Source organism: Cricetulus griseus (assembly GCF_003668045.3).
Source record: "Cricetulus griseus strain 17A/GY chromosome 1 unlocalized genomic scaffold, alternate assembly CriGri-PICRH-1.0 chr1_0, whole genome shotgun sequence".
In the NCBI taxonomy this organism is placed as follows: Eukaryota; Metazoa; Chordata; class Mammalia; order Rodentia; family Cricetidae; genus Cricetulus; species Cricetulus griseus.
In genome coordinates this window covers 48,101,334-48,245,512 of record NW_023276806.1, presented here as the reverse complement: position 1 = coordinate 48,245,512, position 144,179 = coordinate 48,101,334, and the positions used below count along the sequence as shown (strand labels likewise).

Here is a 144,179-nt window from a genome sequence, read left to right as displayed (position 1 = left end):
ATAAAGGAATGAAGATCAGAAACTCAAGATCATCTTTAACTATTTACTGAGTTCAAGGCCAGATTGAGCTACAAGGATCTTGTTTCAGACAACAACAAAACCAACAATAACAGTAGCACAACAACATCAAAAATGAGCCTATTATTAGTGAGCAATAAGGTAACACTAGGAACATTGAAAGTAACTAGTTGAAGATTTAACTCAGTGGTGGAGTGCACCACCAACACCCGGAGATAGTCAGCTTTTTTAAGGGAATGATACCTGGCAAATTGATCATGGTCTATCGAATCCATATAAATGAGCAGCACAAATTGGAATTGATAAGATTATTTAAAAGAAAAAAAAGGAGCAGGTGGTGGTGGCCCACACCTTTAATCCCCAGACTCCTGAGGCAGAGGCAGTAAGATCTTGAATTGAGTCCAGTCTGGTCTACAGAGTTCCAGGACACAGAGAAACCCTGTTAAGAAAAAACAAAAAAGAAAAATGTGAAGCTGGGTTAAGGAGAGAGAGACGAGATCTGGAGTTAGGGCAAATCTGATAAAAACCACATTGCATGAAATTCTCAAAGAATGAAATTTTTAATGGAAAAACTGTGTTTTGTTACTGGGTGTACATCTCTAGATGACAGATGTATGGTCAGAAGTTTCTGATAACAAATGGAAGAGCATCCAAAAAAAAGATGTGGCGATTTCATTCCATGGAGTCTGTCATCCCTAGGTGAGGTCCTCTTGATCCGAGATAGCATTTCATCCACCACATCCAAGCTTTGGACCACAGAATTAGTCAAATGCCAGTCTCTTCTGAGACTTCCATCCCATTGGCTATCTTTTGGTCCTATAATTTCATGCAGGAAGGGAGACACTGAAAACACTTTCCAGGAGAACGAGAAGGTGAAGTGGAGGGAGTAGAAGAGAGGAAGGGAGAGAAGGCGGGCAAGAGAAGATGCAGCTAATCTTGCAGTCTGGACTCCACCTGATAGCCTGTGTAGAAGCAGAGGCAAAATTTGAAATAGCCATTGTTGGATTGTAGGGGATACATGAGAATTGTTTAGGAGAGCTGGATGTGGTGGTGCACAACTTTAATCCCAGCTATCTGGAGGTAGAGGCCGGGGGATCTTTGTGAGTTCAAGGCCAGCCTATTTTTGTTTTGTTTTGTTTTTTTGTTTTGTTTTTCGAGACAGGGTTTCTCTGTGTAGCCTTGGAGCCTATCCTGGCACTCCCTCTGGAGACCAGGCTGGCCTCGAACTTACAGAGATCCACCTGCCTCTGCCTCCCGAGTGCTGGGATTAAAGGTGTGTGCCACCAACACCCAACAAGGCCAGCCTGTTTTACTTATCAAGACAACATAGAAAGACTCTATTTAAAAAAATAAAAGACTCAGTAGCCAGGTGTGGTACTGGAGGCAGAGGCAGGTGGATCTCTTTGAGTTCAAAACTAGCTTCATTGATCTATGTGGCCAGGGCTACACAGTAAGACCCTGTCTCAAAAACAAGAAACAAACAAAACTAAAAACTCAAGTGGACAAAATTGAAATATTTGAGGACTGGGGATATAGCTCAGTAACAGAGCATCTGCTTAGACTACACAAGGACTTGGGTCTGCTCCCCAGGATGCACATACACAAACTCTTCAGGGATGAAATATGAAACAGGCTCCATTGCTCAGGAAACAGTAAGAAATACAAACATATTTTTCAGTGGTCCCCAAGTTACACTCTTGCCTTCCACCAATACTCTTCTTCCTTCGGGCAGAGTTTCTACCAAGGAAAAGGAACTGCAACTAAAACAGTTTTGGTTGGTTGGTCAAATCAAGGAAGTGACATCTGACTGGTGCTGAGGCTAGGTAGAATTTCAAAGTAAGGATATGCTAGGCAGTACCTCCCAAACAAGGTTCCATGCTGATAACAGTAAAAGAAACCAGCGATGGCTCCTGGTTCTAAGGGAGAGAAACTCAGACTTTCCTAAGGAAAGCAAAGAAATTACAAGAATATCCATTGCCCAAACTCAAACAAAACAAAATAAAAACCAGACAGCCTGCAGAGCCAGCAGGAAACAAGGCAAATTCAAGGTCCAGTGACTTAAGTTACCCAGATTTCTTTCACATGCCCATCCTTCAGTGTGTGAGTCTGGCCCAGTCTTCTAAGGTCTACTCTGGTTTTGTCATTGTTGAGGATCCCACCCAGGGCTTTGCACATGCCAGGCCAGCACTCTTCACTGAGGGACACCTGCCACACCTTACCTTGTTCTTAGTCAAAACACTTGTAGAGAGCCATTCTGATTCACTTTGGTAATTATTAGCTAACTTCCTCTGCTCAGCCCTTCCTTTTGTATCAGAGGTCACAAGCAGTGTGAAGAGGTGGCATCAGTATGGCCAGCATCATCACATACACTCTGGATCCAGCCAGGACACAGAAAACACACAACTTCAACAGGGAAGGTTTGAATGCAAAAAACGATTAATCAATAAGAAGAGAATTTATTTAAGGATAAAGAGATCTACAAAATAGAGAAATGATGTATATAGGGAAAATGCTACCTTTAGGGTGAGGCCGAGATCCCAAGGAAGGAAAACAAAATTGGTACCCATGCAAGATTGTGAAGCACCTTTGCCAAGGATTTAGCTGTGGCCGTTTGCCAAGATGCTGAAAGCTGGAGCAGGAAAACTGAGGTGTCAAAGTAGCTAGGCCACAGGGTCCTAGTGCTGAGAAGAGGAGGTGGACACAAGCTCCTATCCCTAACCAAGAAGCTATCTCCAACCAACAACCGTTTGCAAAGGAAAAATTAGTTTTCTTCCTCGGAGTCTCACTGGGTCTAGAAGCCACACTTACAGGAAGACCTTGTGCCTGCAGCTGGCCAACATACAAACTCAGTGCAGTTTTTAATCTTGTCTCACATTGCTTTGTTAGTGTATTTTTTTAAAATCTTACTGGTCTTTTGCTTCTATGACTTCCAATTCTGTGTTTTTATGTTTTGTTCCTCCTGTGTGCTTGTGTTTTTTTTCTTTTTTTTTTTTTTTCTTTTTGTTTTTCGAGACAGGGTTTCTCTGTGGCTTTGGAGGCTGTCCTGGAACTCGCTCTTGTAGACCAGGCTAGTCTTGAACTCATAAGAGAAACACCTGCCTCTGCCTCCAGAGTACTGGGATTAAAGGTGTGTGCCACCATGGGCCCTAATTTTTTTCTTGACTGAGAAAGAAGGCATGGAGTTGGATGGGTGGGAAGAATCTGGAAGATGAGGGGGAAACCAGGATCAGAATATATTATACTAACCTTCAATCTAAAAACCATGAATATTACAAAATGTAAGACTTTGATGTTTTAGGAACAAAGAAACTTGATCCTTTATGATGTATTAAAGCATCACATTGGATTGCCCCCCCCCCCAAAAAGTTAAGCCACCCTCCACTGGAGTACTGCTAAAATTCACAGGGAAGTCTATTGGAGCAAGGCTTGCTGGGGTTTCTATGGAATTGTTGGGAACTCTGCTCACTTCCTTGAGTTGCCACTACAATTTGATGGCAGAGTGCCACTGGTGTCCAAAAACTAAGCTCCTACACAGTGCAGTTAAATAGGAACCAGGTCCTCACTTCTACAGCATCCTTCCAGCATTCTGATGAGAAGTGGGAGAGCAACGTGTGGAACGGCCAGCTCCAGGTCACAAAGCAGGGCTGGGAACGGCAGATTTGGGGCCAATGCAGAAAACGGGATATACACAAACCAGCAGTGGGTCCCACACAGCTTAACAAGACTTGGCATCAAAGGGGATTTGGGTGGCTGGATAAGAGTGTTTGGGGAGGATGTTCAGAATAGTAAGGCTGCATGCCTTGTAGGTAACGCTGGGTATCTAGGACACCGGTGATGCCAAAGTTTTTAAGAAGGGATGAGGACAGGTCTTCTCTTTCATTTGTTTAACATGTATTGTTTGGGATGTTAGGGGTGACCATCAAGAAGAGGCTAGAAATGGCTCAGCGGCTGAGTGCAGTGTTCTAGAGTCTTAACTCAAGCTTCAGGGGGAATCCGGCCTTTCTGGTCTCCAAGGACACCTGCACATACCCATACACGCATCATAATTGAAAGAAAAAAAAATCGGTGGGCTATACTTGAAAATCTAAACTGTTTCCTTAGGAATTTTAATCAAGACTGTGGCAGATGTTTAACTTGAACAAGCCTAACTGGAAATATCACTCACTCAGTACCTTAAATTTCACTTGTGTTCTGCATTACAGAGTACCAGGAGGCATTCCGAGTAAACTAGATCTTTAGTTAGCTATAACACAACTGCTGGTTGTATTATTCTGTTCCTTATAGTAAACAATTGTTAAGACAGTGATCCTTAAGGGAAAATTCACTTCATTATTATCTGAAAATTTCCTTTTTCATTATAGGAAAAAGAAGTTAGAGATAGATATTTGAAAATCCTATAGGATCTTATGGGAATGACAAGACACTTTAAAAGGGAGCCAATGACGTTTGTCTTCTCTTCAATTGCTACAGTTAAGAGGTTCCGCAGTCAAAGCTGAGGATGCAGCACCAATGGAACTTTGGCTTAGTGTGTGCAGGCACTGGGTTTGATCCTCAGCATGGGGTGGGGGACCAAGAACACCATAAAGCAACATAGAGCCTCTATCATAAGGATTATTGAGCAGTATAAATACTAATAATTTGATACTAAAATTTAAGATCAAGAATATACTAGGTCATCTACAGGACCTAACACAGATACAAAACAAAGAACAAATGAAGACTTCTAAGCTTACAAAAAAAATATGAAGGGTGCTTATTAAGCTATTTTTTTTCTTTGCTTTTTCAAGACACAGAACTGTGTAGCCCTAGCTGTCCTGACACTTGGACTACAGATCAGGATGGCCTCAAACTGAGCAATCTGTCTACCTTTGCTTCCCAGTGCTGGGATTAAAGGCGTGCTCCCCCTCCAACTGCCCCAGTCAATGGAAGCCGCTCCTCAGGTTAAACACGCATACATGTAACTGGTATTAGATGTTCTCACACCTACCACAGGCATCCTTTGAAAATTTGATGAGACTCGACTGTCCCCATCACAGCAAAATTACAATTCATGTGGTAGGAGGACAACTTGAGGGTTCTGAAGATCACTCAGGTTGTCAGGCCTGGCAGCATCTACAAACTATCTTGCTGACCGTTTTATTTCTAGTTTTAACACTATTTTTTTTTTTGCTAAATTTCAAACACGAGCATTTCCTGCCCCACTGAATGCATTTGGGAGGTAGCTTCTGAGTGCTCTTCAATTGGCCAATATGGTCAGTGAGTTAAGAAAATCCCTAACAGGTCATTATGCTGAAATCAACATTCTCTTTGACCCTCTATTTTTTGTTCTAAAAATCAGGCCTTAAAAATTTTCAAAACTTTAAATGGCATTAATACAATGTCAACAATCACCTTTGGTGTGAATAGCACAAAAAGGCCCCTGACACATAAAAATAATACTGCCCCCATGAACCCTGCCATTAAGAACTTCTATTAAGCATCAACACAGCACATGCAATTCCAAACTACAGGATTAATGTGTACAGGGGCCCATGTGCACACCACCAGATGAAGAAGTCGGAGATCTCTCCTTCCATCCCAGGATAAACTCATGCCTGGCTTGGTGGCAAGCACCTTCACAGGCTGAGCAACGCACTGTTTTATAAGTCGCTTCTGCTCAAGATATCCTCTACGCAAAAATGCAGACATTTCACCAGTTTCCACAATATTTTTTCTTAAATGTTAACAAATGGGGGGGAAGCCAACACCCAGGATAAAGGATTTAATCCAGTATTTATTCCATACTCATGATGGTTTTCTGAAATCAGAATACAAGTCATAAGAACAATCTATCAAATAATTTGCTGATAGTCTTAAATAACGCAGCTCTGCATTACTGTTAATACTTCTGTCCTAGATTAAGTTTAAAAACTCAAACAGCAGTCTTCATTATCAATAAAAAAAGTTGAATTTTTAAAAAAGGATACTTTATCAAGCTGTTTCATAATTTAAGTATTCTCCATTTATAAAAATGCTTTGGAAGCTTGAGGCTTGAATGCTTTTCTGCCCATGTGCCCCACCCTCTCCCAATCATGTGTTAGTATCGGGCTGCTGCAATGCCAAGCTTTACACATTTTCTTTAATATAGTATTTTCAAAATCTGAGAAAGAATTCAAGGGGAGAAAAAGCACATGTCAATGTAGTTTTTGTTTTTTTGTTTTTTTTTTTTTTTTTAAAAGAAAGCAAGTGAATTAATTTTAGGCATACTAACAGTGTCCCTTTGAGGTAGAATGCTAAAAGGACCTTTGATCAAATCACAGCCTAATTTAACCTCTCATAAATTCTCTCCAATATTAACTGTGGAGAATATTAAGTATAACATATTAACAAGAGCTTCCAAGGTAATATACAGTGGACAAGAATGTTAACCCTACAACTGTTGCCTTCATGTATATTGAAAGCACGTAATTCTCCTAAAACAAACATCCAAGATCCATTCCCAAAGTCTTTAGCATTCTATTATGAAAAGCACAGCCATGCTAACTTCAGTACACAACCATAATCCCACGCCTACAAAACAAAAATAGAATTAGTGGCAGTTTATTGCCTTATACAAATTTAACCAACATGGCAACCATGCCAAAGGAATTAAAACATTTTCAGGACATATGTACAGACTGTACATTTTAGAAACAAACAAAAATGCAAGAACAATCTGTGCATTATGTGTCAACTCAAGGGGGTGGAAACATCAATGCAATAAATGGGATTACAAAGGCACTTCCCTACACAAAAGAAAGAAAACACAGCCTACAGGGAGCTCAAAGAGTGCGGAACTACTGCACAATCTCAACTTGAGGGGGAAAAAAAAGCAGAATTTAATCAACATTTATAGGATTCAATGTGATCCAATTTTACAAAATCTTCACATAGTCTCATCTTTGTTTTTATGTTCTTTTTCTTGGCTCTCTGGCTCTACACTCTGGCTTCTCTGATGATCCTGTCTGTCTGACTGGTCCTTGCCATCCCCATGATCTCTCTTGTGGGAGCGGTCTTGGCTTCTGCTGCGCTTTCTAGACTTCTCTTTGCTAGGGCTGTGTTCTCGTTTCCTCAATTTTTCAACACTGCCAGTTCTTCCTTGACTGCCACTTCTACTTCTTTTGTTTGACTTTTCTTTGCTTTCATTTTTATGTTTGCTTGACTTGTCTTTGCTCCTGCTCCTGCTCCGCTTCCCTGCATTTTTGCTTCTGCTTCTACTTCTGTGTTTCCTTTCTCTGCTTCTACTTCTGCTGTGTTTTTTCTTGAATTCTTTTTTGTCGTCTCTGTGTCGCCTATCCTCCTTGTCTTCTTTGTGCTTTTTTTCCTCTCCCTCACCTCTACTTCGCTGCTCCTTGGACCGCTCTCTTGATCTCTCCCTGTCCCTTTCTCGATCACTGCCTCTTTCTTTATCATAATCTCTATCTCGTCTTCGACCCCTCTCGTTCTCTTTCTCTCTTTCCCGATCCCTGTCTCTTCTATCCCCTTTCCTATCACGACTTCGACTGCGACTTCTGTGCCTTTCCCTACTCCGGCTGTGCCTGCGTTCTAAACCCCGATCGATACTTCGGGATCTTCGCCTTTCCTTCTCTCTCTCTTTGGCTTCCCGCTCTAGTCGCTGTCGTTCTTTCTCTCTTTCTAATTCTCTGTCGAAACTAGAAGATCCATGGCCCTCCCGGTGATGACTTCTACTTCCCGATCTTCTTGGAGACCTCCGTGGACTCAGTGACCTCCTTGGAGATCTAAGAAAAGGGGAGAGGAAGAAACTGGAATAAAGCAAAACACTGGAAGGGCCGGAATACTTACAGTTCAGGAGAACACTTGCCTGGCACACTCTTGGGCCATTGGGACTAATATTAAATAACAAACACTCCCTTACAACTCAGCACACACAAACTAACCAAATAGACTCTGAACTGTTCTCATTATAAAAAACAAAACCGTTTTTTGAAAGGGAATAACAAAAAACAAGCATATCACTCCCCAAGAATCAACTTTGCACAGGCCCATTTTAAAAATGGTAGCTGCCACATTACCTGGACCGCCTTCGCTCAACATGTCTGTCTATTTCCTCAACTCCTTCCTTGCCATCTTTCTTCATTTTCCTAGGCCGAGTTTTAATCTGCTGATCAATATTCTTCTGAACTGGAACTGGAATTCTTGGAAACAAAGTAGAAAACCACTCCAGTTTTGTGAGAAAGGAGCGAAGCATCTCTCCAATGGTCATTACACAGCCTCCGCCAGCTTTCACATCTAGGTCCTATGAAACATAAAAAATACCCTACTGGTTAAAAAAAATAAACCAGCTATCTCAACATATACGTGAACACTAAAAAAAAATTTTTTTAAACCATCTTTGGAATCAAGTATCAAAAACTAACAGAAAAATTTCAATTTTGGCATCCTAATCTGGTAATGAATGAAGAATATTTGGGCTAATTGTATACATGCAGGTGAGAACAAACCCTGCAGCCTCTTGGGCATAAAGGGAACTGACTTACTCATTAATGAAAAATCCCCTTACATTGTTAAACTATGTGGAACAAGTGATTTAAATGTGTATTCCACATACCTACATTGAGGGTACATTTGTACACATACCTAGCACTGAAACCTAGCTACGTAGGAACTACTTTCAGATAATTCCTGTCTAAAAGTTATCTTTTAACAGCTGCCATACAAAATGAAGCCCTGCTAAAACTGGAAGCAATAGCAAACCAACTGCCATGAAGCAGTGAGGTTTCTAAAGTTATGTACAAAATAAATAAATGAACAAATAATTGGAAACGCATAATCCATGATGACCATTGTCTCTGAAAAGGGTCATTACCGCATGAAGGCCTTCTTGCTATGCCCTCTCACAGCTCAGGACATGTTAGTCAGCTATTGTCAGTCCCAAACCTATAGTGCAAGCACACAAGGAAAGTGAGATTTGTTATCTAAACAGGAAAACAAGAGCTAAAGGTAAAACTGCTTGCACTCACACACATTTAAGTGTTCAGATATACAGTATTTCCAAATATAATCGCTGCAGATATCTAAAGAAGAAAACATATGTTAGCTCAAATAGAGGACCTCAGGCTTGTAAATACAATAAACAGATAAATCAGAAGCATTCAGAAACCTAATACAACAATTTAAAAAAAGTGACATGCCTTTTTAATCTTAAAAAAAAAAAAAATCCCATGTAAATAGGAGAAAAGTTTAACAATTATGATTTTCACTCCACTTTCTGGATTTTTTGAATTAAATAAACAGCTTGGCACACAGACCAAAAACAGGAAAGGAAAATACCAACCACCGCCCGGCTTGATAGGCATGCCTATAACCCAGGTATTAGGGAGTGAGGCAGTATCAGTAGCAGTAGAAGCCTTCCTTTCTCAGACAGTCTTGAGGTTAACCTAGGTTAGACCTTGTCTCAAGAAAGCTTTCCCGCCTCCATGTTTATATTAGCGAGTTTTTTTTTTTTCCTTTAAGGTGGGTATCTAACAAAATGAAATTTTCATTAGAAGCATGAACTCAACAACAAAATCCTTTTAAGACAAGGTCTCACTATATAACCCTGGGTGGCCTGGAATTTACTATGCAGACCAGGCTGGTCTGAACTCAGCCATCTACCTGCTTCTGCCTACTAAGTGCTGGGATTAAAGGTGTGCCACACTCAGCATCAAACAAATTTTTGTTTGAACTTACAGAAGCAGCTGTTTACTATATAAACTCTGAAACACAAATAGTGATAAAAAGTAGATATACCGATAACATAGCTCACAGTTGAGTGTATATGTTGATAAGTGCTACTCTAGTCTTTAATATGTAAGTAAATTAATACAGGTATTGATTTTAATCTGACTCTAACCACCGATTATTGTGTCCCAGGGCTTGAGACACTGACCAGATTAGACTAAAAAAAAGGAGGCAGAGGCAGGCGGATTTCTGTGAGTTCGAGGCCAGCCTGGTCTACAGAGCAAGTGCCAGGATAGGCTCCAAAGCCACAGTGAAACCCTATCTTGAAAAAATGAAACAAAACAAAAAAACAAAAACCTAAAGTGTTAATTTAAGGAAACGTGTTTTTTTTTGGGGGTGGGGGCGCAGCATTAGGGACAAAGCCCAGGTCATGCACATGTGAGTATGAGGTAAGTTTCTTTTTTTGTTTTTTGTTTTTTTTTTCGAGACAGGGTTTCTCTGTGGCTTTGGAGGCTGTCCTGAAACTAGCTCTTGTAGACCATGCTGGTCTCGAACTCACACAGATCCGCCTGCCCCTGCCCCCCCTCCCCAGAGTGCTGGGATTAAAGGAGTGCGCCACCACCGCCCAGCGAGATGAATAAGTTTTAAAAAACGTAAGCACGTCTCTAAAAAAGTATGCTGTGTGGTATACTGAAACGAGAAAGCTAGAATTAGGCAGGCATAATGGTAAATGCCTGCTGTAATCCTAGCTACTCAGGAGGCTGAAGCAGGAAGAAAGATTACAGGTTTCAGGTTGTCCTGAGTAAGACTTGAGTATCTGGTTCAAAAAGAAAATGGAAAAGAATAATTATTTCCTCACCTTGGAAAAGTATAATTGTCAGGATATTTAAGCCAATCCCAACTCTTTGTAGGTCTGTACTTGTAAGCCAGTGAATATTGCCAAAAAAACAACAAAAACCCCCAAAGTTCCAGGAGATTTAAAATGCCTGCAGTTACAGCAGTGCATGCCTTCTACCACATCCTAGAAAGTCACTATCAGCCGTCGAGGTTAGGAGCAACACCATACAGTGTAATTCGGAAGAAAAAAGGTTATTATTCAAGTTATTAAAACATACTCTTAAAACATTTAAATAACTTAAAATTTAACCTAACAGGAAAACTCATCAAATCTTAGCAAAATAGTAATTCCAAAAGTAGAACTGAAATAAATTTACAAAAATTCTGAAGACATTAAACTCAAGAGCTGAGTAACCCGAAGAAAGCTGATTCCCCTTGCTGACATACCTCCTCATCATCAAGGAAGGGCTCAAACCAGTCCCACAGGTCTGTAGGGGGTTGTGTATACCTAAGACAAAGAAAAATCCATTAGTTTAAGGGAATTAAAATATATCTTTATTTAAAATGTAAATAAATGCCTTCGTACCTTATATACATAAATCCAAGGGCTCTGATATATGTAGAGTCTGTATGTGTTATGAGACCCATCACTTGCTTTCTCGTTAACTTCAGGGTAAATAATTTGTATAACAGGCAAAAAGCTGTAGAAACAATGCCTCCTGTTCCAACACCTCGAACCTTTAAAGGAAAACAGAGTTAATAAAACAAACAAACAAAAAAAAACCAGATACTTAATACCTACTGATTGGTGCTGTTTTTAGGTATCAATAACCATGATCTAGAATAAAAAATAGGGCATAAAAAACATTTCTCCTAACCTATTTCAATGGAGACCTGAATTTTGCATTTTTGAAAAAATTGTAAGATCTGCCAATCAATTGTCATTTAGCTTTCCTATAAACTTAGCAGACAGAAAAACTGGAAAAAAAATGCACGTACTTCTACTTACCCCTCCGCACATCCCCGTCTGGCCAGCAGTTTTCCTGCTTCCTTTCTCCCATGGCTCAACATGTGTGACCTGAAAGTAAAAAAGAGAAAGACAACAAACATTCGTACTCTAAATCTTTCAGTCTGTGTAAAGTAAGCTTAGTTCCTAAGAGCAACTCTCCCAAGTTTTCATACCACTTAGTGCATCATCCACACCACCCTGTACTCACACTAAGTATATAAACCATCTTTGGGAAAACTGCTCATATAGAATACTGACAAAATTGTGAGATTTAACAAACCCCTGGCACCATGTTTTCAAATCAGACAGCTCATCAAACTAGCTTTATAGACAGGTCACATCTATGTGGAGGCCAGGAAATTTCTACAACTCCTTACATTTGTAAAAATTATTTGGCACTATTTTATCTTTTATGTAATTAAAAAAAGTTCTCACTCCAAGGAAAGAAATTTTAAGATCCCTTCTTTCTGGTACAGTTTTATGGTGAATTTAAATCCACACTACAAATTAAAGTGAAGTTTCCTAGATCTTCTCATGTTGCTCAGTGGCAGCTTGTTTAAGGCCTGAGGTGTGTGTGTGTGTGGGTGGGTGGTGTTCGAGATGGGGTCTCACTCGGTAGCCTAGGCAGGCCTGGATCATCTCACTACTTAGATCAGGCTGGCTTAGAACTTCAGAGATCCTCCTGCCTCTGCCTTTCAAGTGTTCGAATTACTATCACACTTAGCTTGGGACTTTTTACCTCTAGTTTTTCATCTGGATCAAGTTCATTCCTAATTAAGATTAAAATCACAAAGTCACAAGATCATTCAGCCTGATTCTGCAAACCCAGAGTTTAAACTGTCAAAAGCTAAGTGTGAAGTCATTCACATATTCCAAATATAATCAGAGATACAGTACCAGCCTTGCTCAAGGAAGAAACACCTTAAGAAAACAGCTTTACCTAACAAATAGCAAAAAGCTAACACTAAAAGAGACAAGCCAAAAATATTAGATTTCTTTATTTCTGAAATATTTCTGCCCATACACACTAACACTTCATTTCAGTGGCTTTACACACACAAAAAACCCAAAAACAATCAAAAGACCCTTCATTTAAATTGAAGCATGCAGGAAAAAAAACAAACCCTACATCAAATGGAAGCTGTTTGCTCAGCTCCTGCAGTTCTTTACTGTTCCCAGCAAATAGTTTTAAGTCATGCCCCACATAGCCCCCAGTGCTGGGGCTGAACCTAGGGCCTTGTCCCTGTTGAGTAAGTGCACTACCGGTATGAACTGAACCACAGCCTGTTTAATGTTTAATTCCTTAAAGGGTACCCAAAGGAGTGGATACAATGCAAAATTGGCAGCCTATAAGTTTCATGATAATTTATTTGATCCACAGAAATTCATAGCAAGTTTAGGTTATGATTTATGATTCTTAATTATGTGTATGTGTGGGTCTGATCCTCTGGAACTGGGGACACAGGAAGTCGTGACCTGCCCAATATGAACTGAACTTAGGTCCTCTGCAAAAGCATTATATGCTCTTAATCCATGGGGCATCTCTCCAACTTCAACCTGAGACTTTAGTTTTAAAATGAATTTAAACTTACTCTCTGGTGGAAAAAGTGGTTTCAAAATACAACATTTGAAATTAATTAACTTGAAATATTAGCCTATATTTTAAAAACAACCTGTCACAAAAGTGCAGGGACCCAATTTTTCAAAGTTAACTGTATAAACTTACTACTCATCGAGTACTATATCCACATTGAAAAGTCCTTACCTTTTAAAAGCTAGTTTTAAAAACATCTACTCCATAGTATCAGTTACACTTACTTAACAAGCTTTTGTAAAAGAAAACCAAGAGTACTTGTGTACTCCATATATCCAAAGTTAAAGATTTTTCTATAAAAAAAACTAGTATCTCAAAAATCTCTCATTAACCTAAACATGTAACTGGGAGAAAAGCAGGTAAAACAAATAGAGAATTTCTTTTTGTTAACATCTCCACAAGTATATTTAGATGACAAAAATATCTTAACTCGGTCTGTCTCAAGTTTCCACGTGTCAAGACAAGAAAAATTAGATGTATTTTATTTTACATGCTCTAGCGAAAATGCTTAAAAGACATTACGACTATTAATACTCATTAAAATATGAATTAGCTTCGGAGGCCTGGAAGGAATTTTTTTTTAAATACCTAATTTGCAAGGAAGTGGAGAATCTAGTTAGTGAGACCAAAATCAATGGCCCAAAAAACAAACAACAACAAAAAAAAACCTAATTAGCCATTCATTTAACCAGGGAAATGCATTTATGGCGATTGAGCATGATTAATAGTGCATACCTCTACCTGCGACCCTGGGCTGCTCCGAGCCTCGCTGCAAGACTGAGTCAATCCTGCTAACGAAACAAGAACTGAGACAAGAGTGCAGTGAGGAGGCGCCAGGTGAGCTCCCCAGCACAGCCAAGCCAGCACCGACCCTGCCGCAGAAGCCCAGGGCCTAGATAATTCCTATTATGCCCAACGCACAGGTGGCTGAGACCTCCGACTCCTGACTTCCTGCTGGGAAAATTTCCAGGCCTTCTGTACACCTCTTTGCACTGGCACACCACGCCACCCCTCGGCCCTCCCGCCCCTCCCGCCCCACTCACACTAACCAATTTCTGCCTGGCTTGGAGAGTTAACGAAGAAACACGAGGGGTCGACATTCAAGTTAATTACTTCAGAAATCCGCTGGCCCGAGGGGCAGCAGAAGCACCGAGTTAGTGCTTAGTCCGACACACAGGTAAAAAGGAGTCATTTCTAAAATGGTGAACTCGGACGGCTTCTGGTTATTACTTTCCTCCTCGCTCCCTTAGCCCTCTTGCCCAACAGCTCCCTGGGGATAGGCAGGAGGTTTTTTGGGGGGGGGGTAGGTTAAAGAGCGATTGTGGCGGGCTCGCCCGTCTCTTAAAAACACACACGCGCACACACACACACACTCACAACCTGAAAAGGAAAAAGAGGGCGGCCCTAGCCCGACCCGTCCGTCCCACACCAGCCACGAGCACGGCTGCTCCCTCCGCCAACTCTCCCCCTCCCCCAAATCCTCAGGTCTCGGGGGGGGGCGGGGGGCGCTTCCACCGGTTTCCGACACCCCGCTCTGGCGAAACTTACCCCCGAGCCGAGGCCTAGAGGATGCGTACCTTAAAGTAGATCTCGTCCACCACCTCGTGGTAGGTCTTGAGCTCGTAGAGCTGCACTTTGAAGTAGGGCGACGACAGGATGTTGGTGAGGATCATGGGGTTGAGGTTCATGGTCTTCTCGTTGCCCCACAGCGGCAGCACGTTGCCCTGCTTGCCCGAGGCCGCCGGCTTGGTGGCGCCGCCGCCGCCGCCGCCGCCGCATTGCTGCTGCTGCTGGGCCACGGCCGCTGCCGCCTGGTGCTGCGGTTGCGAGTTGCCGGTCAGCGCGGGGCTGTTGTTAGCCATGTTGCCGCGGCAGGAAGGAGGAGGGCGGGAGGAGGGGGCCAAGCTCGATCGCGCTCTTCGGGACAACGGTCCCGGACCTACTCCATGGAAGGCCGTCGGGGCAGGGAGCCCGCCGCGTTGTGCCCCAGCCGAGCGAGGGACTGGAACTGGGACGCCGACACACGGGCCCCGGGCCCAGGGCACACACCAAACGCAAGCGGCGACAACTCCAAGCGCAAGGCAGAGCGGGCAGCCGGGGAGTGCGATCTCTTCCGCCAACTGCCCCTGGGAACAAGATGGCGGGCCCAGCGGAAGTGACGCCGCACGCCCGGGCGTTCGAGCCAAGCCCGTGGCCAATCAGAGCCGCCCGTGTGGGCAGGCCATTCCTTTTCCTGGTTGCGCGAGGTCGCTGCGTGCTGGGTTGGCTGCGGTGGTTCGTGTGCCGGGGTTGGGTTACTCCTGGGAGTTTGGCCCTAGGGGAAGGCGGTTTAGACCCAATCGCTGTGTTTTAGAGTTTGTATCGGTGGTTTGATTTTTGATTTTCTTTTAATAGAGGCAGGAAGGGGTTGTCGTGACCCTTACGCACTTGGCGAATGCGTGACTCGTGACTCTTGACTCCTACGGAGCTTCCGAGGTCTCAAGAGTTAAATGTGTTAAGGTTCTCCTGAGAGGACTAGAGGCAGGGAATCCCACCTCTCCGTGTGACTCCCATAAGGAGTCCTCGAGCCTTTCTCAGAGATGTGTCCAACCGGAAGTCGTAGACTGCCTCGTTACTCACCTAAGGCTGGGATAGCATTTTAACTGGGCTGGGAGCGTTAAAGAAAGTACTCGCAGCTGGGCGTGGTGGCGCCCGCCTTAATTAATCCCAAAGCTGGGGAAGACGTGGAAGGCCGGGCTCCGCGTCCGAAGCCATCTGATCTACATTAGTGAGTTTCAGACTAGCCAAGGCTCCATAGACAGAGACCCAGTCTCAAAAGAACAACAAAACAAAACAAAAAACAGAAAAAGCTACTGCTGTACTTGGAGTGCTTACATAAAATCATGTCTTTTATAACTTTTAGATAGGGAAAGGAGTATGTAGCCCAAGCTAGCCTCAAACTCAGGACAATCTTTCTGCCACAGCTTTCGAAATACTGGGGTTAGAGTCGTGAGCCACCACATGAGTGAGATAGTTATATGGAACAGCTGCCCTGGGCTAGGCTCCAAGGGAGTGGGGACTGGTGGAGATGGTGGGAAGGTGTAAAGCAACCACAAGGGTGAGGTCTCAAAGGCTACTGACAACTTCAGATAAACGGAGTTTAAGACTTAAGAAGGCTATAGAGCTCTGATGTATCTTTAGGTGGAATTGAAGGGGTATTTCATTGGCAGAGAATAGCCTAAGCACAGAAGACAAAATCAGGCTTATTAGGTGGTAAATAATCCAGTTGGCAAGAGGATAGGAGACACGCTTCTGGGGGAGTAGTGGCAATAAAATGTGGGCCGCGTCAGAATGAAACATTAAGAATTTAATAATACTTAAACCAAGGTTTAAGTATTATTAAATGTTAAGTATTATTAAATGCTATGAGGATGTGGGATGTTAGCCCACATCCTCATAGCACATATGTTTATTTGTTTAAATTAGTCTAGGCTTGGTTTTTGTGGTCGTATCTGTAATGCCAGCATTTGGGAGGCTGAGGCAGGAGAATCAATAGCAACCTTACTTAAATAAAATCGGGCTGTTGGTGGTGTACTTCAGTGATAGAATGCATGTTTAGCACATGCAAAGTCGGTCTAATCCCAACATATATGCATGCTCCTGTGCACATTCATGTAGACACACATTAGGGGCTGGGGATGTACCTCAGAGGTAGAACCTTTGTTTAGCAAGCAGGAATTTTAGCCCCACTACTGAAAAAAGAAAATAGTTCATATATGTTATTGTACCTGTGACTTTAATGTCTACTTTGTATTACTAATTCTAATATTTCTGGCTTCAGTCCATTTTTCAGAGATTGTCAGAATAATTCCATCAGTGCACCTCTGTCCCTGACTGCCATGAGGTGAGCAGCCTCCTCAGCCACAAACTCAACCGAGTGCCGTCCAAATTGCCAAAATCTGATGACATCTTTCATCTTATTTGATTTCTGGTTGTGTTGCATCTTCTCATTTATTCTTTCCTGGAAGTGTTTGGGTTATAAAGCTTCAGCAGCACACACACAGAGGAGGTAGAGACATGGAAGATGGGATGTTGGGGCGATGGGCAATGAGTTAAAAGCAATTGCTCCCCAAACTGAAGCCTATTGACCGCTGCTCAGAGGGAAATCCAGTCAGTTCCATCTGTGGTGCCAACTTGCAGGTCAACATTTTGCAGAGTGACTAAATGACATAAGTCACTTTGGGTTCTATGAGGTGAGTGGTGAGAAGAGAGTATACCACTATTGACTTCAATTCCTCCGTACCAAGGAGGACTTCTAGCGAGGTATGGGTTGTGAAGATGAACTCTCTGGGTGGAGGTCATATAGTTGTGGAATGGTTAGAATAGAAATAGAACATTAGAAAGGGAAAGCACTCCTAGTGGGAGTGGACTAGTGAGCTGAGAGAAAGGCTCCCAAATTGCTGGGCTGTGAGCCAGTGTGACACTTGGACATTTACATATAACCTGCTCCTCTCTGGTTTGTATATGGCAAGTTTTTTTTGTTTTGTTTGTTTGTTTTTTTTGCGAGACGGGTTTCTCTGTGTAGCTTTGGAACCTATCCTGGCACTCCATCTGGAGACCAGGCTGGCCTCGAACTCACAGAGATTCACCTGCCTGGGATTAAAGGCATGCGCCACCAACGCCCGGAGTATTTGGCAAATTTTTATTGAATATACTCCTTTTGCTAGTGAAGTGCAGGTGGGGAAGGGAAGGGAAGGGCGTTCAGTCTTTTTTTTTTTTTTTTTTTCCAACTGGTGGTTTTCTCTTCCTCCTCCTCCTCTTCCTCTTCCTCCTCTTCTTCTTTTTCTTTTCTTTTCTTTTTATTTTGAGACAGGGTTTCACTGTGTAGCCCTGGCTGTCCTGGAACTCTGTAGTCCAGGCTGGCCTCAAACTCATGAGATCTGCTTGCCTCTACAAGTGCGGGGATTAAAGGTGTGTACTGCCACCACCAGCACCAACTGTGTTCTTTTATATGTTGATCCATTATTATTATTATCAATATGTATTTTGGGGCGTTTCAAGACAGAGTTTCTTAGTGTAGCCTTGGCTGTCCTGGGACTTGCTCTGTAGACCAGGTTGATCTCAAACTCACAGAGATCCACTACCTCTGCCTCCCAAGTGCTGGGATTAAAGGCCTGCACCCACCACCAGAACAACACTTTTAAAGGGGGATTAACACACATCTTTAATCCAGCAGAGGGATTAAACTGAGTTCAAGTTCAGGCTAGTCTACAGTGAGTTCCAGGACAGCCAGAGCTATACAGAGAAATCCTGCTTGGAAAAAACAGAAGAGCTGTTCTTATTTTCATCTTTTTAAATTTATGTGTATGTGTATTGAGTGGGTGCCACATGTGTGTGGGTGCCCTCGGAGACTAGAAGAGAATTTATTTCTCCTAAAGCTGGAGTATATGGTTGATGGGAATTGAACTGGAGTCCTCTGGAAGAGTAGCAAGTGCTTTTAACTGCTGAGCCATTTCACAAGCCTCCTTGTGAGCTCCCATATAAGTTCATACTGATGTTACTTTCTCTAGTCTCTATTCTTCCGCACACCGAGGTAGAACAAGATTAGGGAGCCTGTCACTGAGGTAGTTATTCACCTTAAATCATGCAGGAAGTAAGGAGAGGCAGGAAAGGGTAAAGTCATGATAGCTCCTAAGAACATTCCTTCATGACCTCCCTCCTCCAACTAGCCAACCTCTGAAGATTTCTGCCTCCTTCCAATAGTCCCTTCAAATTATGAATCCATCAGTGGGTTCAGGTGTGTCCACATGGCAACCCACAGGCTACCTGTGACCCAACACTAATGTATCCACTTTTTAAAAATATGAGGGCATTTCTCAATTTTTGAAAAGAGTTCATTTGCATGAATCTCCAGAATGAGGAAAGAGATGCAGCTGTGCACTCCCGTGCTCTGCACCCTGAGTACTTCCCTGAAGCTTACTGACCTTGAATACTGAGGTCAAACGAGACCTGGATGCTGGAAGGACTTTCAGGGCTAGCTGGTGTAGTGAGGCCAAGTTGGGAGTTTATTAGAGACATTTTAATGTAGGCTTAAGCAAGTGAGTTAAGAGGCACATCAAAGGAATACACTTCAGAGAGTGCGTGTGTGGGCCTCTCAAAAGTCAGAGAAAGCAAGACACATCTAAATGTGGTGTGGGCTTCTCGGAGAGTGAGCAGTTAGTACTCGCCGTAGACGCCATTTTGGTGGCTTTCAAACCTGAAGGTTATTTAAGAAATCCTTTTTACTCCCCTCTCTTTTGAAAAGAGAGATACACGACGTGGCTATGAGATCTCATAGATGCTCAAGCCACACCCAGTGCCTCAGATCACTTCCTAATGCCTGTGGGTCAAGATGTAGCTCCTCCACTCTGAGCTCCTTCTCAAGGCTTCCTGCATGCTGCCTTGCTTCCCACCATGATGATGATGAGCTAAACTTCTGAACTGTGAGCAAGCCACCATAATTAAATGTTTTCCTTTATAAGAGTTGTGGTCAAGACTGGAGAAATGGCTCAGTGCTTGAGAGCACTGACTGCTCTCCCAGAGGACATGGGTTCAATTCTCAGCACCCACATGGCAGCTAACAACTATCTGTAACTCCAGTTTCTGGAGATCTGACACCCTCACACAGACATACTATGCAGACAAAATACAATGCACATAAAAAAAAAAAAAAGTCATGGTGTCTCTTCACAGCAATAGAAACCCTAAGACACATGATAAAGAATGGTGGTAGGAAAATAATTAAGCTTTAGCTTTTTTTTTCTTTTTTTTTTTTAAGCTTTAGCTTTTTGATTTTTGTAATTAAACCATCATATTTCTCTTTTACTTTTTGTTTGGGTTGGGGCAGGGTCTCCATATATAGTCCAGGTTGGACTATGAAGCCATGAAAAACCTTGAACCCCTGATCTTCCTGTCTCTACCTCCTGAGTGCCTGGCTAGTTTAATGCTCCCTCCCTCCCTCCCTCCCTCCCTCTCTCCTTCCCTCCCTCCCTCCCTTCCCCCCCTCCCTCCCTCCCCTCTCTCTGTCTCTCGAGTGTGTGAAATTTGAGGATCATTTTATTAGAGTTGGGGAGGAAAACAGTAGGAAGGGCAAACTGAAGATCCCAGCAGCTGCTGGGAGGAGGGAGACGGGAGAAAGCATCATGCCTTTTGAGTCAGACACAGGCCAGCAAGCAACTGCAAGAAGGGGGTCTGGGGCAAGGGTGAAGATAATGGGGATGAGGGGGTCTTCAGAGAAACAGTGCACAGTGTCAGGTAAAGTGTGCTTAGGCCTTGGATGGTGTCTGGAAAAAGAAAAAGCATAGGTATGCTGCTTTTTAAGTTTGCCCTCAGAAAAACATACAAACAAACAAAAAAACAGGCTATGAAGATCTGCAAGCAACTTTTTCTAAATGACATTTCACATTTTCATTATTCTAAATTCAGCCCTATTTAATTTTTGTGGTGGGCAGGGTCTAGTAAGACCTGTCTGTCTGGCCCCAAACTTGCCCTGTAGTCCAGGCTGTTCTCAAACTCAGTGACCCTCATGCCTCTGATCAAAGGCACTGCTATCATGCTCATCATATATACATATATATATAAATTAAATATATATATTTTACTTTATTTTCTTATTTTTTTGAGACAAGGTCTCTCTGTGTATCCCTTGCTGTCCTGGAACTCACAGAAATCCACCTGCCTTCAGAGTCATGTGCCACCAACCCTGGCTCTTACTATTTTATTCCTAAGGTAACTTTAATTCTCATGAGGATTATGAATTTTGTTTGTTTTCAGATAGACTTTAACTATACTAGTCATACACACTGTCCTCAAACTCCCTGGCTGAAGATCTGAATGCTAGGGTAACAAATGAGAGCTTTCATGCCCAGCTGAGAATCTAAATCCTGATACAACACAATGTTTGGCTAGAGACATTTTTGCAAGGCTTCCAATCAGGTTGCAGGGCCAAAGCTACAGATGGAGTGATCTGCTCAGCAGATGGGTCATGAATTTGTTGATACCACATTTATTTTAAGCTGTTAGAAAGAAAGACAGACTATTGTGGGGTTAGAGCTCAACTATTTGGAGGGTTAAACAAGGAGGAATAACTGCTACAATATTTCATAGCAAATCTGTGTGTGCTAATAGACACAGCCTGTACAGGTGATTATCGTACCAGGGTCCAGGTGGACTTAGGTGATGGGCTCCACAGCCTTCTTACCCTCTTGCTAATAATTGTTTTCTGTTGTAAGTCAAAGCCAGGGATTGAGCATCCCCGAGGAGTGTCTGCTTGGGTTGGCCTCTGTACAGCCATGAGCCCTTTTAAGTGGAAGTCTCTAACAGTGTAGTTGGCAGAGGATCCCTGTATGGCCATGACGTATACTGAATACTGAATTATCAGCTCTTAGCTGATCAACAAGGTAGTGACCTCCCTGTAAATGGATAGTCCTTCCATATTCTCCTAGGAAATTGGGGTGGGGACAACAGAGAGGGAATCAAGATGTTAGCACTAGGCACTAATGCCAAAGGAATGGAATGAGGAAAAGGAACTATATTTATTCACCAGGTTAATGGCCAGGTTCTGAGTAAGCAGTAACTTAAGTGGGATCAGTGATGCAGAAAACATCTCAAGTTGGTGTGCTATAAAAATACAGGGTACTCAATACTATTCTTTAAAACTTTTTTCTTCTTCTTTTTGAGATCATAATATAATTGCATCATTTCCCCCTACCTTTTTCTCCCTTCAAACCCTCCCATGTTCTCCCTCCTTGCTCTCTTTCAAATTCTTGCCCTTCTTTTTTCATTAATTGTTCACACACACACACACACACACACACACACACACACACACACACACCCCTAAATACTTAAATACAACTTACTTAGTTTCTAAACTGTTACTTGAATGTGCCAGGCATTGGTTGCACACACCTTTAAAACCAGCACTTGAGAAACAGGCAGATCTCTGTGAATTCATTTCAACACAGTCTATATAGCAAGTTCCAGGCTATCCAACTCTATATAGTGACATTCTGCTAAAAAAACAACAAACAAAAATAAAACCTGAAATTATCAATACTATTCTTTACCAGTCCCTCGAGCTGGGCATGATGGCATGATGACCACGTGGGTCACTTGAGTCCATGGTTCAAAATCAGCCTGGGCAATGTAGCAAGATCCCATCTCGAAAACAAAAGGAAAAGCTGGGCATCATGACACATCCCTGAAGCCCAGCACTCACGAAGAACAGGCAGATCTCAAGGGTCTTGATCCTCCAAACTTACATGCATGTACCAACATGCCCTGATTATTTTTTGTTTTGTGGGTTCTTCTGGTGTTAGGGATAAAACTCAGAGCTCTAACATGCTAAGTATGAGCCACAAATCACCCCCGTGGCCTGACAGAGTTGTTTTAGATGTAGATATACTGCTATCTAGAAAGTGAAAAATGTTTTTTTTTCAAACAAGCTGCAAGTCCAAGTGTCAGCTGGGTGTGGTGGTGCGTGTCTTTAATCCCAGCACTCAGAAGGCAGAGGCAGGCTGATCTCTGCCAGTTTGAAGCCAGCCAGGTCTAACCGAGTGAGTTCAAGGACAACCAAAGATAAACAGAGAAACTATATCTCAAAAAAACAAAAAAAAGTTCAAGTGTCCAGGTGAACCTCACAAACTTGACTGTATTTATAAACCTACATATTTTAAAATTATTTTTTAGACAAGGTCTCACTATGAATACCAGGCCTATCATCTTGATCCCTGGTACTAATTTCTGTCTTAGTCACTTCTCTATTGCCATGAGGAGGCAATATGACTAAACAATTTTTAAAAAGAAAAGAAAGGATTTAATTAGGGGCTTGCTTATAGTTTCAGAGTTAGAACATTATCATCATGGCAGGAAGAATGGTAGGGAGCCTGGAGCTGGAGCAGTTTTAAGAGCTACATACTGATCCTCAGGCCAAGAGAGCACGCACTGGGCATAGCATGGCCTTTTGAAACTTCAAAGCCCACGTCCAATGACACACTTCCTCCAACAAGCCCATACCTCCTAACTGTTCTAATCCTACCAAAGCGTTCTACTTTCTGGTGCCTAAGCATCAAATATATGTGCATATGGGGACTATTCTCATTCAAACTACTACAAAAATGCTGGTTGCAGATGTTCTGCCTTAAGGACACCCATGTTTCTGCCCTCATCCATTGCTCTGTAGGTTAGCCTAGAGTGAACTTTGCTCTGTAAATTCCCCAGAGTAAACTTTGGTGAAATTATACCTTGATTTGTCAGTGTGTCTGGGAGGTGGGCATAAATATCACTTATGTTTCCCCAGGGAAGAAATTTTAGCAACACTTGGTGTAGTTGGCAGGATGTGCCAAAGCCGACGATACTGACGATAAAAGTTTGGGAAGAACAATGGTGTCTTGATATAGAGAATGAGAGAGACAACTGAAACCTAGTGGAATGTTTGTGGAGGAAATTTTGACATGGCTTTCTGTTCCCATGTGGCATGTTGTCAGTGTGCTTTTTGCCAGTGGTGGCAGTGGCACGGGTAATGCAGAAGGTAGTGAGATCTGTAGCTAAGGTGAGGGGATGTCTGTTGGGGATGACAGTCTTTGGGTGGTCTTGAGTGACATACCTGCTTGATGGGTGGGATTAATCAAGGGGGTGTGGGGATGTTTTGAGAAGAGCTGGAGAAACACTGGGAGTGGTGAAGGGGGCAATCCTGGAGGTATCAGCAGGCAGGGGCAACCTGGCTGCTGCTAGGGTGATAAGAGAGCTATCTGAAATCCAGGAGGCAGCAGAGAGGGAGATAGCAGGTATCAGGGAGAAAATGCAACAAGAAAGACTTCCTTTGTTGGCCTCCAATCTTCTGGGTAAATTGGAAAAAAGCGGGGGGGGGGGGGAGGCACAATGGTGGTGTTAGCTTGCCACTTGTCATAACTGGGAGATTGAAGGGTAAAGAAAACCCAAATCATATCTATATTAAAGAGTCCTTCCTGGAACCCCAAACCCCAGAATCTATGAGGAAGGTCAGGTAGGAAAAAAAGAAAAGAGTGAAATAGAGGCAACAGAAGATACCCCTGGAGTCTGGCTTTTGATATAGAGAAAGGGAAAGCCCATGCTCTACTATGCATTATCCTTGATGATGAAAACTGCTGGCAAGATGTGCCAGCTTGTGTTGGAATAGTGGTGTGAGTGGTTATTGATAGAACCAACCTTTTGGTTGGACTTCAGTCCCACTCCACCACGGGGAAATTCATAGATGCTACTGGGAACTTAGACAAAAACCTGTGACCAAAGAGATCATAGGCTCCAGTGGAGAAGCAGCTGCTGTTGCTTTGCTAAATGACATATTGGCTTCTCCACATTTGTATTTATAATCATGGGTTATTACTGCAGTCAGTGTCTGTTACGATAAATCTTTCTGCCAAAAGCTGCCCAAGCCCTACCACCATGTGGGCAATCTCCGCCAGCCACCTGAGTTCTGCCCGCAGAGTTAGGGCCCCAATTAATGCACAGAGACTTACATTAGGTGCAAATGCTGCTTGGCCAATGACTAGGATTCTCATCTGTTAGCTCAGTCTTAATTATCATAAATCTATATATTTTATAGGACTTATCGGATGCCTTTTCATTGGTGTCCTCCCTTGCCAGTGGATCACATGGAGAATCTGGAGGAAAAGAGGGGAAAAAGGGACCACTTCCCACTTGTACTTCCTTAAATATGAGTCTCCCTGCTATGTCACTTTCTGCCTGGATCCCCACTTCTTTACTACATTTCCCAGAATCCTCCCACCTAACTTGCTGCCTCATTGGCCAAACAGTACTTTATTCAACAATCAATAAGATGAACACACACAGAAGTGCATTCCCCATCAAGTGTCAATATGAGCATTTATTTCCCATTTTGTCCTTTCTGGACTTGTGTTTATAGTAGGAGGAATTCCCCAACCTCACCCACAATATAACAGCTTTACTCATAATTATCCAAATTTGTATATACACATATACTTGGGAATGGAGGAATGGCTTCTTTGGCTGAGCTAAATTAAATTGACATAACCTGGATTAACAGGTGAGAAGTCATTTGATTGTATTCTGTCTGACACAGAAGGAATATATGCACAGTGGCTGAACCCAAATGAAGACCACAGACTCATTTTAGCTCCCAAATGACCTAGCCTCGAATCGTCTTCCCAGAGAACTTCTTTGATGTAAATCCTCACCTCAAATGTTCTCTTCCTTACAGTTCCAAGAACCTACTTGTGGGCTGAAACTACATCTGGATTTAGGGCATCTGCCTAGCATTGGTGAGGCCCAGGGTTCAACTCCCAGTGCCACAAACAAAATACAAAACCAAAACTACTTGTGCAGAAGAGGGCTGACATGGAAGACCCAAACTCCTCCTTGCTTGCAAAATTGTCCCTTAGCAAGTATCTGGAATCGTAGAGTAGAAGAGAGTTTTTGAAACAAGATAGAAAGATGAGAAATTGTGGGGACATGGGAAGAAAAGCAAGGGAAAGAAAAGGGGCCCTTCCTTTGTGGATCTGGTTTGCCTTTTCTACTAATAAGGGGAGGAATCCACTGCTAAAACCTAAATTGCCTACTGGGACAAAGTATGTTTTCCTAAAGAACCCCCCTCCACCCAGTCAAAGATGGGGAAGACAATAAATCAACTGTATTTACAATATGTAACCTTGAGGGTTTTTTGCACTCACCCCTCATAATAAATTCACAACTTTGTTTAGAAGAGCAGATACTTTAATCTTTTGACCTTGTTGTCAGCTACACATTTGAAGCAATGAGTAATAAAGGCTTGGGGCAGGGAATACACTTGCTTCTTAGCAACCTTTAGAACTGTAAGTTGAGAGTCACCAAATCCTTTATGGCCCATCTTAAGAATATCTAAGCATGACTCTCCCTTGAAAAACCCATATGCACATTTGGGTATGGTCTTATTCTTACCCTGCGAGTCTCTTTCTATTAACTCCTGTGCTTTAGAGCAATATTAACATGTCTTTTAATAAATCTCCAATCCTACTTTATACTGGCTTGCCCTGCAATTCTTTTCTGCCTGAAGCCATGAATCCCAGTATTGCCTGAATGGAGATTCCTATTGAAGGCAGTGGGATGAGGGCGTGTGTGTGTGTGTGTGTGTGTGTGTGTGTGTGTGTGTGTGTGTGTGTCTGTGTGTCTGTGTGTCTGTGTGTCTGTGTGTCTGTGTGTCTGTGTGTCTTTGGCAGGAGAGTAGAATGGAGCTGTGCCTCTACCCTGGTCATGACTGACATTCCTACCAGCCCTAACTATGAATGGCTGGATGAAGTGCAATTCTGATACTACCTTATTTTAGCTCAGACTTCACAGTGTTAGGGTAAAATCTTCACAAAATCTAGAGAATTGCTACAAGATGTGGAATTCTCAAGTTATGTAACTATCTTAGGGGTGGGAGTGTTGCTCAGGGGTAGAGTGCTTGCTGAAATCAAAGGCCTTAGTATGGACAAAAAGAATTCCTCCAGATCATGACAATTTGTTTTTTTTTTTTTTTTGAGCAAGTGGTTATAAACTTGGCATTCCCAGAATTTCCTGATGCTTATCAATTTGCTGTAATGAATCATAGCACAATAATTACAGACAGACACAGTATGCAAATTGGGACCAGCCAAATGGAGAAAGGGCAAAGCATGGGAGTGTTTTAAATACAAAACTTCCATGTGATCACTATGGAACACCCTTCTCTTCCAGCACCTTAATGTAATTATCAACAAGGAAGAGGTTCACCTGAGCTCATGGCAGAAGATGTCCTTCCTTCCTTCCTTCCTTCCTTCCTTCCTTCCTTCCTTCCTTCCTTTCCTTTCTCTTCCTTTCTCCCTTCCTTTCTTTCTCTCTTCTTTTCTCCATTTCTTTCTTTTCTCATTTTTTAATTTTTAAAATTGAGTTTGTTTGTTTCAAGGCCTTGCTGGGTATCTGTGGCTGACCTGAACTTGCTGTAGACACTGAACTGGCCTCAAAGTTGACTTGAGGCAAGTTTCTTGCCTCTGATTCCTGAGAGCTGGGATTGCAGGCATGCACTACCATGCTTGACTGAGACTTTTTATTGTGGTTTATTAAATATGTACAACCAGTTGAGTCATCAGACATTCGATTGAACTCATTTTCTAGGGCCTCTTTGTGGTGATAAGTTCCTCCATATTGTCTAAAACAGTTGTTTTCCAAACTGTGCCTCCTTGAAGGACTGACTGCATTTTGTAAGTGACATTTGACTCTGTTTAAGGATGGAGGATAACTCTGAACCTTGGGCATATGGATAGCACCATCTATCTGGCACCACTCACATGATATAGACTAACAAATAATTTACTCTTTGAGGTAAATCTTTTTTACTCTACAAATTCATTGGGGTGAATTGAGATTGTAAGGGAACATGGACATATTAAAATTATATCAGGAATACCAAGCCCAAGAATAATCTGGGTATTAGGTTTCAAACCAGGGATAAATGGCTAAGGTGCCTATTTAACATATCAAAGTGGATACTGGCTGCCAGTTCTCCCTGCATCCCTCATTTCCTACTTGTTATGGAGGGGGACCTCCTGGCTGACAAACCCTACCCCCTACCCTAAACTTCTCTATCCTAGGGGACTAGGCTGCTCTTTCCTTATATAATACAACCATTTTGGCTCCCCACTGTTTTTGTAACTTTGGGCCTCCTGGCTGCTGCACCTGGTTCCCCTCTTTCCCCTCTCCTCACATGGCACAGCTCATGTTCACTCTGGAGTCTCAGATGTCTTGCCGCTGGCTATGCTCTCCCGAGTATCTATAATAAACTTTCTCCTCCACCATACCCAGGAGCAGGCATGTGTTACGATAAATCTTTCCGCCAAAGGCTGGCCGAGCCCCATCGCCACGTGTGCCCTTTATGCCAGCCACCCACCCGAGTTAGGGCTCAAATTAATACACAGAAACTTGTATTAGGTACAATGCTGCTTGGCCAATGACTAGGATTCTCATCTGTTAGCTCAGTCTTAATTATCATAAACCTATATATTTTATAAGGCTTATAGAGGATGCCTTCAGCTGGCACCCTCTTACCGGTGGCTCACATGGTGCTGCTGGAGGAGGAAGGGGAAAAGGGACACTTCCTGTTTCTCCTTGCTTAAATATGAGTCTCCTTGCTATGTCACTTCCTGCCTGGATCACCACTTCTCTACTACATTTCCCAGAATCCTCTTTGACTCCTAGTCCCATCTAACTTGCTGTCTCATTGGCCAAACAAGTACTTTATTCAATTATCAATAAGATGAACATACACAGTGCATTCCCCATCAGGCATATTCCTTTTTTTTTCCTTTTATTTTTATTTTTTCATTCACTGGGTATACTAGCCTGTGTAACTTCCTTACCCAAGCCCTCCTCTCCCCCCCCAAAGGTAGGCATCTATCATTTCTATGGCTATGATGGCCTCAACCAACCTGTCATCTGACCAGTTTATGTATGGAAGGAATGACAGGTCGAGAACTCCCAATTGTGGGGGCCTCTGCTTAGCTTGGTTCCTGTGTTGATGCAGTCTACCCAAATTGTTGTCTGCCTGTCCTTCTGTTTGCCCATCTGTATCTGCTATCCATCTGTCTACCTGTTCATTCATTTAGACCCGGTCCTGTCCTTTTACCTCTGGAGTGTACCTTAGCTCTGCAGTTCAACCCTGACCTTGTAGCCTGCCTTACAGCCAAGTCACAGTAGCTTCTCCCGCAAGACTTTCAGTTTAGCAGGGTTCATTATCTTGTCCATAAAAGGTCATATCTTTATTAGTTTTCGATTTTTGGCCTCTCACACTTTGAAACTTCTTGCCTTTTCACCTTATTGCAGTTATTCTATAGTGTGTGTGTGTGTGTGTGTGTGTGTGTGTGTGTGTGTGTGGTTACAGATACATAAATCTATTGTGTGATGTATTATGTATAAGCTTAAGGTTAATGTAATTAAGATTGGAGAAAGGAACCCATGGTGACCCTGACCAGCATTGTCAAGGAAATGTATATTTATTTTCATTTTATGTGTTTGTGTAAAACACCTGTGTGTATGTGCATCATGTGTGTGCCTGGTGCCTATAGAAGCCAGAAGATGGAGTTGGATCCTCTAGAACTAGAGTTACAGTCCATTGTGGGTTCTAGAAACCAAATGTAGGTCCTCTGCAAGAATAGCAAAAGCTCTTAACCACTGAGCCATATCTATAGCCCAAGGAAAGCAGGAGTGTGGCAAATTGCTGCCATTGAAAGCATCATACCTTGTATATTTGATACCCAGTAAATCCTGACACTGTGGAAAGTCACAAGCATGTTGTCTATTTCTGACATAGCTCACTCTTGACACTGTCTTTTTTTTTTTTTTTTGCAGATTTTTTTATTTGAATTAGAAACAAGATTGTTTTACATGACAATCCCAGTTCCCTCTCCCTCCTGTCCTCCTCTATTCCCCCCAACTAAAACCCTACCTATCATGTATCCTTTCTGCTCCCCCTAGATGCTGAGGCCTTCCATAGGGTGTCATCAGAGTTTGTCGTATCTTTTGGGATAGGGCCTAGGCCCACCCCCATGACACTGTCTTCTAAGATGGCTGGTATCTCAGGCCCCAAAGCCTCTGCCCTCTAATCAGAGGCTAATCTTGCTGAAGTAGCCTGCCCCCAGCATGAATCATCTTATTACCTTAAGCTACCTGAGGAGCAACTCATGAATCATCTCATTAGTGTAAACTACTGGGCCCATTGTGAGTAACAATGATACTCCTACACTCAGGATATTCCAAAGATTTAGAGTCTCATTCCCAGGAACAGGGGATAAAGACAGAAAAATTCCTTGTCAAACAACCTTTTTCCTATACTAGTTATATAGATCATATATTTTTATGGTAAATATGTTTTCTTTATAGGACTTGAGAATTTGGGTACATGCCAATAATGATTGTTTATATGATGAGAGCTCAATTTAAAAATCTGGGCACTGGGGCTGGGTGTTGGTGGTGCCTTTAGTCCCAGCACTTGGAAGGCAGAAGCAGGTGGATCTCTGTGAGTTCAAGGACAGCTTGGTCTCCAAAGCTACACAGAGAAACCCTGTCTCAAAAAACAAACAAAAGAAAATCTGGGCACTGAGTTTCTAATGAACTTCCCTAGTTCGCAGTATTTTCCAGGGTCTGTCATGGTTTATTACTGGATGGGTTGATCACATCATGTGTGACTCCATGAAAAAGGATTCTAATAAGCTTCAAGGCAAAACATAGTTCTTCTTTCAAAGGAATTAAGAGGGAGTTTATCAGAGCCAAATAAAAGTACCCGTGGTCAGGAGACACAGATTTTGGTAAAACTGAATGACATGTTCCACCGTGAAAGTGGTCAAAGGAGATGTATTTTTGTAATCAAAGAACTCAAGATTCAAAGGTTGAGGTAGAATCCTGCTTCTCAGAGAGATTGAATAGCAAGCAGCTCACCTACCTCACTTCCTCGAGGCTTTGTCTCACCCCTCCTTATAAACCCTCTAATGGGGCAAGTCCTTCTGTGTATGTTTATCTTATTGGTTGTTGAATAAAGCATTGTTGGCCAATGAAGAAGCAAGTTAGGCAGGACTAGGAGTTGAGGAGGATTCTGGGAAATGTAGTAAGAGAAGTCTGGTGATCCAGGCAGGAAGTGACATAGCAGGCAGATTCAGAATTTAAGCAGGGAAAAAGAGGAAGTCACTCTCTTGCTCTTCCTCTTCCTCCTGCTCTCTGCTCTGTCGTCGCCATGTGATCCCGGGATGAGGATGCCAGCAGAAGGCGTCCTCGATAAGTCTTATAAAATATATAGATTTATGATAATTAAGATTGAGCTAGCATATAAGAAGTCCTAGTCAATTGGCCAGCAGCATTGTAAACTAATATAAAACTCTCTGCGTTATTTTGGGCGCCCATGTGGTGGTGGGGCTCCAGCGGATGGAGTAAAGACTTATTGTTACAACCCTTCTCCACCTGGCTCCTCCCTACAGCTTCCTGTCAACTAGTTGCTGACCCAGTCTCCTGACCACAGGTGAATTTTATTTAATCAAACACATCTTTGCATCGTTAAACAAATGTTCCAGAGCATAAACAAAAGTAACACACCTTAAATTAATATTCTACAACAATGTCTTAACTACTCAATCCCATTGTAAGGATTCTGGCATTATGCTAGCCTGTCCCTGTCACCTGGCGGAATGCACTCAGGCAGTACCCTGGTCAGCCCAGGGTTTCATGACTACTAATCTGCACGTAGGTGCAAAGGACCCCTTTAAAAGACAGACCACCACCCACTTATGCTCTCTTTCTGCTCCCACTCTCTTGCTGTTCTCCAGAGGCAGACAGGACTTTTCATGTCTCCCTCTGGTTTGCTGTACTCTCCGTCTCTGTGTCTCTTTACCCCCCTCCCTGCTCCCTTTCTAATAAAACTTCTCACTTAAGCTCTGTCTGCCTGGCATGTTTGTCTTCCGCCTCAGTCACCCTTGCCTGCCATGGAGTCCACCAAGGTTCCCCACAAGCATTATCATATCACCCATGATATGAAGAAATTAAGATAATTTGTTCCAGAATTTTTAGCTTTTCCTTTGTGGTGGCAACTCATTTGTGCTACTGTAAGTACAGCCAAGCATCCATGGCTGGGGAGCTCCTATGGACCCTAGAAGAGAACATATTACTATTACTTTGCTAAATAGACAGTTTCAAATTGCCTTCTGAATACATATGTCTTTACATATGACCAGTACAGCCCTTAGTCCTCAGTAAAGAAGTGTCTTACTGCAGGGGACGGTAGTTAATACAGTGACTCACAAGTCAAGCGTGGAAAGTGCCTAAGAAGTGCTCTGCTATAAATGGGACATAGATATCACACAGTCTCAGCGAACACTGTGGAAGAAGAAAGATTGTAAGAGCCCGCGGTTGGGTTGGATGGGGGCAAAATAATGTCTTTGGACATGACCAGACCGCTGTGTGAACTCCCAGCAGCTGTGGTTGCCTGCACCAGATCAAGCCAGTCAACATTCCAGCATAGAGGGGAGAGGGCACTCAAGACCTCCCCCTTAGCTGAGGCGCTATGGACAGTTGATGGCTGCTAGAGGACTGACAGTCTGTTTCCCCTAGACTCGTGCGTGGTCCCTGGCAGGTTGACCGTGTTGCTGTGCATGGCTTCACACCCATGTGCATGTGGGTAGCACTCATTAGACTTGGTGTGTTACAAAAACAATTTTAAAAAGGGACATGGAGTTGGGAGGGAAATGTGGATGACACTCTGGAGGAGTTGGGGGAGGAGAGTGAGGTATAAATATAATCAAATTATAATGTGTACATGCATGAAATTCTCAAAAAGTAAAAACGATTTTAAAAGTTACAGTTGTTTTTTTTTTTTTTTTAAGATTTTATGTATACAACATTCTGCTTCCATGTATATCTGCACACCAGAAGAGGGCACCAGATCTCATAATTGATGGTTGTGAGCCCACCATGTGGTTGCTGGGAATTGAACTCAGGACCTCTGGAAGAGCAGTCGGTGTTCTTAACCTCTGAGCCATCTCTCCAGCCCCAGTTGTTATTTTTTTAAGGCAGGTATGGTAGTATACACTTTTAATTCTAGCACTCAGGAGGCAAAGGCAGTTGGATCTCTAAATTCAAGGTCAGCCTGGTCTACAAAGTGAGTTCCATGTCAGTCAGGGTTACACAGAGAAACTCTGTCTCTAAAAACAAACAAACAAAACCAAAGTTTTTTTTGTTTGTTTTATTTATTTATTTTCTTGAGACATGATTTCTCTGTGTATCCCTAAATGTCCTGGAACTCACTCTGTAGACCAGGCTGGCCTCAAACTAACAGAGATCTGCCTGCCTCTGTCTCCCAAGTGCTGGGACTAAAGTTGTGTGCCATCACTACCCAGCAAAATCACAGGTTTTTAAAAAATAGAATCACTTTAATTAACTGGGAAATAAAAATATCACATAGCTAATTTAAGGAAGTCATTCAAACACTTTCCTAGCTCAGTGAACTTCTATAGTTAGAATGGCCATTCTGAAACAATGGAGCTTTGCCTAGGGTTTCACTATTAATTACATTTCTTTTATTTTATCCACTTGAAACAAACAAAAGCTTTATATTCTCTTTCCTGACTTGTGTGTCCTTTTGCCGGCACCTGCCCTTCTTATCACCTGATATCACCCTTTCTGGTTTCCTTTCTAAACTGTAGACTATAGGCAAACTTATATTTGTTTTCTGGTCTACACGAAAGCCACATATGAGGGAGAGTGTGTGGGTTTTTTGTGTTTCTGAGTTTGGGTCACCTCACTTAATATAACTTTCCAAGCCCATGCATCTTCCTTGCTACACATTTCATGACAAGTTAGTTTTGCATGTCTAACAGGTGGACTTCCCCAGCTTCACTGGGAGTCATGCATTTCAAATTGTAATCTTTGTCACTAACGACAGGCTCAGAGCTGGCCCACAGGACACATTCATACTGGAGATCAAGTTCTGTTATCTATTTTCATGTCAGGAGGAAGGGTAGTTCCAGTGGTCATTCAGCATCAAGACAACCAGCCATAAGGTAACCACCATGTAGAAAGAAAACGCCTAACACCAGCACATTTTTAATGATATTTTAACATCACACTTCAGCATTAAGCCCATGTCATAGACCTCTATGTGGAGGATGGTAACATTTTGTGACTTACTACCTAACAGTGGGGACCAAACTGTTCATAATACTGAAAAGTAGAAGATAGATGAGATTTCAGATTTGTTGCTTTATTATTATTATTATTATTATTTATTATTATTATTATTAGTATATGTCTGTTTTCTAATGAGAGTGATCTTGTAAGGGTGTGGATTTGGATGGGTGGGGAGGATATGGGAGGAGCAGGGGGAATTGAGACAGTAATCAGACTATATTATATGGAAAGAATCCATTTTCAATTAAAGAGGGAGAGAAAGAAAATAGATAGGATAGGATTTTCGGTTTGTATTTACTTGTTTGACTGGGAAGATACCCAAAGGTTGTTGTCTTATTACTTGGTAGAATATTCTGTAGTTTTATGAATAACCTCAATTAGTCTGCTTGGGGTGCTGTAACAAAACCTCACAGAATAGATGGCTGAAACAACAGAAGTCTGTTTTTGCCTAGGACCAGATAGATGAACTTTTACATATCCATATCTGTCAGTCATTGGTGGTGTCGGCTATTTTATAGTGATTACATGACAGAAACAACTTAATGAGAGAAAAGTCAAGTTAGGTCCCTTCTCCCAAACCCCCAAAAGACAATGCCACTGACCATATCCTAAATGACATCTGGGCTCAGCACAGGCTGGATCTGATGGATTGCTGGTGGATAGATAGAAGCTTACACTCACTGTTCCACAGGAATCTGTGAAACGGGTTTCTGTCTGTCTGCCCGGAAAAACCACTTTCCCAATCTCCTCTTACCTCTACAGCTTACAGCTGTACTTACAGCTGGACTTACAGCTCCCCTTTAGTGCAAACCTGTAAGAAGTCCTCATGCTAGCTCCCAGGGGGTGTTCTGGCTTACACACCTCGTCCAACCCTGCAACTACATGTTTATTTCAAAACCAACAAGGGTTTTCCAGCCTTTTTGCTATTCTCTGTCTCTCAAGAGGTAGCTATGGCAGCTCTGGACTCCCCGAAATGCCTCCTGCTATTCTCTCTCTCTACCGCTGGAGAGATAGCCATGCTGCGATGCCACATGTACAGTAAACCTTCTTCCCACCCTTGGAGCAGTCTAGTTTGGTGGCTCTGCCGTGCCCTTGCTTACAGGTTTATTTCAGTTCATAGTTTCAGAGGTATCAGAGCATCAGGATGAGGAAGTCTGGGTACAACAGAGCTGGCCAGCAACAGTGGGTCAAAAAAGCAGAGAAAAGGGATACAGGAAGGAGCCAGGACAGAGTAGAGCCCCGAGGGACAAGCTCCCAGGGACCTACTTCTTTCAACTAGGACCCAGTTCCTACTTTTTTACCACTTCCTGTCATCATAGTATACAGGCATTAGTTCATTAACTCTTTAATTACACCAGAGTTCTCATGATCTAATCGTCACTTGAGATTACCTCACAGACACATCCTGAGGTGTGTTAATTTCCTAGTTATTTTTTTTTGTTGTTGTTTAGTGATTTAGTTAAGGTTTTATTGCTGTTAAGAGATACCATGACCACAGCAACTTTTATAAAGAAAACATTTAACTGGGGTTGGATTACAGATGAGAGGGTTAGTTCATTATGGTCATGGTGGGAAGCATGGTGGTGTGCAGGCAGACATGGTGCCGGAGAGGAGCTGAGAGTTCTACATCAGGATCTGCAGGCAGCAGGAAGAGACAGTGAGCTGCCAGGCAGGCTTGAGATTTTCAGAGCCCCCCCCCCCAGTGATGCACTTCCTCAAAAAGCCACACCTACTCCAGCAAGGTCATACCTCCAATTAGTGCCACTTTCTGTGAGCCTATGGGGGGCATTTTCTTTCAAATCACCACATTCCTCTCCCTGGCCCCCATAGGCTTGTAGCCATATCACAATGCAGAAATGCACTCAGTCCAACTTCAAAAGTCCCCACAGTCTATCACAGTTTCAATCAACAGTGTAGAAGTCCAATATTCATGGTTTCTCTGAGACTTATGGCAATCTCTCAACTGTAACCTTCTATAAAATCAAAATCAAAAAGCAGACCACATACAATGGTACAGAATATACATTACCATTCCAAAACACAGGAAAGGGACCAAAGGAAGATTGAAAACCACCCAGGCAAACTTCCAATTCTGTGTCTTCATGTCTGATGTCAAAATGCTCTTCAGATCAACTCCTTTCAGCTTTGTTGACTGCAACACACTTCTTTCTCTTGGTCTGGTTCCACTCCCTGTTAGCAGCTTTCCTTGCCAGATGTCCCATGATTCTGGCATCTCTAGTATCTTGGGGTCTCTCAAGGCAATCCAGGCTTCACCTTCACAGCTTCACCCTGGCCTTCATTCAGGGGTACCCCTGACGCATGTCTGCCTCAGTATCGTTCTTTAGTCACAGAGAGAGATTTCATAACCCCTTAGTCACAGAGGGGGTTTCTATCCTTGACTCTAAAGCTAGAACCACACAGCCGAAGTTGCCAAGTTCTGCTGCTTGCTGGGGGTGGAACACGGCCTCCTATCCAATTACATCTTCACCAGCTTTTTGTTTTTGATAGTTTCCTTCACTGCCTAAGCTCGACTGTTCTGAAACTCCATCTGTGGACCAGGCTGGCCTTGAACTCAGAGATTGACTTGCATCAGTCTCCTGAGTGTTGGGATTAAAGGCGAGTGCCACCATACTAGGACCTAAACTGCTCTTTAATTTCTTATCACAAGGTGAAAGCATAGCAGGATGGGGTCTGGCCCTGTGGTCACCACTCCCTTTACTTAATATCAGGCTTCTTTAATCTGTTTATTTTCTTGATCACAGGATTCCACTTCCTGGTGCCTCTTTCTAAATACTGTATATTTTGTATTTTTCTTGATCTGCTTGCTCCTTTTCATTTTAGTTCTTCATAAGAGTGAACACTAACAGCCACGAGACAGAGTCCACACTAGGCTGTTTGAAGACTTCCTGTTATAGCACAGCACGAAAGGGACCTTGGTGGGAGGCCCCACAGAGGGTGAGGGTCAAACATGCTAAGCGGACAGAGCTTCCATGGGAAGTTTTATTGGGGGAAGAGAAGGGAGTAGGGGAAGGGAAGGGAGAGGGGAGAGAGAAAGAGAGAAAGAGATGGAGAAAGAGACAGGCAGGACAAAGACTTGCCTGCCTCGTGAGAGGAAAGAGAGTGGGAATGGACGGAGTTGTCTCTTAAAGGGGCCTTTTACACCTTAATAGCAGCCATAGGAACCAGGGTTGGTTAGGGTACTACCTGGGTGGGGGGGCAGCATAATGCCTGAATCTTTACATTGCCTCTGCAAATGGAATTAATCCAAAACTCTTCACTTTAGTCTCAGGCAAACAAGGGCAAAAAGCAGCTATATTCTTTGCCAAAACATCACAGGAACAGTCTCTAGGCCACATACTAATATTCTCCTCTGAAACATCTTTAGATGTGTTGACACAGTTCAAATCACCCCAGACCACTGTCTTTTGTGCTTCTACTAGAATGGTCCATTAAGCCACCTGTTCAACTGCTTTTCTAACTCAAGTCTCAACATGCACATTCCTCCAAACAAAAGCATGGTCATGCTATCACAGCAATAACCCACCCAGTCCCTCTGAAGAGGGACGGAGACCGTGGCAACTCTTATAAAAGAAAACATTTAATTGGTACTGGCTTACAGTTCAGAAGAGTTGGCTTACAGTTCAGAGGTTTAGTACATTATCGTCACGGTGGGAAGCATGGCAGCATGCAGGCAGACATGGTGCTGGAAAGGTAGCTTAGCATTCTACTTCTGGGTCCACAGGCAGCAGGAAGTGACAGTGAGCTGTGGTTGTACTTTTTTGTTGGGACTGCCGGCCCACAAGTAATGACACAGGGACTTATTATTAGTTATAAAAACTCAGCCTTAGTTTAGGCTTGTTCCTAACTAGTTCTTATAACTTAAATTAACCCATATTTTTAATCTACATTCTTCCACAAGGCTCATTACTTCATCCCCTCACTGTCCATCCTGCTTCCTCCATATCTGGCTGGCGACTCCCTGTGTGCCTAGATTCTTTCTCTCCCTGGAAATCCCACCTATCCTCTCCTGAATAGCTAGTGGCTGTTCAGTTTTTTATTACACCAACCAGAGCAACACATCTTCTGTACAAATATTCTGCAATAGTGAGCTACTAGGCATGCTTGACCTTCTGAGATCTCAAAGCCTACCCCTTCTAGTTACCTACCTCCTCCAACAAAGCCACACCTATTTCAGCAAGGCCATATCTCCTAACAGTGCTACCCTTAGTGAGTCTATGGGGGGCATTTTCTTTCAAACTACCACACTTTATTTATTAATTTATTTGTGTGTTGTATATGTTTGGATGTACATATAGGTGTGTGCATAGGCCAGACTTGACACTGGGAGTCTTCTTCAGTGGCTTTCCACCTTATATTTCTCAGACCAGCTGTCTCACTGAACCTGGAGTTTACAGATTCAGCTAGTTGAGATGGACAGCATCTTGGGGGATCTGCCTGTTTCCACTCTGCTGGCACTGAGGTTACAAATGTAAACTTCCATGTCTGGCTTTTATGTCAGTTCTGGGGAATCTTACTGGTTCTCATGCTTGTTCAGTCTCAGCCCCCTAGGCATTTCTTAACTCAAAGACTTATTTATTATGTACACGGTGTTCTGCCTGCATGCCAGAAGAGGGCACCAGATCTTATTATAGATGGTTGTAAGCTATCATGTAGTTGCTGGACCTCAGGACCTCTGAAAGATCAACCAGTGCTCTTAACCTCTGAGCCATCTCTCCAGCCCGGTCAATTTTTTTTTTAATAATATCTTTTACTTGGTCTTTGACTCTTTCATACATATATGCAATGTATCATGATCATACCCATCCAAAAGCCCTCTCCCACTCCTCCTGGAAGCTCATCAACACATTCTCCCCCCATCTTTCCTTCCTACCTCCCTGCTTTCCTTCTGTCTTTCCTTTTCCTTTCCATCCTCCCTTCCTTCCTCTCTTTTCCTTCTTTCTCCCTCCCTCCCTCCCTCCTCTCTTTTTCTCTCTTCCTTCCTACTGAGTTCAAATGCCTGCTGGGATGTTGACTGATCTTGTTGACTTGATTTGGGCAGGTAACCATGGCTGCAGTAAGTTCAGGAGTGTAACAGCCATATCATGTCCAGAAGACAACATTCACAGCAGTTCTCCCCATCCTCTAGCTCTTACATTGTTTCTGTTCCATCTTCTTTGATGTTCAGTGAACCTTGGGTGTGTGTATCTGGTTGATATGGATGTCCCGTTTATGGCTGAGCACTCAACAGTCAATATTTCTCAGTACTTTTATCACCTAGAAATCTCTGAATGGCCAAAGGAACGTCAGAGTTGGTAGACTTGAAAACTCAGAATTCTCCAGGTCAGGTTCTCTGTTTCTCTGGTCCACCATTCTGGGCATTTGCAGCAGCCTTATGTAGGCAGCAGATGCTGCAGCTGTGTACAGCACTGTATCTAATGTCTACAGGGACAGGTAAAGTGATCTATTTCCAAAGATTCCCAGCTCTCTATGGAAAGACATCCATACTCAGAGAGCTTACAAGCAAATGTTTCTTCTCCTTAGTAAATTCCAAGCCACCTAGCTAAGTGTGGACCAAAAGAATGCCCATGGGAACTCAGTCAAATGCTTTTTTATCGGAATATAAACTGTCAGTCACTATCAGCTTTCTGTGCATATAGACAAAGAAGCTCTAACAGTCTGCAGGGAGGTAGGTAAAGCAGACTGAGCCTGGAAGATTTATTCCCAAGATGGTTGGATGACAGTTGCGAGATGTGGGAGGATGGTGATTCAGTTTCCCCCGTGGGTGTCTCCCCATGGACTCTTGCACAGGTGACACCTGGTTTTAAGACTGAATGTTCCCAGAGACAGGAGGATATGCTGCCAGTTTCTCCCATCTGGGGCCTAGAAAGTAGCACTATGGTAAGCTGTGATGTCTGATGTGGCAGTATCCAGCAATGCAGGAGGCAGAGGAAGGAGGATCAGGAACTTGAGGCTAGCTTGGGCAAGACTGGCAACACACTGAAACCCTGTCTCAAAACCAAAGAAACCCACCTGATAAAATGAGTATAAATTCCAAAGGCGATGAAGTAGACCACACTCTTCAATAGAAGGGTTGAAGAATATGAGAGTTTTAAATTGTCAGTCTTCCTGTTATCTCCACACTATTTACGTTTTTCTTACATGCAATAATAAAATCAGTCTCTCTTAAGACCACCAAATGTCTCATTTTGTTATGAGCATCATGCTTATGTTAGCATCCAGGATAACCTTTATTTTTAAAATTTGAGACAGGGTGGTGCAGGCTGGCCTCCAACTCCTGGGTTCAGGGCTCTAGTGATCCACCTGCTTTAGTCTCCCAAGTAACTTGGAGCATTACAGTCAGCTCAGGGTAACTTGATTTCCTATTGCATTCCAGATGCCTTTACATACTGGTTGATCTATAACACTACAAGAGGACTGTTTTCTTTTTTCACTCAAAACAGAGTTTGATCCACTAGTTGCCCTATAAAGCCATTTATGAGATAGGTAATCTCTGTTCATTCTCATTTTTCTTTTCTTTCTTTCTTTCTTTCTTTCTTTCTTTCTTCTTCTTCTTCTTCTTCTTCTTCTTCTTCTTCTTCTTCTTCTTCTTCTTCTTCTTCTTCTTCTTCTTCTTCTTCTTCTTCTTCTTCTTCTTCTTCTTCTTCTTCTTCTTCTTCTTCTTCTTCTTCTTCTTCTTCTTCTTCTTCTTCTTCTTCTTCTTCTTCTTCTTCTTCTTCTTCTTCTTCTTCTTCTTTTTGAGACACAGTTTCTTTCTGTATCCCTGCCTGTCCTGGAACTCGCTCAGAAGAGTAGGCTAGCCTGGAACTTAAAGATCTGCCTGCCTCTGCCTCCCAGTGCTGGGATTAAAGTGCTGTGCCTCTCCTGCCTGGCTCATTCTTATTTTTCAGAAGACATTTTTTGAAAGGTTAGAGAGTAAGTAAAATCAGTACTTGAGGTTAAATTATTTGACTTCAGATTCAACATGGTCTACATCTCAGTGGTACTCATGGCAGAGGAAGGTGAGTTATGTTGACAAAGGCTACACTAAAGCAAAGTCTATACTAAGGTGTTGGCTGTGGAGAGGAACAGATGCAGCTCACAGCTTGAAGTCTGGAGTTTGGTGAGTGTTCAAATCTGAGAAGGGCAGAGCAAACAGAACCAAGGATAGTTTTCAGGCTTGGAGACCAAGCTCAGAGCCTCACAGGAGTCCAAGAGAGGATGTAATAGGCAAGTGAGGAATTTACATCCATAAATGGGTCAACTAGCAAAAATTCTAGATCTGTCTGTTGTGCAAAAACAAAACAAAACAAAACAAAACAAAACAAAACAAAACACCAGAGATAAATTATCTCAAAATAGGAATCTAGGTTTATGCTTTCAGATGTTTTAATCCAAGTTCTGATGGCCCCGTGCTTTGTGTCTGAAGTAAGGTAGACAGACTGTTAAGACAATGGGGCCATTTAGTAAGGAGCTTGATCATCTCATGAAAGCCAGAAAGCAGGGAGGGAGAGTACACTTCCAGTGAATGAATTACTTCTCCCAGCAAGGACCCTCCCTCCTCTTAGCCTATTCAGCTAATTCAGATATAAATTCATCAGTGGAACATTTAACAACCCCCCACCCCCAATCTAGTTACTTTTCAACAGTGACACCAGCTGGATCCAGTCCTTCAATATATGAGCCTTTGTGGGGAGACATTTCTGGAGGGGTGGTCTCTTCCTGGGCCAGGTGGTTGACCAGACCAAATGGAATGTTAGGTGCCCACCCAGGTCAGAGATTTAATTCTCTTGGCCAGAATGAACTAATTTTTCCTCAACGGGTGTTATTGTGGCTGCCTCACTGTGATGAAATACCCCGACAAAAGCAATTCAAGGAGGGAAGGAAGGGATTATTTCAGCTCAAAGTTCCAGGTTACAGCTCTTCTTCCCATCCCCACCCCTTCGGGGAAGTCAGGTTAGCAGGAGCTTGAGAAAGTGGGTCACAAAGTATTCAGTCATTGTGGAATGAATGCTCACCTCAGGGGGCCTTTCCATTCAGTAGAAGGCAGGAATACCGCCGCCTGCAGTGGCCAAGCCTTTCCTTCTCCTCTAGGGGAATCACCTCAATTCCCCACCATAGGGCATGCTCAGGGGTTCTAGATCGGTGTTAAGGTGACACCACTAACTGGCACATCTCCCTAGTGCTGATGTCACCTTATGTTTGAACTGCATGTGCGTTAAGTCACCAGGAATCTCTCAAACTGCCATATTACACAATCCTATCTATAAAGCGCCTGAGCCACACATAATTTTCTTCATAAACTTTAGACTCTAAAATATCGAAAACAAGATGTAAATTATCTTAACCATCAGCATCATGATGTTGCATAGAGCAGCTAGTGAGCGTTTGGATATTTAGTATTTCATGTGTGGCTTTTCTTAGTACCTGAAGCTGGCCTTGAATTTCTGATCCTTAGCTCCAAGTGGCATACAGCATGTGTAAAGTTGACAGAAAAGAGTACACAACAAGGGAGTTCTTAAAGTGTATGTGATTAAAAAAAAAAAAAAAAGTTGGATGTTGGAAACCGAAAGCCCAAAGAATATGTTTAGGAGCTTAGGTGATTGGAAACCAGCTCTCCCCAGCTCACGGTCCCTTAAAGGCCCTCGTGCCATAATTGCTCTGGGCCAGCCGGCTCGCGCTGAGCCCACATGCCTCTTCCGTGGCCTGCCATTGGCCCGGGGCGACCTCCACGTCTCTTCCGCGCACGAGGAGCCTCGCACCCGGGGCGCCACGAACCTAACAGACGCCCAGCCCGCAGCCTGGCCGCCCGTCTGGGCCGCACCCAACAGTCGCGCCAGGGGCAGGTCGCCGCAGCGCGAGGGCCTGGGATGCGGAGGGGCTGAGAGTCCTGGTCTCTAGGGTTCGGAAGACCTGGAAAATGTCTTCGGGGCATGCGCCACAGCGGCCGTTAAGTGACCCAAAACCGACGCTGTGGAGTGGGCAGCCCGGAGGCATGGGGCCGGAGCATGGCCGGGCTTCGCACGCCCAGCGAGGACCCTGAGGGCGCAGAGCGCAGGCGCGAGGCGCAGGGGCAGCTGGCGTCCAGGTGCGGGCCCCCAGGTGCGGAGACCCGGGATGGAGCAGCGCGGCTGCGCGGGCGTCAGGGGCGGGGCCCGCAGCTACACGGGACTGGGCGGTGCTTTGGCTGAGCAGCTTGCTTTCTAGGGTGGATTCGCTGCTTATCCCCTGGGTGAGTGATGCTGCGGGTAGACGCGGGCTAGAGATGGAATACTGCCACCACCCCTCCCACACCCCGACCCGAGGTTCATAATGCGAGCCAGGAAATCACTGAAAAGCTGGTGGTCGATACTTGCCTACTTCAGATAAAGTTCCAGTTGATGGGAACATGTGTAATAGAATACCAACATTCAAGACCCGGAGTGAATTGGGTCAGTGTTGTAGTATTACTGACTTATTAAGGGCACCCCCACCCCCAGGTTTCATCTGGTGATGTTTAAGAAGTTACTGAAAGCAGTAGGGATGAGGTTGAGAATTCGAGGATGACCTTGAACTTCTCTGTGTGCTTAGTTATTCCCGTGTGCCATCGCGTCTGGTTTTATGCAGGGTCCGGGATGGATATGCTTCATGCTTGCTAGGTAAGCATTCTACCACCTGAGCAGCATCCATCACCCGGGGTCAAGCGTCTTAGCAGTAATTTGTATCACACCGAACTGGTAATGGCAAAGCAAAAGAAGTAGTGCACTTTGTCGAACTGGAACTTTCAGAACCCGTAGTCACTATCTCAGTACTTACTGGATGAATTCTGTGGGCAAGTGGTAACAGGTGAGAAGAAGGCAGAACACCTACCCCTTTTCATCTGGGCCATCATTTCTTCTAGGCATCTCGTGTGAAAGGGATTATTTGGGATTTACAGCTGAGTTGCCGCTGATTCTGATACAGAGCCTGGAGGATAAATCTGCATTTTTATTGTTATTATTTTTGTCACAACGGAAGTTAGAAACAAAATGGAAGTGGCAGAAAAGAACATACCGGTAAATGCCACCCTTCTTACCCACCTACATGGGTCTCAGAGGGGGTACTGTGCAGAAATGACAAACCTTCCTATTTAGGCCCTTGCCTCTCCCTGGGGTGTTGAACTAAAGACTGACATCAGTGAAATATCCACATTTGTTGTGTATAGCACAAAAACACAGATGTTAGTTATTAAAAAAAACCCAAAACACTGAACATGCAAATGGGTCACCCTGGAGATGTTATTTTCCTTTTCTTTACCTGGAGAGTTTAAAGTGTAGAGTCTTATTTGAGGAGGTCTGTTGAGGCCCCAGACTTTGCATTTCTCTAAGTTTGCAGGAAGATGCTATACTGGTTTGGGGACCACACTTGGAGACCTAAGCCAAACTTCCTTGCTGTGTAGCTTTTGGGTACTTGAAATGTGGCTAGTACCACTGAGGAAGGGACTGAAGTTTACCTTGATTAATTTTAGCACTAGCAAATGTGAAACCCTGGCCTCAACTCCCAGTACAACTAGAGAGGTGGGGGGAGGGGAGAAGGGAAGAGGAAGAGGAAGAGGAGTGAAAGGAGTGGGGGAGTTGGCAAGGCCTTGGTTGCATGTGTGGAGTATGTTTTACTGTTTTTCTGGGGATGGAAGTCAGGGCCTTAACTCATGCAAGACAAGTGGTCTCCCACTAATCTACATCTCAGCCAGCCACACTTGTTCTTTGCTTTTACTGGATATCATTACTCTAGATGTAGGTTTAGTCTTGGTTTATTCCTTTACGGTACTGGTAGGAATAGTTGGCACAGTTGTTGCAGATACAGCTAACATTTCTTTTTCTATTGATTCTGCTAAAAAGAGCTATTCTGATTTAGGATTGTTGTAGCAAAGAGCACTGTAGCAGGGTTTAACTCAGGATAAGTACAGCAAGGACAGCTGAGAATGGAGATGTCTTTATAGATAGAGATGCATGCAAGGAGTAGGGTATGGGAAGATAGGATAAGGGCTTAGAAAATTAGGAGGAAACATCCATTTAGAATCTAAACTTTAGATGGTGAGGGTGGTCAGATATCAAGGGTGGGAAATTCTGAGTTAGCAGAATTTTTGCTAAAACTGGCCTATGCCGTCCAAAGACTGGGATTCAGACCCTGAATCAAAGCCCGCTGGAGAAGTGACCTTAGAGAAGTTTGAGTAAAGATTGGGAGCTGAGGGGTCTAGTGTTTGCCCAGGGTTTCCTAGCCTCGGTCTATCTGGACCACAGTCTTTGGCAAGTCTCACAGTAAAACAACCCCTGAAGTTTAGCTACAGGAAGCATAAAGTTCAGTTATGGCATACTGAAAAGAGGTGGTGTGGATGGGGGTGGTGTGGAGGGGGTGTGGGGTGGAGGGAGTGAGGGGTGGAAGGGGTGAGGGGTAGAAGGAGTGCTGCCTGGTGACTTTAGATTTGAGCTGAATGGAGGCTGTTGTTGCCCCAGTTGATTGGAGAGAAGAAAATTTTTTGTTTTCTGCTTAAATGTCTAAAGTCATGCATGATTGAGAACTTGTTGTTTCAAATCTTTCAGTGCAATAGTGTGGTTGGTGGTAATTTTGAAGAAGTTTGTTCAGAGAAGGTAATTAGGTTTAAACCACCATTATACAAACAACGGTACCAGTTTGTTAGAGATTTAGTGGATCGTCATGAACCCAAGAAGGTAATTATGTTTTTTTAAAACTGTTAATATTGCCCTACTAAAGTGATTTATCAAATGTACTAGTAAGGACAGACTTTCACCTCTCACCCAGTGTTAGGGATTACTAACAGATCCTCTGGAACTGGAGTTATAGGCAGTGTGTGCTATCTGATGTGGGTGCTTGGAACTGAACCTGGGTCCTCTGAAAGAGCAGCCAGCATTCTTAACTTCTGAACCACTTCTCCAGACCTCTTCACTAACATTTAAATGTGAGGGAAATCTTGATTTTTTTTAAAGTTGGTTTTAATGTCATAGATTCCACATTTCAGGGATATTCAGTTGCAATATCAGGCAGTATTATAGTATTATGGTCAGACATACTGTGGTTCTTTTCATATTAGATAGGTAAATGGGCCAGGATGGCACACGTATCTAACCCCAGGTGTACTCTGCTGAGGCAGAAGGATTGCTTAAGCCCTGGAGTTTGAGGCCAGCCTGAGCTACATAGTGGGATTCTAATTCAAAAGCAAAAACTGGCCAAACAAAACAGTGACAAGTCAGATGAAAATGGGCCTGACCATCACCTTGGAGCAAAGTCATAGTTTCATAGACTAAAGTACCTACTTATTATGCTAATGGGCTTGGCATGACAGTAGACTAGATGCTGGTAAGGTGGTTCTTTGTCTGCTCAGTGGTGAGGACTGGGTTAAGAGGCATTCTCTTACTGGCTTCCTTTAATCGACTCAGCTATTTTGCAAATGCTCACACACCTATCTGCCTTAGTAGCCTTTTAAGTGAATCTGTTCACTTGAAAGGTCTGAAGTACCCCCTCCTTTGCAGCTCAGAGTTCAATATGGAATTTCATGTAGCTCAATATGACTGTTTTTCTAAACAAGTTGAGGAATTGGGGCTGGGAATATAGCTCAGTTGGTAGAATGCTTGTCTAGCATGCACAGAGCCCTGGGTTTGACCCCCAGTGTCTCCTAAAATGGTGAATGCCATAATCCCAGAATTCTTAGCACTCAGAATGTGTTTTGGCTACAAATCAAGTTTGAGGCCAGCCAAGGCCACAGGAGACCCTGTCTCAATAAGTAGATTAATGCATAAACTTAAACAAAGAATTAAGAAATTGAATTACTCTGTGACAAAGGAATTGAAGCAGAGTTTTAGCAAGCTTTATTTCTGAAGCATGATGCTAAAACTTCAACTTGTGCTGGGCATGGTGTCACAGACCTGTACTCTGAACACACTCAGGCAGAGGCAGAGGGATTGCTGCGAGTTTGAGGCCAATCTGGTGTTCATAGTAAGTTCCAGGACAGCAATAAACCAACGAAATAAAGAAATAGAAATAAGACTCAGCTTGTGATTCTTGCTTTGTAAGGATAACCTTGAATCCTCCACTTGCCAAGTGCTAGGATTACAGGTCTGCAACCATCACACTTAATTATGGGAGTGGGGCCCAGGGCGACAGGCATGCTAGGCAGGCACTATATCAATTACATCTCCAACCCTACGTGTGATTCTGCCACACTTCTCTCCCTCTTTGAGACAGGGTCTCATATCCAAGATGGCTTCAAACTTTTTCTGCCTCAGCATCCCCAGTCCTAGGATTCTAGGCAGAGATCACTATGCCTTTTTATCTTTCTGCTTGACTCAAATATTGACAGTAGCAATTGTTCTGAATGGGAATGACTCTGTATGACTTCCTCAAGCACTGATTTACCTGCAGGATTAGAAAGTCCCAGTTTAACTTGGTTTTTGTGTATACTATTCTACCCCCAAAGATCCTTCCACACATACTTTATGTTTTCACTAGTGATACACAATCTCCCACTGAGGGAGGGTGCGTGCCCATACTGGGTGCCTTTCTCTGTCACTCTCCACCGTATGTTTTCTGAGCTAGGTTCCTCATGGAACCTGGATCTCTCAGATTTGGTTAGGCTGAAGTAGGGTTACAGGTGCCTTCTGCTATATCTGACTTTTTGACTTTATATATGGGAGGTCCTCATTCTTGCACTTCACTACCTGAACCATCTTCCCAGGCACCCTCTAGTTTTATTTTTTTATTTTTTGAGACAGGATTTCTCTGTGTAACAGTCTTGGCTTCCTGAAACTCACTTTTTAGAACAGGCTGGCCTCAAACTCACTGAGATCTGCCTGCTTCTGCCTCCAGAATACTGGGATTAAAGGCGAATATCCCCACCATCTGGCCCCTCTAGTTTTAAAAGCTCATACTTTTTTTTTTTTTTTTTTTGGCTCTGAATGTTTCGAAAATGACAATGTGTCTCATTTATAGGTTGCAGACCTGGGATGTGGCGATACCAAGCTCCTAAAGCTGCTAAAAATCTACCCATGCATTCAACTGCTTGTAGGGGTAGATATCAATGAAGAAAAATTACATTCAAATGGGTAATACTTCTAGTGCTATGGTTTGGATGTGTTTCGTCTCCCAAAGGTGCTTGTGTTGGAAGCCTGGTCCCCAGAGTGGTGGTGGAACTGTGGAGAGGTGGGGGGCATAGTCATAGGTCATGGGGGCTCTTTCTAAGAGAGGGATTCTCCCTCTTTTTGGAGGTAAGATAATATGTTACAGCATAGGTGTCCTCATCTTAAATTTTCAGGGTGTCACCACGCCTGGCTTTCATACCTATCTCTTAAGTTGTGGGTTAAGTCTCATGACTGCATCAGCTCCGAGGGAGGGTTTTAGCATATGCTTGGTAGCTTCATACCACATTCACCTTTCTCCTCTCTGATACATATTAGATTTCTAGATCGTTTTGAAACCTGCTCTTCTAAAGAGCTGAAATATCTCTCTTCCGAAGAGAGGCAAAGCACGACAATGAGAACAGTAGGGGAAATTTAAAATCGTGTTCTTAGTGGCCCGACTTCCCACTGTGGAAGGGAGCTGCCCCATGACCTAGCGTTTAGTATAAGAAGAGAAAAGCCGGCTGAGTGGGACTCACAGCAGTGTAGTCAGAAGGACCCGGGTTCTACAGCTGTGAGAGCTCCTTCTCATTTTACACTTGTGGTTCTGGGAATTACAGTTGTAAATCTATACACACCAAAGCAGGACTTTGAGTTCCAGGGCCTCTCCTCATACAGCTAGGTACACCTCCTGCCCCTGAGCCATATCCCCAGCCGCTATTGCTAAGTTGGTTGTTTGCAATTGTTGCTGACCGATGACGATTCTCTTGCAGGCATCACTTGTCTCCCTACTTGGGGGAGTTTGTAAAACCCCGAGATCTAGATTTGACTGTCACCTTGTATCATGGCTCTGTTGTGGAGAGAGACTCTCGCTTGCTTGGATTCGATTTGATAACATGCATTGAATTGTAAGTCTGAAAGTTGTGTCAACTGTCCGTTTTGAAAAATATGAAGGAATTAGCCTCAGTAATGAATGTGATTATTTGCAGAAAATATAGTCATCAGTTGGAAGTGTCTTTTTTCCTCTTAGTAGTTTTCTTGGGAATTCCAGATATGAAGATAATTCCCAAAACAGACATTTGTATTGGCATCACACAGCCACCTGTTAGCTCTCCCCTTCTCTTCCCGACCATATTACATGTGCATCTCCCTCTATACAGTGCTTTTCCCTCCTGAAAGGAGAAGCTGACATACATAGGCCTTTGTTTCTGTTGAAGACTTTCATTTTGTGGGGCTGGGGAGATGTCTCAGTGGTTAAGAACACTTGCTCTTGAAGAAGATATGGGTTCAGTTCCCAGCACTCACATTGTAGCTAACGTCAATCCATTAACTCCATTGCATGGGCACCAACTCCCTCTTTTGACCTCTGAGGGCATATGGTTTGCAAGCAGAATACTCACACACATTAAAATAAAGCAATTTGTATTTATTTTTATAATGTATTTAGTTTTTAGACTTTTAATTTACTTTTATGTGTGTGTTTGCCTGAATGTATGTCTCTGTACTGTGTGTGTGTGTGTGTGTGTGTGTGTGTGTGTGTGTGTGTGTGTGTGTGTCTGTGTGTGTGTGTGTGTCTGTGTGTGCACGCACTCTGGAATCACAGACAGGTAATAGTTGTGAGTCACCACATAGGTGTTGGGAATCAAACTGTGATCCTCTAGAAGAGCAGTCAGCGCTCTTAACCACTGAACCATCCATCTCTCCAGCCCCTGTATTTCTCTCTCTCTCATTCACTTTCTTTCTTTGTTTTGAAGTCTAACATAGGATGGTCTCAAACTTGTTGTATATAATTTTGAATTTCTCCTCCTTGCCTCTGCCTTCCAAGTGCTGGGATTAGAGGTGTGTGCCACCATCATCAGTTTTATGTGGTGCTAAGGATCGAAATCAGGACTTTGTGCCTTTTAGGGTTTCTATTGCTGTTGTTTGTAGTCTTATTCCATTGCGATCAGACAGGACAGGGAGTCATTTCAGTTTTTCTGTATTTGTTGAGATGTGCTTGGTGTCCTAATATATGATCTGCTTCAGGGAACGTTCCATGGGCTGCTGGGAAGGAGATGCATGCTGCAGTGTTTGGATGGGATAGTCTACAGATTGTATGTTAAGTCATTTTAACCTGAGTCATTTAATTCAGATACTTCTTTTGTTGGGATGGTCTGTCAATTGGTAAGAGTCGGGTGTTGATGAAACTTACGTTGTGCTGGGGTTAATCTGTGATGTCACAGATTCGTATTTGGCAATGTCTTTAAACAATAATTGTCTTGTCTTTTGAGATGTTGTTTCCCCCTCTCTCCTCTCTCCAAGCCCTCCATGAATCATGTTTGTTTGAGTGCTGGGATCTGATGCAAGGCATGGCCTCTGAGCCCCAGCTCAGTCCTGTGGCATTTTTGTTATAACTTGTAGTTACAGAGTTACAGACATTGTAGGATTAGTTACAAAAAAGCACTGTTCTGTTTAACCAGGCTCACTAATTCTTTACCTTTGGTTCCATTTACTTAGGTTTTTCCTCTCCGTGTAACTTCTGTATGCATTTTTCATATGATCCACCTGAGAGTACATTGGGTACAATGAATGGCCTTTTATCCATAAATGACTACATTTTAAAGATATTTTCCTAAAAATTTTATTAGATTGTGTGTGTGTGTGTGTTACTGAACTCACGTTGTCAGGCTTGATGGCAAGTACCTTTAACCTGTTAGCCATATTGCTGCCCTTAAACATTTTTTATAAGAAGAAATGATTTGGGCCAACCAGATGGCTCAGCAGGAAAAGGCATTCAGTCTGCAAACTTGAGTTCAATTTCCAGAACGCATGTAAAGATGGAAGGAGAGAACTGGTTTTCAGTGTTGTACTCTGGTCACTGTATATGGCACATGCATGTCCTCCTCCTCTCTCTCTCTCTCTCTCTCTCTCTCTCTCTCTCTCTCTCTCTAACACACACACACACACACACACGGACAAAAATTAAAAAATAAGATTATGTGTTTCCTCTTTTGTAGCCATGGTATGCTATATTAGGAAATCTCACAATGGTCAGGTGTGGTTCACACCTTTAATCCCAGCAAGCACTTGGGAAGCTGAGGCAGGTGAATCTCCATGAGTTTAAGGTCAGCCTGGTCTACAGAGTGAGTTCCAGGACAGCCTCCAAAGCAATACAGAGAAATCCTGTCTTGAAAAACCTAAAAAGCAAAACAAAACAAAACTCACAATGATATACATGGTCATGTTATATAGTAGTCTATATCCAACATTCACAACTCAGTTGGTCTAGTGATATCTTTTATAGCTATTTTCAAATAACGTTATCATTTAAAATGTGGGTTTTGTTTTATTTTTTATTTTTATTTTGTGTTACTTTTTGAGACAGGGTCTCTCTATGTACCCCTGGCTGTCCTGGAGCTCTCACAGAGACCTGCCTGCCTCTGTCTCCTGAGTGTTGGGATTAAAGGATTGTGCCACCACTTCCAACCTGGCGATTTTAGTATTGATGTCTGGAACAGGTTTGTTCAGTCTTTCTTTGCTCTAGAACATCATCCCTTAATCTGGATTCATTTTAGTATTTCAATGCTAGATTTAGGGGATGCCTTTTCTTTTTGGCAGGGTAGGGTATTGATCAAATGCTTCATGCATGCTAAGTGGGTGCTATAGTGCTCAACTCTACCTGCTGTCCCAGGGAATACACTGTGTGTGTGTGTGTTCATGCACTCAAGAACACAAATGTGTAGGAGGTGGAGACTGGAGTTTGATGTCCTGTGTCTTCCTCAGTCTTTCTTTCTTTCTTTCTTTCTTTCTTTCTTTCTTTCTTTCTTTCTTTCTTTTTCTTTCTTTCTTTCTCCCTCCCTCCCTTCCTTTCTTCCTTCCTTCCAACTCTCTCTCTCTTTTTCTTTTTTGTGGGGGGCAAGGATTCTCTCTGTAGCTGTAGCTGTCCTGGAACTTGCTCTGTAGACCAGGCTGGCCTCGAACTCACAGAGATCCATTTGCCACTGACTCCCAAGTGCTGGGAATAAATGTGTGCCACCATGCCTGACCATGGTGTTTTTGAGATGGGTCTCTCAATGACCCTGCATCTTGCTGGTTGGCTACACTGGCTGGCCAGCAGGCCCAAGAGACCTTCTGATCTTTGCCTCGCCAGCATTGGGCTTGCAGAGCTGTGTTCCTATGCCAGGTATTTTTACTGAGTACAGGGGATCTGAACTTAGGTCCTCATTCTTGCACAAGTATATCCACATGTGAGTTCAGGTGCCCCTCAAGGCTAGAAGAGGGCAGCAGATACCCTGGAGCTGGAGTTACAGGTGGTTGTGAGTTGCCTAACATGGGTGCTGGAAACCAACCTTGGGTCCTCTGTGAGATCAGTGTGCTCTCATAATTGTTGAACTATCTCTGCAGTTGCCTGCCATTTTTGAAAAGAGCTCATAGAGGTAATGTTGTATTTTGAGGGCATCAAATCATGGAATGTATGAGCTTAGATACTTTTTAAAAAAGGAATATTGCTATGAGTTCTATAGAGGGCAACGGAGGATCTTAGTTGATGGATCATCCTTGTCAGTTCTGGGAGTGGGAAGGATTGAAATAAGTAGAATTGTTCATGGGTTGTAGACTGTAGCATTATCAAAGAAGGGAGAAACCGACATCCAAGCAGGAATTATTTTTGCCAAGTCACTTTGGAAAATGCATCCATGTATTTTTATTAATCCACTAATTCTGTTGTTTTTCTTATTAACCACTTTAGAATAGAACATTTGAATTCAGATGATCTGGCCAGATTTCCTGAAGTGGTGTTTGGATACCTGTCACCATCCATGATCGTCATCAGCACACCAAATGCTGAATTCAACCCCCTGTTTCCCACAGTGACCCTGAGGGATGCAGATCATAAATTTGAGTGGAGCAGAATGGAGTTTCAGACCTGGTAAGTTCAGAATGTTTGTCTGTTGTTTGTTTGGTAGGCATCTTGCTATAGGAAGTAAGCTTTGATCTGTCTGTCTTACTAAACTATTTCCTACTTATTCCTGCAAGATCTCCATGTGTGACTTAAGATGTAGTAAGATCACAAGGAAAGCAGCACATTTGGGCATCACGAGAAAAGAATGCGTGCCTACTGGGTGCTTTTTAGGAGGCACCTGTAGTATGGGCATAGAATGAGGACCAAAGTGGGGAGGATGTGGCCTGTGAGGTGAGCTCACTCCTGTGCTTGGGGTGGCTTCTTGGCTTGGGCACACTTTTGGTGTAATTGCAAATGCACATAATCTGGGCTGGAGCGTTTGAGGTTTCCTCATCCGCCCTTACACTCTGCCTGTCCCATAGCCTCCCTTTCCTCTTCCCATGTTGACTTGGTAACTGAAAATGTGTCACTGCCTTTTTTTCCCCTGCAGAAGTCAGGCGTCCTCGTGATACAGCATATGCTTGTGTTCAACTAAAAAAAAAAAAAAAATTTTTTTTGTTTTGAGATGATGTCCCCTTTTATAGCTCAGGCTAGCTTTCAACTCCTTATCATTCTGCCTTATTCATGATAGGCATGCACCTCCATGCTTGGCTTAGAAATACTTTGATTTGTATATTTTCTGTGTTTCCTAAAACTGCCGACAAGAAGTGACTTACGAATTTTTTTTTAATGTGTGTGTGTGTGCTTATGTACATCTTCATATTTTCCTGGGTGGACTTTCTTTTTTTAAATTTTATTTTATTAGAAACAAGCTTCTTTTCCGTGTCAATCCCAGTTCCCTCTCCTTCCTCTCCTTCCCTGCTCCCCACCTCCTACTCCAGCCCCTTTCTGTTCGCCAGGAAGGGCAAGGCCTTCCATGGGGAATCATCAAAGTCTGTCGTATCTTTTGGAGCAGGGTCTAGACTCTCCCTGTGTGTCTAGGCAGAGACTATCCCTCCATGTGGAGAGGGCTCCCAAAATCCATTTGTATACTAGGGATAAATACTGATCCACTACCAGAGGCCCCATAGATTGCCCAGGCCTCCAAACTGACATCCTTGTTCAGGGGGTCTGGAGCAGTCCTAAGCTGGTTACCCAGCCATCATGCTGGAGCCCATGAGCTCCCCCTTGTTCAGGTCAGCTGTCCCTGTGGGTTTCTCCAGTCTGGTTCTGGCTCCTTTGCTCATCACTCCTCCCTCTTTGCAACTGGATTCCAGAGTTCAGTTCAGTGTTTAGCTGTGGGTGTCTGCTTCTGCTTCCATCAGCTACTGGATGAAGTCTCTATGATGGCATATAAGGTAGTCATCAATCTCATTATTAGAGAAGGGCATTTAAGGTAGCCTCTCAACCACTGCTTAGATTGTTAGTTAGGGTCAAACTTGTAGATCTCTGGACATTTCCCTAGTGCCAGAATTCTCTTTAAACTTATAATGGCTCCCTCTATTGTGGTATCTCTTTTCTTGCTCTCCTCAATTCTTTCCTTGACTAAATCTTTCTGCTCTCTCATGTTCTCCTCTCCCCTCCTGTTCTTCCCTCTCTTTCTTCTAGCTCCCTCCCGCTCCCCCATGCTCCCAATTAGCTCAGGAGATCTTGTCCCTTTCCCCTTCTCTGGGGGACCATACATGTCTCTCTTAGAGTCCTCCTTGTTTCCTAGCTTCTCTGGCCGTGTGGATTGTAGGCTGGTAATCCTTTGCTCTATGTCTAAAATCCATATATGAGTGAGTACATACCATGTTTGTCTTTTTGTGACTGGGTTACCTCACTCAAGATGGTTTCTTCTAGTTCCATCCATTTGCCTGCAAATTTCAAGATTCCATTGTTTTGTTTTGTTTTGTTTTGTTTTTTTCCCACTGAGTAGCACTCCATTGTGTAAATGTACCACATTTTCTCTATCCATTCTTCAGTTGAGGGGCATCTAGATTGCTTCCAGGTTCTGGCTACTACAAATAATGCTGCTATGAACATGGTTGAGCAGATGTCCTTGTTGTATGAATGTGCATCTTTTGGGTATATGCCTAAGAGTGGAACTGCTGGATCTTGAGGTAGACTGATTCCCATTTTCCTGAGGATTTCCAAAGTGGCTACATGAGTTGGCACTCCCACCCGAACTGTTTGTTTATGAAGCTATTTAATCAGAACTGTATGTTCAGGGAAGTGATTTCTCTTTGTTGTTTGATTTCAGGGCTTCACGAGTGGCAGACAGCTACAATTACTGTGTGGAGTTTACTGGGGTAGGGACACCACCAGCTGGATTCGAGCATGTTGGATATTGTACCCAGATAGGTGTCTTTAGGAAAAACAGTGGAAAGCTAGCTGAACCCTTTGTTTCACAGCAGCATGACCAGCATGTGTACAAAGCTGTGAGTATTCCGTGGGAAGTAGATGCCAGGGCTAGAAGTCCATGGGTCAGCATGATGGATGGTGAGACAAGGACTACTACAACTACGACCACTACCACCACCGCCACCGCCACCGCCACCGCTGCCACCATCACCGCCACCGCTGCCACCATCACCACCATCACCATCACCGCCACAACCACCATCACCATCACCGCCACAACCACCATCACCACCACCACCATCATCACCATCACCACCATCACCACCATCACCACCACCATCATCACCATCACCATCACCATCACCACCATCACCACCATCATCACCACCATCATCACCATCACCATCACCACCATCACCACCACCATCACCACCATCACCATCATCACCACCATCACCATCACCACACCACCATCACCATCACCACCATCATCACCATCACCACCATCACCACCATCACCACCACCATCATCACCATCACCACCATCACCACCATCACCATCACCACCATCACCATCATCACCATCACCACCATCACCACCACCACCATCATCACCATCACCACCACCATCGCCACCACCATCACCACCACCATCATCACCATCACCACCACCACCATCACCACCATCACCATCATCACCATCACCACCACCATCACCACCACCACCACCATCACCACCACCACCACCATCATCACATCACCACCACCACCATCACCACCATCACCATCACCATCACCATCATCACCACCATCACCATCACCATCACCATCATCACCACCACCATCAACATCACCATCACCACCATCATCATCACCATCACCACCACCATCACCACCATCACCATCATCATCATCACCACCACCATCACCACCATCACCACCATTACCACCATCACCACCATCACCATCACCACCATCACCACCTCTACTGCAGCTACCACCACTCCTCTCTCCTTCCGTCCTTCCGTCTTCCTCCCCTTCCTCTGCTTCTTTCTTCTCCTCCTTTATCCCTATCCACTTTCTTCTCCGTTTTCCTTATTTCTTTCTCTCTCCTCCTCCTCCCTCCCTTCTCCTTTTCTTCATTACTGGTCTCAAAAGTGGAAAGGAGTATAAATGACATGGTTTATTTTTTATTTTTATTTTTTATTTTGCTGTTGTTTCTTCTCTCTTTTTCTTGATCGAGTCTCACTATGTAGCCCTGGCTGGCCTAGAACTTGCTATGTAGACCAGGCTGGCCTAGAACTCAACGAGATCCGCCTGCCTCTACCTCCCAAATGCTGGGATCAAAGGCGTGTGCCACCACCACACCTGGCTAAGTGATCTAATTTTGATGCTCATAATAGAAAGATGGTCCAGGCTCCATGAGTGCTGGCAGGGTGGGCCTATGGCATTCTTCTAGACTGACTGGCCCCTTGGCATTATGTGGCAAAGAACAGTTTGTTGGAGGTCTTTTTAGGATGTTTCAGAGCAGGGCTTCTGCTGCCTCCTTTGTGATCTCTTAGGATAGTCAGCACTAAAGGGAAAGCTAGTAATAGTTTCTCTACAGCCTGTGATGCATGAACACACACACACACACACACACACACACACACACACACACACTCATTTTTCCAAAGAATACATTCTTCCCTTGATGGAATCATTTTCATTTATTTTTAATTTTCCTTTAGCCTGTGTTTCACCTTGTTGCCTAGAGTGGTCTTGATCTCTTGGACCAGTAGTTCTCTTGCCTGAGCCTCTCAAGGAGCTGGGGTTATAGGCATGTACCACTGACTCTAGATTGAATCACTTTTTCTTTTTACATTAATTTCCATGTAATATCAAGTAGTAGAAACACTAGGTTATGGGTTCAGTGAAGCTTTCAACATCTATTAACTTCAGTCCCACCAGATCTAATGCCCCCTACTGACCTTGGTGGGACCAGTCATGCATATGTTGCCCAGACATACATGCAGGCAAAACACTCATACACACCAAATGATAAAACAAATCTTAAAAAAAAAAAAAGAAAAGGAATACTGGGTTAGTGCCTGTTGGTAGAAACATGACTGGAATATAGTTGACATTAGAATTTGAAGCAAAACAGTTAGCTAACCATGTGTGTCTGACTCCCAGTAAAACTGAGGCCTTTGAAATGGGTAGATTCTGACACATGCAGGATATACACACAGTTGTTCTGATGTAGCTGAATTGCTGAGGGTTTAAACAAGCTTCCTGTATTCTGTTTATTTTTTCTTCCCTTCAGGTTTATACAACCTCCTACCCGAGTTTACAGCAGGAAAAGGTGCTCAAGTTTGTACTGGTTGGGGAACTCCTGATACAAGTGGAACGCTTGAGGTTGAGACACCAGCGAATGCTGAGGGAACAGGAGAAGGAATTGGACCCTAAGCCCGGGGACACGGACTTCTCCCAAGCCCCCCACCTACTGTTGGGAGAGGTCTTCACAGAGGCTGAAAAGGCCAGGATAGAAAATTCTCCCCAACCCTTCTGTGAAGGAGAGAAGTTTTGCATACCCCTGCGGAGACTGCTTGCTTATCCCAAGCTGCACCGCCTATGTGTTGAGGAAGACAGGATGCGGTCCCTCATTGCTGACTCCGTGTGCTTAAGCAATGATGGTTCTGCAATCGTGGTTGACCTGCATAATTCTTGGGATTATTGGCCTGAAGACAACTGAGTCATCTGAATTTCTCGAAGCTCAGAGTCTCACTGATAGTTAAGTTGGCTTAGAATTCAAACTTCTTTGGTTTTGTGGTGCTGGGAATTGAACTCGGGTCCTTGTGCATGGTAAGCAAGCACTCTGCCACTGAGCTACATCCTCAGCCCTAGGATTTAAACTTTGTACAGTCATAATTCAAGTAATATTTTAAAAGTTTTAACACAAATCGGGTCCTGAACTCGTTGACAGATGTGCCTGACATAGGCTGTTCTTCGACTGAGAAAGGGCTTAAATAAAGTTACTTTCCTTTAAAATTGGATTTAAAAAAATTTGGTGTTTACAAGAATGAAGAAATTGGATGTGGTAATGTGTTAATTTTGTCCTCACCCATATTTTGGTGTTAGAGCCATATGTTGAATGTGACATTAAAACATTTAAATATAATCAAAGCCACTTGAGAACCTTTCCCAGGGCTGGGCATAGAGGCCCTTACCTGTAATCCTAGCACCTGGATGGATGGCATAGGAGGATCATGGGTTTGAGGCCAGCCTGGGTTACATGGTGAGACCCTGTCTTAAAAACAAAAACCGGTTCCTCTGCCCAACTTTTTCCAGGGGTGATGTAGCTTAAAATCTAAGATTATCCTTTTACTTTGCATAAAACATTATATGAAAAAGGAACATGGGTGTTTTTTGAAGGGTATAGAAATCACCTGCAGTTATTCCCTGTCCACATTGTGTGTGCGAGTGCTGTGTGTGTGTGTGTGAGTGCAGTGTGTGTGTGTGTGTGTGTGTGTGTGTGTGTGAGTGTGTGTGTGTGTGTGTGTGTGTGTGTGAGTGCAGTGTGTGTGTGTGTGTGAGTGCAGTGTGTGTGTGTGTGTGTGTGTGTGTGTGTGTGTCTGTGGTGTCAGAGGCTGAATCCCAGGGCTTTGTACATTTGTACATTTTAGGCAAGTGCTCTACCATTGAGCTACAGCCTCACCCACATACGAAAACCCTCCCAGAGCTATCTGGCTGGAATTGGGGTGGTAGTTAGCTGCAGGAGAGAGAAATGCAGCTTTGTTTAATGAAAGAGAAAAGGGGCCCCAAGGGGATATTCTTGTGTGAGGCATGGGACTCCAGAGGTCCAGTCTCCAGGCATGACTGCTCTGCCGTGCCAGAGCCCCTGGTGTCCATCTTGATAACTATGGCAGAGACGTGGATTAACCTGGGGTTCCCGCTTGCATAGCCTACACTATGCAAGTGGGAAAGAGGTGGGGCTCGTTAGCTGCCCAGTGTGCTTTGCTGCTTGTTGCTAGGCAACACTGCTGCCACTTCCTGTGTGACAGTGAGGGAAGTTGAGAAGTGTAGTCTATATTCTAAGAAGCCACAAGCATACTCAGTCATCTCCCAAGGAACCAGAAGAAAATGGGCACTGCCTGACCTCCTTGTGGCTGTTCTGTGGCTACAGAGTTGGCCCCTGGGCAAGAACTCTGTCTGTGGACATTTATCCTTAAGCGGAGTCTTCAAGGGTTCGTAAGCAATGGGGAGAAGGTTTTTTATAGAGAAAAACCTTAATCATGCAGGTGCCACTAACCAGCTGCCCTCTTTGAATCTTGTGGACTAATCCATCAGATTTCCATGTGCCCCAGGTACTCAAAGGCAGACAAGACCTGGACAGAGATTTGCATTCCTCTCCACATCCAAATGCTGCCTCCACCTTTCTAAGTCTGTGCCTGAGGTCTGCCTTAGGGCTCCCTGCTCATCGTGGCTCTATGCTGAAGTCACGTTTTCTAGCCAGGTGAAGCCCTTGGCCACATCTCCTCTAAAGTTAGTCCATCTCTTGACACCTGATGATTTGATCCCTCACCCACAAACCCTGTAAGTGCTTACAGCTACTATGGGGACTAGAACTGCTCTTTCTTGTGTACCTACATTTCCTGCACCGTCCTCTCCCTCTTCCCCAGAGCTGCATACCTGCTAGGCAAGTGCTCTACCACTGAGCCACACTTCCAGCTCTACCACTGAGCCACACTTCCAGCCCTGGGCTTGTACTTACTTGGTGTTCACTTCCCACTTGCCTTTCTTTGCACATTTGAAGGTTTAGTCTGTAGCCCTCTGTTCTTTTCTCTTCCTTTGGTGCTGGGAATGTGTCTCAGGGCTCGTTGTGCGCTGTGCTGGTGCTGAGCCTCAACCCCTAGCTCAGGCCCTTGTTCTAAAGCCACACCTTAACCCTTTCACAGCACATAAAGACCCTCTTTTCTTTTCTTTTTCTTTTTTTGTCTTCTTTTAATTTGAACTAGAAACAAGATTGTTTTACATGTCAATCCCAGTTCCCTCTCCTTCCCCTCCTCCCCTACAAATCCCCCCAACTAAAGCCCTACCTATCACATATCCTTTCTGCTCCCCCTGGAGGGTGAGGCCTTCCATAGGGTGTCATCAGAGTCTATTGTGTCCTTTGGGATTGCGCCTAGGCCCACCCCCATGTGAAGGACCCTCTTTCTAAGGAGTGAGGAAACTAGAGACTGCAGCAAATGCAGAATGCAAGCCAGCTGTAGAAGGGGTGTGCCTGTGAACCCAGCACTTGGGAAGTGGAGACAGGAGGTTCAGAAGGAGAGTCATCCTTGCCTGTCTAGTGAGTTTGAAGCCACTCTGGGCTACATGAGGCTCTGTCTCAAGAAAAACACAAACCAAAAATAATCCTCTCCACACATACAGGAAAAACCAAATACAGAAAACAATCAGGTTTGCTCGGGAGATTTTGCCCCAGTTATGTGTAAAATGAGGTGTACTAGCCATAATGGGAATCCCTGATAAATGCTAAAGAGAGAGTGTTGTAGTACTGACCTAGTTAGAGAGTCAGGGTTGTCATCAAAATTGTTTTCCAGACTGGATAGCTAAGCACCTGGCAGCCTTCAAGAAACAAGTAGAACAGTGTAAGTGCTCTGTCCTCTACAGAGCAACTGTTCGATTGCTCCTAAGCAGACTCAACACACACACACACACACACACACACACACACACACACACACACACACACACACACACACACATTGCAGAGTGGAGACTTGCTGAAACAGCGTCCTCTCCAGTCTTTGCCCCTAACCTGTCACCTGAGAGCCCTTCACTCCTTCTCACATCACAGCCCATTTGAACCTTTCTGAGTTCAATATTAAGTGACAGATCTCTTCCTTCCTCTTCCATCCCTGTCTGGGAATTTTCAGGGAGCGTCCTAAAAAAAATCAGACTTGGGAAGTGCACTCTCTGAGGCCCTAATGCCTCATGCTACCTTGAATCTGAAACCTTGGAATTGGGGAGCTCTCTTAAATCTGGAGACATTTAAGAACATCTCTGTGCTGGGATCCAGTCCAGGACCCGCAGTCGCTAAGCAGGTGCTTTTGCTGAACTCTACCCTAGCCACAAGTGTGTGTGTAATTTTAATCCCCCTTCCTTCTTTTTCCTACTGGGGAGCTCCTACCAGAAACATATTGTCCCGTATTTTTTGAATAAAGCGTATTCACTGCTGTCATATTTTCTGGGCTAAGCACTGGTGCATGCCGAGAAGTTTATGGATGGAGAGAAAGTATATTTTCTTGCAAGCTCAGCTTCTGGTTGAATTTAAAGTGTCGGAGACCTTGCTTTTCAGACTCGCTATGTAGTAGAATGTGACCTTGAACCTCCTGCTTCCACCTCCCAGGCCTGTGCTGTGGTACCTGTTTTCTGCAGTACTGGGGATTGAACTAGGGCTTCATACATGCTGGGCAAGCACTTGACCATCCTGGCTACTTCCCTAAGCCCCAGATGGTTGAGATCTTTATGGGGGAGGTTGTTGCTACCTTTAAGTCTCCCTGAAAGCAAACACAAAACAGCAACTAAATTCCAAATACCTTTATTGATTCCCAGCATGCCCGAGGCCTGATTATGATCCCTTAGCAGCACAAAATAACGACACTGCAATTTCAACACTCAGGAGGCAGAGACAAATTTGAGGTCAACCTGGTCTACACTTCATGCTCTAGGACAGCTAGGGCTACATAGTGAGACCCTGCCTACGAACAAAAAAACAACAAAACCCAAACAAGGGAAGAAAAGCTGTGCAAATTATTTCCCTTATAACAACCTTAGCAGTTTAAATTATGAAAGGAAAAGTATAGTTCAGAACGATATAATCTAAAATAAAGCTAGTAATAACTTAATTCTTTTTATCTTCAATGCGCACCATCTCATAGCCTCCTGGGGGCTCCCGGCTTCTCCCACTCATTGCTTCCTGAAGAGCAGCGCTGCCCACCCTTCTGCATAGAACCCAGTTGATGGCCTGTGTTTTATATCAGCTTCCCCCAAATGGCCTAAGTGCACGAAGTTTTTACACGTGTTCTTTTACTAATGGATATTTTAAATATTTATTTTTCAAGTCTTATGGTTATTCGTGTGTATCTGTGTGTATGTATGCACATGGACGTGCAGGTACCTGTGGAGGTTAAAAGGCCACAGTGGTTCCCCTGGAGTTGGAGTTCCAGGCAGTTGTGAGTCACCTAATGTGGGAGCTGGGAATTGGATTCCAGTCCTGTACAAGAGCAACAAGTGCTCTTAACCACTGAACCTTCTCTCTAGTCCCTACTGTATGTTTCTGATGCAGCTTTGTCATTAGCAATTTATAAATGCAACGTGAATGTGCTCCATTCTGTATCGGCGACATGTTCTTTTGCAAAACATTCATAGTTGTGTATAGAAATTCATGGTAAAAATCCTCAATTGCTCTATTTAAAAATTTTATTATTTTGTGTGTAGGGTGTATTGCTTGCATTTGTGTCTGTGAACTATGTACGTACAGTGCCCTTAGAGGCCAGAAAAGGGCATAGGATTCCCTGAGACCAGAGGGAGTTAAGGATAGTTGTAAACTGTATGTAACATGGGTGTTAGGAATTGAACCTTGGTCCTCTGGAAGAGCAGCCACTGCTTTTAACCACCGACCACCCCCCACCCCCAATTACTCCTGAGAATGTAAAGAAATGTTCCTGGAGAGCTTGCCCTTCCTATCCCTTCCTAGAGACAACTAACAAATACTCATTGTTCTCAATTCATTAAGTGTAGACTCTAGTTTTGCAAGGATTAATGACCTTTTGGAGGTTGTTTCTTAACCCACCATCCCCAGTTATTTCACATGAATGAGTCACATAACTTTAAAAAACTATTTACTTAGTCATTTGGCTGCTGCTTGAGAGCAGAAGAGGGCATCGGATCCCCTGGAACTGGGGTTGCAGACAGTTGTGAACCACCATGTGGGTGATGGGACTTGAACCCAGATTCTCTGGGAGAGCAGTTGGTACTCTTAACCACAGAGCCATCCCCTGGGCCACATGATTGCAGAGTAATTTAAGATGTCTATTCTCCAATGACTGAATTGCTCTTTGTGGCAATGAAGAAATATTTGCCTAAGTAAGTTTTCACTGCCACTCACCAGAGTCCACATTCCCAGACAATGTATGAAATGTATTGCCAGCCATAGCCTCCAACTCCTACTTCCACTCTGGGCAGCTCCAAAACCTAGCTTTCTGCTAATATGACAAAATAGTGAGGTAGCTAAAAAGAGAAAGGCTTTGTTTCAGCTTTCTGTCTTGGAAGTTCCTGTCTGAGGTAATTTCATTCTGTTGTTTTGGGCCTGTAGCAAGGCAGCACATGTTGGTCAGACCTCATGGTACAGCAGAATCACTCCCTTTGTAGCCAGGAAGCAAAAGGGAGGGAGGATCCATGGTCTCAATTCTGCAAAGGCACACCCCCAGCCATGCAGGATCTCTCATGATGTTCTACCTCCTAAAGATTGTATGACTTCCCAGCAGCACCACCCTGGGGCTCTCTAGAAGACATTCCAGATGGAAATGATAGCAAGAACTTTAAATGATTTCTGTGATTTCACAGAAGCTTGTTTTCCTGGCATTCCAAGTTGTTTTCTTATCATTTGCATGTGAGACCTGGCCCCTTCAGTGTCTCCATGAGACTCTCACAGCTGCAGTCAATTCCCCATCTGCTCTGATGTTCAATCATCCCTTAAATAGCATTCTCAGCAGGCACTGCAGCTTCCATAGTGTTCTCTGCCCTGTCAGTGGTGGCCAAGGAACAACCCAATGAAGGCAGTTTTCTCCACTGGATTGGGTTTTAATGACTACACTCATCATCACTGGTCCTGTGCCTTATGTTAAGCAGCTGCAGGAAACCATGGGCCGAACATTAACAATGGTAAAAGAATCTTCCGAAGACTTTAAGAACAATGCATTTCCACCTTGTGCAGGATGCTATACAGTTTTTTTTTTTTTTTAAGATACACATATATGTGATGGACTCTTCTGTGAATACTTAGGAAAAAATAACATTTGGGCACAATGTTGAGACATCACACACAAGCTGGTGGGAGTTGGAAGTTATAGAACTTTGTACAGCAAATAATACTTTTTTGAAGCCCTGAATGCTGGTTATAAACTCCCCCCCACCAAAAAGGTTAGCACTTCCCACTCCCTACGTATTATCTGCTGGGTTTTTAATGTTCCTGCTGATGTGGAGTATTCACCTGTTGTGGGTGACCCTGCTTGGACACCCTTTGTGGGAGGGGGTGAGAAGACACAGCACCAAAGACCCAGGCACTGGGAGTCAGTGAGTAGCAGAGTGTGCTGCAGACTCGTTTATTAAGGAAGTTAACTTGCCTTTATACCCCCCTTCCAAGGTCCTATTGGCTCAGGAGGCTGAATCTGCTGCATTGTCCTTTCCTCATTGGTGTCTCTGGGTCAGCTGTCTCTCTGTCAGCAGTCTCTGGCGTAGAGGCAGGCTTGGCTCAGGGAAGAAGTGCCTGCTGTGCACACTCATGCAGGCCACCCTGGGCACCTGCGGGTTGGGTAGGCCTAGCCGCAGTTTCTTCTCCATCCACCACTGCTCAGACATGGGCTTAAGCCAATAAAAAGTCTTAGGCTGGGTGTTTGGGATCCCAGTGTAGCGACAAGCCTTTCTTAGTGTGAGTTTTTAAGCACAAACCCTGTATTTTGGGTTGCCATATTTCAGTTAACAAAAACAGCCAGAAGCAGAACTGCAGAAGCCAAAAAACAAGGTTAGTACATTTAGAGATTTCCCAGAACTATGGACTGTGATGGTTGAGGCCTTTGTTTTTGTTTTGGCAGGTGTTACTGTCTATGTGCTGAGTTTTACAGCCTGAATGACACTTCCATCATGGAATCAGTTGTGCTAAGGTCTGGAGGCCCATTACACCTGCCAAATTGTATATACATTTTGCCTTTATTCCTTTTTCTTCAACACTGTAATTATCTTTTTTCCCCATTTCATTCTGCAGTCTATGAGATTCAGGCTGGCATACTTGGTCAAATTAAGTTAAATCAGTTTCTTTGCTCCTAGAAACACTGCAGTATACATCTACACCTTAATCTTGACTGGTTGGACTCTGGGTGTTCACTGAACGGGCCTTGCATTTCCACTGTGGTGTCTGTGTCCTGGCCTATCTCTATGTGTAATTTATATCGTGATTTTTATTTGGTGCTTCCTGTTAGGTCTCCTCATGGACCTGCACTTTCAGAACCTTGCATCAATCCTATACTACAGGAAGCATTTCACCTTATTTAAGCAGCATGGGGAGAAGACTTGCTAAATTTTTTTGGCAGATATTTTAAATTATTTAAGATCACTACTGAAAAAAATATCCAATATGTTCTAACCCCACTCTTTGGTTTTATTCCATGGACTATATGTGCAGACAGAGGATCACTTGGGAGTCACTAAAGTCCAATGCCAGAAGGGGGCACACTTTCCCTAAAGTAACTGCATACACTATGGTTTTGACTTGCTATAATTATAGATAGCTAAGCTACAAAGCAAAGCAAAGAAACACCAAACCGACCAACCAGCTCGAGAAGACAGCCCAACTTAGCAGAGTTGTAATTGCATAGCAATGTGTCTAAAGCAGTTCATACAGGAATGCCTTTGACATTTCCTTGTTACACGGTTTCACATAGACCAGATATCACAGATCCAGGGAATGTCTAAATTTGATCCCATCCAGTTTGCTTTCTAATTGTTACATAACCATGGGCTAGATTAATTTCACCATGGTTTTCTCCCTCATCCACTTGGAAACTTTCATTAGTTGTTGCTGTAATAAAGGGTTTCTTTGGCTTGCATTTCCACAGCACAGTGCCTCCTCATCCAGGGAATTCATGGCAGGAACTGAAGCAGAAGCCATGGAGAAGTGCTGCTTCTTGGCTTGCTCCCCATGGCTTGCTCAGCCTGCTTTTTTATACAACCCAGGACCACCTCTCTCCCAAGCCCAACATTAATCAAGTAAACTTGCCGCAGACTAATCTGGTGGAGGCATTTTCTCAGTTGAGGTTCACTCTTCCCAGTTGACTCTAGCTGTGTCAAGTTGACAACAAACTAGCTAGAACAGTGAGTGGTACGCAGGTTTAAACAGGTAAAGGAAAGAAAAGGGAAAGATCAGAAGGAGACAGAGGAAAACCACCAGATGCTGAGAAAAACGGGAACTCCGGCAAAGAGGTCTGAGGGTAGGTCAGAGACCCTGCCTGGTTTTGCTATGGTCTGGTACCAAGTTAACCTGTGTCCTGGGGATGGGTTTGGAGACTCTTCCCTGTAGTGCCCATATTGTATCACCTCCCACGAACAAGTAGGATGCTTAGTGGTCAGTTCTCTTATGAGCTGCACTGTCCAGGGCCCTGACAGTGGGAGGAAGGATCTGACTCAGACGCTTAAGCTCAGCTCTGTATAACTTTCAGTTGCTGTCTCAGCATTCTCAGAGGAGGGTGCTGGTGTTGCATTTCCTTTCTAAGGGGTCATTGCAGCCAATGGTGAGAAAAGTCTGGACAAGGATGTGGGTGACTCTGAATGTAATTTTTTTTTTTTTACATTGTTTTTCAAGACAGGGTTTCTCTGTGTCTTTGGAGGCTGTCCTGGAACTCGCTCTGTAGACTAGGCTGGCCCCCAACTCACAGAAATCCGCCTGCCTCTGCCTCCCAAGTGCTGGGATTAAAGGCATGCACCACCAACACCCGTCGTGAATGTAATTTCTTAAAAACCTAATTCTTAGTATTTTTTTGTCATAAAGAAGTATCTTTATGACAAATTAAAAATCTATGGAAGTCCTTTATCCTACCCAAAGCATTTACAATTATGGGTAGCATACCAAAAGCGTTTTTAAATATTTAAAAAGATCTTATTGGAATGGTAAAAGATAATGTCCACAGATGTAAGACCCACTGGTGAGAGGCAGTGAAATCTTTAGCCAGGACAGTTAGAAGACTACTGCACCATCCAGAAGTTGTAGCTTAATTCCTGTGCTGAACAGGAAGGAGCAAGACTTTTATGGTTCAGCATCCATGGCAAACTGTCCCAGGCAACAACTGTTTCCCATGTGTTTGAGTTGAGGTGACAGGGAACATCACATCAGCCTTTTAAATTCCTGCCCATTTTCCTCTTTTTTTCATCACAACTTTTAGCTTCTTTGAATGTAGCATGCCACTGGTCACTGGCTGATGTCTGTCAAATTTAACTGCCCGGATCACATTTGAACCTGATTTAACTTCACTGAGGGTAGCTACTGGTTATCCAGGACCCCTGCTCAGTGAAAGAGACAGGGTAACTGTATCCTAGGAAGATGTATCCTATCCAATGACTAAAGTTGCAGGTTGTCTGTAGTTATTGTGGGCACTTGGCTAACTTTTGTCTGGAGCCAGGTTGCAGTACAGGCTACAAGCCATCAGCAAGGTCCTCCTAATGCAGAACAGGTCTTCCATGGCTGTGAACATCAGGCAAAGGGCTCAGAGAAAACAGGAATTCTCTTTTTACTTTTTTTTTTTTTAAAGGCAAGATCACTCTCTGTAGTCCAAGCTGTCTTGGAACTCAATATGTAGCCCAGACTTTCCTCAAACTCACAGTGATCCCCCTGCCTGCAGAGATTTGAGACATGAGCCCATACCTGGCTTCCTAATATTTTAAAAAATAACGGACTTGGGAGATGTCTCAGTGGTTAGGAATCTGCATTCTGTTCCTAGGGGTTTCAAGTCTTCTGGCCTTCATGAGTACCACACTGATATGCACAACCCCTCACACACATAGATGAAAATAATAAAAATAAAACCTTAAAAAGATGAGATACTGCTTTTTATTGAACATGTATAAGATCCACTTTTACATTATTACAAATATTTTACAAACAAAACTTTATTTTGTTATAAAACATTTCCTGGATTTTATCACTGTCTAGTTAAAACATAAGACATAAAATACATACATATGAAGGTCATTCTCCAAGTATTAGAACAGAATACTGACGGAATCACTTCATTTTCCTTTTTTCAGCACTGAGGACCAATCCCAGGTCTTGCACATGCTGGAAAGTTCCTTACTGCTGAGCTATTCCTCAGCTACTAATAATACATTTCATAAACACATTGTAAACCTCCAAATGATTGAAATAATATAGAGAAGGTAATTCTCAAGACATATTGTCAAAATCAATCAACTCCTTCTATAGTCTGTCTTTCCTTACATTGAATTTGGCCAGTGAATATTGGTGAAATAATTATATAAGTAAGATAAACATACACATTTGAAAATACAGAACACATTGTAAATCAATTTTTTAAAAATCAAGTTTGTTGTATGGAGAGACCACCCATATTACCACTTAAAATAGTTTGTGTATACATATTCTGAGGAAAATCACATGGAGAAGGGAATAAGGCCTTGTTTCCAGGGCAGTCTTAACTTAGGCTTACTACAGAAATATTTCATCCCTACAACTCAATTACTAACATTATACACAGTACCTAACTAAGCCAGTATGCACAGTGGCCTAATAGTCTCAACTACCCTATTTGATTATATTCACAAGACGTACCATCTAAGAGAACTGAATTTCTGAAATGCCCACAGGAAAGACTTGTGAAGAAAACAATACAATCCCGTCATATGACCTCACTGCGTCTCTCAGAGATTTGTGTTAAACACGGAAGCCTTCAGTGAAATAGTTAATGAAACTGTCAGCTTATGCTTCAAAAGTGGTTTATTTAACATGGAAATCTGAGAGTCTGGAATTGCTTCTGGATGCTTTGACATCAAAACTCAGTGCTGCCTGCCTGATTTAAAAAAAAAAAAAAGGTTTTTTTGAGTCAGGGTCTCATTTTGGGCTCAGGATTACCATGGAGCCCAGACTGCCCTTGAACTCAAGTAGATCATGTAACCCAGGTTATCCTTGAACTCATAGCTCCTCCTTCCTCAGCCTCCCAAGTACTGGGATTACAGGTGTGAGCCTGGATTTGAATATGTTTTGAGTGGAGACTAGTTGAAGATACTTTTTTCCTTTTAGTAACAAAGGAGTTAAGTGGTGAACTTCTGTGGCACACAGTTTTACACAAACAGAACAACAACAAAGTGAAACAACAACAACAAAAAAACTTGTACAGAAGAATCTAGTTTGGATATTATTCTCATGGATTTACGCTGGAATGAGATGGAGGATTTAGGGTTGTTGGTCAAGACTTTACTATCAAAAGTGTTCATCTACATTAGTTGTTTGTACTCAGAAGCCTTCAATACCACCACAAGAGGGAGCCCACACTCAAGTGTAAACTGATGGCTCAGGGCCTTCCCCGCCTTTTCCTATACTTCACAGCCTGTGGCAGGAGGAGTGCTCCTGACTGGCCTGTGCCGTCTTAGATTTTAGATGTTTTCTTCTCATCATAAATACTAGCTTTAAAGAGTGCAGCTGGTCTTTTCTCTAGGACAGAAGAAGGAGACAATGCATACCTAAAAATTCTCCAAGATAAGACTTGAAAATTTGACCTAAATATTAAAAAAGTAATTTGTTAAGCCTCTACTTTTCCAAGTCTATTGCTTTCTAAACTCAAAGCAGAATTAGAAGTAGACGGTACCTGGCAAACAGCTTTTAACCTAGCCTTGTAGCTGACAGACTGACAGTAGGAAGGCAGGCACTTGAGCAGCCCTTCACATTCTGATAGGACTGGACTGAAGTATGAATGCAGAACACTAGCAAAGGCGAATCCATACTTCTGCTGACTAGAGCATCACAGCTAGTCTTTCCCCTCCCAACTCAATGTTGCTACTTATTAAGTGATCTTTTATTACTTAACAATATATAAATGATTATTTAGTAGCTGCTAAAATAAAAAAGGCATAATTTGTACAATTTTCAAGATCTCTTCACATTTTTATTTTTCCTTTTTGAGATAGTGTCTCATACAGTCTAGTTTGGCCCCTAACTCTCTAAGGAGCTAAGAATGACCTAGAACATCTAATCCTCCTGCCTCCACCTCCCAAGTGCTGGGGTTACAGGTGTGCACTACCACACACAGTTTATGTACTGAATCCTGAACCCAAGGCTTTGTGTGATCTAGGTAAACATGCTACCAACTGAGCTATAGTCCCCAGCCCCACACCTTTTATTTTTCTAAAAAAAGGATTCTGTACCATTTGAAATACCAAGACCTAATCTTGTGTAAAGACAGAGGCCAAGGGCAGCCAGGCTAAGTAAGGCAGCGACTCTGCCCTGATTACAGCACCTTGTGTGTGTCTGATGCGTGGTCTCAGTGAGTCATGCTCACAATCCAATGTTATTATTATCTTTAGAATCCAAAATCATTTGCAGAAGTGCCAATAAAAATATAGCCTAGAAATTATACTTCTAAAATAGAAAAATATGCTTTTAAAATTGTCAGAATAAACCTCTAAATAATATCCTCATTATCTGTAGTTAAAACTTTGATCTTTTTGTAACATCCAATGGATTGGTTCACTTGAAAAGAGATAGCATGTCCTCACCCATCTAGGTAACTTCCTCCCTGGCAAAGATGCTCATGTCAATGTCCCAGCCTCCAAATGTATCTTAACATGATCCAGAAAATCCTTTTCTCTTAGTATTCAAGATACTCTAAAAACACGGTGTCATTTTTTTAAAAAATAAGTATCTATTTGTAAAAATAGTTTTGGATTAATGTAGACTATCCAATTCTTGAGGTATTAAAATAAAAATTCTAACGTGAACACTTCCAATTTTCCAAACTTCCCAATCTGGATATTCAAACATTGTAACTTTACCCTTTATTTTGTCAACATAAAAAGATCTTGGCCAGAGTAATTCTGTGACCTACTGTGTGTTCTCAGACATGATTGTGAAGGTGAGGACTGGGGCATTGCTGGCTCTGTACCACCTCACAGTTCTCTTCAGCTAAGAGAAGTTCAGCTCTTTCTACATGGGTACTGCCAGAACCAGAAAAACTGCAGCTCACGTGCTGTGCTGTTACCATGGATCCAGACTAGATATTTGCACCCGAAAAGCTGTATTAGAGGTATGCTACAGTCTACTCTGGCTTCAGACAGCAGAATTCTGACAGTAAAGAAAACGAAAAGTGCCAGTCAAGCAGCTGCTCTGATGTCTGTCCATTAGCACGGCACGGTAAGTGTCAGTTCATGGAAGTCTGGTTTCCTTAGGAAGGATGCCATTTTCTGATCATCTCACAGTCTTGCTTCTGACTGCTGAGACCAGCAAGTTTTAGTACTGAATGGATCACGAAACAGCTTTTCTCATAGCCTGCCTATGTAGCCTAACCTACTGATTATTAATTAAGCTTACCTTGACTCTTACAGAGTGCTACTGCAGCTTTTGTAGTTCATCTAATATTAGTGACAAGGAACAATATATACTGCACCATCCAGCTGTCTCAGACTTGGACACAACTGTCATATTTGACTTATGTCTGATACGTTTACAATTATGAAGTAATTAAAATGTTTAAGTCATAACGTTTTCCCAAAGCATGACACCACTTCCTGTCAATTATTGCATAAAAGGAGTTAATATACTTAGTACAATGCTATAGGTAACAGGACATGGAAGATTTACTCAATAGTAATTACAATGATTTTGATAGCATTTATGGGTTTAAACTGACCTCACATACTGTCTCTTAAATGTAAAATTCAAAACACAGCCCAGACCTGTTGAGCACCCCGGGCTTGGATTTTCATGTTGGAATACCACAATCACACTCAGATGTGTCTAGTGCCATCTTCCCCCGGGGTGCCTCGAAAGCACAGCAGACTGGGTGCTGAGGCAGGGCAGGCCTTCACCCTCCATTCACATGCTCCCTCAGCGGGTGAGAGTCTTGGAAAGGATGGCGGAGGAGGCTTTGAGAAGGGATCAGCATTGCTTTCCTCTTCACAGATGAACTTCACTTTGAAAACAGGTTGGTCGTTTTTCTTACATGCTTGACTAAAACACTCTGAAACACCTGTTGTCCATAGCTCACATACACAGGGAAGCTTCTGTCAGCCGATGTCACCTCTAACGTTTGATCACAACCTGCTCATAGGCTCCAGATCCTACCCTGAAACAGCAGTGAGGGGGATACTTTCAGAACTTGAACTGTAGAGGTGGCAACTTATGAAGAAAATTTTCTCCCAGGTACACCAGGTAGTTCTCTACCTCCTCCACTTCTTTCTTTCTCTCTCTCTCTCTCCCTCCCTCCCTCTTTTTGACACAGGGTTTCTCCCTGTATCCCTGGCTGCCCTGGAAGACCAGCTGACTTGAACTCAGTGACCCACGTGCCGCCGCCGCCTCCGGGCTCTAGGTGGCTTTCTACTGAGTTTATTTTTACAAGACTTAAAGGTTTCACATACATAGACACATAGACAATCCTAAAATCAGTCTCAGCTAGGGCAGTATATAGGGTGTTCAAGGTGTTAATGATGACAGTCTTTAGCTTAGTATCTTTCCAGAAAGTATAAAGCCCTTTCTTTCTGTTCTCTCTCCTCTCCCTCTCCCCCCTCTCTCCACACCTCTCCTCTCTCCCTCCGTTTCTTGCCTTTCTCTTTCAGACAAGGTTTCAAGTAGCCTAGGCTGCTCTATACCTCTCTATGTAGCCAAAGATGGCTTTGAAGTCTGGTCATTCTTGCCTCTACCTCGTAAGTGCTGGGATTATGAGTGACAGGGCCCAAGTCCCTTTAGTCAATATGCAGATAGCTTTATTTAGGGCCAGCATTGTGAATCCCACCCCAGTGGAGACTGAAAAAGAAAGTGTTCTTGAAGAAGGGTTCATTTCTCCAGCATCTCCGTGCAGAAGACTATTGGTTGTCACCCATCCCCATCTCTCCTCTTCTGCATAGTTAACCTGGCTGGAGACTGTTTCCTAAACTCCCCTGTGGTTAGGTGTAGGCCATGTGACTAAGCTTTCTCCAGGAAACACAAATGAAGAGATGTAGTAACTTCTGTCTCTCTAGCATACAAGAAATCCTTACCCTGGGTTGGTAGCCACCCAGCAGTCCAGGAAGATAAACTAGAAAGTGTTTCACTTTTTGGGACAAAGCTGTATTGTCATCTTGGCCATTGCATCCTTGGGTTTCTGTGCTACTGTACTATGCCATGTACGAATTGACCAGTAATAACAAAATATACTAGATAACTTAATTTGCAAGCTTTGTGAATAAAACCATTCTGAGATAGCCTATTTAAGCAATGGCCTCATCCACAGTAGATTTTCTGTGGCTGTTGTCATGACTTGGTTCTGTGATGTCCAGGAAGGAGCATGTATCTTCCTGCTGCTGTTCTTTGGTCTGGTAGAAGAAAATGTTCTCACCATGTCGTTTAGATGGCAGCTAGCTTTAAGCTTTTGAATAGGTCATAATTCTATCTTTTCCTGGAAACATCTTGGGTGAGCAGGAGAACTTCAGTGGCAGTACTGCATGGAGGTGAGGGTCTCACTGATGGAAGTTATCAGTAGGTACCTACTTCCTCATTTGTCAAGGTATCAGAAGCCCCATCCCCCATACTTTACTCTTAGTGTACAGAGTTTAATATCCTGGAAGCAACCACTATGGCTGGGCTCATCCCTTGGTGTCATTATATGAAGTGTTTGTGGAATGCTTTTTTCCTCTAGTATAACGTGACTATTCCATTCCTTCCCATCACACAGCAGGGATAACCCTGCACTGTCGTCATGGCAATGAAATAAGCCAATGCAGTGACAACAAGGTCTATGGGAATACAGCTGGGCTTTAATAGAAGGAAGGAAGGGAGGGTCAAAAGGCTCTCACCTGGGATTCCACTGACCATTCCCTCCTGCATGTGCTTGTGGAAGATGCTAGGATATATAGGGGGTGGAGGGTTAGCTGAATTTGGGCTTCTGGGGGGCTGTCAGCCATGATGGAGCACAATTTCTTGGTGATGCAGCTGCAATGAGTGCAATGAGTCACCCTTGCTTTTTGTAAGCCCAGGAAAGCTCACTGGTTCACCAAATGGAATGTGGATAGAATTGTTAGTTTGGTCTGTTGTTGATGATATATCTTAGCATATAGAAGATAAAAATGGCATTTGAATGTCAGAATACCAGAAGGAAACATATATATATATATATAATATATATATATATATATATATATATATATATGGAATAATGGTTGGAGAATTTTCAAATCTGATGAAATCTATAAACATGGATCTCCAAGAAGTTCAGTGAAACTGAAACAGAATAAACACAGAAACATATCCAGCCACATCTCATTCCAACTTCTAAGAAACCAGTGACAAAGAGAAAATCTTTCTGGGTGTGGTGGTATGTGCCTTCATTCCTAGCACTCAGGACGCAGAGCCAAATGGATTTTTGTGAGTTTGAGGCCACCCTGCTGTACATAGTGAGTTCCAGGCCAGTCAGGGCTATACATTGAGACCCTGCCTCAAAAAATATCTTAAAAAATATCTATATAGGGACTGGAGAGATGGCTCAGGAGTTAAGAGCCATTCCTGCTCTTCCAGAGGACCTGAGTTTGGTTTCCAGCATTTACATCAGGTGTCTCACAACTGTCTGTAACTCTGCTCCAGGAGGGATCTCCAATGCTCTCTTCTGGCTTCTGTATACTGTCCTCCCCCCCCCCGCCCCCAAACACAGCACACACACACACAGCATACATACACACAGACATACATTAAAAAAATCTTTAAAGCAACCTATATACAAATCATACAGAGAAAATGAAAAATGGAAACAGAAGCACACTTCTTGTTTGAAAAAGTGAAATGTCCCTAAGGTCAAGAAAGGTCAACAACAGCTTGGCTGCTGAATGTGCACACAGCTGCTCACAGAGGTAAGAGCACTGGCTGGCAATGCTTGCTTTGTCCTGTCTAAAATGTTAGGCTAAAATGCTGTTCTAAATATTCTTTTTATGTTACAATTGTCAGTGCTCTATTTCCAATATATTCTAAAAATATATTTAAATAAACCAACAAACTAACATAGAGTATAAAGTTGAAGACATCCAGGAAAGGAAAGAGTATTCCAGTCTTCTCAAGCGAGCACAGGCATTTGTCCTATTTCAGCCTCAGCACAATGAAAACTGCAACCTTTGTCCTTGACCGGTGATTTTTTTTTTTCACAGAGCCCAGGCTGGCATCAGACTCACTATGTAGCCGAAGATGACCCTGAACTAAACTTTCTGCTTCCACTTCCTCATGTGCTAGGATTATAGGAGGGAGCCATCACACTTGGTTATGTTACTCTTGAAACTGAACCAGGGCTTCGCTTTTGCTAGGCAAGTCATCTAATAGCCGAGCTATGTTTCCTCTCCTCATGAATTAAGACAGTCTGGGTTTTAGCAGAATGTTATCTGGTGGGTGACATACCTGTTTGGAAGGTGATGGCTGCCAAAGGTGGTACTTCCTCCAGGCCCCACAAATAACCTCAGTCCTTCTTCTGCAACACATAAATTGGAATGCTTGTTAAGCATACAGTTATCAGACAACTCTCAAATAATATGGATATTGTAGCAATTCACATTTTACATTTATTAAATGTATCAAAGTTTTATAGAGGCTTTGAAAGAGACAACTGGAAAGGCAGCCTACAGCTCCTCACCAACTTCCCCAAAGCTCCTTTTCTCTGAACAGGAATGACAGCTCTTTCTACACATTTTCATGAGGTTTAATTATTTCTATTTCCAGCCAGTTACACAACAAAACAGTCCACTGTTAAGTGTTCTCTATCCCACCAGTGTGAGTAATTGCACCTTTCAAGTTGGTGGCATATAAATTCTCAGCTTCCGTGGAAAATGAGAGGAGAGACTCCAAGATTCTACTCATCACTGTTTCAAGACCATCAAATGAACCAGGGACATGACAAAGTGTATGGACACGACAGCTTTCTCCAAAACTGATCTCTGCTCCCCAACCCCACCCCCACCCCTCGTTCCGGGGACTGAGCCCAAGGCCTCATACATTCTAGGAATTTGCTGTACTACTGAACTAAACTAAAGTTTGTTCTTTCTCCAGAGTCACCAGCCTTGGTCACAGACAAGTCACAAACTGTCTTTGCTTTTGTGGACACGGAGTTGACTTTACAAATATGCGGTGGTAGCCCAACCACGTGGGCTGACACAGAGTGGACCCAGCACCCTTACTCATCCGTTCCCCGCACACCTTCTGCACTGGAATCGAGGCTGAAGTCCTGACTCTGCAGGATTTTCTCTACGACGTCATCAGCATCCACTCTGGTGTCATCAACCCGCTTTAGCTGAGACTCAACAGAATCCTGCTTCACCGGGCCCCTTTGAAAAGAATCACACTTGTTTCCACCTTTTGTACTGCACATGCTATGAAAATAAAGATGTTTTACATGTAGAGTCCCCACGAGGGAGGGTACCTGGTGAGTTTCTCAGGGGCTTCTTCTTCTTTATCGGCTGGGTCAGGATTTGGTTCAGCTGCGATTTGCTCAGTTTCATCACATGGCTCCAGAATGCTCTCAATCCCTGTTGATGTACTTCCCACTGAGGTATTTCTTCGGTGGCAGAACTCGGAGAAACTGGATGACCGGGAGTGACAAGTGCTATACCCTGCCAGTGGAAAAATCATCTGGATATATCAACAATATCAGACACACTACAATCTAACCTTTTCTTTCTGTATGTGTATACATGTTGATATGGGTGCATGCACACGTATGTGCAGATGCACATGTGTGAATGTGTGTATAGAGATCAGTGGTCCCTGTCACTGACCACCTTGTTTTTGAGACTGGATCTCTCACTGAGCTTAGAACTTGCTGATTTGGCTACAGTGGTCCTTGAAGTTCTTCTGTCTTTGTCTTCCCAGCACTTAGATTACAGGAACGAACTGTGGTGTCTGACTGTCATGTGATTGCTAGTGACTGAACTCTGGTTCTCTTGCTTGCATGACAAACACTTTACTGAACCATCTGCTATCTCTTTATCCCACACCACAGTAGTTTCAAGTTTATTACTGAATTTTATTTTGTTTGGAGTCAGGCACCTGCTATACAGCAAGCAGAGGCTGACCTTGAACTTGCCATCCTTCTCTCCCAGCCTCCCCATTGTTAGGATAACAGGTATGTACCACAACACCTGCGTTCAGTCACTTTAGAACAGTGGTTCTCAACCTGTGGCTCACAACCCTGCTGGCAAATATCTCCAAAAATATTTACAATACAGTTCATAACAGTAGCAAAATTACACCTATGTAGCAATGAAAATAATGTTATTGTTGCGGTCACTACAACATGAGGAACTGTATTGAAGAGTCACAACATGAGGAAGGTTGAGAAGCACTGCTTTAGAACAACAAGGAGCTGAATCCCACTGTGGGCCTCTACCTGATACTTTGGACTGCTGGCTTGCATAGCTTGATGTTCTAGAATGTCCCCAGGCACCAAGTTCATCTGGAACAGAGGCACTCTTTGCTGAAAGATCTGCAACAAGTCAAATGATGTTGTTATTACTACCAAGTCAACATCTAATTTGTAATCTAACCTACAGATTTTATTACTTTGCAAGTTCATAATCAAGGAATGTGAATTATAAAGTGATAGATTCCTTCAAATTGGTACAATGAAAACAACTACATTGCAAGAAATGAAAGAATGCAAGAACATTTTAATTCATTGGAAAGTTAGGGTACTTTCATAATGTGTGTGTCTTAAAACAATTAGGGTTTTGTGTGTGTGTGTGTGTGTGTGTGTGTTCAACATTTCTCTAATCGATCTTATTCTTACAAATTCTCATGAAGCTGCTGGATTTTGGTATTTTCCCCCCACCCTTTACTCTAATCTATCTATCTATCTATCTATCTATCTATCTATCTATCTATCTATCTATCTATCTATCTATCTATCCATCCATCCATCTGACAGGGTCTCATATAAGCCCAGCTATCCTTAAATCCACTCAGTAGTTGAGACTGGCCTTCAACTCCTGATCCTTCTTCCTTGCTGTCCCCAGTTCTGGGGTTACAGGCGTGCTCCACCATGCCCTGCCACTTTAGTATTTTGTTTTGTTTTGATTTTAGGTAGTGTTGAGGAGATCGTACGTGTTCAGAATTCACACCAGTAATGAAATAAAGGTGCTTTAGTGATTTAATGTCAGCCTTCCTAGTGCTAGGCTATCCAGGGGGCAATGTTATAACTTAGCAACACAGCATAGGGTATAGTACCCAGGATGAAAGTTCTTAAGAAACTGGTTTCAAGGTTGGAGATGGCGCAGCTGTTTAGAGCACGGGCTGTTCTTCCAGAGAACTTGGGTTCAGTTCCCAGAACCCACACAGCAGTTCACTACCACCTGTAACTCCAGTTCCAGGGAAACAATACCCTCTTTTGGTCTCTATAGGCACTGCATGCCCCTGGTGCATAGACATGCCTACAGACAAAACACCTAAACACTAAAAATAAAATCAAGAAAAATCTTAGAAAAAAAGAAACTGGTGATAGTACAGTTTGAAAGTAAAAAGACAAAACAGTTCCAACACTGTTTCCAGTAGGTCCCTATGTATGCTCATAGTCTAGATAGCAATTATGTACTTGTAGAACTAGCCATCCTCCAGAAGACAGATCTGTGACTGTTTAGCATTAGTGTAAAACACTTGGAAACTGGAACTGTTGTTAACTTAGGAGCAGAAGGAAGCAGTTAAGTGAGATAGTTGCCACAGCAGTAATTCTCTAAATGAGACAGATGGTATATGATTGGGCCAACATGCAAGCCACTGGTCCTTTGTAAAGACTCTTCATGTCCAGGCAGAATGCCAGGATCCCTAAAATCTCTCTACAACAGCCGTAAACCTAAAGGTTAACTCCAACAAAAGCCTTTCCAGGAGATAGTTCATGGAGATTCCTGTACACCCAAAACCTATCCCAGCATTGGGTTCAGATCTCAGCCATCTGTCTCCTGGTTTTCAAAATGTATTCAATCCATATAAAAGTTTATTAAGCTCTTATCAAACCAGTTGTCTATGGTATAGGTGAAAGTGAGGCATTGGGGACACAAAGTAAATGAGACAAAACACATGCTCAAAATTTGGAAATAGAAGCAAAGAGAATACAGTGTGTCCAGCATTAACCAAGGTATTAAGGACTCCAAAGGCCAGTGCATACAATACTACACAGGAGGAGACCTCAGAGAGGAGGCTAGCTCAGGATCTGCCAATGTAGGAAGAAGCCTTTCAGCTCGCTGAGGAGGGAAGGGCGTAGGGCACAACAAGCTTGTAGAGCAGCAAATGGTTTGGTGCAGTCCCCCGAGCAGTGGGGAGATGACCAACTGGAAAAGAGGCTGAACTTGAGCACAGGCCAGCTGATGAAGACCTTTCTGCAAGCTGAATGAAAGAAATACTTCAATGACTTTAAGACAGGGCGTACCACTGCAGGCTATACTGTGTGAAGATCACTTTAGTAAAGGGAGAAGCAGACTGGGTGAAGAGTGAAGGTTTTTATTGTAATCCAGCTGAGAGTGAGAGCTGTTTAGCATAAATGGTGGGATTCAACTACTGTGCCAGGGTACCTGAGCAGTAGGTGAAAGAGTTAGGCAAATCTGCACTGAGTATGTAATACTGACAATCAATGCTCATCACATTCTGACCTGTCCCTGGTCTGCTGGGCTATAAAGCACCGATCACAAAGAATCCCAAGTCTGGCTGGGGAGAAAGATGAGCTCAAAAACTCAAGTAATCATAGGTGTCATGAAGTGGGTCTTCCCTAAAATATTTGGAAACACATATTTGTGAATGGAAAGTATTTAACACACATTTATATTTATGAGGAAGTTATTATAGGGGTGAAGATCAATCACGTTGCCCAGAAAACTAAGTAGAGGGGACCAAACCCTTGTGGAATATCAACAATGGAGAGGAGGCGGGGTTGTTTTTATGCCTTAGTTTCTGTGTTTGAAGGAGTGGGGACATAGCCCAGGGCCTCAAGTGCACAGGCAAGTGTTCTATATCATAGCTATAGTTGACACTTTAAGGAAGTTTCTTCTTAATTTTTTTGTTATTTGAGAATTTCATGTATGCATATAATGTGCTTTGATCAAATTTGCCATCTATTCCCTCCTCTCCAATTCCTCTTGTACTTCTCCATCACTTTTCCCTACCCACTTAATGTGCTGTGTTCTTAAATCCACTGAATTCACTTAGTGCTGCCTCTATGTGCATGAGTGTAGGACCATCTACTGGAGCATGGGTAGCCTCTGAGGGGCCACACCCCTGAAGAAAACTCGATTTCCCTCCCCCAGCAGGCGCCAATTACAAACAGATTAAAAAATTCATTACATTTATTTATTTATTTATTTATTTATTTATTTATGTGTGTGTGCCTGCTTGTGCGTGCATGCCACATGGTATACACATGGAGGCCAGGCTAGACAACAAATAACTAACTAGCTGTTGGAAAACATCTGTTTCCACTAGTGGGTCCTAGGGATTGAACTTGGGTCATCAGAATTGGCAGCAAACGCCTTTCCTCACTGAACCACCTTGCTTGCTCAAGAAATCCCTAAGAATCGGGAAGAGGAAAAGTCATGAGCCCAAATAGCCTTCTTTTGACACAGCAATAAGAAAAATAATGAATCCAAGCAGTACTGATTTCTAGTCGTTTGTCTACATAACTGTGATGCATGCCCCAAATATGTATTCTCTTGATGCTACTTCTGTCTACCTGCTGTCTGTCTATACAATACTAGACTGCTGGAGTCTAGAAGACAACAGAAGATAGAGAAGATGGATATTATCCTATCAAAAGGAATAATAGGGTCTACTTTATATTTTCCCACTGTAGACAACAGCTCAGGGTATTTAAGTGCTGAATGGGGAGTTAATGGAAAGCTTAACAGTATTCATAAGATTAGCTGATCTTAAATCAAGAAATCCATTCTCAAAATTACTTATAAGAAACCCTATCACTGCACATTTGAAAAAGCAGTGAAAATGTTAATCCTAGTACTTCACCTTTCTTTCCAACAATACACTCTGTTCCCATAATTTGGGAGACAGAAGGAAACTCTTATATCCTTTTCTTGTGGCCAGATTGGCACCCTGCCTACCCTGCTTTTAGCAACCACAGTAGATTCTGCCTCTCCTGGAAGATGTCTAGGGAAGTGGATCTCAAAGTGTGCTCGGGGCCAGCAGCAGGAAACAAAGGAGCTGAACTGGTGTGCATTATAAAGTTCCAGGCACCAACTTGGATTGACCAACTAGCAATGTGTTTTAACACCCTCAGCCCCCAGGTAAATCAAATGCACAGCGAGACTTGAGAAGCAACAAGAAGGGAAACAGGAGAAGCAGCACCAAAGAGCTGACAGGCGAATGTGCCAAGCATGAGGGAGGAATGGGGAAAATTGGAGGTTCTTGTGTTTGTAAGGAGTGGATACAGCCAGTGAGAGGCAGTGTTAGCGCAACATTCAGCTGTCACTGTCAGAGCACTTTAAACAAGTACTTTAAACAAGTGAGTACTGGCTCGGCTGACGTACTAACTGTCAGATTCCAAGTCATGAGTGCATACAAATTTACGTGTGGGTGGGTTGTAGGAATTTCTTTTTACATTCATTTGTTTGCTTTTGTGTATGTGTGTGTGTGGACATGCATGTGCCACAGAATTCATGTGGAGGTCAGAGGATAATCTGTTCTCTCTTTAAACTGTGTGGATTCCAAGGATTAAGCTCAGGTCATCAGGCTTGGCAGCAAGCACCCTGACCTGCTGAGCCATCCTGACCGCCCCTCGGGGTTTAGGAATCTATTAGGAATAGTATCATTTTTCAGAAACTAAAGGATTGGGAAGCTCTCTACTCATACCTGCTATTCCAAGATGCACTTTGAGAGTCTCGCCACCTTTTCTGTCCTCCTCCAGAGACTCGGGTTCCCCAGCGATTGGTATTGACATGGATGTGGAGGGAGGCCTGTAAATAGACAGTCTAAGGATCAGATTTGAATCACATGTGAGCCCGAAGGTTTGAATTACTGTTAGAGAGTCATGGTATGGTCAGTACCTGGCCTTGGCAAGCTGCTTATTACAGTTAGCCTTTTAAGGATGAAATAAAAGCCATTAAATAATCCATATGCATCTTTTAGAACCTGAAACCTGAACAATAAATGTGGGAGAGATTTTTATACAAAGATTTTGTTTTTATCTTTGTATATGTGTATGCATGCATACATGTGCAGGTGCCTGCAGAGACTGAAAGAGGGTGTTGGATTCCATGGAACTAGAGTTACGGATGATTGCGAGCCACCTGACATGGGTGCTGGGAACTGAACTTTGGTCTTCTGCAAGTGCTCTTAACCACTGAGCCATCTCTCTCACCTGTGGAAAAGGGGCTTTTATACAACAAAATACTTGGAACAGAAAGAGCACTGTCTTGTGGAGTTCTAGAGAGAGAATCCAGTTCTAGAGAGAGGTGTCATAGTCCTGTAATTTCAGGAGGTTGAGGCAGGAGGACCAGATCATCCTTGGGCACACAGCAAGCTGGATACCAACCCTGGCTATATGAGCCCATGTCTTACAGCCAAGGCAAACCCTTCCATAGCTCCATCGCCTAGCATGATGCCCAAGGCTCTTCACAAGTCCAACTTAGAGTGACCTCTTTAATTACCAATAATTGTATTTTGACTTTTGTTGTGATATTTTGGGGGTATAATTTTTTTAGACATGATCTCACTCTATAGCCCTGGCTGGCTTAGTAAACTGCATGTAGCCCAGACTGGCCTTGAAGTCGTGAAGATCCTCCTGCCTCAGTTTTCTGAGTGCTAGGATTACAGCCTTGTACCACCAGGCCCAGCTAAGTTACATGTTTGAATAACATAAAGAACTTAGTTGAAGAAAAAAAAAAACTCCATTAAATATTTCATGGGAAAAATATATAAAAGATTCATGCAGAGAATGGAGTCTACAATAACAGTCATAAATCATCAGTGACTGGCCGGTGTCTGCAAGCCTGGATTCTTAAACGTCAGTCTCTTCCCTTCCACAGGTGATTACAGCCACAACATACCTAACACTACCATGAATTTGGCACTCCTGTCCTGCTGTCTCAGAGACCCGGGAGTCATTTCTGCCGAGTACTCGAAGACGGGGGCAACTAGCATTCAGACAGAACAAGCAGACCATGGCCTGTTAGTACAGCACACTCAGAATCTGAAGTCTTAACTAGGCTGCTACAGTTCTGTTGCCCAGGACAACCCAGTTCAGTGACTAACAACCCAGTGTGTGCTGGCTCTATTCTATTGCTCCTTTTGTTAAAAAAAATGTATAATATTCTTTGTCAGAATCCATTAATACAGCATAGTTGCAGATTAAAGAAATGAGAATTATTTTAATTTTAAAGTAATGCTCAAAGTCTGTGAAAAAAAATGACATCATTATGTACTGGATATTCCACAAATATCCCGTGCACAACAATGCCCTGTGTGTGAGTCAACTTGTTTTCTCTTCCAGGAATGTCTCTACTTGACTTTCACGCTTAGTGTACATTCTTATTCATCATAACTTAGCCCAGTGCCACAACCCCCTCAGTGAGGACGTTCTGTCTTTCAAGGAACAGTGGTGGTTAGAGTCCCTCCACTCTCTTCCCCTGTAACACTGTGTGCTGTGTGCACATCTCTCATGTCAATGGGGCAGCCAGCAGAGCAGGGCATGCATCTCTGTGGTAGCTATTTACCTTCGGTTCCACACAGACACACTTGGCCAAGACAATTGCTTTGTCTCAGTTTCCTCCTTTGTAAGGGAAGGATTTGGATCACATCAGAATGCTTTGCAAATTCTCTTTTTAGATGTGTGTTTTGTTGTGTCTTACATCTGAGCTCTGAATAATTCCTCTTGTGGCTTCTCAGGGGAGAAACATTAACTAATGAAACGGTCACACAATCTACTGCTTCTGTCCTTATTCCCATCAGAGCTCCCTCAGATTGTCTCTTTTCTACCTTGCATCATAATTAGAGCATTTACTTTTCACCTGAAACTTCCATAGCCTTTTATCTTATTCAGAAGGTAACTGGAATCCTTATTCTAATGGCCCACAAGATGACCATCTGACCTCATCTCCTGTTACCAAGCTCTTCACTCCCTCTGCTCGAGATAGGTAGGTCTCCAGGCAGTTACTTGAGCATTCTGGGAACAGTATCCTCTCTAGGCTTTGCTCCATATTCCCTCCACCTTGAATACTCTTTCCCTAAATATCCATGTTGCACGCTTCCCACCTCCTTCAAGTCTCTACTCAAATGTCATCTTAAGCAGGGAGACCTCCCCTGATACTCAATATAAAAGCTCTTTCCCGCTTGCCCTGCTCCCCCATCAGTATGCCTATTCCCAGGCTCCTACTCGGTTTATCCTTACTTGGCTGTTTCTTACAGTATAAGCTCTAAGGTGGTAGAACGCATTGTCTTTTGCTCACTGCTGTCTCCAAGGTTAGAATGCAGTACCACACACTGTAAGGCACCTACTGAGTATCTGTTAAAGAAGTGAATGAGGAAATAGAAAGGAAATTAAAACCTCAGTTTGTACAATTTCATCTCAAACCTGAAACCCAAAGATAGCAAATCATCCATAACTTGCATCATTCTGGGAGTGGTAAGCTTACTGGGTAATAGGAAATAGTCACTTCTACGACACTCAGGTCAGTCTACCACAGTCTGCCTACAAATCTGCCTCGATTTGATTCATAGTTGCAGGTGAACAATCCACTTACTGGTTATCAACTTACGTTTTAAAACATGGGTCACCAGACATCAGCTGCATACTGATCCAAACCTAAACAAAACAGCGACAAATGCCACAATTAGAAGTGATTCTCCAGAAGCCAGCTTTTGCTAATGTGTATTTCCCCTGTGACACCCAGTATTATATTTTCTATCCAGAAAGCATTAAGTGAAATGAATGTTTGATGAGGGTATACCCAATATTCAATTAGTGCTTTATGTATGGACTAAAAATCACCTTTAATGTTCAAGACCTTGTGAAAGAGATAAGAATGAAAAGTAAGCATTTCCCAGCAATAATCCTTCCTTAGCATGTGTCTGTGTCTGGTTTGTCTGTGTTTACTCTAGATTCCTGTGGGATGTAAATATTTGATAATGAGGCCCTTCAGTTCCACAGGCTGCGGCTTCATGGGATATCTGCTCGTGGCTCTAAAAGGCAGGGAGCCTTTGCGTCAGCGTTGGACCAGGACTAAAGCCTTGCTGTTTCCTTCTGAGATGCTGATATTCATTGGTTGCTAAGCTACTTTTAAGAATCCACCACAGGACAATAGCACTCCTTTATTTATTTATTTATTTTTCTGAGACAGTCTGGCCTTGAACTCACTATGTGTCATGGGGTGGTCTTAAACTTTGCCTTTTCCTCTTTCCTGAGTTCTGTGATCCCAGGCGTGTGCCACCATATCCTTTATGTGGTGCTGAGGATTGAACCCAGGGCTTTGTGTGTGCTAGGCAGCTTCCTGAAACCAGGCAATATTCCCAGCCTCAAATTCACACTCTTGTGGGAAAAATAATAATAATGACATTCCCGATGATAGTGACTTTAGAATTTATTTTGTTTTGGCTCTTTGAGAGTCTCCATATTCCAGGTTACCCTCAAACTTGCTATGTAGTCAAGGATAACCTCAAACTTAAGATCTTTCTGCCTGCATGCCCTTAGTGCTGGGATCACACACATGTGTCACCACACTTGGATTGATTTGGGAACTCATGTTCCAGATATAAACTGCATGTCCTATACACATCATCTCATCTTCAGCACTCCAACGAGAGAGCAACATTCTCATCTTGAGACCACAGAGCTCAGGGGATATTTTCTGAATCAGAGCTGGCACAGGGCAGAACCCAGGAACACACTCACTGAGTTCATAGTCATAATGACAAAGAGGACACTTAAAGATTATTGAACACTTTCCAGCTAATGTTTGACCTTATCATCTTCTACAACCTTATTTCATTCATAGCCCTCTACCCAGAACCTCCACCACTGTCCCTTTCTTATTTTATTTTTTCCTTAATTCTCAGAGCTGTCCTGTTGTGTTGGTTCTCTTACTGCCTCTTCTTTATACAATTCTCTAGTCTGTTTTCCAACTCTACAGGACTGCACTCGTGACTATCGGAAGGTCATGGGATGGAAGAATTGTGTAGTGAGGCAGAACAGAGAATCACAGCGATAAGAGATAAGCTGAGCTTTGTTCTTAACACACCCTACAGCTGTTTCTTTGTATGTTGACAAAGATGGTCCATTAAAGGGAGCGATGACTAAGTGCAGATGATCCAAGGAGAAAAATCCTTGATTATGCCTGTGTGGATTCTAGAGCCCAAGCGGAAGGACTGACTTTCTTCTTCTTTTTTTTAATTTATTTTTTACATTCCAATCCCAATTCCCCCTCCCTCCTGCTCCATCCACTCCCCCCCTCCTTCCTAGTGTAAGGCCTCCCCTAGGAAGTCTACTAAGACTAGGACTGACTTCTTACAGGAAGAGGGTCATGTCATCCCTGTAACCATAGGCAAGACAGCAGTCATGCACTGTAATAGGACTGGAGAGACAAGTAGAGTGTAAGCCCTATGCAGGGATGATGAGGGTATGTGAGCTTAACGAGTTCTATCTTTTCAATAACGGAGAAGCTTAGTTGAGGTAAAATGTGGGGTATGAAAATACCTTGAGGAAAAAGGCAGGAAGGTGAATCTCTAAACTGGGACAGGAGGCAGAGCATGGCTGCCAGCTGGAGGTGAGCCCGATTTCAGTAATGCCCACTCATCTGTGTGTCCTCCAGTGACATTCAGCTCTGGACAGACTTGGGGAGGACACAGGCAAATCAAGTAGGGTTGGAGATCTTCAGGGACAGCAATAGGGTACTGGAGTGGTAACTCATGGAGGAGAATTGTGAACTGTGCACTCTAAGCTGGTAAGAGGGAGGTGGGAAGAGGCCTGGCAGACCCTGAGAAAGGGGTAGGGTTGAAGACAGCTGTGTGAGATGACCACGAGGGCTGGGGACATGGAGATGGTGGTAGGAGAGGGGCGATTGCCTAAAATTAAAAAGCTACTTCAGTGTGGGGGAGATGACTTGATGGTTACAGCACTTGTCACAAAAAAAGGACACACACACACACACACACACACACACACACACACACACACACACTCATGCACGCACGCAAAAGCAGTGGTATTTAGAGATGGGTTATTTGTTTTTTAATATAAGAAATACATATATTTTTAACTGGAATATTTTTATAACTTGTTTGGGGTCATTCAGAATGAATAGTATAGTTGGTGGGTTTTGAGAAGGGGGCTTAGAGGGCATAGCAATATGAAGGCCACCAAACAGCAGATATGCATGCTGGTCTCAACTCCATCACCCACTACTTCTCTTAAAGAAGGCACCTAGCCTCTGAGTCTCACCTCCATTATATAACAGGGATTAAAAAAAAATCAAAAAAACAAAAAAAACAAAAAATGGTTCCCTATCTGAAGTGGTTTGAATAAGAATGGCCCCCACAGACTCATGTGCTTGAATGCTTGTCCCATAGGGAGTGGAACTGTTAGGAGGTGTGGCCTTGTTGGAGGAAGTGCATCACTGTGAAGGTGGTCTTTGAAGTCTTATAAATAAGCTCAAGTCTGGCCAGTGTGACAGTCTCCTTTTCTGTCTTTGGATCAAGATGTAGGACTCTCAGCTCCTTCTCTACCACCATGTCTGCCTGTATGCTGCCATGCCCCACCATGATGGGGTAAAACTGTAAGCCAGCTCCAATGAAATGTTTTCCTTTATAAGAGTTGCCATGGTCATGGTGTCTCTTCACAGCTATAGAAACCTTAACTAAGACACCATCTATCTAGACTTGCCAATCTCATGGAGGTGGGGGTATGTGTAAGGGCGCTGAGAGATTTTCAGAGGTATATAAAAACAAAATCAAATAGACTTGAAGTTCATAGCATGGTTCTCGTTTAACTTCCTCTTTTCCTACATTGGTTTGTTTGCTTATTTAGGCTTTTCAAGACAGGGTTTCACTGTGTAGCCCTGGCTGTCCTGGAACTCACTCTGTAGACCAGGCCATGTATCTAATCATCATGTTCCCTCTCTCCAACAAGCAATCTGTTGTAGTCGTGGTATGTTCACAGCACCAATGAGAAACACTGGACCATAAAGGTGATCATTACTTTTCACTGCTTCTATGGCTTCCAAGTGTCTTTTCCTAGGTGTGACGGACGGTTCATGACCTCAATATGGAGTCCCATTGAATCCATGACAACAGATACCTGTGCTTAGTTAGATGCAGAAAATCTCTTTTATTGGCATGTAAATCTTGAAGAGGGCTTACTTTAAGAATGGAATTGTCCTGTCTTGTATTTTTGGTATCATAGCCTTCCAGTAAACAGCGACGGGTGGTATTTCCTGATCCAGCAAACTCTGCCAGGTTTAGATCTGCAAAGCCCAGCTATGAAAAGAAAGAGAATCATATTAATAGACCACTAGTAGGCTCTATCATATCTCCTTAAAATAGACATTCAACCCATGAGTCTTCTCAAACCTTTCAGTTCTTGTCTTCTTACTACTACCCATTTTATCATTTGCTTTATATAGGTCCTTAATTTAGTTGCTTTTAATAAAAATCTACTACTGATTCTATTCATCTTTTATCATGGGCTTGATGTGCTGTGCTGAATACATTTCAGTACACATTAAAATAAATATGACTGTGACAGTACAACTAAGGCACATCAAAAGGCAAAATCACTCACAGTAACACCTACATTCACATTGCACTGTGGGGATAACGGGCAATTGTGCTCCTGTGCAGCCACGCCCAGACTCTCAATCCTCTATTCTGGATCCTGCCCTATGCTGAGTTAGCCATGGGGGACTACAGATCATAACAGGTTAAGTTCCCATTCTCTACGAACTCACCAGGACTCAGGTGAGCCTCTTCCCTTCTTTAGTAGGGGCCTCCTTTGCTCCCTCATCTTCCTGCTAACCAACCATCCTTCAGCTGCGTCTCTCTATGGACGCTGCTGCTTCCCTTGCTCACGGTTCTGACCCACACCTATCCTCTCTGCTGCTACCCAGGAGTTCAGTTCAAACTTGTTCCTCTTCCACACTGCTACCCAGAAATGCCATTATCAAAGCTTGCTCGAGTCTTTTCCTCTGATGTGCTTAACTCAGATTCACTGTTCAACTGTGCCCCAATATCGTTATTTTAGTAGTTTACTCCTACATAACTAAGTGTATACATTTTTTATGAACAAAAAGTGAATTAAGCACATCTCTATGGACATGTAATAAGCTGCATAATATGTTTCAAACATTGCTGAGGTTTTTTTTTGTGTGTGTGTGTATAAAGTATGTGGTAAGTATGTGTAGGCATAGGTACACACATCCAACAGTGAGTGTGCGGAGGTCAGAGGGCAACTTCAGGCTTTGGTCTTCACCTTCCACCATGTTTGAGGCAGCGTCTCTTGGTTGTTTGTCGCTGAGTTGTACGTGCTAGGCAAGCTGACCTGCAGGGATTCTCCTGGCTTTACTTCCCATCTCACTGTAGCACAGATTCTGGGTTTACATATTCTAGGGGATCTAAACTCAACTTTTTACACGTGTGTGGCAAGCATCTTCCCTATGAGTCAGCTCTCTAACCCACCAGTAGGGGCATGCAAGAGGATGGTTTTAATTGCATATTGGAGCATTATTTCAGTAGGTTTTTTAAATTAATTTTTAATTTTTTTGTTTTTACATCCCAATCAAAGTGTTCCCCCCTTCTATCTTCCCAGGTCACACCCTCCCCCAACTACTCCTCTTCCATTTCTCTTCAGAAAAGGGCAGGTCTCCCATGGATATCAACCAAACATGGCATATCAAGTTGCAGTAAGTCAGACACCTCTTCTCCTATTAAGGTTAGATGAGGCAACCTGGTAGGAGGAAAGGGTTCCAAAAGCAGGCAACAAGAGTCAGAGACAGCCCCTGCTCCCACTATTTCAGTAGTTTTTAGCTGGTGTGAAAAGAGTGAAGAAAATAGCTCAGAGAATCATGGAAGCCCAATGCAGTAAATCAGGCACACTCTTAGACATAGGCAAGAGCTGCTGAATTTTCACATGGTTAGTCCAGTCTTTCTGCCTTTTAGTGGAGCAACACAGGAGGAAAAGCCAGCATGGGTCCATGCAAAGAAACATTTGAGTGAGCATGTGAAGACACGTGGGACTTACTTGATCATCTGTTATCAACACATGCTATTTCATACATTCTCTCCCCTTTAAAGCTCCAGGACTTTTCCCTGCTCCCTGCTCATCGATGGCCTTGTTGCCTATTTCACTCAGAAAGTAAGGGCGGTCCAGAGCACTGAGCTTCCAAAAATGCTTGGTGCCAGGCGCAGCTACTCACCCGCCTTCCCACTCATGTCTACGGATGACATGGCTGTGTTCCCTGGGGGCTTCTTGCCTCCCATGCTTATGTTATAGTTTTTCCTGCTGCCTGACACTCTAATTTACCCCTTCTCTACTAGATATTCCCACCAGCACACAAATATGCTGGATTTTCTCCTGTTTTAGGGAATCAGACAAACCTGTCCCACATCTCTCCAGATTACTGGATTATTTTTCTGTTCATCCTCCACTAAAACAAAAACAAAGAAAAAAACCCCACAAAACAACCAGTCTTTAAAGAGTTGTCTATGCTGCCTCTGATCATCTGACCACATTAACTTTCTCCTTCCCAGTTGATCCCTTAACTCTGCTAGCCATATGTGCCAAGGTCAACTCAAGGCCATTAATGCTTTTAAACTCACTTTTAGATAATCTGGTACTTTCCAGTTCCATTCACATCAAGGTTCAAATGGTAGCAGTCTAAATAAAGTCTAGCTCCCCGTTAACTTACCATCTACTGTGGCAGTACTGGTTTTATACTGTCACTAAGGATCTCTGTTACAGATTGCATGCTTTTGTTTCTCCAGAATTTCTATGTTGGAAGTCTAACACACAATAGGATGGGATGGAGTGGGGGCTTTGGGAAGTAATCAGGCCTTGAGACTGAAGCCCTCATGAATGAATGAATGCATCCCTCCCCCTTTTGGTGCTGGGAACATGTCAGTATGTGCTCTATGGCTGATCTGTACACTAAGGTCTGGATGAATGCACTTTTAGCAGAGGACAGAATTTTCATGCTTGTTCTGAAATCTGGCACATGGTGACATATCGAGAAGCTGGTCATCTGCAAACCAGGAAGTAGGCTCTCCACAGACACTAGACCTGCTGGTATTGTATGCTTAGACTTCTTCTCAGCATCTAGAATGATGAGAACTAAATGTATTTTCCTTACGTCAGCCTGTCTGTTGTACTTTGGTATAGCAGCAAAAACCAAAAGTGACATGCCAATGTACCTTTTATGTGCCGTACTCTTACGTAGACCCAGGAGAACAATGGGGAGCGGGAAAACATATTCTGACTTCAAAGAACTCACATTGCAGACTTTATAGCATGGTGCCAGAGAATCCATACCTCCTTATGACTTTCTTTGGCTTCACCAAGATAACTGTCACATGAATATCTATGTGTATGCACTTCCTATGTATGTCTCATAAATCCATCATACATACACACCACATTTGTGGCAGGCATTAACCTATTTAGAAAACATTTTTTAACATTCGTATTCCAAGTAACATTAGGCATTAATTAGGAATATAGCATATTTTCCCCTTTTCTGGTGCTGGGTTTGATGGAACCCAAGGCCTATTTGATGCTCTTCCTTAAGCTCTCCTATAGCACTGCCTGTAAGTGCTGTGGTAAAGGAAGACACAGTTATAAGAGAGGAGAAGAAGAGTTCTCATGGGAAGGTATGACTAAGCCGAATCTTTAATGATACATGAGTTGAAAGGACAAGGGCTGGGAGGAAGACATGCATGGTGTCAAGTCACAAGGCAAAGAAGCTAAAATAGCATGAGATGCTCCAGGAAGTTAACGATGGCAGTATGCCCCGTAAGAATGAGGGGTGGGGGAGAAATAACAGAGACAGACAACACAGGTGGCAGACAGAAGAGGCGAGGAAGCAGAAACAATGGGCAAACCAAAATGGATTTTATTTATTAGCTTACAGAATTTCCAATTTCCTTTACAGTCAGTGGATAACTACTGAAGAACTAAAAGTGGGGAATGATATATCATGTTTTATTTTAGAAAGATCACTCTGGCAGGACTAAGGAAGATGGAGTTAGACAACAGAGAGGACAGACTAAGCAGGAGGCCAAAAGGGGCTGTCAATAGAAAATAATGCAGGCAGTAGTCTCACAAAAGGAGGGAGAATATCATTTTAAGAACTCTTAGAAGAGAAAATAATTTATGAACAGTTACCAGCAACAGACCTTGTTGTTTGCCTGCTCAACCCTCAGTGCCCCAATCGTCCTTGCTCAAACGTCCTTTCCCTCAGAAATTCAATGTCCTTACTTATCCTGTGCACACAGAGCCCATAACATTGCCGCATTGTGGTCAGTCTAGCTCAGCAACAGCAATCCATTCCTATGGCCACAGGTGGTTGGGGTGGACATATGGTCCAGTCATACTCAGTAAAACATACAGGGGAGCCATCTGAGAGCATCTAGGAAATTCTTCCTTACTCAACAAAAATACCACACAGAGGTATTTTCTGCACATGAATTGTGTTGCAAAACAACAACAACAACAACAACAACAACAACAAAACAAAACAAAAAAACCAAAAAAAACTTGAGCAACTAGACACCCGATGTCCAGGTGTAGTGTTGACCAAGAATAAGGGAGTCACAGAGGGAAAGGGGATAATGGATCTCTGACCACATTCCTCAGTCAGTGGATTAACCAATTATTGGATATTGGTTAATATCCAGATATTGGAGCAGCAATATCTCATTTCTATTTGTTTTGTGTCATCAGTAAGCTATAGTGTTAAGAAAACCAGAGAACATTTTCCAGTAGGGAGGCTAAGACTAAAGGGTAACAGCCCATCATAAGCTCTCAGAATATTATTTTTTAAAAAAATTCATTTATTTTTATTATGTGTATGGGTGTTTTGTCTGTATGTGACCTACATATGTGCACCAGGTGCATGCAGTGCCTGAAGAGGTCAGAAGAGGGGGTTGGGTCCTCGGGAACTGGAGTTAGAGACAGTTACAGTCACATTTGTGTGCTGGAACAGAACCCAGGTCCTTTGGAAGAACTGCCAATGTTCCTCACCACTGAGCCATTTCTCCCAAAAGAGTATTGTAATACTTTATTGTTAGATCCAACTATTCAATCTCCAATTTGCTTTACTTAAAATGAGTCAAGCTTGAGTTACAATTAAAAGCCTACAGATTGCAATAGCAACATTATGAATTGCAAAAAGGAGTTAGAGAACATCTACTTACCTTTGCATAAGCTTTGCCACCTTTTAATTCCTGCAAATATAGAAAACACTATGAGGACATTATATGATGAAGGATTTAAGACTAAATGTAAGTCACATGATTCTGAAGTAGATATTTATATGCTAGTAAATGTCATAGACAATAAAATAGACTGATTTTAAATCCAACTATTCAAATCAATAAAAACACCTTAAAATGACCACATTTTTCACTTTGCTTACAGCTTTATTTATTTAGTCAGATTTTGATATGGAGTCTCTCTACGTTGCACAGACTGGCCTTGAGCTCCTGGAGCTCAAGTAGCTCACCTCAGCTTCCCTCAGCCGGGACTGTAGGTCACATTTTTTAATTTAGGACAATGCACATCTGTGAGAGCTAAGACTAAAGTGCTTGGGAAAATGCTTCCCACCCCACACACTTTTTCTTCCTATCATCATGGACAAACTTCCTTTCACTAAAGTCACTTTAAAAACACTTTTACTGAGAGACTTGTTCCTTCTTTTTTGCAGCTCTGATACTGAAGCATTATCTATTATTTCTGTCTTTCACACCGTGAATTTAATTAAGTCCAGACAGGCTACAGGAAGCTCTATTATTATTTACGAATATCTGCAGTTCCTTCCCATTCCTGCCTCTATTGCTTTCCTCCTTTCTTTATTTCTTTTTTCTTTTTTTGGTTTTTTGAAACAGGGTTTCTCTATAGCTTTGGAGGCTATCCTGGAACTTTCTCAGAAGACCAGGCTGGCATCGAACTCACAGAGATCCTCCTGCCTCTCCCTCCAGAGTGCTTAGATTAAAGGCATGTGCCACCACTACCCAGCTCCTGCCACTGTTTCTATTCCACATGAGTTATCGCAAGTTTTTCTTCACTGGGTCACTTCACATCCCTTAATAGTGCCATTCTTAAACAAAAGCAGATGTCCTCTAGGTGTTCCTTGGATCCTCCACTTTATTATTTTCATTGTCGTTCCTCTATGGTCAAAATTCAAGACTTCTGACCAGTGGGGACTGGGAGGAGTAGAGAGAGGGGAAACTGTGGTCTGGATGTAATGTATGAGAGAAGAATAAACAAGCACATGAACAAACATTGAAACGACTTGAACCTCTTCCTGCTGCATTCTGTTCTAGTCAACCCTCTCCAACTGGATCTGTCCTCATTTTCCCTCTCTAGAAGCTCAAGATTCCCAGTGATTTTTACTTTGTTAAAGCTGAAAGCTCTGTCTCTGTCTTAGCCTCTCAGCTTGTGATGGGCTTGACCACTTACCTCCTTTCTTACACCATTTTCCTCTCTACACCTCTCTGACACCACATCGGCCATTTCCCTCCTGCTTCCCTGGCTACTGTTCCTCCTGCCTCTCCATTCCTTCATCTACTCCGTTATCTAGCTTCTGCAGAAAGGCTGCTAGCTGTACCTTAAGTATCTGCTCTTTCTTTTTATGTAATAGAGTCCTGCACTTTTGTAGGGGAACCTGTAGCCACACCTGCTTAGGGGCTGGCTACAGGTCTGCCTGACCACGCCCTCTGCCTACACACTTTTAATTGGGTATCTGATTGCCAAAATAATGCCCATCTCTGTGTAAAACTACTACCCCCAAACCAACTTTGAGATATTAAAGTCAACTTTCCACAGCAGTAGCAGCAGCAGCATCTTATAAAAGGCCATGAATCTCCTTATTTTTATTTTTTCATGACTCTTCTTATTAGAATCTCCCAAACGAATTGGGCATGGTAGTATATGCTTATTATACTCTCTGCACTTGGGAGGTAGTGACAGGAGGATCATGAGGTCCTGTCTCAAAACCCCACCAACCAATCCACCAACCAATCCACCCACCCACTCACCCACCAACATGCTGGGGCAATAGCTCAGTTGGAAAGAGTGCATGTTGCACAAGTATGAGGACCTACCTAGTTCAGATGCCCAGCACACATCTAAAAAGCTAGGTGTGGCCACATGTGCCTGCCACCCCAGTGCTGGGGGCAGGGCAGAGAGCAGAGATGCCTCCTTAATTTTCAAAACCAATTGTTCTTCCCTAAACTATTGTTTCTCCATAGCTTTTTATGTGTGGCATTTATTGGTACTAAACTAATTTTATTTTGCTAAATTCTTGCTCTCTGTTACCCAATTCTCACCAGAAAGTAAAATGTAATAGTTCCAACTCCATTCCAGTTCATTCGTCTTATCAGACCCCAGAGCAATACTTGGCACATGGATGGCACTAACAGATTTATTGATTGGTGACTGCTTTCCTGTGTCTAGGCAACAGTGTTCACTAACAAACTCTGGTCTTTCAGATCTGTAGACAAAAATGGTGTCTATTTGTAGTTTTAATTTGTGTTAAGATTGGGTATATTGTTTGTTTAAAATACTTTCTTTTGGAGGGGGATATTGTCGGCTGTCAACTTCTCAAGTGCTGTTGATTCTTTTATACTGTGTAGAGGTGTTCTTTCTGTATTAATTAGTTTTTTTGATATGATTTACAAATAGTTTCCCCTAATTTGTGACTTTACTTAATGACTTTTTTTTTAATGGTCAATGTGTTTAAATAGATGAGTTCTCTGATCTTTCCTTTGTACAATACTTAGGGAAGGTTACATGGAATAAACTCAATGCCAGGAGTAGTCAATACAGCACAAGACTACTGGTGACTTCGCAACCTCTCTTCTGACATGTTAGAACCTACTAGTCACCCGACTACAGATGGTGGTCACAGCCTTTTAGTTTTGTGTGACCACACACTAAGTTCTAACCAGAGGGATGTGTACAAAAGACCCATGCACCATTTTTGAATCATGTGTGTGTGTCCCTATGCCACTAATCAAGAGAGAACAAGACTAGAGCTGTCCTCTTAGATCAAAAGATGGAACCATATGCTAACAATGGCAGAGCTACTATCTTTATCTCAGTTTCCGAAGCAACTTCCATACCATTTTGTTTAAGCTTATGACTTTTTTGGGTCTGTTTACCAGTTTAACATATGTGTTTTGTGCTGGTTAGGTTTTTGTCAACTTGACACAAGCTCAGGTCATCTGGGAAGAGAAAACCTCAATTGAGAAAATAACCTCCATCAGATTGCCTGTAGACAGGCCTATGGGGGCATTTTCTTAATTAATGATTGGTGTGTGTGTGTGTGTGTGTGTGTGTGTGTGTGTGTGTGTGTGCACGAACTCGAGCACAGCTCAGCTCACTATGGGTGGTACTACCCCTGGGCCGAGGTGAATAAGGAAGCAGGTTGAGCAAGCCACAGAGAGCAAACTAGCAAGCAGGGTTCTTCCATGGCTTCTGCTTCAGTTCCTTCCTTTAGTTCCTACCCCGACTTCTCTTCATGTTGTACACTTTAAGACTAAACAAACCCATCCCTCCTTAAGTTGCTTTGGCCATGATGTTTATCACAGCAAAAGAAAGCAAGCTAAGAATGTCCTAACGAGTATACCAAAGCTCCATAATATAAGAAAGGGTTTATTTGAGTTTTGTTCTGCGTCACTGCCATTTACAGTTTCTGTTTGCTTTACTACAGCTTGAGCTTATTTAATTTATAGTTGGGCTTTACTTTAAGTTGGTTATATGCTTTGTTTTCCTTAGCATCCAAAGACTAGCTCATCATCCTTCAAGCATCATGATTAGAACTCCACTCAGAAGGGTTCAATGAAAATACAGCAGCAGTCAAAGCAGTAAGATGAAGGTAGGTTTTTTTTTTTTTTTTTTTTTTTTTTTTTTTTTTTTTTTTTTTTTTTTTTTTTTTGTCAGCTAAGCCATACATTCATGAAGAATCAAGGAATACCGCATTATTTGGATGTAGAGATTTAACATTGTAATTGCCTAAGGTCTCACAGTTGGTAAGTGGCATGCTTGGGGCTCAAAGGCAGGCTGGTATGACTGCGTCTGTTGCTAAAAGTCTGCCTTTGCTGTACCACACTTTCTCTGCAGAAGCCTTCACTCAATTACTGCTGCTCCAAACACAACTATTTTCATAAAGTCTAAATCTGTAAAATCATTTCTGAACACCTACATTTATTGTACTCTAACTGAGTGTATTAAGCAATATAAAAAAAGGTTGGAATAAAGCCACATACATCATACTGCTATCAACTCATTCAAAACATGGGACAACAAATCTAAGACTATAGCTTTTTAATCCGATACAGAAAGATGCAAGACCAGAGTGAAAAAGAGCGAAAAGACTTATATGTACTCTGATAACTTAAAAAAAAAAGAATATATAAAGCTGGGCGTGGTGGCATGCCTGTAATCCCAATACTTGGGAGGTGGAGGCAAGGAGGATCATGAGTTTGAGACAAGTCCAACCTACATGTGAGTTCCAGGCCTGCTTGAGCTACAAAGTGAGCCCTTGTTTCAGGAAAAATCAGAAAAAATGTGTATAAAATGTAAAATGCACATTTGGGTTTTTATTTTTAAAGGTGTGGTCATATGACATAGCCTAGACTGGTCTTCAATTTGCTATGTAGCTTTGGCTAGCCTTGAACTTGGCATCCTTCTGTCTTTGCCTCTCCAGTTGCTATGATCACAGACTTGTCACTACCATGTTTGGTTATGAAGTTTATATTTTAAATATGGTAGTTAATTCATTTGTAGCAGTGATTAACGGATTCTTCTTTTTTATTAAAAAATTTAGGATCTTCTATATGATCTACTCAACCTCATATGTGAAAACAAAATACATATAAACAAGGACAGAGATTTGCATTTGATTCTTCCCATTACCATTTACTAACAATGTAAATTTGGGCAAGTTACTTCATTTCTCTGAGCCTTAGTTTTTCTGAACATAGAGAAAAGGACAGCCAATTCCAGGGCTGCTATTAGACATAACTGAACAAAGTCCCCAGAACAAACTTCAAAGGACAGAGATTTGGTGGAATCTGGCCCTGAACTCCAGATCAGGGCCTCTCTTAGTGCTAATCAGAGAAGCTATTCCTTGCAGTAGATGGCAATTAACCCAGAGACCTTCAACAGGTCAATATGCAGAGAATATGAAACTTTGGAGTGTTCATCACGAATGGGGCATCTATAGCACACTGTGCATCCCCTCAGGCTCAGGGATCTATGCAGAAAGGGGCCAGAAAGACTGGAAGAGCCAGAGGTAGTGGACAATTTGAAGGACACAATAAGACAGATGCATGTAAGAACTCACAGTGACCATGACAAGCATAGACAAGACCTGCACAGGCTTAATCCAGGCAAATCCCAGCATGGGTGAGGGAAGTGGGGAAAAAATCCAACAGTAGCTGACTGGTGGGGAGATAATGGCATTTGATAGCTGCTGCGAGAGGGACAGTCAGTTTTCTTTAAAGCTGTCCCACAGTCCAGGGCAGGCCCCACTCCCAACAGCAATTGGACAACACAAACTAGGAAACTCAAAGTTGGGTGGGTAGGGCAGTGAAGAAGGAAAGGGTATGTGAAGAAGAGCAGGACTGCAGCATAAGTGTGTCAAAATACATTGTATGACATTTTCAAAGAATTAACGAAAACGTTATGTAAAAAAAGGGAAGAATAGAAATTTGATAAATGACAGGATATAGACATGCACACTCCCAAGCTACTACAAATGTGGTTAACACTCACTATGTGCAGTATTTCTTAGAAGAAAGTTTTTTGACTCTTGGGCAATAACCTTAGGTTTCCCACCATATTTTCCACAGAAATTTAATTTATTGCTAGAATCTCGAAGTTAAGTTCTACCGTTAAAGCAGATCTAAATAAAGTGACTCAGTGACTGTAGCTAATTATGGTTTCTGAAAGAGGAGGAATAATAGGCTATTTTTATACCTTCCGTACAGACACTCTGTAGATACAAGGATCCAGGATGCCGGTGGAGGCACTGGCACTCATTTTGCACATAAATGAGAATTTCTTTCTCCAGCGAACACAGTTTGCTTGCACCACCTCCCTGGATAGGAAAAACAAAAACCAAGAAGCCAATTAATTGCTTTGTTATAAGCACTCACAGTTTCACTCACATCTACTACACGAAGTTATATAGATGTTGGTACTTTCAGGGGCTGGAAAGATGGCTCAGTTTGTAAAATGATGGGTCTGCAAACACAAGGACTGGACTTTAGATCATGTGAAAGCCAGGTGCCTGTAATTCCACCATGTGAGAGACAGGATTTCCCTGGTGTATGCTGACTAGCCAAACTAGCCAAAACCCAGGGCAAGCTCTGGGTTCAGCTTGAGACCCCGACTCTATATATAAGGGACAGAGCATCTCAGTCATGCTGCGCTTCCACACTCAAGCACACACAGGAGTACATAAAAATGCAACAAGTCAGTATTTGCAGGCAGTGGGACATGAATAACTGGCCATTAGAAATACAGAAATTAATTTACTCATCAATCAGTTTAAAGTGACTCGTCACCACTCATTTAACGTATATTTGTTTTCTCTGTGTTGGGTACACCTCTAAATGCTTAAAATACAAGGTGAAGGGCAGAATTCCTAACCTTGTAGGACTTCGTGCAAGAGACAGAAATACACTCAAATACTCTAGCTTCTGTCTATTTCAGTAACATGAACTACCATTTCAGAGTTTACAACATGATGCTTAATCTCACACCAACTCTAAAAGGTAGCTAGCACTTCCCTCACTGCACAGACCAGGAATTCAAGCTGAGGAGGGGAGTTAAATCGATGTTATTTAGGGGGTGAGTGCAGGCATCACATGTAAGTCAAGCCTGTTTAACTAGAAGCCCCTTGTACACAGCCCTAAATCTGCTGTTTTTCTAATAACTTTCCTCTTTCAAATGTCCTGACTTTTACACAAGCTGTTCTCTTTACTGGGTAGGTCCAAGGGATTTAGCCTTAGAAAGCAAAAATAATTACTCTGTGGGTGGGTCATAAATAGAGAAAAATGGAAAAGCAAGAGAATGAATGTTTTCTAGATTACTCATCAGTCCAAGGGAGGTTTTTTGTTTTTGTTTTTGAGACAGGGTCTCATTATATAGTCCCATTGGCTGGAACTCACTATGTAAAAAATCCACAAATTTCTTTTTTTGTTGTTGTTTGTTTTTCGAGACAGGGTTCTCTGTATAGCTTTGGAGGCTGTCCTGGAACTAGCTCTTGTAGACCAGGCTGCTCTCGAACTCACAGAGATCTGCCTATCTCTGCCTCCAGAGTGCTGGGATTAAAGGTGTGCGCCACCACCTCCCACAGAATAATACTTTTCCAAGGTTTTGTTTGTTTGTTTTTGTTTTTAAAGGCACCATTTCACAGGAAGAGAAAAAACAAGCATTCAAGGACAGAAAACTGGTGACTAACTTAGCAACTAAAGAACCCTGAACCCAATGCTGCTGACGCTGAAAGCCAAGAGTGGAATTTTAAATGGTTCTGAAATAAAACGAAGGAAGAACCAAAGGTGGAGGGGTTGACTGAAAGCAGTTTGAGAAGCAGCCAGACCTGACCCCTGCAGGAAACTCAGCTTTATTATCCTGACAGGGGGATCGGGTGATGCTCTGGCCTGCCTGACCCCAGGGCAGGTCTCAGTGGCACAACGGCATATTGACAGGAGGAGGGAAGATGGATGAATCAGTGCTGACCGCTCTTCTCTAGCCGGCTCTGGCAACGCTGGAAACAGACATGAATTCATCAAGAAAACTCCGAAGAGATGGACACTGAGGGCTCCCAACAAAATGGTCCAAGCTATCTCAACCTGTAGTAAACAACCAAGATGCCAAGCACCCTCCATCTGCACAGAGCTTTGCCGGCTTTAGGGCCCCAGCTACAGCTAAGCTGGCACCGTATGAGAAGCTCTCACCAGGAAAACCAGATCAAGATGAACAGCACAAAAGGCAACTTCAACCAGACAGAGCAGGTGCTGGAAGAAGAGTTTTCAAATGAAAAACTTACAGGATAGGGTGATGGCCCAACTGCCACAGTTATCTTTTGACATCCACTCTCACACATAGGCACGTGCATACATGCACACACGTACACACACAAATACACGTAATAATAAAATGAAATCATATCTACTACACAGGACTAAGATGGTATTTAAAGCAACAAGAAGATCATGGGCCCCTAAAACATGTTAATGGAAACCAAAACTACTAGGCATGGCCTTCCCTTTGTTGATTTGGACTTACTCTACCTTTCTCAGAGCCCAGAGGTGAGCCTTCATGGACTACACAACCAGGCTTCCTGCTGTCTACCTCGTATTGTGTGTGCAAAAGGAGCAGCACCAGAGGGCTGAGGGCAGGAGTGAGGAGAGAAGACGATGCTTTCACCCTCTCGGCTGTTTCCTTCTTAGGTGTCTCAGAAATGGATGGTTGTTAGGGACTGCAGTTTGTCCATGTGCTTGACACGTAGACCACAAACTACTACATTAAAATAAGAACTGGAAATTAAAAAAATATTACTAAGTACTGAAAAAAATCTCAAAATAAAGTTACATGTGGGAGTGCCAGTATGGTGACCCACACTTGTAATCTCAATAGTGAGGAGACTGCAGGAGGACACCAGTTTGGGCTGCACTACAAAAGTAGTTAACACTGAAAGCCAATATTTTCTAATTGTTTTAAATATTCACTCTGTGAATACTCTTTATTGTCTAATATACAAAAATCAAACAACCTCTATTTGGTCAACTTTCTGTCACTATACTCAATTTCTGAGCCAAATCAACTTACAGAGTGAAGAGGCTTCCTTTGGTTCATTGTTGTGGGGTTTCAGTCCAGGACTGACAAGCTCTGTTGCACTGGGCCTGTGGCAAGGCAGCCTAGTGTAGTGGGAACATGTGCTGGAGGAAAAGCCTCTCCCTCCACAGCTAGAAAGCGAAATGAGGGAATGGGTCAGAGTTACACAACCCCTTTGGGAGCATGGTTCCTAATGACCCAAAGTGCCCCCCATTTGGCTCCATCTCTTAAAGGTCCCATTTCCTCCTAATCGTGCCTTGCTGAGAACTAGTCTTTGGATCCAAATTACAGCTGCATCTTAAAATGTTACTAAGCTAAATATCCTTGGTTTATGTTTTATTGCTTTTTATCTGTTTGTGAAATATCGGTAATTTCCCAACTAGACTAATTAGAAACACATACTAGTTTTTTTTTTTTTTTTTTAAATCTAGTTTGAAAGACCCTTACAATGTGGCATCTTTATAAAGGTTTCATTTACTGAATCTTTTGTTGTTGTTGTTGTTTGTCTTTTGAGACAGGGTTTCTCTGTGTAGCTTTGTAGACCAGGCTGTCATGCACCACCACTGCTCAGCTTCATGTACTAAATCTTTTTTTTTTCCAGATTTTTTTAATTTGAATTAGAAACAAGATTGTTTTACATGTCAATCCCAGTTCCCTCTCCCTCACCTCCTTAACCCCCCCAACTAAAACCCCACCTATCACATATCCTTTCTGCTCCCCAGGGAGGGAGAAGCCTTCCATAGGGGGTCCTCAGAGTCTATCCTATCCTTTGGGATAGGGCCTAGCGGACCCCCCCTCCCCGTGTGTCTTGGCCCAGGGAGTATCCCTCTATGTGGGATGGGCTCCCAAAGTCCATTCATATGCTAGGGATAAGTACTGATCTACTACAGGAGGCCCCATAGATTTCCGAGGCCTCCTCACTGACACCCACATTCCTGGGGTCTGGATCAGCCCCATGCTGGTTTCCCAGCCATCAGTCTGGGGACCAGAGCTCCCTCTTGTTCAGGTCAGCTATTTCTGTGGGTTTCATCAGCCTGGTCTGGACCCCTTTGCTCATCACTCGTTCTCTGTAACTGGATTCCAGTTCAGTTCAGTGATTAGTTGTGGGTGTCTGCCTCTATTTCCACCAGCTGCTGGATGAGGGCTATCGGGTGGCATATAAGTCAGTCATTAATCTCATTATCAGGGGAGGGCATTTAAGGTGGCCTCGCCTCTGTTGCTTAGATTGTTAGTTGGTGTCATCTTTGTAGATCTTCAGTCATTTCCCTAGTGCCTGATTTCTCTTTAAACCTAAAATGTCTCCCTCTATTATGGTATCTCCATTCTTGTTATCTTCTATTCTTCCCCTGACTCAACCTTTCTGCTCCCTCATGTCTTCATCACCCCCTCCTCTTCTCCCCTTCTCATTCTCCTAGCTCCATGTACCAAATCTTACATACTATCATTTGCACAAAGAGAGGGCAGCTTCGGCCTGAGTGACAAAGTTAAAGATACCAAGTAAACTCTGCATGCACCTGTTGTCCTTAAAAAACAAAAAACAAAACAAAACAAAAACCAAAACAATCAAATGGGAAGCATTTCATATTTATCTAGTTTATCTAGGGTGGGAAACCAACAGTTAAGTCTGGTAGAATTGGGAGAAGCTAGGTTGAGAATAGCAATGCAAATATGGGAAGGGATTGCTGCATATAAGGAATGGATTTTAATAAAGATATTACTTCTTCCAGAAGTCTACAGGTTCCACCTTCACCTGCAGACTTCTCCTTTAATGACAATGGTGACAGCAATTACTGAGTGCTTTCAACACACCAGACTCTAGACATTTTATACATCATGACACAACCCCATTTCCTTAGTAACGGGACTGAGAGAAATTGTGTAACTTGTCCAACTTCACTAAGCTGAAAAGAATCCAAAGGGATCATGTCTGGTACCCACTACCAATTCTTGCCCATCACTTTCTAACTATTTAGAAACCATTCCCTTCCCTGCATCTAGCATCATTATCCTAATTCAGACTCTTAACATCATTTCCTTGAATTATTTTAAGAGTCTCCTTAATGGTCCTGGCTTAAATCTGCTTCCCTCAGCTCTCTACCTGAGGGTGTGGCTCACACCTATAATCCCAGTATCCAGGAAACCAAGGCAGGAGAAAAAAACAAAAACAAAAAAACTTAATTTTCAAAAAACAAACAAACAAACAAAAAGAAACACCCAAACTCCCAAAAAAACAAACAAAAAAAAGTGTGTTTGTGTTTCTAAGGCCATTACTCAGCTTTTTCTGTGGTAATTTTTCCTGTGTACACACAGACCTTGGGAAAAAGCTATCCAAACTAAACAAATCAAAAAAAGCTGCAAAGTTAATTTGTGACATTTGTTATACTGATGGGTTACCATGGAAACCCACGCAAACCACTTGGCAACTTCAACAAAAGTCACATTAGTAACTGCTTTCTGTTAGGTGAGTCATTAGCTTCCTATGAGTTTTGGACAGTTGCTCAACCACTGTCTAGAAAGAAAGCAAAGGAATGTGATTTGTGTTGACGTGTGGAAAGCCAAACATTTCAAAGATAACATGCTAAAGCTGCTGAAGTGAACATGAAATAAGCAGAGGACTCAGAGGAAGATAAAGTTGCTATGGCCATTGTTTATGTTTCAAAGAATCAAGGGAAATCTAGAACGTTGTTGAAAACGCCAACATAAACTGGAATGGATGTGGACGGAGCCAATCTTTGTGACTAAGTATTATTCCAGTGTCATCATCATTCTGGTAACCAGCAAATATGTAGAATGACTCCAAGTCCTGATTATTCAAGACATTTTACACCTTTCAGCAACAGGGATAGAAAACGATCAGTACTGAGGAATGTCAGCCGTTTGCCAGGTAGTAAGTACAGTGAGGAGGTTAGCCACTTATCCCACTGCTGATTTGTTTGAATTCAAACCCCGCCTCAGCTACCTGCCAGCTGTCACTCTGGCACATTCTCCAATTGTTCATATTTACAGTGCTTTCTCTGAGAACAGTACCTACCCAGGGAAACCAAATAAGTTATTACACACTGCTCTGAACAGCACCTGGGGTATGGTGTAGCTCAATAATAAATGTTAGATTAGAGGCTGTTGTTTTCAAGAATATATGTCCTTCTAAGTCCACTTAAATTTGCCCACCCAAGTTAAATAATGGCCAAGTTTAAAGTTTTTTTATTTATTTAATGAAGATGAAGATCTATCCATTTTTAAAATACATGTGGATTCTGACGAAGAAGGAACTTTTATGAACTGAGGCAAAACCAAGTATTTTAAAGCTGTGAGGATCAGTTAGATCTGTAAAACTGACTTCTAATTGCAACACTAAAGATATACGTACGATCTGTCAACTCCAGCAGCATTTTTGACTTGAGTGAATTCATGACAGTAATAGCACCAGGAAAAATGGAGCAGAAGGAGGTCTGGATTTACTTACTCCTTTAACTAATTCATTTTACTAGTGGGTGAGGCAGGCAGGGAGATGGCAATCCAGTCCTAGAGTCTCCCTCTTGGAAATGCTGAGTTGGCAGACAGGTGCATAGAGAGAACTCAGAGAAAGGACTGGAATCATGAACTCAATTCAAGTTTTCACCATGGGAAAGGATGAGGCCATCTGGGGAGAGTGGCAAAGGAGGAAGGGAGGGGACAGCCTGCAAGGCCACCAATATCAGAGCAGCAGAGAGGCAGGAGAGGCCACGGAGGGGGCGTGTCAACAGGAGGAGAAGGGGGACTAGAGCAACTGGAAACAGTTTTAAGAAACTCTGCTCAGCAGTGTCAAATGTGGCAGAGAGGTCAGGAGAGAGAGAGAGAGAGAGAGAGAGAGAGAGGAGAGAGAGAGAGAGAGAGAGAGAGAGAGAGAGAGAGAATGCAAACTAGAGTCACTCATAACGCTGACGACTGAGGTTTTGGTGACAAAGTGGGATCGAAGTCGATTACTATGGGGAACAGATGCAGAGACGTGGACAAGTCATTTCAGATCTGCTACAGGTGAAGTGAGAGTGGGGAAATTTAGGGTTGCAAACAATTGAGGACATGATATGAGGGAAGATTTCACCTAAACATGCAGGAAAGTTAAGCATGCTTCAGTACCGAGGGGGGAAAATAGTGTAGGGACCAAACTGACCAGTTGGATGGATATGAGTAATGTCGCCAGAGAAGGTGATCCCTGAGAATGTCAGAAACAATAGAAGCTGGACCATGATTAGGGACCAGCCATGGACAGAAGGGATCACCTCCCATCATGAGGTAAAGCATAAGATTGAATGTAGGCAAAGATGTCAGCTGATAATTCTTTACTGCCCTGAATTATTCTAAGGAGACATTTCATACAAAATGCAGCATTCCTTGGCACATAGTAGGTACTCAAATAAGTGTTGTCTGAACAGTTGCTTATTTAAAACCTGCTATAAACACTACAAAAAGCCTCTATAGCTACATGGAAGAAAAGAGTGGCGTTCAATGACCGACAAATAATCCTGATAAAGACACATATGCATTTACACACATGTGAAATGCATACACATGCCCACATAGCACATACGCATACATATGAGAAAATGCATTCCTTATATGGAAAGGAAGAAAATTTATAAACCAAGCAAGTAATCAGGGGTTAATATCCAAAACATGTAAAGAAGTCACAACTCAGTAATAGCAACATAAAAAAAAATCTTGATTAAAATTGGGCCAAAGACTCAAACAATCATTTTTCAAAAATGTTTGCACAATTGGCTAATGAGTTTATGAAGAGGTGCTTACGCTTAATATCAAAGAACTATACACAAAAACCCAAATGAGATGATACTAACCAAACTGGCTGTTATTGAATAGTTAAAACATAACAAATGCTGATAAGGATATAGAAAAAAGAGAACTCTGGTATATGGTTTTGGCAAAGCCATTGTGAAAACAGTATAGAGGTTCCTCAAAAAATTAAAAATAGACCCATGACATGATCCAGCAACCATACATATCTTTGGGTATGTATCCAAAGCAGGTGAAAACTGGGTTCTTTTGTTTGGTTGGTTAGTTTTGGTTTGGTGTTTGACGTTATACTCTTGCTCTGTAGCCCAGGCTGGGTCTTGAATGCATAATCCTCTTGTCTCAGGTTTCCAAGTGCTGGGGTTATGGGCAAGTGTGGCCACAATGTCTTGAAATCAGTATTTAAAAGAGACATCTGCAATCTCATGTTTGTTTCAGCATTATTCACAATAGCTAAGTCTTGGAAACAGCCTAAGTGCCCATCAACAGACAAAATAATAAAGAAAATGTCACACACACAGAGAATTTCAGAAATATCTAAGGAAAGACCCCACATTAGAACTTTAAGAATATACATCACGGTTGAGGAAAACTCAATAAAAGAAAACTAAACAAAAAAAATCCCCAATTCAATGAAGTAAAGATCCTGGAAGGATATAGGAAACAAAAATCCACTTACGGCCTATGACATTCTGAAAAAGGCAAACCTATGCAAACCCTGAAAGGACTGGTGGCTGGAGGGAAGGAGAAAGGTGTGAACAGCTGGGGCACAAGGCCTTAAAGCAATGCAACTATTCTACGTCTATGGTGGATATCATTACACATGTAAATCCAAAGGGTGCACTCCATCAACTGTGAACCCCAGTGCAAACTATGGAGTGTGGGTGGGAATTTGCCTGTCTGTGTAGGTACATCGATTGTGATGAGTATAACGTATTCTGGAGGCAACAGCATAGGATGCTGTGTCCTGTGGAGACTAGAAGCCACATGACAAATGTCTGTGCCTCCTGCTCATTTGGTGGGAAACTACAAAATGATGGGTGACATCCAGAGGCAATGGGATGTGCTAATCTTTCTACTTCACCACTTGTGCAAGGGGGACCCCCGGCCCTGATCAGAGCAGCTGGAGGCTGCTTTTCTGTTTTCAATCTACTGAGAAGATTGTTTAATGAAAACTTCTTCATCAAGGCGTGTAAAAATAATGGATTACTCCATCTTAAAACAAAATAAAAATGAATAATTTTTTTTTATTTAAAGGAAGAGAACCGCCAAGTTTTGGGTCTAATGACATGAAGAGACCTTGCATGTACCCTTGCATGTATTAAGGGAAGAAGCTAACATAGAGGACTTGTACTGGCTGGTTTTGTGTCAACTTGACACAAGTTAGAGTCAGCAGAGAAGCAGCAGCCTCGGTTGAGGAAATGCCTCCATGAGCTCCAGCCATAAGGCAATTACTCAATTCGTGATCAATGGGGGAGGACCCAGTCCACGGTGGGTGGTGCCATGCCTGGGTTGGTGGTCCTGGGTTCCATAAGAAAGCAGGCTGAGCAAGGCAGGGGAAGCAAGTCAGTAAGCAGTGTCCCTCCCCCCATGGCCTCTGCATCAGCTAGGTACACGATGAAAAGGCAATATTAGGAAGATAAAGTAAACATATTAGTGGTTGAAGTGAGAAGGATGAGTAGGCAGAATTCACAACATATTTCAAGCAGTGAAACTGTTCTGTGGGTTACTAAAATTGTGGGTTCATGTCATTGTATAATATGCAACATCAACATGAACTCTGATAGACTATGAACCTTGGATGATAACGTTGTGTAAATGCAGACTCCTGATTCTCAGGAACAAATGTACTACTGTGCTGGGTGCTAAGAGTGGGGAAGCTGTGTAGGGAGGGAGGGTCAGTGGGAATATGAGAACTTTGTACTTTCTACTCGTTTGCTCTAAAAATAAAATCTATTAATGAAATGGTTATAAGTAAGACCCTCAGAGAATTTGTTACGGAAATGTAAGAACTGAGGGGCAAAAATGGGGAGTAGGTTTCATAGAGGTCAAAACAGTCAAGTTTCGGGAAGTAGGTAATCACCACAGCTTCGGTTAGAGTACAAATGAGAAAACATTGGGTGTATTAGTTACTGATACTGGGAAAGTCAGCTTTAGCCACGTGGTGGGACAATACAGGGTTGAGAGGAGAAAAGGAATGTTTGAGACAGATCATACAGACTGTTTTTTTCCTAAAAGTTTGGACTGGCATTGTATATGACAGAGGAACAGGAAATTAGGTGTGGCTAGAGTGAGAGAGTGACAAGGGACAGGAGGAAGCATATTCCTTCCTCTCCAGAACCAGGACTGCCTGAATGCCACCATGCTCTTCACCATGAGGATGATGGACTAAACCTATGAAACTGTAAGCCAGCCTCAATTAAATCCTTTCCTTTATAAGAGTTGCTGTGGCCATAGTGTCTCTTCAGGGCAATAGAACATTGAGTAAGACAGACCCCATCTCAAACAATCAAAAATAAAAATAATATTCCACTCTCTGAGCATAACCCCTGCCCCTTTTCAACTCAAGGATCACACATCATTCTTTCTACCCGTTTTCCTTGGAAACCACTGAACCTCTATTCTCCAACCTTTCTCATTTCCCGATTTACCTTCCTGGCCCGACTTCCTTCCTTACACATGTGGAATCCTGAGATGGAATTCTAAATCCCGTACTTCCTTAGTTACCTTGCCTCTTGATTTCCCCATTGATCGATAAACTTCTAAACTCAAACCATTTCCTTCCACCCATTCTCTCCTAGCTCACAGGTGCTGCTGGTGAAAACCACATGAATATGTGTGTTGCTATCATATTTGAAATTGCAGGAGGGCCTTCTGGATTTGGTCAGCTTCCTCTCCCATTCCTTGTGGGAACTTTTTAACCCTTTTGTTATTATAGCCTATCTATCTACATTATACTGTACCTTCACCTTTTGTCCCATTATGTAGGCCTGGCTGCCTCTAGCTGAGATTATGTGGTTGTGCCGCCATGTGTTGCTGCCTTTCTAGACTGCTGCTGAAAAACAAAGGTGGTCCTTGAGATAAGCATTCTTTTCTGTTTCAGCCCCAAACCAACCTCCTGCCTAAGTCATCCCTCTGCTTCTGGCTCCCTGTGGTGCAAAGCCGGCCAAGTCTACACCCCCTGATATGACCACTGTCCCCCTCTTCATGTGGCAGCAGTGACACACTGGACAGCAGCTGGACTTTAAGAAAAAAACTTTAAAAACAAGGCCTGGTGGTGAACACGTATAACTCCAGAGTGGGAAGGTTGAGGCAACAGTATCCAAAGTTCAAGGTCACCCCTGGCTACACTGTAATTAAGGCCGGCCTGAGCTACCTAAGACAGTCTGGAAGGGGGCAGGGAAGAGGAGTAGCAAAAAGAAAGCAAAACAAAGAAAAGGTAAAAACTTTGCTGAGGATTTTTCTTCCACGACACTTCCCTTGACTCTTTCCCCAACTTCCAAAAGAAAACGCCACGAAATATTTCTTCCTCCCTACTTGTTCCTGCATTTTTATTTTTGTGATTTTGACCCTGTGTGTCAATCTCCCAAAAAGACAATTACAGGATCCAATGGTGTACAACGATTGGTGCAGACAAAAACAAAACAAAACAAAACAAACAAACAAACAAAACGTTAGGAATCCTGTGAGAAGAAATAATAGCTCCACAATGAGGGATGTTTTTCATCTGTACAACAAATAACCAACCCGTTCAGGGCACAGTTTATCCAGGAGCAGCTCAAGTGGAGCGCTGCGGATTGTGACAGGGGTGGGTATAAAATGGTGAGCCTCAGACCTGGACTGTGAAGGAGGGATGGCATTATGATCAAGTGAAATGCAAGAGAGGGTGTGAGGAGAGGGCGGCATACCAAGGGCACTGAATGCACCATGATTTGACCAATAAAACCACATGAAAGGATGGCTTAACCACAGACCCTCAGAGTTGCCAAACTCTTAAGAATCATGGACTCTGCTCATCCTCTTTAAAAAAAGACTCTCATTCCTGGAGCTGCAGAGATGGCTCTGCAATTAGGAGTGTGACTGCTCCCCCAGAGGCCTTGAGCTTGGTCCCCAGCACCCACATGGGCTGGCTCACAGCTGTTATCACTCCAGTTTCAGGAGATCTGACACCTTTAGTCCCCATGGGCACCTGTACTCATGAGTTATCCACACTCAGTCATACACATAATTTAAGACAAGCTCAGCATTTAAGACACTTTTTGCTATTCCCAAGGACCCAGATTTGGTTCTCAGTACCCACATGGTGACTCCCAACTGTCTGTAACTCCAGTTCCAGAGGGCTCTGATGAATTTTTTTTTTTTTTTTTTTTTTTTGTCTCTGAAGGTACAATGCTCACATATGGTGCACATACATACATGCAAGTAAAACACTCACATACACAAAATAAATACATATTTAAAAAATAAATCTTAAAAAAGAAAAACACCGATATTGACAAATGGACAAGGCCATTTAACTGTTAGCAGTACTGGGGTAGCTTTTCTCCGTTGCATTCTTTTAGATGTTGAAAATTTCTCATCCCTTGATATCTGCCCCCCTATTTATTTATTTATTTTACTTAAGCTATTTATTGCTAGGTACAGTGATACCCATGTTTAAGCTCAGGCCTATGGACTGTGAACAGAAGGGTCTTTTCCTCACTTCCTCTTCTCCTCATGGCTGGGATTAGGATGCAGTTTGAGCCATAGTCTCCAGGGATGTGACAGTACTATGGGAGCAACACTATAAAATGAGTCCAGCTACCTGATAGGTTGACAGGGCAGAACCATAAGAGCATCCCAGACTTCAAGTGAGAGAGAAACCTGCTTTGTATAAGTCACTTATTTTTAAAATCTGCATTACAGCACCTGACATATCGTAAGCCAAGAGGAGCATAGACTTCCCATGTATATTCAAGTGATTCTTCAAGAATAAAACAAAAACAAGAGGGTAAAATATATACAAATACACATTCACCATTTTAGTTTTTGTAGATATTAACTTTAAGACTAATCCAAGCCCTTGCTTATTAGAAATATTCCAGATTCCTCACAATCCAGTATCTTCTTTGGACCTCTATTTGGTAGTGTCCCCTGAAGGCCAATGCCCTAAAAATGAACATGATTTGTTTTCTGACAGGGGCTTGCTATGTAGGGTAGACTGCCTCAATTGGTGATCATCTCACATTTTTTTTTTTTTTAGAGCCCACAAATGACAGAATTTCTTTGTTCATGAAGACGGAATAAAACTCCATAGAATATGCCACAATTCTTTTATCCAGTCACCTGTTTGTAGATACTCATATTGTTTCAGTGTCTTGGCTACTAAGTACAGGTATCTTTTCGACTTATTGATTTCATTATATTGGGATATAAACTCAGAAGAGGGACTGTTGGGTTCAGGGCATAAAGAGTCTCCAACTTGTAGTCAGAGAGCATTTAAAAATATTGGTTACTTTCATTACTTTGCATAGTGGTTTAAAAGAAAACAGACCTCAAAGGGAGTGGCACTATTAGGAAGTGTGGTCCTCTCTGAGTAGGTGTGGTCTTGCTGGAGGAAATGTGTCACCATGGAGGCAGGCTCTGAGGTCCCGTGTATGCTCAAGATACCACCCAGTGTCTCAGTTCACTTCCTATTGACTGCAAGATGTAGGACTCTCAGATACTCCTCCAGCACCACGTCTGCCTGTACACCACCATGTCCCACCATGATGATACTGGACTAAACCTCTGAAAATGTAAGCCACCCCATTAAATATTTCCTTTATAAGAGTTTCTGTGGTCATGGTGTCTTTCCAGCAATAGAAACCCTAAAATAGAAGTTGGTACCAGGAATGGGGTATTGCTGTGATAGGCTGACCATGTTTTAGTTTTGAGGAATTTGGTACTTTGGGTTAGGAAAGCAGCCGAATGCTTTAAGTGCTGCTTAATGGGGCATACTGGTAGGAGCATGAAAGACAGTGGTGCTGAGAACAATTTGAACTGAGGGGGGTGGTTCAAGAGGTTTCAGATGAGAAGAATATTAGTATGTTGCCTAGAGGTTGTTCTTGTGATATTTTGGTGAAGAAAGTGCTGCAGTGAAGAGATATGGTTTAATTCTGTTGGCAGAGGAAATCTCAAAACAGCCTAGTATAGACTCTGTTTTGTGGTTACTAGTGTTCATGCTTATAAAGATTTATAATGAAAAGGAACAAGCTGAGTAAGGAAAAAGGAGCACCAGGAAGTGGAAGGGAGCTAAATCCTATGTTAAAGGAAATAAATGGATGAAGAAATGGAATAAAGGGAATGGTGACCTCAGGGCAAGATCCCATCCAGCTAAGTTTCCAACTTGTGAAAAGGAATCAAAGAAAAAGCTTAGAGATGTATGTAGTGGAGCACACCTTTAACTTCAGCACTCAGAAGGCAGAGGCTGGAGGATCTCTTGAGTTTGAGGCCAGCCTGGCCTACAGAGCAAGTTCAAGGACAGCCAAGCTCAGGCAGTGAGGTAATAATCAAAGACAGAAAGCTGGTGGAGATGTAATTGAATGAGAGGGCTATGGTCCAGCCCTAGCAAGCAGCAGAACTTGGCAACTTCTGCTATGTGGTTTTGGCGTTAGAGTCAAGGAGTGACTAAGGAAAGCCACTAAAGCCAGGCTGTGTCAGGGGTGTCCCTGAATGGAGGAGTAGAGAGGTCACTGTGTGATGCTGTGAAGTTGAACCCCGAATCACTTTGGAGACCCCAAGATGTTAGCAATCCCAGAGTCATGGGATACCTGCTGAGGAAAGCTGCTAACAGGGAGTGGAACCAGCCCAAGATAAAGAAGTATGTTGCAGTTGGCAAAGCTGAAAGGAGTTGGAGATCTGAATAGTGTTTTGACATCAGACACAGAGATGCAAAGTTTGGAGTTTGCCCAGCTGGTTTTTGGTCTTGCTTTGGTCCAGTATTTCCTTACTATACTCCGTTCCCTATGTTTTGGAATGGTAATGTATACCCTGTGCCATTATATGTTGGAAGTGTGTGATCTGCTTTTTGATTTTGATTTTACAAGGGATTTCAGTTAAGAGGTTGCATGAATCTCAGAAGAGACTTTGAACTCTGGACTTTAAAACATGGTTGAGATTGTGATAGATTGTAGGGGCTTTTGAAGTTGGACTGAATGCATTTTTGCATTATGATATGACTATAAGCCTTTGGGGGCCAGTGAGTGGAATGTGGTGGTTTGAAAGAAAATGTCTCTCAAAGGGAGTGCACTATTAGGAGGTGTGGCCCTCTCTGAGTAGGTGTGGTCTTGTTGGAGGAAATGTGTCACTGTGGAGGCAGGCTCTGAGGTCTCAAATGCTCAAGATACCACCCAGTGTCTCAGTTCACTTCCTATTGCCTGCAAGATGTAGGAGTCTCAGCTACTTCTCCAGCACCATGTCTGCCTGTACACCACCATGTCCCACTATGTTGATAATGGACTAAACCTCTACAAATGTAAGCCACTCCATTAAATGTTTTCTTTAGAAGTGTCTGTGGTCTCTTCACAGTAATTGAAACCCTAAGACACTTTGTGATCTCAGTGTGGAAGAAGAATTTAAAAACAAAATATAACATTAACCATGCTTGGTGGCACACACCTTTAATTCCAGTACTTGGAAGGCAGAGACAGGTGGAAGGACCAATAGAGGCTAGGTTATATACCAAAATATTAATAATGGTGATAAACTTTACATAGTTTATGGGCAATATTTACTATTTTTGCTTCTCTAAGTTTTCCAACAGGAAAACATTTTCACTTTTAAAATAAGGCAAAAGTTATCTAAAAAGAATTACACAATGTGCAGTCAATTAAAACCTGGAAAACAAAGATGTTCTCTGGCAAAAAGAAAAAAGAAATCCCTTTAGCTTGTTTACAAAGTCAGAGATCCAATACACAGATGTGCTCGTCAGCTTCCCGGATACTCCCTGAGTTCACATGGGTTTTTTTCCACAAGCTCATGTGAAACTTGGAAACTTCTTTAGTTACCAACACAAACACATGTAACACACATGCACACACATGAAGACAAGGCAAACTGGGAAATCATAGGTATGTAGAGAAATTTCTTTCCCATCAATGCTTTGTTTGATTGGACCAGAATTAAACATGTCTTCACAACCCCCGTAAGTTTTAAAAGTGATTTACATGCTTCACTAAGGAGTGGTCTGGAAAGATTCAAATAATACAATGTTCTGTTTTTCTGGAAGGTCTTCAAAAATAATTTATTAGGCAGCCACTTGGCTTCAGTTGAGCAGACCGTTATAACAGTATACTGTATTTTCAAAGCTTTGCTAACTGTGGGTGGGACCTAACCACTTGCCTTAACCATTTTTAGTCTCACTTATTCAAAATAAAGACCTTTATATTTCCTCTAACTTTTTACTGATTAAACCTTCACAAGAGAATCTAGATCCTTCTACAATTCGTTTTCACTAACCAGACAAAACAGTGTATGTTAATTCTAATGGGAATATAGACGGCTCTAAGAGGCCAGGAATATTAGAAATCCACATACCTGAGCATAAAACTATTTCATTGCCACTTTGTAACTGTAGTTTTGCTACTGTTATGAATCAATGTAAATATCTGATATGCAGGATATATGATATGTGATTCCTGTGGGGGTCAAGACCCAAAGGCTAAGAACTGCTACTTTATAGCTATGTTCAATGACCCCCCCAATAAAAGGGTATCTCTTCAACTTCTTACTTCTGTCAATGGCGCAAGGCATCAGCCTCTGTATTACCTACCACCTACGAGTTACTGACACGAAAACCTGCCTTCAGATTCTCTCTAGACCTACGTTGTTTTCACAGCCTCTCATTTGTCTCCCTGTCTCTAATCTATCTATTGCCACTTGAGTCCAAACATCAGCAAGCTGCCAGCCAGCTTAAATTCTACTTAAATCACATTACAATGCAGTTCAAGTATCCTGGATTGAATTCTCTCCTTCCAACAGGGAAATCAAACCCTATAATGTCGCTCAGAGCCCCTTTCTAATATTATCCTCTGCTTCTGTTCACGAGAACTCTGCCATCAGGCTGATGCAGCACCAACTCTATTAATGGTTTGCTCAAGCTACCTTCCCACCTCGATGTCTCCTCAGCACAAATGCATGCTCTCAGCGTGTTCAGCTCAAATACCAATGTAGATTTCAGCAGACATCAGAGCAGCAAATAAAAGCCTTTTCCTTTTCTACACTCACAGACTGTCTGACCCACTGACTAGGCAGTAAGCCGTATGTCCCCTACTGTCCAGCAAGCAAACATCTAGGCTCTAATTTGTTAATTAGAGGTAATTCCCTCATGGACCTTCGTATTTGCTTTGCTTCTCACATCCCTAGACAGAGAGCTAGAAATCCGCTAAGTGCTTAAGTGCTATCTGGTGAGCTGTGAATCATCTGCACGTTTAGTTTTTGAGCAAAGCCAAGTTGTGTGTGTGTTTGCTGTGTAACCCTGTGTGCATCCATTAAGCTTCTTCTCCACCAGTATACATATTACTTTGTATGGGGTCCCTAAGACCATGCTTAGCATTTGGGAGTTCCTTAGAATGCAGTGGACTCAGCATATGGCTGTACTCATCGCTGAAGACATTCTAGTTCCTGGATGCACAGCTCAGAGCTTCTCTAGCATCGGGTTGTGGCGATGCTCCAACAGGGAGTTCACTAGGTGTAATGGGGACTGGCAGCCTAGGTAATGGTCTTCTACTTGGTGGGACTAAAACTCCAGGCTCTCAGAAGACATTTGGCATGAACCACATGGTTTGCACAAACAGACTAAGCATGGTGGGCCATGCTCATCATCCAGGCAAGAAGATCATGACACAAATCAAAGATAATCTAGTCAACAGGCCTGTCAAAGTGGTGGTCTTGCGCCTGCTTTAACTCTTCTACACAGAAGTCATTTCATATTGCTATCGGAGAAATGTTAGCGCCAATCATTTCTGATTTATAACAGTCTCCTGGAGTAATTTTTTTTTTTTTTTTTGAGACAGGTTTCTCTGTGTAACAGTCCTGGCTGTCCTGGAACTAGCTCTATAGACCAGGATGGCCTCGAACTCATCGAGATCCACCTGCCTCTGTCTTCTGAGTGCTGGGATCAAAGGTGTGTGCCACCACTGCCCAAATAGAATAATTTTTAAAATTTAAAAATGTATTGTCTAGACTGGTATGTGCTATTTAGATGGCACATAATTTTGATATTTTAGGTTTTCTATTTCTCCCTGTAAAGGAAGGTATCCCTGTAAAGAAAGTGTGTGTGTGTGTGTGTGTGTGTGTGTGTGTGTGTGTGTGTGTGTGTGGTGTATGTGTGCCTGTCTGTCTGTCCGTTCAAGCTTATGTATGCATGTGTGTTTTAAGTCTGTCTCATATAGTCCAGGCTAGCTTTCTTCTGCTTCTATCTCAAGTTCTGGGACTGAGGTCTGCACCACTATAGCTGGCTCAAGCAATCATTCTTTTTTTTTTTGTTTGTTTGTTTGTCTTTTTGTTTTTTGTTTTTTGTTTTTTGAGACAGGGTTTTTCTGTGTAGCTTTGGAGCCTATCCTGGCACTCGCTCTGGAGACCAGACTGGCCTCGAACTCACAGAGATCGCCTCACTCTGCCTCCCGAGTGCTGGGATTAAAGGAGTGTGCCACCAATGCCCGGCCTCAAGCAATCATTCTTGAACCAAGCTTTGGTAATTAGGATAAAGGAATTGGTAGAACATCTAAATAAACAGAACGTCTTCATCACTGAATGCCCAAGTACTGTAGCATTTTAGGTGCATTGTCCTATGAAATTCCCATGACAACACCAAATCACTGACTATTTCAGTTTTTCAAGTTTTAGCTGTGAACACCTAAGTAACCCATGAACTGAGATTTACTTAGACATCCCCCCCTCATTCTAAGCCCTTGCTCTTAGCTTTACGAGTGACCAAGTCACACAGATTCGAAAGCACAAAGTACCTCACCACGAACCATTCCCTTCAGACTACATTCCCCCCCTCACTAGTTAGAGAACTAGTAACCTTATTTCTCTTGATAAGGCCAGATTTTAGTTGGAGGAAGGGTTTGTTTGACACCAGGTTACTTGGCTCCCCCACCCCTTGCTGAGGATAAATCCTGTTACAGCCTTTGCATCTTTTTTTTCTTTTAAATAAAACTTTTAATTCAAAAACTCTTTGATACTACCAAGGATGTAATCATATTTTTATTCATATTACATAGTAAAGTATATATATTTATAATTTTTGAAGCATGGTGACAAGGTTGCCCAAAATTAAATTTATAATTTTAAAATGACTTCTCAATATATGTCACCAGAATGTATGAGATTTTGGGACAAAATCATGTTAATTATTTAGAAGTTATTTTATAAATCAATAAACTAATATATGCATTTTATAACAATCTATATCTGAATTACAAAATAAGGAAAAAACTGAGTGTGCCTTATACTTTATGCCATTTATCCTTGGCCAACTATTAAAATAGATTCGTCATATTTCTTCTGTACTGGCTAGTTTTATGTCAACTTGAAACAGGCTAAAGTTATCAGAGAGAGCCTCGATTGAGAAAAGATCCAATTGAAGGCAAACCTGCAGCAGCCTTTGCATCTTAAATTACTAGGGAGCTGCCTTCAGAAACTCTTCAAACAGCACACAGCTTTTTCCTTTGTCTGGCATCATAGTACTTTTTCCTTTGTCTGGCATCATACTATTTGAAGCGCTAGACCTGGACCTGGATCTTGGCATTACCTGATCAGATAGGCGGGGGTGGGGGAATGGGAAGGTGGGAGTGGGGGTGGGGTCTTGGGAATGTATGCTTCCTAAGACTCAATTAATTTACTTGGAAAGTAAGAACCTCCACGTCACAGTCCTGTTTAGGGTAGTAAATAAGAAAGTATGTTTAAAAGACCCAGTGTACTTGTTTACTGGGAAAAAGAAAGAAAAAAAAAAGTCTACTTTTGATGACTAACTGGCTTTTGAGAAGAAGCACTCCAGGCAGAAAGGGAGGTAGAAGAAAAGAAGGGCTTAGACCAGTGTTCTGACCACCAGGTGTCAGCACTGAGCAAGAAGCCCAAGCCTAACTGCTCTAGGTTGGGGGAGGGGGTTAGGAACCCAGCAGGAAAACTTTGTCTAGGCCTCAGGGTAAGGCTTGACCCCCCAAAACACCCAGGATTGGCTTAGGCTTTTCCATCCCAAGAACTAGTACTGTATATATTGTTTTTGTACAGTTCACTGTTCTCTGACGGGAGTATTAAAATGATTGTAATATAATCATTTAGCTGAATGCCTACAGGTTTGTCATCACAGTTTAATATTTTTTTCGTAATTTTGAGAATCAGTAGCACTTCATACATCTGTTCATTAGGTGATTAGGCGTTTTCTGGCTTCCATGGGTTTCATTTTTGCCACAGGGCAATTTTCTGGCTTCCATCTCACAACCCATTGACATTATTTCCTTTACATTATTAATGGGACAGCAGATAAAAAGAATATTTTTAGTGTAAAAATTAACTACACACACACACACACACACACACACGGAATATACATTGACTATTAGCCCTTCTCCTTGACTTTAAGAACTTAAAAGTTCATTCCAAAACGTCTTTCAATTTTCTGTCTTCTTGTACAGAAAAAATACTTAGGGATAAACCTACCAATCTGTGAACTGATTTAAATTACTCAAGGAATCCTGCCACACATGGCTGCATTCTGTATTAGCCCTTCTCCTTGACTTTAAGAACTTAAAAGTTCATTCCAAAACGTCTTTCAATTTTCTGTCTTCTTGTACAGAAAAAATACTTAGGGATAAACCTACCAATCTGTGAACTGATTTAAATTACTCAAGGAATCCTGCCACACATGGCTGCATTCTGTCACCCTTGAAGGATTCTCCTACAGTACCTAGGGGCTCATTTCAAAATGAGAACAGGGTCTGGGCTCTCCAATTCTAACTCCTCCACTCTGAAACGCACCAGTGACACTAGAAGACGGGCAATTGAGAAAAATCATCCTATCAAATGGAGACAGAGCTCCTTGTGGAGCCAAAGACTACAGTCTGATCTGCCAGGAACACTTGACTCAAGTCAAGCCCCATCAGGCGTATCCCAAGCCCTCCCCTGGCCTGGCCACTCTAAGTCACAGGAGAGTCACAGGAATTAATGTCAACCACAGATGGTTCTGAGTGGGCGCTCTTGGAACTGGAACCGTTTGGGTCATTTTTTTTTTTTTTTTTTTTTTTTTGCTTCTAAAAAGCTTCAAGTTTTAGTTTGTATTTTGCAAATATGAGAATGTCTTCAGAGAAACCAAAAGCATCCTCTCCCCGTGTGTCTCCATCACTCCCATTCCTGGAGAACTGGGAGGAAAGCAGACACCAGTGGCCACCTGGAGTCAGGAGCGCTGGAGTCAAGGCCAACTAGACCGGCCCACAGAGAAGCACTTGATGCCCTGACTGATCTCAGACAAGTCCCTGGTGGACGATGAGATCACTGGGCTGGCAGCTCGGCAGAGCAAAGGGGCCAAGCAAGGAAAGGGATGCTGGCCGTGCAACAAGCCCCTGCCGGCGGGCGGGTGTCGGAGAGCAGCTCGAGGGACCCGTTACCTGGAGGACTCGGCGGTAAAGCTGCCACCGTCCAGCAGCCGCATCTTGCAGAAGAGGACCCCGTTGACGAAGGGCACCGAGGAGAGCTCCTCGAGCTCGAAGTCCACCTTAAACTTAAACTTCTTTTTCTTCATCATCGTGAGGGCCAGGCGCCGGCGAGCGGGCTGAGCAGACGGCCGCCGCCGCCTCAGCTCGGCCGAGCCTCGGATCCGCCCAGCCCCATGGCCGGGGCCCGAGCAGCGCGTGGGGGCGCGGCCGGGGGGCGCCGCGAGCCGGCGGGAGCCGGGGCCGCCTGTCGCGGCAGCCCGGGCCGGAGAGCGCCGGCGGCTGCAGCGCGGACCCCGGCCGCCCGCGAGGAGCGGTCGCCTTGCAGCTCGCCCGGGAAGTGGGCGCCCTTTCGGTGCCTCTGCCGCCGCCCGTCTGATTGCGAGCAGGGAGAGGCGCCACTGGAGGAGCGGTCGCCGCCTCCGGGCCCGAGAGGCCCCCTAGCGGCCGCAGCCTGCAGGGCACTCAGCGCGGTACCCGGCGGGCGGGCGGGCGGGCGGGCGGCCGGCGGAGGGCGGAGAAACTCAAGGCTGGCAGGCGCACGCCGGGCGGGGGAAGCTGGGGAAGCTAACACGCGACGGCAGTAAGCTCGTCACTTCTCCCGCGGGTTAAAAAAAGACAAACCCAGCCGAAAAAGCTTCCTTCTGCAGCTTCCTCTGCGCCTTTCCTTTCTGGGTTTGCACCGCCCCCTTTCTTCCCATCCCCCTCTCGTGATTTCATGGCCTCTGAGTTGGAAGAGAGAGACAAACAGAAACCCAAACCTAAAATTTTCTGTAGGGATTCTGAATTCGCTAGCCCTTAAACATTCGATGGAAATCAGGTAGGAGAAAGGAAAAGATTAAAATGTGTTGTGGGCGCATCAAGGGCCCAAGCACGGGGCTGTGCCATGTGTTTCCTCTCATCGATGCCTTGTTTATTGAATTCTCGTCACCCAGGAAAGAAAAAAGGACTAGAGGAGTTACAATACTTTCCCCTTTAAAATCTTTCTATTCTGTGAACCATTAACCATTAACACATGAAGGCATGCTTTAAAAATTCTCCTTAGATGAGTAATACACACACACACACACACACACACACACACACACACACACACACACACACACACTAACACACACGAGAACATAGTATCTATTGTTAAAATCTATGCTATTACCCTAGCTACATAATGTTGTTTTTTTGGGGGGGGGGCGGGGGAGTGTTTGTTGTTGTTGCTTGCTTATTTTGTTTCTGAGTTAGTCTCTAGCTCAAGCTGGCTTCTAACTCCCGATATAGCCACGGATCTGGTTGAACTTGTGATCCTTATGTTAGGATGGTAGGAATGTGCCGCCATGTCAGGTTTATGCAGTTCCAGGGATTAAGCCCAGGGCTTTCATGTATGCTAGCAAGCAACCAGCTACATCTCCAACCAGGGACCTGGTCTTCTTAATCTTTGAGAAGATGTAATTGAAAAGATTGTTCTTCCTAGACCACTCCTTTAGTTACTTTTTTAAAAATAATTCAACTTATATATCTAGGTGTCTTGCCTGTGTGTATACCCATGTACCACACGTATGCCTGGTACCAGCAGAGGCCAGAAAAGAGTGTCAGATACTCTTGTTTGTTTGTTTGGTTTTTGGTTTTTCGAGACAGAGTTTCTCTGTGTAGCTTTGGAGCCTATCCTGGCACTCACTCTGGAGACCAGGCTGGCCTCGAACTCACAGAGATCCTGCCTCTGCCTCCCGATACTCTTAAACTGGAGTCACATACTGTTGTGAGCTGCTGTGTGTATTTGGGAATTGAGCCAGGGTCCTTTGGAACCCGTGAGCCATCTCTGCAGCCCATTCCTTTATTTATTCATATAAATATTTTAATTGCCTAAACCACCAGTCACTAGCTAGACTCCATGATTAAAACCCCCAACCTGCCCTTAAGAATTTTACAGTCTTGAGCTGGCCAAGATGTCTCAGACAATCCTATGACATGCGTTTGGATTCCTGGAACTCATGTGGTGGAAAAAAACAAGTACCTAATCCCACAGGTTGGCTTCTGACCTCCACAGGTTCACTGTGAGGCACACACATACAAATATGCTCGCATTAAATAAATACTAAATAAATATGTTATTAAAACTTAAAGACAAAACTGGGATGTGCTGAGATGTCAATGGGTGAAACACCTTCAATCCAGAGAACTAATGTAAAAGTGGGAAGAGAACCAGCCCCACAAAAACTTTCTCTGAGTCCCAAACATCACCATGATATGCATGCTTCTATGTACACACATTTCTCTGGCTAGCACACACACAAAAATAATAATACTAACAGTTTTTAAAAGACAAAACTCAAGACAAAGGAAAAATAATTAAATTCAAACTGAGTAGAATTTAGAAGGGAAAGTGATGGATTGAAATGAACCAGCTTTATGAACATTAAAGAATAGCTAGGATTTGGGAGAAAGTAGGAGGTGTTCCTGGTGAAGAAATAAAAACCCAGATAGGGCTTGACATTTGGGCATGGGGATTTGGTAGTGGACACTTGCTGCCTTGAGGGACAGAAAGAGACAGGGGAGACAGTGGATTGATGTTTGTAATTTGCAGAAACAGGGGGACTGAGCGTTGCAAGCCAGAGAGCAGCTGGGAATAGAGGAAATAATGAGTACTGGAGCAGTTTGCAGGGAGTGAGGTTGAGCCTTAGTGCCTGTGAAAGGTTAAGGTTGAAAATATGCACTCGGGAATTGTGGTATTCACTGATGGCGGAAGCCCAAAAGGCGGGTGAGAAGGAGTTGCTCTGGAGACTACTTAATGGGCAGATGGAGGAGGAGGTGACTGTGAAGGCTTCCAAGAACAAGCAGCCAGAGAAGGAGATTGAGTGAGATCTCCTGAAAGCCAAGAAAAAGTTTGAACCTTATAACATTAGTTACTAAGATCTACTGGGGTATTGGGTGCAGAGGCAGGAGGATTCCTGGGACCTGCTAGCCGGCCAGTCTAACCAACTAGCACGCTCTAGGTTCAGTGAGAGGCCCTGTCTCAAAAAGGTATCAGAGAACAGTTGATATAAATACCTAATGTTGATCTCTGATCTAAGCCTCCCAACACACACACACACACACACACACACACACACAGAGAGAGAGAGAGAGAGAGAGAGAGAGAGAGAGAGAGAGGGAGAGGCTTGCACATGTGTGCATTGCAAATCCTAGAGGATTTGGATTGAAAAGTAGCTACAGAGCCGAAGAGCTAATAGGTCATTGGTTACCTTGGTGAGAGAATTTTCTGTAAAAGATGTCAACAAGGTGATATTTAAATGGTTTTGCAAGTGAGTAGAAGGTAAGTATGATGAAGGATGACTAAAAGGTTTTTTTTTTTTTTTTTTTTTTTTTCCTGATTTTTGTCACTGAATGAGAGGCAGCAATAGTCCAGAGAGGGTTCAAACCTTTCAGCAGGATTCTGGAACTTTCTGGCACTTACTGAGTTCCTATCATGTGTCAAGCACTTTATGGAGCTGAGATGTGTCACAGATGCTACAGCCGATGGAGGACGGTGGACAATAAGCAGAGAGCTGTAGTGCCATGTAACACCCAGTGATATGTGGAAGTGACGGAGAAGGGATATGGCTGTGATAGACGATAACACCATGGAGCCAAGTTAAGCAGGTTTATGGAAGGCTCTCTGGGATTGTGATACTAGAGCTGAGGCCTGAAGATGACGGTGGGGGTGGGGAGCGGTTTCTATCCTATTCTCATGAGCAGAGCCTCAGAGGAAGAGGTCCTGGGCAGAGGGAACTGAAATCAGTTCTGTCTGACTGCAGCTTAGAGTCCTACTTGGGAACGGGTGCAATCGAGAGCCACTGATGTTCTAAACAAGAGGAGATCTACTGGGGTGTTGGGTGCAGAGGCAGGAGGATTAGTGCCAGTCTAATCAACTGGCACACTCCAGGTTCTTATAAAATCGGCATTTCGTAATGCTCTCCAGCTGTAGTGACACTGGGAAACAGCATGCAGTTTGACTATGAAACACCTGGTGTGAGGCAGGATGAAGGCAGGAAACAGCCCTGTACTCCAGTGTTCAGTGGAGGAAAGCTTCGTGGGAAGACCCGCTACTGAGCAGAGGGCAGAGAGGTGGGGTGAAATAACCCTGATACCTCATACCTCCTCACTTCTGAGCTCCCACAGGTGCTCCCCATGACCCCAAGCCCGCCCGAGAGCAAAGGAGCCTGAAAAATGCAGTTTAGAGGAGACTGCCATGTTTACAGGGGCGGGAACAGATCCCAGTGAGAGGTCAAAGCTGTGACTGCACAGTGGATTCAGCCAGCATTCCCTACTGGAATCCTAAACAATGTTAAATATTTTGAGGAAAAAAATTGGCTTCCTTTCAGCATTTCGGTATGTCTGACATCCTTCTTCATCTTCGGACATAGGAATGTTTGCATTTCCCAGTCTACTTGTAGGCAGGTATAGCTATGTGTCTTGTTCTAGCTCAGCGGTTCTCAACCTTCCTAATGCTGAGACCCTTTAATATAGTTCCTCATGTTGTGGTGGCCCACAATCATAAAATTATTTTCGCTTCTACTTCATAATTGTAATTTTGCTACTCTTATGAATCATAATATAAGTAGTTTTGGAGATAGAGGTTTGCCAAAGGGGTTGTGGACCATGGGTGGAGAACCACTGTTCTAACCAATACCGTATGAGAAGCAATGCACCACTTCCAGGATGGGATAAAGCATATCTCTGGGCATTTTTCTTGACCATCTTTCCCCTGCCACAGTAGTTAATAGAGAGTTCTGGGGGAAGACCTTGACTTAAGATGGAATAGCCACAAAGGCAAAAGAGCTCCGATTTCTTTTTGTTTGTTTGTTTGTTTGATTGATTTTTGGTTTTGACACAGGGTTTCTCTGTGACTTTGGAGGCTGTCCTGGAACTAGCTCTTGTAGACCAGGCTGGTCTCAAATTCACAGAGATCTCCTTGCCTCTGCCTCCCGAGTGCTGGAATTAAAGGCATGCGCCACCACCGCCCGGCTTGTTCTGATCTCTTTGTAAGAAGAAAGAGAGCAACTGCCCACACCTACAATAGGCATTTTGGACTTAGGAAGAAACTGGTATCAGGCTAGTGAGATTTGGAGACTGTGTGTTATAACAGTACCAGGCAGGTTTATTTTTATTAGAATGTACATGCGGGGCTGATGACAGGATACTGCTACTGTCTCCCATCATGAGGACCTTAAGAAGAATCTAGATATCATATTCATGTCATCATAACTTGCTTGCAAATGACCACAAATGTCAGGAGGTAGCCTGTATTTACTCGCACCTGTTCTTGTCTTAAGTACATCTCTTTAGCAGAACTTATTTGATTGCCAAGGAAATCTCAGAGGTGTAATTTTTTCTTAACCTTTCCAGCCTCTTCAAGTAGTATGATAGAATGGAAAGTCACATAGCTAACTATCCCAACATCCATCGTGCAAGTTCTGCAAAGGCTGTGATGGTTTGTCAGTCATCTTTGTATCTTTTGTGTAAAGTTTGGTATATCTGATATTACTAGGTAACCAATAAGTAAGTGTTTTTTGAAATGACTTGGACTAAGCCGTTTTTCATCTCAGGTGAAATGACAGACCTACAGGACATGTTCCAAGTCTATTTGTTGCCAAAGGTTTGACAGTTCCTACAGTGTGATCCATGGTGAGAAGGGAGTGGCAGTCCCTGAAAAGAGATGGCAGAGGTGGTGTGTTAGTCAGACTTTCAGTCTCTGTGACAGTACCCAAGAAGAACAATTTTAAAAGAAGGGAAGATTTGTTTTGGTTTATGGTTTCAGTGCACAGTTTGCTTTGGGACTTTGGTGAGGCAGGATATCCTGGTAGGAGAGAGAGCTTGTGGTGGAGGCTGCTCACCTCACTGTAGCCAGGAAGCAGAATGAAAGAAACAGGAAGGGAGCAGAGACAAAATATGCTTCAAAGCCACCCCCTTTCTGATGATTCATTTCCTCCTCCCAGACCCAACTCCTAGTTTCCCTCACCTCCTAAAGTAGCGCCACCAGCTAGGGACAAAGTCTTCACCAACATGAACCTGTGGAGGACATTTCCTAGTCAGAGCAGACAGGTAGAAGAAATAGCTCTAGCCAAAGCAATTGTGTAAGTTGAAGCTAAGCTAGCTGTGAATACAACTCCAAAGTAACAGTAGAGTAAGTATGACAAGGTGGAAGAAAGGTGTGTTCTCTTTCCTTGACAACATTTCTGGAAAGATGCACAATCCATTTTTATCTAAATCCCCTTGTCATTGGAGAGAAATCAGGACACCAATTCTAGGCTCCATAGAAGCCTCCCACAGGACCTTTACTTCTGGCTTCTACTGATGCCAGAATTGGATTTTGATGTCAAGGGAAGCTTTAGAAGTTACATGATAAAGGTGACAGACCCTGGGTCCCTAGGTGATTGTGTAGCAGAGGTTAGCCTCACCTTTTTACCCTTGATCAGGAATGCTTACATTGAAGTGTTGTGTGAGCAAGAAACATTTTTTTTTTACTATAAATATTTGAAGTATTCTTGTCACAAATGGCTAGCAATGTCTTAATATGAAAACTGTTACAGAAAGCAGGGTAAAATTATAAAAATCTATAACTACTCAGACAGGAACAAGGGAACATTGGAGGTGGAAAAATAGAAACCCTTGCCTTCTTGGTCCAGTTTTTGGTTGCTGAAAGAATAATATCACAGTTTGGCTAAGGAAAGAGAAGAGGTTTATTTTGGCTCATGGTTCTGGTCCAAGGTCAAGTGCTGACATAGTGCCAAAGTCATTCAGGGCATCCATTGCATGGTGAGAGCCAAGGAACTTGAAAGAGACCCAGCCAAACTGGCTTTTATAGCAGACTCACTCTAGATCACCCATTAACCCATCAATCCATTAATTACATGATTGAATAAATCCATTCATGAGAGTAGTGCTCTAATCACTTCTTGAAAGTCCCACTTGTTAATATTTCATAACAAGGCTCAGATTTCAATACACAGTTCAAACCATAGCACAAGACATTTGATCAGAGTTGCCTGCAGTGATTTATAAGGAAAACATGATGCCTACAGATCCCATAGCTTTATAAAAATATTGGCAATTGAGAACTCCATTGCTTATGTTTACTGGTGCATTCAACAAGATACTACAAACACGGGATGGACTCATGCAATGATTAGCAGGTTTCCAGGCACAGATGAAAAGGAAATGCTGTACTGGAAACTCGAAGCCTCAGGGGTTTGGAAAAACTGGCTGCTCTATTCTTCAAAGAATAAAAAATAAGATTGAAAAAGCTTTTGAGCAATGAGGGTCCATTAAGACTCAGCCATGCAGCAAAGATTAGATTAGGATGTGGCTCCACATTACAGTCTAATGGTCTCCAAGGAGCCACCTTCATCTGCAAGGAAAAGTCCTAGGATCGAAGAAGCAAAGACATAAATCAAGACCGAGAATTCTCTGCAGGATGCTTTAATGTTACTATCTCATGGAACTGACTGGAAAAACACTGATAAAAAGTCTCAGGTTTTTTTTTTTTTTAAGACAGGGTTTCTTTGTGTAGCCTTGGCTGTGCTGGAAGTTGCTCTGTAGAGCAGGCTGGCCTCAAATACACAGAGATCCACCTGTCTCTGCCTCTCAAGTGCTGGGATCAAAGGTGTGCACCACCACCATCCAGCACAGATCTGTTTTATCAGCTATGTTTTTCCCAAGAAAGTAGCACTTCCTAACACCCACTTCAAATTCCACAGTAGAAAAAAAACTTGTGGAGGCTAGAAAAGTGACCTCGGAGGACCATGGACGAAGGAGGCACCTCTCTATTATGCCATCACAATGGCAGAATTAGATCTTAGTGATGGGCTGGCATTGCCCTTTTGCTTTCACAGCTGGAAGTATTTACCACATCTGTCCCATCATTGCTTCGATGTAGGGAAGGAGTTTTCATTAGCTCTTGGCTCATGAACTGGTGATACGTTTGTTGTACATTGTAGAGTGTTCAGAAATATTCCAGGTCTCTAAGCATTCTCCTCACTCTCAGTTGAGTCATTCAAAAATAGGTCCAAACATTGCCTAATGTCTGCTGTGGGACAAACATCACTCCCATCAAGACTAAGTGGGTCACAGAATGATGTAGAATTATATCCAGACCTCATGGAAACTCTTCAGCATGACCTCGGTGTCTTCTACTGTTGAGAGTTTGGGCCACCTCACTTGGTGAGGGAATGAGCATATTATTTGCTTTGTCAAGAGGATGACATGGTTATTTGGTGACCAAAAGGATGGACTATGGCATAAAATTCTGGGTCATCATGAAACCTCTTTAGTCGCTGGAGTAAAGAGTCAGGCTACATTTTCCAACTAGCTCTAACCTTTCAGGCGTGGCCCATAAAGGCCTTATGCATATGATCATTTCACTCTTTGTTTATCTGATGGCCAGATGTTAGTGTCAAAGATAATCTTGGAAGATGGGGGTCAAGCCTCCATCAACCTGGGTCCCCTACTGGCACCTTACAGCAAAGACTTTACTTGCTTTCCCAATTCCACTGACCAGAACATTAGTCAGGAAGGAGCAAGATATTATCATTTACTTTAAAAATAATAATATTAGAGTTATTACAATTAATGCTGAAGACTGAATCTAGGACATCTTGTCTGCTAAAAATATGTTCCATATCGAGTGATACTCAGGCCTTTAGTTATTATTTTTTTAAAATGCAGTAAAATATACATAATACATGCCATCTTAAATCTTTTTAATGTACATTTCAGCGACATTAAGTACATCTTGTGCACCACGTTCCTTCCCAGAACTCTCCATCTTAAACGGAGACTCTGTTCCCATTGAACAGGAACTGATCTACCTCCTGCAGCCCCTGGGACCATTGTATTGTTTCTCTATGGATTTGACTAACCTAGGGAACTCAAATAATGGTATTTGTCCTTGTGTGATTTGCTTGTTTCTGTTAAATGTTTGATTTTTTTTCTTTTTGTGTTTCTAGGGATTGAACTCAGGGCTTCATTCAAGCTAGGATGACATTCTAGTATAGCACTTCAACATTTAAATTCTCAAGCCACTAAAACACATTGTGTGCCTGGTAATAACTTCTAAAACAAATGCTTACTGTCTAAGTGAACCTTCAGTTGTTGTTAATTTGAAATATTTGTTCAAGGTATTATGTTGTACTTAATTTACTAATTTTTAATGATTTATAGTCATATAAAAGTCCCGATACAACTAAATTCAAGTTTAATATTACTGAAGAAAACATAATTTCAGGAGTTGAAGCAGTGGGGCAGCATCTATCAGAACACTGGAGTTCAGATGGCAGCATCCAAATGAGGCAGCTCACAAATGAGGGTAACTCCAGGTCAGGGACTGGACACACGCCTCTGGCCTCCAAGGGCACCTACACACACACACACACACACACACACACACACACACACACACACACACACACCATACCACACGGAGAGAGAGAAACAAATCTCCCCCCAAAACAATAATTATAATAATTTAATAATTTCAATCACCATCACGTCATTGTGGTGCCCATGAAAAGCTTGTGGTAAAAAGGGGGGGCGGCTAGAAAAAGAAAGAAACAGAGACAGGTTGTGAAGTCCACCCTTGGCTGTGCACTTCTCGTAGAAGGTAGATCACTGGTGTTGCCAGTTTCAAGCAGTTTCTCCTAGAGAGAATCAAAGTGAATGGAAAAGTTAGGAATCCAGCCAGAGACGTTGTAGTCACTGACAGGAACAAGCATGAGCTGGGCCTGGTGGCACAGGCTTATAATCTCAGCTGCATGGGAGGCTGAGGCAGAGGACTACAAATTCAAGGCTAGCCTGGGAAATCAGCAAGGCCTTGTCTCAAACTACTACTACTACTACTACTACTACTACTACACTACTACTACTAATGTAAGGCACCCGGAAAACTCAGGCCTCCAGGATCTCAGCCCAGGAACGAGGCCACCCCAATCACCATGCGGAGTTGAAAGCTTGATGCAAACTGCATGAGGCTTTATTGTTGTTTAACGAGCTAACCCCATGTTAGCTTGGGTCTTTCATCCACCGGCCATGGCGGATGGCTAGAAAAGACAGCTCGAACCGGCGGCATAGAGATCTTGTAGGGCAGCGTAAGGGGAGTGTCTAGGGTTTTGCACAGGCTCAGGATTGGTGTGCCTCCAGACTTGGAGGCCCTGTGTTGATTGGCCAACTGGTTGTTATGGCCCATAGGCCCTCCCAGGGTGGTTGCTATGTTCTGCGTGCCATTGCTGTGCACTTGTCCGTAAAACACACCCAGAGCCATAAAGCATAGCGCCACCAGCTAACTTCTGATTGGTTCCTTGCCACGAGGCAGGCATCTGACCTTTTAGTGGCCAAGGCAAGGTCAGACAAGCACGTGTTTGGCTGTTATGGCTGCCAAAATGGGGAGATGGTCCCTTCAATAATAATAATAGTAACAAAGCAAAGCAAATAAGCAAAAGGTGGCTGGGAGTGCAGCTTAGAAGTAGAGGACTTGCTGAGCTTGTAGCCCTAGGTTTGGGATGGAGGGAGGAGTGGAAAGGAGCAAGAGCAATATTATTTAATTTCCTATGTGCTCTGTGCTGGCTAACAATGTCAGTGAACTGTGAGGCATAGCACGTCTGAATCAGAGAACTAGTGTGTGGCTGTGAACTGAGAGTGTCAGGCCAATGAGAAAGGCTGTAGGGAAAGCCCGAAAGCCTCCCAAGTTTGGGAGGCAGCTGAAGACTGTTTAGAAAAGCTACAACTGAAAAAATCCCAAAGTTGCTCAGATTTGAGGAGAAAACCTAGCCCGTTAGGCAGGGACTGCAGTGGGAGGGACTCAAGCAGGAGTCCAGCTTGCAGCTCAGGCTTGGGCCTGGGCTGGTGGCCTCAAAGCGGCTTGTTTTTTGTGAATTTGGTGAATTCGTACTTTAATGTTGGGCGCCAATATATAACACAAAAAAATAAAAGACCCAGAGACAGATATTAGGGTTCAAACTTAAAGTTGAAGATTAGAAAAGCAAAGCAGCTGGTCACTAGCTCTTACCTCTACCTCAGGCTGAAAGGGCTGATCCTGTCTCCACAAGCTCTCACCAAGCCTCAGACTGCTGCCTCTCCTCAGCATGACTGGAGAATCAATCTTTCCTATCCTCAATGTAGCTGGAGAATGAATGTCTGCTCTGAGACCCTGTTCCTGTTGTAAATACCTCTCATGAGTCTGGGGATTAAATGTGTGAGCTCTGTTACTCTTTTAGACTGATTCAATCTCGTGTAGCCCTGGGTGGCCTTGAACTCACAGAGATCTACCTGCCTTTGTCTCCCGAGTCCTGGAATTAAAGGTGTGTGCCACTACTGCCTGGCCTCTATGGCTAGCTAGTATGGCTGCTTTGCTATTTTGATCTTCAGTGGCTTTAATAAATCATAAACAATGTATTACCACAGCTTTTGGTAATGATGTTTCATCAGAGTAATATTAGCTGTAACTAAGATGTAAATTTTCCCAAAGGGTATCAGAAATACGTTACCAAAGTATATTTGAAAAAGAATGATCAAATAGTGATTGGTTAAACATAATTGTTAACAGCAAGAGGATTAGCATTACTTCCAGTTCAACTAGAATGAAGATGATGATTAAAATTCATTTATCTGTAATACTTTATATAAATTTTTGAAGAAAACTTTGGAAAAAAATTAACAATAGGATCCCATAACTCTTTTATCCCAAGCCCATAATTCATCTTTGGAAAGTTAATCAACTACTTTATTTAGGAAGTTTATTTATGAATTTATTGGTGTGGGCCTGTGTCGTGGCCCGGCATGTCTCAGCCCCAAAACCACAGAATCCACGAGGTCTGGCCCTAGTGGAGGAGCATGGACTTGGGAATTCCTAGTAACCCAATGGCTATAAAAACCAGACATAGGCATCTTCCCATCTTTAGAGAGCTCTCAGTTCTATGCTGCAAAACTGGAGTCTCTTCTTTATTTAGCATCTTCCTGGCTGTTTCCTAACTGTGCTCCCCTGACCCTGAGACTGTTTTTCTTCCATCTTGCTAGACTCTATCAGCAGATCTCCTTACCATCTCTCTGCCAGATACCTCCTAACAAATATCTGTCCTCACTTGTGGTGTACACCAGCCCTCCATCCTGGTGCAGGCTTATTCAAATCCTTAGTTCTGTAGAGATGCAAACTAGGAGGCATTCTCCACTGAGGCTATGCCATTCAATAGCAGATTAGCTAGCATCTACAATACAATTGTAGATCAGAGCTCCTGGTTACTGGGTTACTGGAACCCAAGACACTTTCTAATAGCACAATATTCAGCTCCAGACAGGTCTGTCATCTCAATACTAACAAGTCTAAAGTAGGACAATTGAGAGTTCTAGGCCAGCCTGGGGTTATATAGGGAGTCTCCACCCTCTCTGTCTGTCTCTCTGTGTCTCCCTCTTTCTCTCTCACACACGCGGACACATGGAAGTGAGTGTAAGACCTCCGGAAAGCTCAGGCTTCCAGGATCTTAGTCCAGGATCTCAGCCACCCCAATCACCATGTGGAGGCAGAAACTTGATGCAAACTGCATGAGGCTTTATTATGGTTATTTAACGAGCTAACCCCATGTTAGCTCGGGTCTTTCATCCACCCACCATGGCGGATGGCTAGAAAGACACTGCAAAGCCACTGCATAGAGATCTTATAGGGCAGCGTAAGGGGAGTGTCTAGGGGTATGCGCAGGCTCAGGATTGGTGTGCCTCCAGGCTTGGAGGGCTTGCCCTGTGTTGATTGGTCAACTGGTTGTTATGGCCCATAGGCCCTCCCAGGGTGGTTGCTATGCTCTGTGCGTCATTGTTGTGCACTTATCCGTAAAGCATACCCAGAGCTGTAAAGCATAGCACCACCACCTAACTTCTGATTGGTTCCTTGTCACGAGGCAGGCATCTGACTTCCTAGTGACCAAGGCAAGGTCAGGTAAGCACGTGTTCGGCTGTTATGGCTGCTGAAATGGGGAGCTTGGTCCCTTCATGAGCTACAGTTATTTGGCCTTGATTAAAAAATACGATATATGGGCTTACATAATTATATACCTAGCTTTTAAAAAGGCCTTTATATTTCACTTCAAAGGAAATACATCAGTAAAAAAAAAAAATCATATTATTTGAGCTGACAGGATGGTTCAGTGGGTAAAGGTGTTTCCTGCCTGAGCCTGGCGGCTTGAATTTGATCACTGGAACCTGTATAAAGGTGAAGGGGAGAACTGACTCCACAAAGTTGTCCTCTGACTTCCACAAGTACACTATGGCATGTGTACTCCCCTGACATCCGTAATGTCCACACACCATGATTAATACACTTTAAAACAACATCGCCACCAAAACCCCTGCCTGTCTTCGGCTGCATAGTTGAGTAGACATCTACTGATGCTAAGAGATGACATTGGATTGTCTGAGTCCTAGTCTGCCTGATGGGAAAACAATAGCTTCCAAGGAAAAGACACAGTTACTTTGTGAGGATCCGATTTGAATTTTGAAACTGGACCTCCTTCACTGTAGTTTTATTTTAATCTAGGTTCAAATTTCTATGCAAAGGTGGCAAATTGCCTTTGCAGGTCTTAAAAACAAACATTCAGCCACATAATTTTCTGTCATGAGCAGCAGTGTTTATTCAACTTCTTTCCTGTCAGGATATAACTTGAGTGGATCAAAAAGTTCTTTAGCTGAACAACTATGGCCATCTGAAATGCCCTAGGCTCTAGTTTCTTAAACTGTGGGCAGCAACCTCATTCAGGATTGTGTAACTATGCAGCCAATGTGGGGGCACTGAATAATTTACCAACAGAAAGTTTTCTGAACATGCAACAACCAAAAGTTGACTCCTAGCAAAATGTGTAAGGAAGCCAGCGTGTTTCTGGCACCTTGCCCATGTTGCATCACACTTCCCCATAGCCTTGGTTCTAAACACAGAACATGCATGCTTTGTACTATGTGTGTCATTATGCAGCACAACACCAAAGGCTGCTTCCTGAGTCATCTCAGTTCAGATTTGATATTGTGTGTAATGGACTTCACTATTAAAAAATATATTTAAATACACACACATATGTACACACAAAGTTTTCTTCTCTTGTAGAAAAAGTCGTTTAGTATGGAAACAAAGACTTTGCAAATGTCTTCTAGGGCTGATGAGACGGCTCAGTAGGTAAAGGTGCTTGCTGTCAAGCCAAGCCTGATGACCTGCGTTCCATCCTCAGGACTCACATGGTAGAAGGAGAGAGCTAAAATTTCCCTGAGCTGTCTTCTGACCTTCAGCACAAGCACAGGGGCAGACATGCATGTACAAGTGTGTGTGTGTGTGTGTGTGTGTGTGTGTGTGTGTGTGTGTGTGTGTGCACAAGTGTGTGCATGCACAAATAAATAAACAAATAAATGTAATATTAATGAAAAGTCTTCTAGGTATACCATGGCTGTTGTCCTCATGAATTGATTACAACTGTCACCAGCACAAGATTGGGTCCATTATGGGTGGTGAGGCATTTATGAGATGCCACACTCCTGTGGAATTATTGGCAGTTAATGGTTCTGGGGGGAAATCATGTCATTTGTTTTAGTGGGGTAGCCACTGAAAAGTTGCTCAGTAAATAACCTCCAGTAAATACTCCAGTGAACAACCTCCCACAAGTAGCCATATTAAAACTCAGTGGATCCATATCTGCCTGGGGTTGCTTGCAAATTGCCTGGGTGAGCAACTATATGGTGGGGTATAGGAGAGAGACAGGGTAGAATAGTTCATGTCCTGTGGAGAGAGGCGGATCTAAGGAGGAGAATTCAGTGAGAAGCAGGCTGAAGTGGATGACCTGCTGCCACTAAGGGCCATGGTGACATCCAGGCCTGGACTGCCTCTCTCCACTGAGTTTGCAACCATGGCCATATCTGGGTCCATGATACTGCTACAGCTGCAGTCTGTGTTGATGCCCACAGCTCCTGTCACCACCAAAGTCTGTGAGAATAGGACTGCACAGACTTGGCACTGCCCCTTTCTGACTGCAACACTCAGGAGAGTAGGCCCTGTACCTCACCTAGGAAACCCAGTAGAGCTTACCTCCTTGTGGGAGTAGGGGTGAGCCTGCCCTGAGGGCATGAGAGTGGGAGAGCTGGCCTTGCACCCCCATCTTTGCCAAGTGATGGCATGGGTGAGAGAAAGATGACCTCCATCCTCCTCACCACATGCAGCAGACAGGAGAGCTGGCCCTGCCCCTTGCTGCCTGATGAACTGGGTGAGCTAGCCTGGCCAGTGCTAGAAAGTTCGCCCTGGTGGTAAGGCCAAGGGAGAGCCGGCAGGCTGACCACCCAGGCCCAGAACCAGGGCCATGAATTGGCCCACCCTAACATCCATCTCATCTATGAACTGTTGGAGCATGTGAAGGGGATGGGTCTGCAGATCCAAAGCTGCAGGATCTCCAGGACACAGGACAACAACAGGATATCCAAGAGGAGTCCCAGTGAGGGTGTAGCAGAAACCAGAGGTCTTGAACCAGACCCATGACTCACTGCAATGAACACTTGCAAGTAAAGACATATGGACTAAAGGGTAAACTGTGTGACTCACCATGTCACACTCCAGCTTCCACAATGAGAGATGAGATTTTTTAAAAAAATAATTTAATTTTATTTTGGGGTGAGGTTGCAAGGGCAGGGTTGATGCGAAAGGGATGGGGAAATAAAGGGGGTCGAGATGCATCATATGAAATCCACAAAGAATCAATTGAAAAGGAAAAAAAAAAGAAAAAAAAAAAAGAAAGGAGAAGCTCAGTGGGCCACACATACAAAAGACATCAAAGTAGGGGGACTTCTGGGAAAACAAGGGTTTCAGTGGAAGTCAGGGTGAGAGAAGGTAATAGGGTGACAATGACATTGTATACCTGTGCTGGTTAGTTTTTGTTAGTTTTGACACAAGCTAAAGTCACCTGGAGGAGCTGCCTTAGTGAGGAATTCCGCCCATCAGATTGCCTGGCGTTTTTTTGATGGCTGATTCATGTGTTAGAGCCTGGTCCACTGTGGGAGGTGCCACTTCTGGGTAGTTAGTCCTGGGAGGTATAAGAGAGGTAGCTGACTCTGTGCCTGGAAGCCAGCCAGTAAGCAGAGTCCCTCTATGGTTCCTGCCCCTGCTCCTGCTTGAGTTCCAGCCCTGATTTCCTCACTGATGGACTGTGATTAGAATGTATGTCAAAAAAACCCTTTCTTCTCCGAGTTGTTTTGGGTCAGTGTTTTATCAGAGCAACAAAAAATAAACTAGAACAATATGTATGAGGATTTCATAATGAAGCCTATGTGCTAACAAAGGCATTCCAGAAGAGAAGATACACTTAAGGTTTATTGTCAGCAATGCTTGACTTGCTTGTGCATTTTATGGACCTATATATACCAGGTCGTAGAAAAATGTCTCAGCTGAAAGTAGTTACAAGTGGGAAGAGTGTAGAGACCAGTCTAGGCCAGTGGCATTTGAGGGGTTTATCTCACTTTCATTTGGCTCTTGCTTTCTGGGTCTTCCTGTTCAGTGGGTGGGGAACAGCCAGGGAACCGCTATGTCTTCATATCTCTATCGCTATTCCTGCCCCAACAGATGGATTGGAGTTCTCCTTGCAGGGAATGCTCCACACTAATTGCATAAACAAACACCTTTTGGCAGAAAGTGCTGATGTTTTCTAAAACATCTTAGATAACTTTTAGGGAATTTGAACCAAACCAACTTTGATCGCCAAGGTTTTTGTAAAAAGATGATTTTTTTTTAATTAGGGGTGTGCATGAGTGTCTTTGTACAGGGAGGTGCGCACAAGTGCAGGTGCCTCTGGAGGCCAGAAGAAGAGAGTGTCAACCCCTGCCCCAAGCCGAAGTCACAGGTGGTTGTGAGCTGCCATCTGTGAGTGCTTGGAAACAAGGGTAGGTCCTCTGCAGGAGCAGTAGGAAGGTCTTCACCGCTGGGCCATACCTCCTGCCCCTGAGCTCCAAATCTCAACAGATTTAAATGAAGCTGAAAAAAAGCAAAAAAGCACTCATCAACTCAGACCCTGTTCCCTGAGTGTGTTTTATGGCTAAATTGGCACAAACCAGAATGTTAGGATATTTTGCTAAGCTAGATACCTTCAAAGCATCTTTAAACTCAGCACTGGTCTCTCCTTCAGCATCACCAGTGCATATTTGGTTTTCGATGAAACATTCAGCTGACTAAATAAATTTGCTTCTGTAGTAATCCTAAGACAAACACAGTATTTCCTGCACCACTGCACTCCAGGCTACAGTTGGGGTTCTGAAATATTCAATGGGAGCATAATGTAACAGAGTCAGGACTGGGTCAGTGTCCCAGCTGGAGTCCCAGCACTGCTTCTGAGGGTTTAATCTGAGCGAATGAGAACTTCCTTGGGCTCATTCTGTTCTGCAAAATGAAGGAAACTGTCTAGACCAGCACTGTCCAGGAGGGCCTTGTGCAATGATGGAAGTAGTCTCGGTTCTGTACAGTACCATAGTCACTAGTCACTTGAAACGTGGTTGATGTGATTGATGAACTGTATTTAAAGTTTTACTTAATTTCAATTCACTCAGATAGCCTTATGTAGCTAATGACTACCCTCCTGAAGAGCAGATGCCTGCACTCAGTCTCTCACTCAGCAAACATCTGAGCATCTTCTAAGCATCATATGAGACGAAGGTAGGAAAGACAGGTCACTATGATGTCTTTGTCCTCAAGGAGTTAGCACTGAGGAAGACTAAATAAGTTCTTGCTAATTATGTGCAAAATCCACCATGCACTCAAAGAAGAAAGCAATGACCAGAGGCACATCTTATTTATGTTCTAAAATGATATACTAAACTCAACTAATACATGCTGCATGCCTTTTTTCTGTCCATCTTTTTTATCAATTCTATTTCTTAGTAGAGCTCTATCACCCCTGAAATAGGACCATCTAACCAGGACTATGAGCATTCTTGTTTTGTGATTGTTTGATTGCTGATTGGTCGAGTCATTCATTTAATATATTTTATTTTCTTAGGTAGCAGGCACTTTGCTGGGTAGGCACACATGAAAATGATTCTGAATGTCTGAAAAATGATCTCAGAGTTCCATAGTGAAATACAGAATTATTTCATCAGGAAATAACTTACCAGGTGATAAGTTCATTTGGAGACTATTAAGATATGACAGTATTTCATATTTGAACTACCCAGTGCCCATTCAGCAGTACTTCCTTATATTAACAATATAGAAATAGAAATGAAAGGATTTGCAAGCTTGTCCATTGAAAACCACTGACAAGGGGCTGGGGGGATGGCTCAATGGTTAATTAGTGTTCATGGCTCTGTCAGAGGATCAAGGTTCAGACCCCAGCAACCACAGCAGGTAACTCATAAATATCCATAACTACAGCTTCGAAGGATCTGATGCCATTTCCTGGCTCCTTGGGTAGCCCCCACTCACATGTGCACTGACAGTCACACACACACACACACACACACACACACACACACACACACACACACACACCACACCAATTAAAAAACCGGATACATAAACTTTGCAACAGAATATATTCACTAGGAAAATGTTTTGAGATGTTCCTCAGGAAAGTCTCTTTTATGGTAATGCTTGGACATAAATATTTACTGCTTTTAATGTGCTTTTCTCTTTCTTGCCAGTAGTGTCTCACAGCAGCATCAAGTACCATGTTTTTCTGTATAAGATCACATATTCTTTCACATAAAATGGGTCTGATGTTCCTTCACATTTGTTAGGTGTATATATATGTGTGTGTGTGTGTGTGTGTGTGTGTGTGTGTGTGTGTGTGTGTGTGTGTATTCCTGTCTCTTCAATTATTCTTATTTAGTTGATCAGAATATTACCATGAAATCCACTAGAGGGTTTAAATGACCAAAAGCAGGATCATCCTAGAACACTGAATGTAGGGAAAGGAAGAGAGCCATTTACAGACTACTCTGCAGAGGAGGAAGCAGTTCCTTCCAGATAAACAGTAAAGAAGACTTTGTGGAGGATGTGGCATTGAGTTAGACCTTGAGTCTTGAAGGAAGTGTGAGAACTACAAAGGCGAGGAAGGAAGCAAGGCCATTTCTGAGACAGGAAAACATGAAGTTAGAGAGAAGAATTTAAATTAAAACACAAGAAAAGTGATCTGTGAAACTAGGGGAAACCAAGACTGAGGCTTGTGGAGTCTAGACTTTATTTGTAAGTTTTAAAGCATCTGAACGAAGAAGTGAACAAATCATAGATGTCCACCCAAGAAATTAATCTGAGACTGGAGATGCAGCACTTGCTTAGCATGTACAAAGCTTGGGGTTCTATTCTGTCGGTGACTGAACTATAACCCAGAACTTGGGAGGTGGAGGCAGGAGGATGAGCAATTGAAGGTCATCTTCAGCTCCATAGTGAATTTGAGGCCAGTTTTGACAGTGTTTAATTTATGATGGGATGGGGGAAAGTTAAGCGCAGGGGCCCATTATAAAGCTAGTTACCCCAGCAGGGCAGGTAATTCTTCTGCATTAAGAAGTAGTAGAGACTCTCGGAGAGAAACAGGATCATGGAAGGTTATTGTAAAACTGCAATCAGCAGGACTGAGCAGCCCATGTGTATAATGATGGCATAGGAAAAAGTAAAAATTTACCCAGTATCCCAAACCTTCTTGGTAGAGTGTTGTGGCACTTCCAAATACAGAAGGAGAAACAGACTTAGACAGACAAAATACATTCTCACAAGGAAGAGGAATATTTACATTATATTCTGGAAGTGTGTGTGTGTGTGTGTGTGTGTGTGTGTGTGTGTGTGTGTGTGTGTGTGTTTGTGTGTAGATGTGCACTGAAGACATCATCTTGGATCTTTGCACTCTGATAACAAAGAGTGGCTTGGTCACTTGTGTTTAATGTAGTTTCCCTTATTACTTAAGCATATTTGTGTTCTCCTATTGATGAATTGGAGAAGCGCTTCCTGCAACCTTACCTTGACCTTCCTTGTCAGGCAGTGCTTGAGGTATATGGATTTTCTTACCTCATTCAAACTCTTTAACCCAAGGAGATTCTCAAAATAGCACAAAAGATCCCTATTTTTAACTACAGAAAAGAATTCTCACCCCAGGAAGGACGTAAGGCTTTAGCTCAGGAGCTCTTTGAACATTTAAAGTAAAGGACTTTTTAGATTAATCTGATATTGTTAGTAAATTTAAAATCAATAACAGAGACAATTACTGTCATAAAATGAAATATAGTTTCCTAGTTGGAATTTTTTTCTGAAAAATATTGGTTTCAGAATAAGATAAACAAATGTAAAGCATTTTTTTAAAAATAGGTTTTCAAATAACAGTTTGTAGAAATGACTAGTTTTGCTTTGGAACTAAATAGGTGAATGAGGAAGACTTGTTATTACAAGTGAATGCATTTCACTCATACAAGAAGGGCATCTGTTCACCTATGTTCATAGCAGCACTATTTGTAATAGCCAGAACCTGGAAACAGCCTAGATGCCCCTCAACTGAAGAATGGATGGAGAAAATGTAGTACATTTACACAATGGAGTACTACTCAGTGGAAAAAAAAACAGTGGAATCTTGAAATTTGAAGGCAAATGGATGTAACTAGATGAAACCATCCTGAGTAAGGTAACACAGTCACAAAAAGATAAACATGGTATGTACTCACTCATTTTTGATTTTTAGACATAGAGCAAAGAATCACTAGTCTACAATCCACACTTCCAGAGGAGCTAGGAAACAAGGAGGACCCCAAGAGAAGATTGCATAGTCCCTTGAAGAAGGGGATGGGGACAAGAACCCCTGACCAAAGTGGGAGCCTGGGGGCAGGGAGAGGAAGGAGAGCCTTCATCCTGTTGCTGTTGGAAGTAGAAACAGACACCCACAGCTAAGCACTGAACCATACTACTGGAATTCAGTTCTGCAGAGGGAGGAGGGATGAGCAAAGGAGCCAAGACGGGGCTGGAGAGACCTGCAGAAACAATGGACCTGACCTACGGATAGCATGGAGACCCTTGTCATAAAGCTGGGGAAACAGCATTGGACCGAACCAAGCCTTCTGAATGTGGGTGCCAGCTAGGAGGCCAAGACAGTCTATGGGACCTCTAACAGCGGAGCCAGTCTTTATCCCTAGAGCACAAATGGACTTTGGGAGCCCATTCCCTATGGAGGGATACTATTGCAGCCCAGATACAGCAAGGAAGGCCTAGACCTTCCCCCAAATGATATGACAGACTTTGAAGGTCCCCCGTGGAGGGCCTCACTATCCCTGGGGAGGAGTTGGGGGGTGGGTTGGGGAGGCTGGTGGGGAACGTGGGAGGATGGGAAGGTGAGGGAATGGGGGGATGGATATGTAAATATGAGTGGTAATTAAAGAATTTAAAAAAACAAAACAAAAAAAAACAAGTGAGTGCATTTATAACACAAAATGTCTCAAGCAATTATGCCCTATTTATTATGGTTTTGCATTTTCAATCTGAAATTACAGCAGGAATACACAGTGGCATCATCTAGAAGAGTATTTATAAGGTCATCATTAACTTTCCTAATTTTATTATTATTTTAATATTAATTAACTAATTAGTTGTGTGAGCATGGCTGTTTTGCCTGAATGTGTTTTTGCACCATGCGCATGCAGTGGTCCCAGAGACCAGAAGAGGGCATCGGATTCCCTGGGACTGAAGTTCCAGATGGTTGTGAGCCACCATGTGGGTGCTGGGGGTTGAATCCTTAGAGCAGCCCGTGCCATCTCTCCACTCTCTGACTTTCCTAATTGTTAACTCTCTTTCAAATCTTAAGGGCTGTCTTAATAAACAGCTAGTTGGGGACTGTTAGGTTAATTTAGGGAGGGGGGTGCAGACTTAAGGTATGTTGAGTCACATAGCATCATTTCCATTCTTTGGCACGTTTCAAAAGGCCGAGAAAGGCTGAGTGGTTGCATTGCATGTGGGAACCGGAAGACTGAATGCTTGGCAAGTTGGTTTGCTCAAAGAGAATGAAGCAGAAAAGTCATGGCTAAGCCTTGAAGCACAAACGCTAGAACAGCAATATGGCTAATTTAAAAAAAAAATTCACATATCTGGGAAAAGAAGCACAAGTAAATAACGAATTTGGAAGCAAGTTTTGTCAAAAAGATTTGGTGTTTTGCTTTACCTTTTAGTTTTTTGTTAGTGAAGTCTTTAGCATGTCTTAGCTGCTAATGAAGTACCTTCATTTGTAGAGCCTCTTTTCAGGGTATATTTGTTTGCCTTGCATTAGTGTGACAAGCTTGGGATGGAGCAAGAGTGATATATCTGACTCCAGATAAGAGTCAGTAGCAAGGGGGGAGTAGCTGTGTGCTCTAGAACATTTTAAACTGGTCCACTTGTGACTCCTTCCTGGCTGGCTATGTAGGGTCTGGTTTGCTATGACTTTAAGATTTCCTTTACAAGGCAGGAAAGCGCCTTTCCTCCACCTTGTCAGTTTAAACTCTGTAAAGTCTCGTTCTGAAATGACAGCAAGTGGTTATCACACCGTGTGTACCAGGCATGTCTCTAGCCTAAGTATTTCATGGACTCATTGTTTTAGACATCATATTCAATGAGTTAGTCATTAGGTCTTCTGTTTTCCAGATGAATAAACTGAGGCACAGATGAGGCAACTTTACCAACATTATCCAGTCACTAAGTAACAGGAACTCTGGGGTTTTCTAAATTATGTTCAAAACTGTAATTAAGGCTTCATGCTCACTTATTTACATATTCATTTCATTTGTTTATTCATATACATATGAATATATATATTATGGAGAGAAAGAGATAGATGGATAGGTAGATGATAGCTGGATGGACAGATAGGTAGATAGACAGATAGTATTGGAGTGTATTAGTTCCCACTCACTGGCAGCTCAAAGAAACAGGAGAGGACAAGGCAAGTTCCTACACTTGTGAAGCTTCCATGGGGTGAGGTAGGGGTTAGACACACAAACAACAAACAAGAAAAGAGCAGATCTCAAGTAGTGACGAGTGCAATGAAGAAGAGTAAAATAGGGTAAACTGATGGCAAAATGGTGTGTGTATGTGTAGCAAGGTCCTCTTTTTGATAGGTTCATCCAGAAAGCCTTCTAAGGGGTGGCAATGCCATGGGCAGATGTGGTGGGAGAGCTTTCTGAGCAGAAAGAGCAGTGCTAAATGCTGATAGCAAGGCAGGAATGCACCGATTGTTTTCAAGGAACAAAGGAGTAGAGGAAGCAATCGAGGGAGTGGTGTAAAGAAATGAAGTCAGAGAGGCAACTGAGAAGCAAGAGGTCATGAAACAAGTTTACATTTTATTTTACCTTTTAGGACACTCTACAAGGGGTTTGAACAGGCTGTCGTGTTTTCCAGTTGGTGTTTCATTTTTCACTTAATTTTATTTTAGTTTTTGGAGTTGAAGACTGTACTTAGGGCTTTGCTCGTGTGAGGGAAGCTGTGCCGGGCAGTCCGGCACTATTATGGTGAGCAAATATATAGTGTAGTATGGGGGAAAGAGAAAGAGACAGAATGGATCATGTTCTATGGAGAGAGAGGC

At 43.0% G+C, this 144,179-nt stretch overlaps 3 protein-coding genes across 5 annotated transcripts; 1 reads left to right on the top strand and 2 right to left on the bottom strand.

Moving 5' to 3' along the window:
• Positions 1 to 5,771: 5,771 nt before the first annotated feature.
• Positions 5,772 to 15,306, bottom strand: Prpf38b (pre-mRNA processing factor 38B). Its single transcript, XM_027395534.2, has 6 exons — positions 14,735 to 15,306; positions 11,564 to 11,632; positions 11,141 to 11,292; positions 11,002 to 11,062; positions 8,070 to 8,293; positions 5,772 to 7,775 (listed from the first exon to the last, which is right to left on the bottom strand). Exons 1-6 carry the CDS (start codon positions 15,017 to 15,019, stop codon positions 6,923 to 6,925), a joined length of 1,644 nt encoding a protein of 547 aa, XP_027251335.1. The 5' UTR covers positions 15,020 to 15,306; the 3' UTR covers positions 5,772 to 6,922.
• A 28,427-nt stretch (positions 15,307 to 43,733) lies between these two features.
• LOC100752202 (HEN methyltransferase 1) lies at positions 43,734 to 58,169 on the top strand. 2 transcript variants are annotated; one of them, XM_027395536.2, is made up of 7 exons: positions 43,734 to 43,885; positions 45,410 to 45,538; positions 47,814 to 47,926; positions 48,712 to 48,846; positions 52,665 to 52,844; positions 55,039 to 55,087; positions 57,445 to 58,169. In XM_027395536.2, exons 1-7 carry the CDS (start codon positions 43,859 to 43,861, stop codon positions 57,871 to 57,873), a joined length of 1,062 nt encoding a protein of 353 aa, XP_027251337.1. In that variant the 5' UTR covers positions 43,734 to 43,858; the 3' UTR covers positions 57,874 to 58,169. The 2 variants fall into 2 exon arrangements, with proteins under 2 accessions (XP_027251337.1, XP_027251336.1); XM_027395535.2 differs by having other exon boundaries at positions 43,735 to 43,885; positions 55,039 to 55,216.
• Positions 58,170 to 67,981: 9,812 nt separating this feature from the next.
• Positions 67,982 to 120,994, bottom strand: Fam102b (family with sequence similarity 102 member B). Of its 2 annotated transcripts, none has more exons than XM_027395537.2 (11): positions 120,583 to 120,994; positions 99,302 to 99,422; positions 93,514 to 93,561; positions 88,468 to 88,584; positions 84,873 to 84,919; positions 81,970 to 82,073; positions 77,513 to 77,608; positions 76,547 to 76,736; positions 76,324 to 76,451; positions 75,532 to 75,601; positions 67,982 to 72,244 (listed from the first exon to the last, which is right to left on the bottom strand). In XM_027395537.2, exons 1-11 carry the CDS (start codon positions 120,717 to 120,719, stop codon positions 72,202 to 72,204), a joined length of 1,101 nt encoding a protein of 366 aa, XP_027251338.1. In that variant the 5' UTR covers positions 120,720 to 120,994; the 3' UTR covers positions 67,982 to 72,201. The 2 variants fall into 2 exon arrangements, with proteins under 2 accessions (XP_027251338.1, XP_027251339.1); XM_027395538.1 differs by having other exon boundaries at positions 93,514 to 93,543; positions 120,583 to 120,719.
• Positions 120,995 to 144,179: the final 23,185 nt, after the last annotated feature.

Coding starts and splice junctions, on each gene's coding strand:
- Prpf38b (XM_027395534.2), bottom strand. CDS start 15,019: ATGGCTAACAACAGCCCCGCGCTGACCGGCAACTCGCAACCGCAGCAC. Junction 11,633..14,734: donor TGGACGAGATCTACTTTAAG/GTACGCATCCTC, acceptor TTTTACTTTCAG/GTCACACATGTTGAGCCATG. Junction 11,063..11,140: donor CTTGGATTTATGTATATAAG/GTACGAAGGCAT, acceptor TCTTTGTCTTAG/GTATACACAACCCCCTACAG.
- LOC100752202 (XM_027395535.2), top strand. CDS start 43,859: ATGGAAGTGGCAGAAAAGAACATACCG. Junction 52,845..55,038: donor AGAATGGAGTTTCAGACCTG/GTAAGTTCAGAA, acceptor GTTTGATTTCAG/GGCTTCACGAGTGGCAGACA. Junction 55,217..57,444: donor ACCAGCATGTGTACAAAGCT/GTGAGTATTCCG, acceptor TCTTCCCTTCAG/GTTTATACAACCTCCTACCC.
- Fam102b (XM_027395537.2), bottom strand. CDS start 120,719: ATGATGAAGAAAAAGAAGTTTAAGTTTAAGGTGGACTTCGAGCTCGAG. Junction 99,423..120,582: donor TTTACCGCCGAGTCCTCCAG/GTAACGGGTCCC, acceptor TTTCCTATCCAG/GGAGGTGGTGCAAGCAAACT. Junction 75,602..76,323: donor CCTCGATTCCAGTGCAGAAG/GTGTGCGGGGAA, acceptor TATGTGTTGCAG/AAGAAGGACTGAGGTTATTT.